Consider the following 114,569-nt stretch of genomic DNA (forward strand, 5'->3'; position numbering starts at 1 on the left):
TGGTGACAGTGGACACTGCTGTGTTGATAACAATATCCCTTGGAAGCAGTAGGATCTCATCTTCTCCCTGCTCAGAAGCAGCAGATCTCTTCAGTAGCCTGTGCACGCACATTTACAGCATTTCTGAAACCAAAGCCTTTTGATCTGCTTTGTTTCCTTGGGATAAAACTCTCTTTGAGTTCTCACTCCTGAAATACTCAGTTTGAACTTGCCTCTTCTCCTTGATCCTTGGGACTGGGTGAAAATGTTTGTTCTCGCTTTATTTTTACTGCCTTTTCTGTGTGAGGAAACAAAATTTTACTCCTCCTATTCCTGTATATCCCATTGAATCCTGCAAATATATCTGATCTGAGAGTTCTGAAAGCTGGAATATGGTACAGCCATTAATCTCACTGAGTTAGAGTCCAGATTTAGTGGTGGATTTAAACAGAGCGAGTTGTTCAGAGCTTGGAAAAAGCATTCTCCAACTGCTTTTTAAGTCAAGTAAACTGCTAAATTATTACAGAACTGCAAAGGTCTGGTACAGAGATCTGGCACGGAATTGTATGAGAAAGGGTGTAGTCCTGCAATGTAGCTTCTCTTCCACAGTCTTATCTGCATGAATGTCTGTAATCAAGCTCACACATTCATCCAGCTTTAAAACTTCAAACGCGATTTGCGGAGCAAAATGTGATGTAGAGTTGATAAGGCAGGGACATTTCTCCAGAAGTCATCAGCAATCTGCTGTGAGTGCTCAGTCTCACTGCAGATCTGCACCCGAGGCTTTTTGCAGGAGCAGAAAAATGCTTTGTGCAGTGTGTTAAACAAACAGCAGCAGTCAGTCCTGGCCTCAATCAGATATTAAGCTAATAACCCAGATTCTGAAAATTTTAACCTGTTTTGTGTTGCCACTATACACACCTGAGTGACCCCAAACAGGTCATTGTTTGAATCAAGTTGCTCATGAGGTGGTTTGCAGGACTACCCTGTAGATTCAGCATTTAACTAAAAATTATGCAAGTAATTTATTTCACCAGCACACCCCCTGCCCCTTGTTTCTGTGTTTTTTCCTTTTTTTTCTTTTTTTTTTTTTTTTTTGCTTTTTAGCACTCATGCACATAAAAAGTTGCATGGATTTAAAATTTTAAATTTAGAATAATGTTATTTTGAGAGAAATAATCCCCTTTAAAATGCTCTAAATGTTTCTTATGGATATAAAAATAAAGTCTGATAGAAGAAATTCTCCTTTGAGAAGTTTTATTGACTCCAGGGGATTTCAGTCCCACTGGAGTAACTGAGAGATCTGTTTCTAGAAAAGGAAAGGGATTTAGCTCAAGAAAGAGGCTTCCCTCAACACAAACAGCTGTTTCTTGTCACATAAGAGAGAAAAGCTGCAAAAAAAAATGGGGCATCAAGTACAGAGTGAATAAAACTGCTGCTTCTCTGCAAACATCCCTTGCAAAGTCTAGAGCATAGGAGGGTTTTCAAGCTCATGATGCAAGAGCCGTGGGCTGGGCTGAAACTTGACATCAGGAGGAAGCTGAAATCCAGCATTGGTGGAAGCTGCCTGTGATGCAGAGGTGAAGGCTGGATCTGGCTCGACCATCCGGGAGGGAAGAGGGGCACAGCCCGTGATCCAAAGAGCCAGAAAAGCAGGAGGAGCCCGTGAGTGGCAGGGGAGGAGAAACACAGAGAAAGGGGCAGCCTGGCAAAATAGGAGGGCAGCCGCAGCATGTGTGGACGGTAAATAAGCAATCACAGTAAAATAAGGGGCAGTTTCATTGGAAAGGGCCAGGTTGCTGCTGCTCTCCTGGTCTGGCTGGATTTCTTGCAGAGAGTGTGTGCTGTTCTCTGCTCGGCACGTTTCTGATCCATTCCTACGAGTTTTACGGGAAGCTTGGCTCCACAGCCATCTGCATTATTCTGAGAGCTGGGTTAAAAACTGTGAGTCAACTCCAAACAAAAAGGAATTAAGTTTTTTCAAATGGTAATTTTTCTCTCTAAAGCAAAATACCCATGTTATGTCAGGAAGTGGGTGTTCAGAGGCAGGCATGGCACATCTGTAAGATGCATGTGTGCTATGGGAGGGGGAATTGAAAGCTAAAGATCTCTTGCAATTTCGTGCAGAACTTCACCGTGGACTTTAGATTGCTTCCTTTAGATGTGCTAGCAAGCTGCTAACACCTGCAGGTAACGGGGCTGCCAAAAAAACCTCGGAGTACTTGAATAATTCTAATAAGAGTTTCATATGTTAGGAGAATGGTGTGAAATTGTAGCAGTAGGAAATAAAGAGGGATCATAATGGAGACTGGCTGTGTGATGAAGTGTAAACAAATCAGAAGTCAAATTAAGCCCTATTTAATCTGACTCAGAGCTGATTTGCCTCTACATGATTTCTGTGGGGTTGTAGGGTGTTTTCTCCTGTGCTACCTAAATAGATTTTGAACACTGTGTAGATGCTGCCAAGTTAATCAAAGAAATGTTCATTTGAGCATGAGTTTTCAGGGATGAGTGCTCAGGGTGTTTGCTGAGGCTTCAGGTCATGCAGCACCCCATCAAACCAAATAGCAGGCAGGTGATCCTGTGTGGGGTGGAGATGGGCGGAAAAGGAACCCCTGTCTTGTCACCTGGCCCCACAAATGTGACACTGGCTCTGTCCTTGGAGAAAGAGATTTAAGATGTTGTTCTCTGGGTTCAAGTAAATCTCTTATCTAGGATCTATTATCCACTTTCCACCAGTTTGCTGGGAGATTGCAGTAATAAATCTCTCCATCACGCGCAGGGGAGGCTGATAGCAGCACTGCACCTCTCTGCCATTACACGCTCTAATTGCATGCAAGGTTTTCAAGGGTGCAGAGACATCATGGAACAGAGAGAGAGACAAAAGAAAAGATCAAAAAAAAAACCAAAAACCCAACCCCAAAACCAATATGGACCAGGAGCAGATCAGATAAAACACAACAGAGAAAATGCAGCTTGTTTCATGGGCAAAAAGAGAATACTCAGCTATCCCTGCAAGTGTGTCAGAAGCCACAAACTGAGGCTGCAGTAATTGCAATTAATTGCACTCCAGAGGGATGATGCAGCACCCACGGCCTATTACAGCTTTATTTTGAAGAGCAAAATGACTCCCCAGCCACCCACTGGCCCTGTGCTCAGCACTGTTTGCCAGGAGGGTTATGCACATAGCTCCCTTCTCAAAAGACTTTTCCACAGGTACATCAGTTTGACGGATTTGATGGACTAATTATTTGCAGTATTTTAAATTAACAGTAACCGAACAAATAGATTTTTTGCTCAAAAATTACCCAAATTTCACACAGAGACCAAATAAGCTTGCTTTAAAATCAATGTATAGAAGCAACTAAACCTGTTTCTAGAGTAATTCTGGTATTTCTAGAGCATATCAATATGTGTATGAATCGTGGTTTTGAAAGACTGAAACTATTTTGGATTAAGCTGTTTAAAGAACACAGGGATTTTTGACCACCAGTCTTAGTTTCCTCCAAATCTAAATCTCTGCTTTTACAGAGTGATTTTATTCTTGGCTCTTATTATGTTTACTTTAATATTAACTTATTTTTGGGAGTTAACTTCATATTTCAGGCATAAGTGTTTTTTAAAGTATTGAAAATCGGCAGTGTTTTCTTATCAGAAAAAAATGATAAAATGGGAATAGTCAGTATTTGCATTTGTATAGCATCTTCCCTCATAGGATATGGAAGTGCTTTGAAAATTCCAAGTTGCTCAGGATGAAAATGTTTTGTGATAGCTACAGATCTATCACTGACTACAGTGAATGCAAAGTAGGTGCATCCAGAGCCTCAGAGCTCCAGGATTTACATGGAAACAAACCTTGGAAAAATGGAAACCAGCCTGTCTCGTTAAATAAGTCAACTGTTCATTCTCTGACCCTTGGTAGGATAGGAGGCTTTGGTTGGCACTTGGGGAGCCATGCATGAAGAGAGGGACAAGCTTAAGTTGTTGCAAAGTTCCCAGATAGCTCAAGTCTAACTGTGTAGAGTTTCCAAAGACCATATTGTTATAGGATTGAATTAGAATAACCTCTGTTTTTTTTTGTTGAGTTTGATGAATTACGTCTACCTCATTTTCAGAACAGCTTTTTCTTGGAAACTATTTTTTAAATTTGTATGTGGGAGGCTTGCTAGGTCACTGAAAATGACAGACTAGAGGTGTAATCAATAGTTCATTTCTGGGAAACAATGAGCCAAAGGAGGTGATGCAGGGCAGTTGAATTGCTCTAATAGGATTCAGAGTCACAGAACAAGAAAATTACTTTTTATTGCATTTGCCCATCATTATAAGTTCTAACTGTTAGTGTTCATCTATTAACTTTCCAATTCTTTCCCAAAGAAACAGGATGCAATTGCTTTACAGAACTCTCAAGAATGTGATTCTTGCTATTTGGGTATTAGAACATGCTGTAAAATATTTAAATTTATTGATTATAACTCAATGCAGTCTCTATTAGGAAAATTAGCTTTAATTAGTACAAAAATCCCACCTCACTAATGATCTCACTGAGTCTCTCTGGGTCTTACCAGCAAGGATGTGGAGCCATTGAGGAGCTTCCTGCTCCCTTTTCCAAGAAGAGGAAGAGAGGGACAACTGCTGAAGTGAAATCTCACACTAATGTCTTTGACCTTTAAAGTCTGAAATTCTGGTGTGACAAGTTTAAACGCTAATAATATTTTTGGGGTTCTTAGCTAGCTGTGTAGTTTCAGCAAAATGCCACTTCTGGAACCTCTAAGACTGGGCAGATGATAATTTCTGGTTTGTGAACTCAGTTATATATATCCCAGCTTGAGATCTGAGAAGGAAATAGCTGTTGGCCTGTTTTTCCTGGCAATGTGAGAACTGTGTGCTCAGTTATCAGTTCTGTTTTGCTGCTGCTCCTGTCAATATCTTGTAAGTGATTTTGCAAGTAAAAATTATGTGTGACCATCTTTGTTGGAAGGAATGTATGTTCCATGTGATCCTGGCAAGCTGTCAATATTTTGTAGCTCCCCAACTATCAAATGCTATCTTTTAAAGAACTTTCTTATTTTTTCAGTAATACTCATTTTGCAGTTAATTCTAAAATTCTATTATTTTAAATATTTAAATTCTGATATATTTTTCAGTGTCCTAGTAAGGGACTTTTGTTGAGCAATAGTCTATCCTTGCTTAAGTAATTTACAACATTTCAAACATGCAACATTCTGTTCTGAAAAGTATCATGTTTTAGTGGATGTATATGCTTGTACTTATTGATGCAAAGGTAACCATAAATGAAGAACCTCCAGTTCTTCATAAGTTCTTCATAAACTCAAGTTCTTCATAAACTAAGAACCTCAAGTTCAATGGATAACTAAGTTTTTGAAATAAGACCAACAGCTGGTGAAATTTTCTTAGCATGGGCAACTTCCTAGGCCTGCAGCTGAAACTGATACCCTTCCCAGCATTAGGCAGCTAATGAGAAAAATATCAAAGAGCAGATTCAAAGCAGGGCAGATGCCTGTCCACTTCACACCTCAGTAGATCTGTTTGGCAAGAAGGTTTTATTCTTAACGATTAAACCAAAAATTACTGCTGTGTTATATATTGGAGTAATTCACAGCTTCTGGTGGCTTATGTTCCTGAATTAAAATCACCAAAAAACCCAGGATTGCTGTTATTTGCAAAAAACATTGAGCTTAGCACAAGTGACATGACTCCTACTGTTTTTCACCTAAGCTTTTGATATCTCTCAAGGCCTGGAACAGAATGAGAGATATTATAAGTAAGGTAAATTAATATCTGCACTTTTCAATATCTGACCAAAAAAAAATAAGTTTACTTAGGGCTGAAAGAAAGTTGCTCCTGGTCCTAGACTACACTAGATTTTCTGGGCCACTAGATTTTCTGGGCCACCATACTTTTTATATGTTTTTTTTCAATGAAAGATAGATAGATAGATAGATAGATAGATAGATAGATAGATAGATAGATAGATAGATAGATAGATAGATAGGAAAGGAAAGAAAATCCATCCTGAGAAAATTTACTAAAGTTTTGTGAAATTTCAAGGCAAATTTATTAAGTGGAAGCATTCATTCAACATTTCAAGAGGCTGCTGGGAGGAACTGTGGAATTTCCTTGGAGATACCCAGACCTTCACTGGAAAAGACGCCAAGCAAACTGCCACAGTTTCAGGGTGGGCCTTCTCCAGATGGGACTGAGTAGGCATAGAGGATCATCAGAAGTTCCTGCCTTCCATAAATTGTCCCTACCTGTGGCAGGGGTGGATTCAGATGGGATATTGGGAAGGAATTCCTGGCTGTGAGGGTGATGAGGCCCTGGCACAGGGTATCCAGAGAAGCTGTGGCTGCTTTTGGATCCCTGGGAGTGTCCAAGGCCAGGCTGGACAGGGCTTGGAGCAGCCTGGGACAGTGGAAGGTGTCCCTGCCCATGGCACAGGGTGGCACTGCATGAGCTTTAAGGTCCCTTCCCACCCTTCCCATTCTGAGATCCTGGGATGAGCTCAGAGTTCCAGCTTCTTTACAAAAACTAAGTGACTAAGATAGAATATGCTCCTAACATTTCATCTAAATCATTCATCCTTTAGGTTAAAACCATTCCTCTTGTCCTGTCACTATTTGTCCTTCTAAAAATTGCTCTCCAACTCTTGTATCAGCCCCCCACTTTAGGCCCTGGCAGGGGCTCTGAGGTGTCCCTGGAGCTTCTCTTGTGCAGCTCAACAGCCCCAGCTGTGCCAGGCTGGCTCCAGAGCAGAGGGGCTCCAGCCCTGGCAGCAGCTCCGTGGCCTCCTCTGCACTGGCTGCAGCAGCTCCAGCTCCTTGTGCTGCTGGAGCCAGGGCTGGGGCAGCTCTGCAGGTGGGCTCTCACCTGAGCCCAGGGGCACAGGGGCAGAATCCCCTCCCTTAACCTGTTGCCATATCTAAACTGATAATTTAAGCTGTTTCTGGAGTGAGTGCGGCTGATGAGCACACCCAAGGGCTGATTTGCCTAACTTGCTGCCTTAAAAAGCAACTTTTCCAGAGATGCCTGTTCTCCTCTGCTGTTTATAGCATGTGTTTTCTGAACAGCTTTTCTACAGATCTATCACCAAGAGAGAGCTAATATTCTATCAGAAGAACTCTGGCTTTTTGCACCACAGTCATGTTCTTTAGAGGTCCGGGGCACATTTCAAGCTGGACTTAATTTTTTATAAATTTTGGTTCAGAAAAAGCATAGAACATATCCTTAATTAGATGTATATGTAATATACAATTATTTTGTATATAATAATAATGATATAAGGACAGACCATTAATCAGATTTTTTTATTTGCCACTTTCAATATAATATGCCTTTTCTTTTAAAGTCTTTCTGTATAATGTGACATCCAGAAAACTGTTTTCCTCCTATTTGCAGTAAACAGAGCAGTGACAGGTAAAGCAATCTGGTGCCTGAACTCTGGAAGGTGAACATGTGAAGAGAGGACATTGGGATTGTGAACTTTAGGATCCGAGTAGGTTTTTTTTTGGTTTGTTGTTTTTTTTTTTTGTTTTCTATTTGTTTTGTTTTGTTTTGTGGTTTTTGGTTTTGTTTTGGTTTTTTTTTTTTTTGGTTTGGTTTGGTTTGTTTGGGTTTTTTTGTTTTTTTTTTGAAATGTAGTTTTTTTGTATAATGTATTATTTGGAGCTTAGATATTTGAGTGAATAGAAATTGCATTGCTATTTTCTGTTAAGAACTATCAGAGTAAAACAAAAATAGTAGTTCTCCTTAATCTACATATGGGACATTCTGTTGGTTCACAGAGAAACCATTAAGGTAGGATTTGAAGAAAACAAATGAAAAAATATAATGAATCAGAATTGGAGGCAAAATCTCTTATAGAAGCCTCTGAGGGTAAGTGAGTTACCCTAAATATACTATCTGGATTTGAGGTGGAGGTTCTCATTATTGATTGTGGACCCAAGAATTGAGCCTAATAGAATGCAGAGTATTAAATGATACAAAGTAATTTTAGAGATGTGACGTAGTGTTTTCAGCCTACATAATACTTTAATCCTCAGACCTACTATTCTAAAAGTATCAGCTGGTGTTAATCAGGAATGCTCACAGCAGGGATTGAAATGGCCAGTTCACTCCTTTTTTTTCCAATCAAATTCTGCTCTCAGCCACACTGCTGTCCTGTGTACATGTGAAGGTAGGATTTGGTACATCATTTGATCTTCTTTTTGACTGCAAGCCAAATGAAAAACTGTATTTGACTTGCCGGCTGTACAAGCTGGTTAGATTCCCCTCTAGATATTCACTAGCCTGTATAAACCCAACCATTTTATAGGTGTTTTAGAATGTGTTTTCAGTGTGTTTTTAAGGGATCTGGACAAAGCTGAGTCATTATTCCTAGCCTTGTCCTGTGTTGGAGTGGTTCCATAGGATGGGGGATTTTTCAGTCTGGCTGAAAAATCTGTTTGTGCCTCTGACTCCAGGTACCCTCCTACCCTCTTCCAGCTTTTCCCTCTGAGTTTTCCTTATGCAGGGCAGGAGAGACCATGCTGGGATTCTGAGTTAGTCCCTCCTGGGGAAGGCAGGAAGGTAGGCAGTGTGTCACTTGCTGAATGAGACAATTTTGACATCACTGTCTTTAGGTACATCTCCTTGGTGACTAAAATGATGCACACCATCCCTCCTGAGTCAGGTGAACTCTTTCCCTGAGGCTGTAAGGAGCTGCCTAAATATGAAGATAAGCAGAGTCCTTGCCTCCCCCAACAGCTTGGCTCTGCTTTTGCTCATAATAGATGGCTCTCCAGACTCTGAGAAGGATCTATTGCCTCTTAATGTGAGGCCAACACTTGGGCAATTCTCACAGTCAGTGGCTGTGTGTTGTTGTGTGAGCCCTTTCCCAGTCAGACAATGAATTATCTGTCTTCTTTTTGCTGGAAGGGAACAAACAAAGTAATATGCCATAGCCAGGGTTGACCATTGCATGACCACACTAAAGGTCCTTCACCCCAAAGGTGGACTGAAAGCCTCATAAACTTGATACCAGTTCTGGATGTTGAAAGTTTGCCCCGCTGGACCTGGTGTGTCTGGTTCTCTGGTTCACAGGATCTCAGAATCCCAGACTGGATAAGTTTGGAAGGGACCAGAGGGAGTCAATCTGGTGCCACATCCCTACTCCAGCAGGATCATCCCACAACACAGGGCACAGGGTTGTATCCAGAAGGGTCTGGAATATCTCCTGGGAGGGACACTCTACCCCCTCTCTGTTTCAGGGCTTGGACACTGCTCAGGGCAGAAGTTGTGTCTCCTGTGCAGGGGAATTGCTGGGCTCAGTCCCTGCTTGTGGCTCTAATGCCATTGCTGGGCCTGGAGCAGAGCCTGGGCTCTGCTCTGACCCTCCCTGCACACAGGGACAGCCAGGAACAGCCAGGGACAGCCAGGGCTGAGGGTGCCTCTCAGCTGGAGCTCCTCTCCAAGCTGAACAACCCCAGCTCCCTCAGCATTTTTGTACAGGAGATGCTCCAGTCCCTCCATCACCTGTGTCACCCACCCCCCAAACCTACTCCAGGAGCTCTCTTTGCATGGATGAAGTGAAGAACATATCTGGCTGCCCATTTTCCTGTGCTGGCATATCTCTTTCTGACCCATATTAAAAACCTCCGCTGTACACTGGCATGTCCTGAAATTCCCAGGTGCTGCTGTGCAGTTTTCCATGTACAGGGATGCTGGGTGGACATGCAGGAGCTGCAGTGCAAGAGACCTTTGCAATGGGAAAGGTTCATAACCACAGTGTTATAAAGTTTTTTAGTAATGGAATGTCATGGGTGAATTTTTCGTCCCCTCTATCTAGATGATATTTTATTTATGATCAGAGATCCTTGCTTTTCAAGAGTTGATTCCTTTCCAGCTCATGGCTGAAGACTTAAAAAATAAAGTTCACATCTTGTTAGCTTATTGTCATTTTGAGAATTCATCCTTCTGAAACCCAGGGTTATAATTTTGCCTGAATCTCACATTGTGTAATAGGGAAGAGTTTGTGCCCTTCAGAGTGGCCTTAAATAGCAGTAGCACAGAGAAGGCAATCAGATGCCATTAGCAGCCTTCTGTTGGATTAATGGCCAGCAAAGTCTGGTGAAGATGCCTGGAGCTTTCTAGCATCACTGTTGTGACTTTGTACATAATTGCCCACGAGCAGCTACACAACATCCAGCTCTGTTACTCAACATCCAACCCAGCACAGCACAGTCCCCCACACATCCCTCCCCACAGCCTTCCCAAGGGAATGCAGTGCCTCTCCCGAGGGGACACAGCAAGGCAGAAACTCTCCTGTGCTAAAAATCCTCCATCCCTACATGGCTCTTGGGCTTTCTGTCCTGCATACTTGCGTGACCCTTCTTTATCCTCCTGCCTGGTTGAGCTGGACTGGCTTGGCTGGAGAACCAGCCTGTGGTGTGCAAAAATAGAGAGATGTGATGCGGTGCTGTCCGAAGATTTCAGCCGGGCTTGCTTGAAAATGCCACAGGTCATGTTTTCAGACCATCACTTTGCAAGCAATTTCAGCTCACAGAAAGCAGCACCGTTGCCAAAAGCATCCAGCCTTCTCACCCCTTCATCTCCAAATTCCAGTGTAGCATCCCTTCTCCTGATTTTGGGTCTGTTTGTTTGTTGGGAAGCTGAGCCATTTGACAACTAACCTTTAAAATTCTTTTCCTGCTGGGCTTATTCTAAACTGGATTGCCTCTCAGTTAATCATGGAAAACCCGTGCAAATACTAATGCTGTGCAAGATGAGGAGCAGTGCAACATCGGTGGCTCAGAGCAGGACAGCTTTGATTTTTCCATTGGTGCTCCAGTTTAAGCCAGGTTGTAGTGCTTGTAGCGATGCAGCTTCATGTTTGCTTCATTAAAAAGCCACTCTGCCCTGGCACACCATGAACTTTTCCATATAATAATGTAGTCTGGAACAGCTAGTTAGAACTGTTTGAGGAAGTGGTAGTTTTTTAAATTCTATTTTTAATTACGGTCCATTAGACCAGTTGCTGCACTTTCATTAAACAACTCTGCAGATGTCGGAGAATCAAAGAAAACCCTATCTGCACCTAAAATATAATATAATTATATAATTCAGTCTCTTCCAGAGTCAGAAAATGCTGTTTCACCTCAGGGTAACTTGCAAGCAAGTGCACAGACCAGGCTGCAGATGCAGAAATTGTGAGGGGAGGAGGAGAGGCCTTTGACAACCTCCCCAAGCTGGGAGGCAAAGGTCAGAGAGGGGAAGGGAGCTGCTGTACTTTGGATGTTCAACTTGTCAGAGTTTGTTTAGTGAAAAAAACAGGAATATTTCCCAAAGCTCCTCTTCTGGGCACATCTGTTATTTTTTCGGTAAATGAACTGAAATAACAAAGCGGGAGGAAAGTTAACTCCCTAACATCACACATGGAGAAGGAGTGATGTCCATTTCTGGCTCTCAGATTCTGATTGTGTTGGGGGGAAACATCAGCCCCTAGTCCACCCTGAACAAAGTTCCCAGTAGCAAGTTTAGAAGAGGATGATACTGTGGGACCTTTGCAAACCAGGATCTGACCAGCTCCTGGAAACGTCTTACACCTACCTCAGTGTCTCTGATACTGATGTAACTCAGCTTTAACTTGAGAAGGATTTTCAGGCGGAAACATGGATTTTTTGCAGTGATAGTCTGGCTGGAAATCCCTTTCCTTTCTTACCTCTCACCAAGCACCTGTAAAAGACTGGAGCCCAAGCAAAATGAGCGTGGGGTTTGAGGCACCAACAGTTCCACCAGGCCTGAAACAGGAAAGGGAGCAGGGAAAACAGGACAACGTCACTTGGAGGGGAGCAGAAACTAATCTGCACCAAAAAATGTCTCCTAAAGAGCATAATCTCTCTTCTGTGCTTGCTGCCAATTGTACTTGATTAAGCAGGTTTCTGTGGGGGTGTTTTCCTTCGCTCCATTCCTAACAGCATATTTTTCCATAAGCGATCTGAATCCTGTTGCAGATAGCTCATTGCCTGTGAGATCATGACTCTTCCAAACAGTTGCAACATTTTGCTCTCAGAAACTAAGAAAATTCTGGTTGGAAAAAATCCCACCAGTACAATTGTCAGGGCATTGGTCACACAAAGGTGTTTCTTCTTTTAAAAGTAACCCATGTGAGCTTTCTTCCCTACCAAAAAGATGGGAGGGGAGAGTTAATCTGGCCTTATTCCTGAGCAGCTGGCTGAAGATTTCCTGCTGGAGTCTATGGGTTTCAAACCAGGGAGCATTTCTGTGCCACACACCTGTGCCAACAGCTCCCCCACCTCAACACAGACAGCTGCAGCAGAAAGCCCCATTCACTCTGGGGAAAACACATTTTATAGTAGCATCCCATCCCCCAGCCAAATGGGATCAAGCTGAGGCAGCTGCAGTCCAGGTCCCATGAGAAATACTACAAAAAGTGCAATTAAAATAATTAGTTAATGCCTTTTTATCCGGGATGGTAACAAATAGGGAAAAGAGCTTGAAATAGCTATTCTACATATCAGTTCAGTACGGTATTGGATGCTTCCCAGGATTGCTCTAAGCTTTCCCCAGGGCTTTAAAAGCTTGTGGGTAGTGCTTGGTCACTTTCTGGATTAAAGATCTCTATTACTGATGGTTACATGGGTAGGTTAAAGCTACTTGAGCAGTAGATTTTGCTGTGAGAACAAAAAAAGTGAGTCTGAGTTTATAATAAAGTGATTTAGATTGCCATTCCTCCTTAGGAAATCAAGATTGCTTCCCATTGATTTAAACATGTACTGGCTTCAGCTCTTGATTAAGCAAAATTTGCCCAATGATTCAACTTTATGGGGGATGCACAAACAAAAAAATACATGGCCAAATACATCCCTGGCACAACTCAGTGAAATCTGGCATTTACCCAGCTTTTAGCTGCTTGTTGTTTGAGGATTTCTCTGCTAGCCTTGAAATGGCACAATAAATGAAGATTTCTTTTGCAGGCATTCTTTTCCTGAAGTGTTCAAGGCAAATAAAGCACTGTACCAGGAACTTTAGCCCCAGCAAACTGTATTTGTTATTGCCACAGCAGGTGATATTTATTCTGCAGCCAAGTGAGATGACCAAAGGGTGAAATATAACCTAAAAATCAGGGCAGACTCTCTTAATAATCTTTAGATCCTCTGATTTCACTTTGAGATTTCATCCAGGGGCCAAATTATGCAAACATTAGGTTTTTTTTTCCATTTTATATTCCTGTCGTCATTCCCTGCCATCCCGGTGGGGTAACCTGCAGGTCAGGCATCTTATTGAAGAACATGAAAATACAGAATAATATTGAATAATAAATGCTTCAGGTCATGCAAGCTGTCCCTGTGTCCCACCTTCATGGCAGATGAATACAGAATAGCTGAGCTGAAGGAAGTCTGAGTGGCTCACACAGTGATTTTGAGGTGTTCATATGTAGTCTGTGAAGCTGCCAATGATGTGTCTCTTTGCATGGATCATCAGAATAGATTTTGAAGCTTGCTAAGCACTTTGGTTTGTGGCAGCATGGTCTAAAAGCTACCTTCTATATAACTGGGCATTTCCTTTTCATGGTTTCAAATTATTTTCTTTTTATGGTTTCAAATTATTTGATTTTTCTTGCTTTTAAAAATATTTCAGTTCTGTGAGACCTGTTATTTTAAAGTATCTCATTCTCTTATGTTGTGTGGAAATATAACTCCCCCCATTTCCTCATCCCAGACCATTTTTTGATGTCACTGAGGGGGAAGAAGCAGCCAAGGTTCGCTTTGTTTTCCTTTTGTCTGTGAGTGGAGGGTTAACAGCAGAAGAGGGAAGAAGGGTTAGCAAAGGGGAGTGCTAGTCATGTGGACAGAATGCCAGCAGCAAAGCTGGCACATGTTGTTCCATTCACATGGAAGTATGTTTTATTCATTTTGTGATGATCATCTACAGTAGCTATGGGAGAGAAACAAGAGGACCAGGGTAAAAGTGGAAATCTGGGTAAAATTCTGTAGCTTTGTCCCCCTTTGATAGTAGGTGGTTGCAGGAAGTGTGATTTTCTGTGACATTTTCCCTGGATTTAAGACTGGCACTTTCAGTGGATTAAATATAAAGGGGAAAACAATCATAGCTCACTTCCTGATGTTATTTTCCTGACATCAGCTTGTTTCCATGCTGTTTTCACACTTGGCCCTCTTGCCATCCCACCTGCAGCTGAAATGGTCATCCAAAGCTCCTGTTATACTCAGGAAAGAAAAAGGTGGTTTTGGGATGTGACTCATTTGACGTATCTTTGGGATACTTTGGGATTCAAAGAGCTCTTATTCTCCACAGAGCATGTTGACTAAATCCCAGCTAAGTGCCTGGAGGGTTTTGGTGAGTGTAGGCACATTCATTGGTGGTGGGAGTCAGACTCATGTCTCCTCAGTGCTGGCGACATCAAGATTTCTTGTTTTCCAAGAGCTGTGTGCGATACTTGCACATCTTCAGCAGGCATGTCAAGGAATTGGGGATGGGATTGCGTAGGGAAGTGGATCCTGTGCTCAATCAGGTGGATCCTCCACTTGCAAGATCAAGATCTTAGGATCTTAAACTGGCACAATCATATGTTAAAAGGCAGCAGGGATTTTTTTTGTTGTGTTTTTTTGTTGTTGTTGTTTTTGTTGTTGTTGTTGGTGGGGGTAGTTTTTTTTTTTGTTTTTTGCCTTACACAGTAAGTGGAAAGTTGTCCTTGCTCCTTCTGCAGTACACCTGCCAGGCCAAGAAATGCTCTGATTGCTGGTTTGGAAATGAGGGAAGAGGTGCTGAGGAGGGCAAAGACGCCCACCTGCACTGCATGTGAGCTGACTAGGTGGCAGATGACTCCCCCTCAGCCTGCAGCAGTCACAGTTCAGGTGCTGGAAGCACCCATGCCATCACAGAAATCCCACCTTGCCTTGCCAAGCCCAAGCCAGGAATCCCCAACACTGTGGTGCAGCTCTGCCTGAATTCAGGGAGGAGGCCTGGAAAACATGGAGCTGAGCCTAAACCTGCAGCCAATTAGGAAATAATAGTTAGGGCTGCTGTCCCACTCCAATGAAGATAGGGATGGACTTGGTTTTTTAGCCTGCTGAGAGGAAGTTTAGGGTTTTACATTAAAATAAGACAGGATAGTTCTGCAAAAGCAGCAAAATCATTAACGATTCTTTAATTGAAGCTTTTACATATAATATTAATAACCTATTAAAGCCAATGGGGTGTGAAACATTTGGAACTGTAGCTTGAAATCACGTTGCATGGATATTGAACTGTGACTTTTTGTAGCTGTGTAACTCTTCACTAGCTGCTGGGGAGATAAAACTGCTAACAGGAACACATTAATTTCTGGAGCACAGACATGTTGTGATGGGAGAGTGGAGATTGCAAGGACAGGCAGTGGGTACAAAATGCACAGTTAATGGCTTTTCTGCATATTTTAGGGGAGGTGATGTGCTGGTTCCAGTCAGCAGCTGGTGAACTCAAGTCTGGAGCTCTGTGTAGGGCTGGTCAGAACTTGCAGGGATTTCCCAGGTGTGTGGCCCAGAGCAAGGTGTGTATTCCTGTGGAGCTGGTGACTGTCTTAGCTAAGGTGATGTGTCACAGCACAGCGTTTGTTGTGAAAACACTGATTTTTGCAGTGCCAGCTGGTTCTGCTTCATCAACTGGAAGGAGAAGTGCTGAGGAAAAAAGTTTGTCCTTCCTTTGTCCAGAGCAGAAGAATGCTGAATGTACAGATCTGAGCTGCAGCTTCCTTGGATTTCCAAGCCAAACCTTCAGTGATATCCAAGGTGAGGGGCCAGCACCTGAGCATGAGCTGCCAGAGGGAAGCTGATGACCTTGCCATAGCTCCCTCCTGCACTGGAAGGACTTAATTTTCCTATTATTTTGTGCTTGATATGGTCCTTTTTTCCAGTTGGGAAAGGAAAATAGAAAATCTCTACCTGGAACAGTGTATTGTGAGGGATGGCTCCAAATGAGGAAAAGCAAGAGCAACTAGGAGGCTAGAAATCTGTAAATTAAAAAGGGGTAAGGGGCATTCTTCATACACCCTTCCCACTTTGCTTTTAATTCCCTTGCCTAGTAAAGCTTAGAGCAAAAGTTGAATCAGTTTATGACAGTGTGCAACAGTTTAGGATATATCCTCCATAATATCTCTCCATAATATCTTTGTCTTTGGCACAGTGGAAAAAAAAAAGAACAACTTATTGTGATTATTGCCCCTCTTATTAAAAAAATATTTTGTCTCTGATTCCAGCAAGGAAAGGTCAAGTCACAGTGTCATTCTTGTTTGCCAGCTGCTTCCATGCACTGCAAGGACCCACAAACAGTACTAGTTCTGGTTTTTGTTGTCACATCAGGGAAGAGCTCTCCTCATCAATTAAGCAACTTTTGAAGCTCTGAAACCTTCAGTGTGAATCTGACACTGTGGTTCAGATTCTCAAGTGCAACAAAAGAGAAATTTAGATTTGGGCAATCCGTATCTGTGAAAGGGGAGCCATGATAACAACAGAAAATGCAGATCTAAAATGCAGACACAGTATTTAAATTTAACCATTCAAGAAAAGCAGCAGCAAGCCAGTGGAGGAATATTTTCCCTGGTGACTTTTCACTATTTAATGTCTCAATAAAATGAATTACATTTGGAAGTCATAGGCATTGAAGAATTTTTGTAGACTCTGAGCCCAGACTAGAGTTTTACTGTATTTGAGCCCTTGGTTTATCTTCCTCCTTTACCCAGGTCCAAAGCCATTCTTTCTCACTACCTGTAGCCCTTTTTCTTGTTGCTGTTTGCTCTTGTGGATATTATTTATTATCATTTGATACTTATTATCATTGAAACTGAAATTGTAGTTCAGACAATGCTCTACCAAGAGTAATTTGTTCCCAGCAGGACCTTTTAGCTACACAGTAACATGAAAGCATCAAAATGCCAGAAGAACATTATAAAAATAAACTGCCCTGGTGCTAAAATAAGCTTTAATTGATTGAGAATTGCACTGAGCCTGACAATCTGAACCATTTATTATTATTTTTCTTTCAAGCTTCAGCTACATGTGATTTAGAGTGACTGAATTATAGTTCCCACATACCTTCCTACCCACAGTGTGTGAAAGAAAACCCACGCACAAATTTCTTAGCTCCAGAGGAGCTGCTGGATACACCTGGAAGAAAATAAAAAAGCTGATTGAAAGTGATGTTTAAATAAAGGTGATGCTGATAGGAACATTCTGAAAAAAAACCCCAGCCCTATTCTGGCTAAGTGCCATGCTGTGCTGCCCTCTCCTCATCCCCACACTTCTGGGGATCTTTCCCTGTCAAAGGCATTTCCTTAATATCTGCCTGCACAGCACTGGATCCTGTAGGCCGTATGGTGTTGGATGTTAATATTGGCTGTGGATAAATTACCATTCTGTCTTCCCCGTTTTAGGTTCTTAGAGACAATAAACACATCCACTTGACTGTACTCAGCTATTTAAATGAACATCTGTTGCAGGGTCTCCAGCGAGAGGTCAACACCACCACCAAAGATCGTGGATAAAAACTGAAAATTTTCTGACTGATGGATGTACTGGTGGTCCTGTTATAGAAAGAAATATGTGGAATACAGCACTGGAAGTAGTTGGAATATAGCTAATGTCAACGGAGTCATCATAAATCATAGAATCACAATTTGGGTTGGAAAGAACCTTAAAGACCATCTTGTTCCAACCACTGCCATCAGCAGGGACACCTTCCACTATCCCAGGCTGAGTTTAAGGTCTTGCTCTAATCACAGCCCTGGACAAATGCACTTGCAGCCAAGAGCCAAACAAGGATTCTCATTTAACTCCCAACATCCTAAGGGGAGTGAGATGCTTAAATACGTTTTTTGCTGCAGCCCTCCATCTCTCTGCCCATGCCAGCCAGCACTGCCCGTAACAGGGCTGTAAAAGGCCAAGCTGCTGGCAGAGGTCAGGGGTGATCCAGGCCCTTCTTGTAGTTGGAGCTTATTCATCTGGGTGGCTGGTGCTGCCCTTGAGACTCTCAAACTTGTTTGGCAGCAAAATGGACCATTGTTGTCTTGGTTTTGCACTTGTTTGTAAGCCGAGCCGTTTCCATGCTACCAAACACGACTTCCAAATTGCAATTCCTGCTGCCTGCCAAAGGGGCTAATAAATCCCACTGTCACCTTTCCTTCTTGCCTGGGTAAATTACAAATGCCAGTGGCAGGAGCTGACTCAGCTGATGCCTGGCTGCAGTGTCTGACTGTTCCAGGAATGTTCTTTATTTCTTACCCTAACACAGGAAAGCACGACCCAGGGATTTATGGCAGATCACAGAGCCAAAGGAAGGAATTTGAAAATGCCACCAGCTTTATTAATAGCCACCTCTGTGGCCACTTTTCAGGTCAGACCAGGGACTGTGCAGGGCTTAAAAACTGAATCCACACTGCCCCAGGAGGGGCAGAAAGGTGTGTCTGGTCAGAGTGCTGTAAGGGTAGAGGTGTCTGTCTTCCAGGTTCCTTGTCCAGGTTCCAGTGGGCATTTCCACAGTGCCAGAAGAGCAAAATAAAGTATGCCTCATGAAGAATATGGATTTTTGAAGACCACAAAAGCCAGATGGATTTTTTTTTTAATTAGTGACTTTTGTCATTGACTGAACTAAACATGGACTAGCATGGATTATTTAAAAAATCATGATGTGCCTGAATATATACTGGCTTTGGCTAGAGGAGTAGCTCAGGTAAAGTAGCAGTTAGACTAGTGGTTAGTAGTGTGTGTAGCCAGCATTGTAATTAGTGCTGTTGGAGGGCATAATGAGGAATGGCTCAAAACCTGAATGTCTGGGCTGCTTGAAAGGTCATGGGAACTGAAGCTGATGGGCTGATGGTTAATTCAAGAGGAATATACTTAATTCCTCTGAATACAAAATCACTGCAGAACTGAGATAAAAAGTTACCCTTGTAACTTTTCCTAAATAATTTTCTATAATAGGTCTCTTACATCTTGATCATAAGAGCAGTGTAAAAATTTGAAGTTTTTAATTAGCTGATAGTTCAGAGGAAAAGTTTCATTTTCGCATTTACATCCATTCTTTAATGTGGATTAATGCCACTCACTGACAGAGCAAAACATATTCCAAAATCTGATATGCTCTCTCTGTGAATTAATATGCCATATTGCATATTTTTAAAAATATTTGAGATTAACCTTTTCACTTTTCCTGTAAAAAAGTACTGTTGAAATAGCAAAATAATTATTAATTGTGGTAATTGTGGTTTTCAGCATTAGATAATGTGTGATCCTTATTCTGGTCATGGGAAATATTTGTTCATTGTGATGTTACTACTGGAATATTTTCATCCAAAAGAAATACCGATCTTTCAACACCCATTAAAGTGAGTGCTACTAATTCCGGTGCTTTCCTTTGGGAAGTTTTAAAGGTGGTTTTGGAGAACTGGGTGGGAGTTATGACTTGTTTGGAATAGAGGCAGGATCACATTTCTTATTTGAGAGCAACTGCTGGCCATGGAAAACCTTTGACCCCTCTGTGGCTCTGCCAACGTCTCAGTCCTCTTGAATTGTTGCTAAACCCAGGGCTCTAATGCAGTGCTCCAAAATCAAACTAATGTTTATTATTGATGATTCCTGTAAATGAATTTGGGTCCTGTTTCTTTTTCTCTGCAGAGAGGCTGGGCTTCCACTGTTCTCAGTTACTTCCAGAGCCATAAGCCTGAACAGGACCATAACAATCACACTTAACATCCTTTGTTTTCTAGGAACATGAAAATACCACTGGGAAAGCAGAGATGTCCTCAGCTCTGAGTTTTGCATTTTGTTATACATTTTAGCAGGCTCTGCTATAAGGAACTGTCAACAGTAAATGTACAGCACTGCAGCCAAGGCAGCCTCTGCAGAGTTTCCTGCCAGAAGACCTTATTCCTTTGAGGCAGACATCATTCCTTTCCCAACAGAGATGATGTCATCAGGATAAAAAAAGGGTATTTTATGCACTGGGTCATTTTTCCCCCATAATGGGGCACTATATGACCCACAATTGGAGGAAAATTGGTCATGATTTAAGAGATGAGGTAATGTGCATCCAGTGTACAGACCATATGTTGTGTTCAGGACATGTCCTCTAATTCAGCTGTCTCCACAGGTGGGAGCCTGGTGCCAAATTAGCCACTGCCATCTCCACGTGGCTGAATCCAACTCAGAAGAAAATAAATGTTTACATTTTAGCTGAATCCTTTCAGCTTCTTTCACTTTCTCAGTTTAAGACATATGGATTTGTGGCAGTGATGGGGGACTAGACATTGTGTTAAGTACTCGATTATGCTAATAAATTCATGTTTTATATCTGCAAAAGAATTAATATTGATAAGCATATGTTTATGAGTTTCATGTTCAGCAGAACTTTCCAGCCATATACCTATGTGCCAGCTCTTTGCAAAATCAGGGATCTAGCAGTTCACACAAGCATTGTAGAAACTGTAAATAGGCATGATTTAATTTCAATTTAGGGGGGAAAATGAGGTGTAAAAAATGGTCTCCTCAAACTGTTTATCATCCATAGTATTCTGCAATGCTGGCTGTGGAGTTCTTTGGTCTGAATAACAGCCATGAAGGGTGGCTGAGCAGGCAGGAAGACAAAATACCCTGAAGGGGAACGTGAAGCATGTCTTGTTTTACCCTGAACCTGTATGATTTTGGGTGTTTACATGTTCAGTTAAGTGTTCTGTGATTAAACAACCAAGAGACAGATCTGCTGTCCCAGACACCAAATACCCTTGCTTTCAGCTGAAATTAGAATGCATGATCAGTCAAACACTGATTCAAATGACAGGTTCAGTGAAAGATATTTTAAAAAAATTCCCAATCAGGCCTGCCTATCAAAAATGAATTTTTCTAGTTCATTTGCATTAAAAAATAAACTGCAGTTCAGTAGGAAGGGCTGCGTATTGTCCTTTCAACAGAGGGAGAGATATGAACTTATTGCCTCCAGAAGAGAAGTAGAGTCTGACCCCTACCAGATTTTGTCCTCTTGCTAATTCATCTTTCCTCATATAGAGCTTCAGTAGCATGGTCTTGGCTTCTTCATCTTTGAAATTTAATGCTAGCTTCTTTTTAAAAAAGTAAGTAAATTCAAACCTGCTTCATTGGGCCCCAAGGGCAAATGATGAGCTCCTATTGGAGGGTGTCACAGTGAGGAGCATGTTTGTGTTTGTGTTAGAGCACTCAGAGTCTCACTGCTCAGGCTGGAGGAGTTTCTTGTGACAGATTATCTCTGGTGATATTTAGCAAGCAGCTCACATGCAACAAATAAAGGCCAGACACGTGTAAGACTGACTGCTTCTGGCAGCTTCAAATTAAGATCCATTTTGCCAGATTTGCTTTAGATTTTGAAGTCTGTGCTCCAAGAGTGGATGCAGGAATACCCATTCTGAGCTTGTGTCTGTTGTGCTGGAAACGTTATTAAAGCAGGTGGATGCAGCACTTGGGGGCATGGGTGAATGTGGACCTGTCAGTGTTGGGGGAATGGTTGGGCTCAATGCTCTCAGAGGGCTTTTCCAATCCTTCTCACACTCTGGAGGGGATCTGTTGTTGTCTGCTGCTTGTTCAAGTGCAGGGTGTAAAATTATTATAAAAAAATATATTTTTTTCTCTGCAGAGGCCTGATGCTTTAAAGGAGGCCTGCAGTTTACAAATCAAACTCTCAAAGGGCCCCGGGAATGAGTGCTGACACTGCTCATGCAGCACTTCTTCTGCAGTCTCAGACAGTTTCACTCACAATAAATATTGCAGGCAACCTTGAGCATCCTATGAAAATTTGTCAATAGACATTCTATTTCTCTGTGCTTGCACGGAGCTGTTCTGCTTCCAGTCGTGCAGTGTTGTTGTACTGGGCTGAGGGCAGCAAACAGATTTCTTTTGCATGTGACATCGGGAATGATGCCCGTGCAAGCTCTGGCACAGAAAACCTCCCTTATTTTTTGTAGATACGTTTGTACTTTGGGTCTGCAGCTCTCCTGCTCGTAGGTCTCTCAGGTGCTGCATCTTCTGGCCAGTCCTGATATAGCAGAGAATGATGAGAGGACACAGAAAATCAAAGACTGACAGAATACATAGGCTGTTTCCTGCAGCTCAGGCTCACCATCACTCCAGGAGAAAGAGCTTCTGCTAGGCTCAGGAATTTGGTGCACTACTGCACAGATCTCAAGGGGAAAAAAAAATCCCTTTGAATGGAGGGCAGTAAAAGTAGAAAAGCTGAAAGTGTTTTCGCCAAAAGCTAGGTGATATAAGAATCTGCAAAATAAGTTTCACACCTACAGAAAATCATAGAAAGCCAAATTCTACTATCTGATAATTTGCCGTTATTGTAAAATTACTCCCAGAGCAACTGAGGCAAATTTCTCTGAGTTTTCAAAGCTATCAGTAGAAATCAAACAGTTCAAATCATTAAGTAAATTTTCCTTCACTTCTGAACTTATTGGCCTTGACTAAGCTGCTGCATACAAATTTGCCAGTGCAGTATCTTGTGGGGTCTCAGCCTGGGAATTTTGATGGCCTTACAGCTTTCATTTTCCTGAGAGGATTTTTGGCTAGATCCATCAAAATGTTTCAGTTCCTATATGGAAACAGTCTTATATAATGCAAGCTTATATGAACTGATCATTTAAAGAATAAATATTTGGCCCCAGAGCTGATGACTTTGACAATAGGGAATCAAACTACTTTTTGTGTTTAACTTGAAGTTCCCTGGTGTATGTATTATTCCCAGTACAATGCATCCCACTGAGTTATTTTTCTAACCTAAATATTGGTTTTCTTTCCTTTTTTATGGAAGACCCTGAATGACAAAATAGTAAAAGAGTGTTTCCAAAGAAGTATGTCCTTGCCCTCTACCCCTGCTTTTCCCTGGATAATCTTTGATCAGACTCGGGATCCCCACTCTATTTATAAGCAAGGTGATAATGGTAGCATTTAGCAGGGTTCAGAAATAGGGGTGTGGGATTTGTGAGAGGCACTGAGGCAGGCCACACCAGGGGCTGGGTCCCTAAACCTTCTCTGCAAAATCAGTTGTGTCTGAAGTGCTGCTCTCCAGCCTGCAGGAGTTCAGGGTGACCAGCTTCACACCTTAAACACTTGTGTGACTTCTGTTGCTTAAAATTAGGTAAGGCAAAGCCTGCTTTAGCCATTGTCTGTCTTGCCTAAATTGCTGTAGGTCATGCTGAGGACTAGCCCTGTCTTTAAGGATTGTGTTGAAAGGGTTGCAAAAAGTTACCTTTGGCCCTTCTTCACATGGAGCACGAGTTACAGCTGAAACAAAGTCCATGAGCACTCTGTTTGCTTCTCCACACAGCTGGGCTCCTGGCACACTAGAGCAATTTGCATATGCTGATTTAACTGTTGGAAAATCTATTCACACAAAAATCTTCCTATTCTCTTAGACAATGGATTTCTCCCCCCTCATTTTGCTGTCAAAATCGTTTTCCCATCTGTTATTGGGGCAAAACAACCTCCTGGTCTGGATGTTTCGTTCATGGATAAAGCTTTCATTGGAACTTGTTTTCGGGTTGAGGCAGATTTTGCTCCTGGTGAAATGAGCAACAAAACTCCCTGTGAGCTGAATTGAGCCTCTCCTGAAAATGAGGGGGTTTAGAGGAGTTACGAAGGCTGTGGACAAGGTCTTGTTGCTCTGCCCTTTCAAAAGAGAACTCTGTCTAGTGGAGGAACAATCAGAATATTTGTCTCTTTAAATGAATGGTTCTTAGAGCCTGCACTGAGAGGCAGGCTCCCTCTCTGCGGCTGTGAGGCTACTCAGAGCCTCCAATAAATCAGCATGCAGGCACTGAGAGCTCTGTCCTTGAAGGGATGCAGTGACCTTGCTCATGCTTACTCTGGAGGAATAGGGGAACCAGAGGAGCCCAAATAGTGAGCAGAGTGGGACTGAAGGCTCTGCATTCTGCATGCAAATGCCACAGCACCGGAGCCACGGCACGGACGGCGCGCTGCTGCACAGAATGCAGCTTTCCTGCTAGCCTGACCAGACTGCTGCTGCTGAGCTTCCTTTTTCCTATTTTTTTTTCCCCCTGCAGGGTTCTGAATGAAATCCTCATGATTGTTGCATGCTTGTTCAATAATAGCAAGCCCCAGTCACGTCTCCTTGTGAGCACATTTGGTCGGAATCACTGAGCAGAAGCAGAGAGAAGCTGACGACTATGTGCTTCCAACGCAGGTTGCCGGAGCCCCGTGTTTGCCATTGGCTGCAGTTCTCTGGTTTGTGTGCAGCTTCCCCCATCTGGAATATGAAAATGGGATTGAAGTAGATAATTGCTAGCAGCGGGTTTTCAAGAGAGGCTTAGAGGGAACAGAATGCCTCTCACACAGCACAGGCTGCCTGCGCTGAGAGAGCTCTGAGAGATGATTTCAGATGTTACCCACGTCTGAATCTCCTGGAAACTTTACCGTGGAAGCAAGCCATTGCGCACAGTCCTGGAGCTAACATCCAAAAGGGGCAAGGAAGTGGCAGCAGGGCCAAACAATGGGATACCTTGTCCTTGGATTGCTCACAGAAAAGCCAGCAGGCATTCCCCTCCAGTCCCCAGCAAAAAGGGCATGAAGGTGGCAATGAACTGAATTTTACCCAGTGAAGCTTCAGTGGCTTTTCAGAAGGATGGGATACACTGACCCTTCATCAAGCCGGGATTTGCTGGGAAACAGAACTTTGTTCTTCATCTTCATCTGCGCCTTTGCCGTGGTCACCTTGCTGCAGCAGATCCTCTATGGGAGAAACTATCTCAAGAGGTAAGGGGGGATCAGAGGGAATAGGAAAAGTTGTCTGATCAGGCTGAGGGGAGATGGAGCCCCAGGCAGACCATTATAGCAGTTCAAACCACTTCTCAGTGTTTTGCTGATGATGACAATATCTTGTCAGTCTGGGAAGGTGCATCCAGCATCTGTAATGTTTGTTAGGTTATGAGTGCAGGAGAAGGTTAGGCAGAATATAATGTTTTGTGAGTTCCCATGTTTAAATCCTCAGCTGCGGCAAAAATATGGGTTTGTGTTCAACTTAAACAGACTCGTGCCACCTGAGTATTTGCCCCTTACAAGGTTTCCCACTCTATGTAAGTTCAGGCTGAAATGGGTCAAGATGTTGAATTGAAGTAGCTTGTTCATTGCTGAAACTTCGATGTCTTTAGAAACAAACATGCAGATGCAGTTACTAAAATCAATATTAGTGTTCCAGATAACCAAGAGAGCACTTTATTTTTGCACTGCTGTCTTCTTATGAATTGCTGCTGAGACTGCCTTGCTGTAGAGCACATCACTCTTTGATCTGAAAATGCTCTTTTCACAGCAAACACCGAGGGGGCTCTATAAATGTTTAACCTTGACCCATGCAGAGTTTATTTTACTTAAACCTGGTTTGAGAAGTTACAGCTTGCATGATTTTATGAAGATGAATGTTTCCATTACATGGTTTGAGGTAAGTGTTTCAGTTGTGTAGGCAGCTGCTGTGGAATTTTTTACTGGAATTGAGCTGCATTCTGCCAGGAGAGATAAATGGTTTGGTTCTTGCCTTGCTTGCAACTCATGTAGTTTGCCCTGTGCCAGGAGCAAGCAAAATGCTGGCAAATCAGCCAACATTTCTCTCTGGGAGGGAAAAGCAAGCATGATATTAATATGTTTAGACAGGGGTGTTGTTTATCCACAGAGCAATTTGTGTGCCTTGTGTAGCACAAGGCCTTGTCTGGGGGACTCTGATTTTTTTGGGCACCTCATCTCCCAAAAAATGTGACTTCCTCAGCTGGAAGAAGCAAGAATGAGCAGAAGTGTTGAAAACATGGGGTTTTTTGGCTTGGAGAAAACTGAGGGGAAAAGGATAACTGACTTGAAATACCCAAATTAAATCTTAGAAGAAAAAAAAGCAATAAATACCTCTCTCTAAACACTCACAAAGTGCTAAAATGTTGTAGCAGGAAAGATTTGGATTTAATCATGATAGGGAACTTTTAAAGAAAATGATTACCTGAGGAGGTATAAAATCTCCACATTTGGGGAGCTTCAGGAACCTGGTAGGTAGACAAGGGTAGTACTAATCTTCCTCATTGTTAAGAATTTGACTTTATGGCTAGGTCGAGGTCTCATCTTGCCTTATTTTCTCAGTTTTTCCCATTTGTCTTGGAGGCCTGGCAGTCCTACCAATCCTTGCTTTTCCAAGTCAAAATTACTGCAACAGGGTTAGAGAGAAGAAAAATAAATCACAAGTACACACTGAAATAAAAAATGGTAAAGATAAAATTATGAGAAGATGCAACCAAAAACTCTTCCACTGAGTGGTCTCTGTGGCCTCTGTCCTGCCTCATGCCCTGGGAACCTCTCCTGTCATCATCAGGGAATGAAAAAAGGCTGATGTCCAGTTCCTGGGATTGCAAGGAAAAAGTCTGGTTCTGAGCCCTCTGCCATCAAAGAGTCTCAAGCAGGGAGATGAGCATATATTTTGTCACTTGGACGGGAAAATATTACTTTTCTTTTTTATTTTTTAAACTCCAGCTTGCAATGATTTGTTTATTTTACTTTTTTTTTTTTTTTTAATTAATCATGTGAAAATAGTCTCATAGAGGGCTCCCCTAACTCAGTGCAGGGCAAAAAAAAGCACCTCAGCCCTCGGCTCCTTTCTGCTGGGAATTGGCAGTTCCCCTCTTCCAAGGAAATAAAAATGCAGGGTTTGGCTCTAAGTTTTTGGTGACACAAAGGTGATTTAATCAGCGTCCTGCATTGTTACCACAATATTATTATGAAGGTACCTTTTTTTTTTGTTTTCAGCTCTCCTTTTCCTCCCTCTCTCTTAACACCCTGCAGTACCTTCTGGTGAGCATTCCAGGGCAGTCTGATTGCCAGCGAGCTCCGTGCAGGGGCAGCTGTAACCTTTAATTACTCTTTCACTTCACAAACCTCTGGTGTTAAGCCCCCTGCTAGAAGCTGATTCCGGCTGTGAGGCTCCTCGGACGTGTTTTGACTTGTACCTGGTGGTTTTGGAGAGGCTCCTTAGAGAGGGGAAGCGGGATATTTATATCCCTGGTGCCACTTGCCAAGCTGGAGCCTGGGGACGCAGCCATTTACTCTCTGGGATTCCATGTGCTGCTTGCTTGGGATGCTTTTGCCTGCATCCCAACACCTGCAGCAACAACAGGACCCATGGCCTCCTCCCAAGGCAGCAGGAAGAAATTCCCCCATGTATTTGGAGAAACCTGAAAATTGCTCTAAAGTACTATTTCAGTAAGTGTACAGTGCTTTTAAGTCTAAATATAATACCAGGGTAGCTCTTTTCTCTGCAAGAAGATGGTGGAAATGGGTAAAGGCCATCAAGGCAGGGGAGTGTGACCCAAAACAAACAGCTTGGGCACAATGCAGGTGACAGCATAGACTCAGGACTGGTCCCAAAGAGCAGAGTGGAGAAAGGTACCCCTTTCTGGGAGAAAGATAGCAAAGTTTGCTGTGTGCCATGCCACTTGCCCTTACAAGCAGGGAATGGGCTGGTTTGATGGCCATAAAATCCCACCTGAGGCTGTCCATGGAGGCTCAGGATCCTGCATTTGCCCATGGCCATGTTCCCAGAGCATCTCTGGGGGTGGCAGGACTGTGGACAGGAAAGGATGCTCCAGGAAATAAACTCTGCTCAGGGAAATTTGATAAGGGGCCCAGCCTCAGGTCAAAGTTCTCTCTTTCCCCTTATGGGATTTTAATGGGCTCCTGGCATTGCTGGTAGAAGGGGACAGTGTAGAGATTGAATTTCTAGGCATTCACACATTTTTCACCCACTGTGTAATGTTCCCCACTCCTTCCTTTGCAGTTTTATGCAGTGTCATTGGAAAGCAGAGTCCTGTCCACCTTCTTTTTTGCCCTTTTTCAGTTTTTTCCCAGGTGGGATGGGTGTGGGTGCTCTCACCAAGGCCAGTGCCTCATCCCTGCAGTTGCAGCTGAACTTCTCTAACAGGAGAGTCAAACCACAAGCTGGAGAAATGGCATCGGGAAGCTCTGATCTCTGCAGCTTCTGATCCCCAGTAAAAAGGATGATGAAATGAGATATAATTAAGGGACTTTAATACCGATCTCTGGGGTAATTATTTTTATTTTAGGATTAATGTGATGATTAAAAATCCACTGCATTGATCTGCTAAAGTAGGTTAAATGCTGTGGTCTTCTGCTTAAATCCAGAGCTGCCGCTTGCTTTTGTATTGACTCATCTTTCCAATGCTCGCCTTTCAGCTGAATTTTCTTTTGAATCAGATGCTCAGCTGAGGGCTGGCCTTTTTTTGTCAGTTCTTGTTTGGCCAGCAGGGAATAATCCTGGATTACATCAGGAAACTGCCACTACAGTAAAAAAATGTTGAAATCTGTCTTCATCTCCCAACCTGTAGCATGGGAGAGATCAATAGGACAGTCCTTCCCTTTGGCAAGCGAAAGATATCAGAGCAATACTTTGCTATATACCAATATTCTGTTGGCAGGAAATTCACTAAATTCTGGGTGTTTTAACAGACTGACTTCTGCACACTGAAGAGTGTCATGTGAAGAAGAGAATCTGCACCTTTAAAACTCCTTTTATTCAGCTGAGTTAGGAGAACACGTTTCCAAAACTATTAAAGACCCTAAACAAATATTACCCCAGGGGCTGCCAGAAGGTACTAAAAGATTGCAAAGACTCACACAGCAAGATTCAGCAAACCTTCCTGTGCAGGCAGCCTGTATTATTTGGAAGCTTTGTATCTTCTAAATGAGAATAAAACATCACTCTTATGTATATGTGCCCTCTTACTAATATCAGAATCTCATGACTTGAGGAAAACCCACCATTTTTGAATATCTTAGGCAGCTTTTATTCAACACTTGCAAATCAATTCCCAGGTATCCTTACTTCTTTCCTTACCATATAAGATTATTTGTGATCACTTTCTGCACTGCATGGACTAAAGGAATAAACCCAGAGAAAATGAATCTGAACTGCACACTTCATCTGAACCCTAAATTCATGTCATTCTTACAGCAGGGACAGCAGGAACTGCAGTGGGGACATGGAGGCTACATGTGGCCGAAGTTGTATTTAGTCCTAAACTGTTTTTTTTGTCCTAACTACATTCAGCTCAGGTCAGCTGAGAGCTCCTGCCCCATCCCTGGCACATGCTCCTCTGGCCAGCTCATAACAACCTGTGAAAGTGTTAGCCATAACCTAAGACCATCTATTCCTGTGTTAAAACTCTCCTTCCATTGAAATATCTTCCCCTAAAGGCGTAATCTGAAGGTCACCTAGTGAGTCATCTCTCTCTGGTCACACAGCTCTATGCTTCCAGCTCTAACCAGAGGGAATTACTACTCCACAGAAATTACATGTATCCTGTGAGTCATCTGGATGAATCCCTGACAAGGTGCTGGGAGGTCTTGGGTTTGGGAAGCTTTCTTCAGAGAAGACTGCTGGAAACTTCAGAACAAAGCAAAGACTTCAAACAATATAGAACACCAAAAAAATATGTGTTTACAGGATATGGACATCACCTTAAAGTGGCCAGATCTAGCTGAGCACAGCAGGAGAAGCTGAGACTCTAGCCATGCTGTTCCTGCTACAGAGCATTCCCAAGGCCATTTCATGGGGTGCAGGCATCCCTGTTGGTAATGGAGTGGAGGGGGCAGAACCAAAAGGGAGCTGATAGATTAATTCAGCAGTCTCCAAATTCATGGGCTCACAGAATCACTGAATGGTTTGGGTTGGAAGGGACCTTGAAGCCCATCCAGTGCCACCCAACTTCCACTATTCCAGGCTGCTCCAAGCCCTGTCCAACCTGGCCTTGGACGTTGCCAGGGATGGGGCAGCCACATCTCTGGGAAACCTGTGCCACCACTCTCACAGGGAACAATTTCTCCTAACATCTCCCCTAAATTTACCCTTTGTCAATTTGAGGCCATTGTCCCTTGTCCTGTCAATCCAGGCCCTTGTAACAGTCTCACTCCATCTTTCTTGTCTCCCTTCATGTGCTGAGAGGCCACCCCAAAGCTTCTCTTTTCCAAGCTGAACAATCCCAATCCTCTCAGCCTTTTCTCTCAGCAGAGCTGCTCCATCCCTCTGATCATCCTGGTGGCTTCCTCTGGACTGGCTCCAACACGTTGATGTTCCTCCATCCAGAGGCTGGGTGCAGTCACCCCATCCCACTTCCCATTCCCTTTCCCACTGCTGCTCTTGGTTGCTTTAGGCAATTCTCCTGAATCCAAAAATTTTTCCTTCTTCTACTTGAAGGTTTGGGGATTTTTAACCATGATTTTAATTTGCTTTTAAAAGAGAGCATCAAGTGGCTGAAATTTTAGAGTGTGAGAAAATGTTATTTCCTCTCCTGTGCTCCCTGGCAGTGCTCCCCATGGCCCTGATGCAGAAAACCAGCAGGATTTATATCCCTGCTCCCTCTATGCTGTATTTCTAGCAATGTTTTGTTTCACCTCTGCTGTTGAGATGGCAAAACCAGCTGCTGGTCTGACCTGTGAATTGCCAGCTCTTCTCCACTCTTGAGATGACAGTAAATTAAGGTAATGAGCATCCCTTATTTCAATGTTTTACATGTGCAAATTCCATTATCCCTGGTGTGTCACACCATGGTCCTTCCTGACTCATATCATGAGGGATGTGTCCTACAGGGTTGGAGCGGTGTGGCTGGTGGAAAGATACGCCCAGGCTAGGAATGACCAGCCCGTCTCCAGCCAAGGGGGGCGCTTCCCCAACATGAAGTTGAGTAATGCGCCTAAGGCAATAACCTACCTTACAGACACAGGCCACTATGATACTCCGAGCCGCAGGATTGAAGAGGCGTCTCTCAGTTTCTTCGGGGCAAACGGGTTTATTGGATCAGGGGGAACTGGGAGTGAGGGAGAAGAAAGCTGAGAGCCCCGAGGTGGGGAAAAACCCCGGGTTTTAAAGGGGATGGGAGGGGTGAAGGATGACAAATCAGAAGAGGGAAGGAAAAGATACATTGGGGATTGACACGACAAAGGAACCAATCTCGTACAACCGAGGGAGGGGCCCCGGCCCCTGAGCCAATCACCCGACACCCTGGCCAGAAGCTTCTGGAAAAGGAGGCAGGGGTGCTGAGTGACAGGCAGGCAGCCAGGGGTGGGGAACAAAAATGATACATTTGATAGCCATAGAAACTGGGGAGGGGTTTAGGGATTGACAAATAACTGGGAATAGGGGCAGGACCTTTTACATGAACAATGGGGGAACAGAACAAACACAAAACAAACCACAACACAGGGTGGCCTTTGGACACTTGTCCCTTTTATTGTGGCTATGGCCACCCAGCAGCTCCTAGGCCAGTGTCCGCAAGCCCACCCTGTGGATGGTTTGAATTGTGCTGGGCTGTAGGAGCTCTCCAGAAACTTTTTGCCCTGGAGCAGTGAATCATAGGTGTCCTGCCAAAAAGTGGCCATTGTGCCTCCTGATTAATACAGAGATAATTAGATCCTGATTCTAATTCACATAGCACCCAACAGCAGCTTCCTTCAGTCTAACTTTGTTGTGTGAAGATCTAGGCCTCCTTCTGTCCAAGCAAACAATTCTTCTTGTGTATTTGGCTGAATATCTGGGTTAAATCCTCATTTTACACAGACCTGTTGCCTTGGTATGACAAAGTAATGGTTGAGTTTTGCCAATGCCCAGCATTCAACAGCTTTTCACGCAACATGATTTAACTGCTGTGACATCTCCTTTAGAGAAGAAATGCCATCAACTTGTTTTATGATGTTTTGAAAAGAATTACCTGCTTGGCCTCTTTGTGTGTGGGCAGGTACAAAGTTCAGTCTTGCCTCCATTTGTGAAAAGCCCAACCCAGAACGCTGTGTTCCCATTTTGGGTTGTGCCCACCCATGTTCCCCACAGCCCCACCTGGGATGGATCACACCCTCGACCACTGACCTCTGTTGCCTGTGTTGATGACCTGGTACCTTGGTCTTTTATTTTTGACCCAGTTGGAGTTTCCTGATCATTCTTACACTTGCTGGATTTGGTTCAGGCATAATCACTGTGCAAAGCTTTGTATTTTCTTACTTCCACTGTGCTTCATTCTTACCCTTGATTGCTTTTTCATTTCATTTCTCAATTTTTAATTCAAGTGTATTCATTGCTCAGCAGTCCATGTCTCCCTCAGGCAAATTGTGGACTTAACTTCTCATTTCTTTGAGGCATGCTTGCCCTCTGTTGCTTGCATCCATTTTGCTTTTCCATCAGCCCTGCAGATAGTTGATGTCGTTTCACATCCTTTTATTTGGATGGGTTTATGCTTTAGATCTCAGGGCGAATGCCTTAAAAGCAGCCTCTGTCACTGGTTTGGCATTTTCTATCAGAACAAATACAGCCAAAGCTGGGCTTTTGACAGTCCTAACTGAACATCTTAGGCTGTAAATATTTTGGAAGTGTTGCCTAAGTGGCAGGAGAAGACTGTGCCATCCACTTCTGTGATGGAGAGAGAGAATATTTGCTACTCCTGTGCCTGGCACTGGGTACACACTCACTGACTGTGAATGCATTTTGCTCATTGTCTTCAGCTTGAGCCCTCAGGGCAGTGTGGGGGCACTTGACCTGATGCTGAATATATTGCTGCTGGAAGCTTGAGATGCAGTGCAATTGTTTTAGTCAGATCTCTTGTGGTGTGGTGAGATTTGGAACCCACACTGCATCAGGCATCTACCATCTCAAATGTCAGAATTTGCTGGTATCTTAAAACATTTGGGATTTCCTGTGAGTGTCTGTGCCCAGGGCTTGGATGTTTTCATTCTTCTTTTATTTTCTTGAAAACTACCTCCCTCACTATAATTTCATTCTGTTGTTGGTTTTGTGCTGCCCCTCAGTATTACAAATCATGATATCTAAATTATGAAAAATTATAATTGTGAATAATTACTGCCAATAAGATTGATAAAGATTATCTATTACTCCTTAGATGTTTATCTTCCAGCCACAGATGAGAAAAGGTAAGATTGTAAAGGTTTGGAAGGTATCATTTGATGTTCTTGATGTCCTGGTCAACATTAGATCCAGTTTAAGCCAACTATTTGAATGTGTTTTATCCTTCCTGGGAAATGATTTTAGACCAAGTTTTTTCAGATACTGCTTGTGAGTATCTGATGCAAGATTTAACCCAAATGTGAAATGTGCTACATGAAACAAAATCTTTTTTCTTTGTAATAATGGTTATAATCCAGAAGCTTCCCACCTATGTTTCCAATTTTGCTTTTTGCACTAGTCAAAATATCCTCCTCCACCATTTTAATACTATTATTTCCCTCTAACAGAAGGAGCCAAACTTGTCCCTGCTATAATTCTGTGAGGCCAAGAGTGTGGTGAAACCAGACATGCTCCTTTCCCACATTGTCCATCCATATTTTGTTTTTCGTGGGGCCCATGTTATTTAATTTCTTCCTTTTGCTCTGAATATACCATTCCTGGTCTTCCACTTATTTTCATACAATTTTCAAAACCTTTTAATAATCTTGTCCCTGTGAGATGGTAAGTGATGAGCTCAGTAATTACCCACTGTCAGTCTATCTACAAAGCTGTAGGTCACTGAGACAAAGGTTGGTCTCTATTAAAGCAGTGAGCAGAAGAATGTAAGTGCTTGTATCAGGACTAAAACTTACATTTTGCTAATTTCTCTGGAGAAATAAGTATTTCTCTAAACTTGGCTAGTCAGATTCAACGCTTCTTCCACTTAAAAATATGAATTTTTTAATGGACTCTTATAAGAAGGAGAGCATATTGCTCAGTCCTTGAGATGGCCCCAGGAATGTTTTATTTATTTGTGCCTTGCCTGGTAGGGTTATGGACCTGGATTCTGGACTGAAAGAGGCCAGCACACACATAGTATTTTCCTGGCATTACAGGTATTACCTGGCACAGCACAGGTGAATTGGACCTGAACTGCTGCAGGCAGATCTTTCTTTTTTTTCTTTTTTTTCTTTCTTTCTTTTCCTTTCTTTCTTTCTTTCTTTCTTTCTTTCTTTCTTTCTTTCTTTCTTTCTTTCTTTCTTTCTTTCTTTCTTTCTTTCTTTCTTTCTTTCTTTCTTTCTTTCTTTCTTTCTTTCTTTCTTTCTTTCTTTCTTTCTTTCTTTCTTTCTTTCTTTCTTTCTTTCTTTCTTTCTTTCTTTCTTTCTTTCTTTCTTTTTCTCTCTCCTTCTCTCTCTCTCTCTCTCTTTCTTTCCTCTGTGCTGCATCTTTTAACTTGTTGTGCCTTACGTATTTATTTCAAAATTGATTGGGGTGTTTAAAGTTATATTTAACTATTCAAGTAAGCATTTGCCTTGTTCTTGTCACCTGGCTTTGTTGTCTTTGGGGACTAAGTCTGGCCCTTTTGTCAGGAAAGGTGTTTTGAGCACAGGCTGGTCTGACTGGGCACTGCTGGGCTGGGTTTGATCCCAGTGTCTCACTGTTCACTATGGTAACTTTAGTCCTTTACTCCTTTTGGGCCCCTCTGATGTCTTTTCAAGTGCAGTGTAAATAACCTTGCTTTTTCTGGCTTGTGCAGAAATGAAAAGGGATCCTTGGTTTTGCTCCAAACTTCTTCTTATTGCTGTCTCTTCCGGCTGCTGTGCTTCTCTTCACCTGTGCAGCAGTCTATCACGCTGGAGACTCCTGATACTCCCCTCACCCAAGCTCTTCTAACTCCCTGATCCATTTTAGTGAGTGCTTCCAATCACTCTCATCTGCAGGTCACTCATGCATACCATGGCTTTAGTTTTATTTTCCGTACACCCCGTGGATACAGTGAGTGATAGTTTCCTTATTTTGCGGAAAGAAGGAATTGGATCTCTGGCAAGATTAACCATCTGACTTTCCAACACCTCTGTGACACCCCTGCTAATAGGCACCACTTTCCATTTTCAAAGAGAGTAGTGATCACGTAACACTAAAGTCTTCAGTTCGTCCCCGTCAAGGGCCCAAGAATTACAAAACAGGGAAACTGAGGTACAGTGAAAGTGATTTTCCAGTGACTTGAGGAAGCCTTTACATGGCCAAGGCTGTTGGTAATCAGGACAGGGACTGGATATAGCTTCTATATCTGAGAAGTGTATATGGCTTCTAGCAGAAACAGGATTATAAAATTATTAATGATATATATGGAATTAATGAATGTACTATTTGCTAATAACTTCAACAGGAGTCGGAGTCACAAAACCTGGATTTCCTGTCACCTCCTAATTGCCTCTTTGTAAGGGAGAGGGCATATGAAGAAAGCATGTGAGAACTGCTGGAAGGCAAGAGCAGGAGAAGTGAAGACAAATAATAGAGGGAGCTCAGAAAGACAAATAATTTGCCTTGTTCTTGGGGACATCCATATCTTCCTTCCCTTCCTCTGCTTCTCCTTCCTTGCCCATCTGTGTAGGCCAGCAAAGCTGAGTCAGGTTTTGGCTTAGCTTCACCATTATAAAATAACATTCATTTCTGCCTGGTTTTTGCTTGGGCTTGGATTTAGCCTGCCTGTGGTAGATGCCAAATGAGGATAGTTGTAGCTGTCACCTTTTAGAGATGAGTGGAAGTTGCCTGCTGCCTGGGATTAAATGGGATGAACTGGTGGTATTTGGGGAATAATTGTGGTTGGAGTGGCAGGTGATGGCCCCACTGCCAGGCAGTCCCTGTCACCCAGAGGTGCTGATGACTGTGTCATTTAGCCACCAGCCCCAAGCTGCTCTTGTGCCTGGGAAGCACATGGATCTCTCCTGAGCAGGTTCTGCTGCACACACAGTCACGGCCCACTCTCTGGGTAGAGCCCAGACATGACCCCCAGCTGTGCTTGGAGACTTTTGGATCTCCTTCTTTCAGCAGCTCCCTTTTATACACCTTGCCTCCTGGTCTGAAGTAGATTTTCACCTTTCCTTTCCTTTTCAGAAGGACAATAGGCACCGCTAAGGAGGGATCTCAGTGTGACAGCAGCACGGGTGCAAAGCTTCTCTCTGCAATTCATCCACTTGCTCATTCTTGCCTTGTAGTTCAAAATCCTCATAATTATCTTACATCCTCTGCTATTAAAACCTCTGCTTGTGTAGGAGTTGTTTTTTGTTTGGATTGCAGCAACAGGCTTTCAGTCTTTGCTTCCTGCTGCTTCTTGACAGCCGGTTTTGACAAGCCCTTCAGAGTCACTGCTGCTTTGTTAATTTGCTGGCTTTTTACCCCCTCCTCCTATTATTACTTTACACCGATGTTTATTTGACCACACACTGATTCAACACTTACAGTTACCAATTAGGATCAAAATATTGCTCTGACATTTACCTGAAACTCAAGGCCTCTGTTGCTAAGGCATCCAACTTCACGGAGTTTCTGCAACGCAAGGCAGAGCATTGCTCATACTTTTATTTGTTAGGGATAAGTCTTGTGATTAATGGTATCCATAACTGACGTACATCTTCCTTGATGGACAATTTGCTTACATTCATGGGCAAAATGAAGCATCTCTGCACTGACAGGGTTTCTGATTACTACACCTTTTATGAATTCTTTCCTTGCCATCATCAGCATCACACGTTGGGGACACATCCCAATTTTAGAAGTTGTTATATTAGGGCAAATTGAGCAAATGGCAAAGTTCCACTTGACAATCATTGGCAATGATTCCAGGCTTCAAATTCGCTTTTCTTTATTTTTTTTTTCTTTCTAAATTTGTTTATTTTTTTCTTTGTTCCTTTTCTCCCTTTTTTCTGTTTTTTTTGTTTCAACTGTCTCACATGAGCTATGTAAATTACATAGTAGACCTCTATGTCTCAGTCATTTCATCAGCTTTCCTCACCTTCTTTTAATCTTTCCTTACCCTCCCTTTTGCTCTGATGCTTTTTCTCTTCCTTTTCTGTGCTTCTGTCCTCTGTGTGCTTTTATATTGCGATTCTGATTCACAGAACCTTAATTTGTTTACCTGTTTAAATGCAGTTACTGCTGAGAGTGAACATGGTAGAATTTTACTGAAATAGAATGCCAAAGAAATACACTGATGAAATGGTTCAAGTCTCTTTTCTGTTTTCTCAGGCTGTTTGCACATTTGGCCAGACAATTTTTTACGGATGCTTACAACTCAAACCTGAGAGGATTAGAAAATTTTGTATTTCAAAAATTATATTCTCCCAACACAAGGCTGATTGAAATCAATGGTAAAGCTCTCAGTAATCCTGTCAGAAACAGAATTAATGCAGTGTTTTTAAATGTCTCATCCTTGGTTCCTACTCAGTCCTAATACTACAAACCATTATTTATGGAAGTAGTTCTTACTATGAGAAAGACATTTATTGTACCACCTCTGCAAAAAATGCAGAGCAGCAGCTTGGTCTTAGTCTTGCAGACTCACAGTGAGACACACAGCCCTATAAGCTGTGCAAAATTTCTTTGGTGGGGTGTTTTGTGTATTTATAAGTCTGTATTCTGTTAATTCCTGGAGTACCTGTTGAAAGAAGAGCTCTGTGTGGTCTGGCTGGCTCAGGGCTGGACACTTAACTTTAATCTGACCCTAAGCTCAGCTCAAAGCTCTGTACTTTGTCCTTAACCACAGAGAAGTGTCATCCCTAGATCCCTCACTGGATATTTTTGTACCTCCATTAGATCCCCACCCTGCCACTTCAAAGCTAACTATACCAAGCTGGTCATCATAAGACATATCTGCCATTCCTCAGGGTTAGTCTTCCAATCTCCCCTTGGATCTTACCCAAAATGTGAATGTCCTTTACACTTGGTGCCTCTGCTGCAGTGCACGCCCTTCCCTGATACCAGCTTGATGAAAGGAGGGCATTAAAAAGTGATTTTACAATTTGTTTTGCTTGATGGACAGATTCACCCCCCTCCACATTGGAACATTTACTTAGATTTCCTTTCAGCTGCTACATACAGAAAGGATGGGGAAAGGACTTTACTGCATGTTTCAATTCTTCATTTAATCATTTTATTGGCTGTGCTGTAGGAGAGTTCACCTCTGGAGGAGACACCAACACCAGCCATTTATCTGGATTAATGCTCTCTATTTCAGATTGCAAGCAAATATCGAAGACCCAAATAGAGAATTTAAATCCAATTAAAAGGCACAATTCCAGCTTGGTTTTCCCACAATTCTACCCTCTCTCCCGATGAATACTTCAGTGATGCCTTAAATAATTAAAAGATATTTTTAAGGTCATATACATAATTGTGTTTTACAAAGATATATTTTTAAAGAAACCATGTTTCTACACCAGTTACAGTGTGTTAAAAAATGTGTTAGACTGTGGTATATGGGAGAGAACCACAAGCATTTATTTCAACAAGCCTCAAAGTGAAGGTGTCCAAGTAATTTTCTTATGTTTTCTTCACATCAATAGTCCACTCATAAACTGTACCTTGGGCAGGTCGGCTGACTAAAAGCTGCCAGAGCAACACACGAGTTATGGGGCAGCCTGACAATCCAGAGCACTGCACTACCCAATGGCCATTATAGCATAATGTATTCACACTTTGGTATGAATCATGGAATCACAGGGTGGTTTGGGCAGGAAGGAAACTTTAGCCACATCCAGTGCCATCCCCTGCCATGGCAGGGACACCTTCCACTGTCCCAGGTTGCTCCAAGCCTCATCCAGCCTGGCCTTGGGCACTGCCAGGGATCCAGGGGCAGCCACAGCTGCTCTGGGCACCCTGGGCCAGGGCCTGCCCACCCTCCCAGCCAGCAATTCCTAATTGCCAAGAGCCCAAAATCTGTGCCTGCCCTCTGGCAGTGGGAGCCATTGCCTGGGTGCTGTCCCTGCAGGCCTTGTCCCCAGTCCCTGGGCAGCTCTGCTGGAGCCCCTGGAGGCCCTGGCAGGGGCTCTGAGGTGTCCCTGGAGCTTCTCTTGTGCAGCTCAACAGCCCCAGCTGTGCCAGGCTGGCTCCAGAGCAGAGGGGCTCCAGCCCTGGCAGCATCTCCATGGCCTCCTCTGCACTGGCTGCAGCAGCTCCAGCTCCTTGTGCTGCTGGAGCCAGGGCTGGGGCAGCTCTGCAGGTGGGCTCTCACCTGAGCCCAGGGGCACAGGGGCAGGATCCCCCCTGCCCTGCTGCCCACGCTGGGGCTCAGCCCGGGGCAGGGGGGTTCAGGCTGGGGCAGGTCCAGCTCTCACCCACAGCACCCCCAGCTCCTTCTCCCAGGGCTGCTCCCTCTGCTCAGCCCCAGCCTGGGTTGATCCCAGGGGCTGCCCTGGCCCAGGTGCAGCTCCAGCACTTGGCCGTGTTAAACCTCATGAGATTCCACTGGGCATATTTTAACACCCCATGTTTTTCCTTCTTAATTCCCTGTGCTGATAATTGCTCCAATTAGACTAGAGGATGGATGTGGCCAGAGAGATTCACTAGCCCTTGTCATAAGCCTGGTGACCAGCAAAGCTATCGTGGTCTGGATGCCCTTTCTTTTGGACAAAGCCTGCTGGCAGATTGCTTCCTGGCTGTCCCCACACAGCCCAACTGAGAAGTTAACTTTCAGTATTGGCAGCACCAAATGTTCACAACTCAGCTTGCCAGGCTTCTGAAATAATGAAATAGGGTTAAAAAGGAGAAGTTTAAAAATAGCAATCTGCAAGATCCTTTTTTGTTGGCTTCTGAGATAAGAGAAGGCTTTTGACTTGTGTTGTCAAATATTTCCCAAGCATTTTTAAATTTCTACCCTACTATTGGTGTAGTTTCCAGAAGACTGCAGGCATCATGGGGGTTGGAACAAATCTGTGAAAGTTTGGAAAACAGGGACTTGTGATGATTGTGTTTATGCATTGGCTTTAAAAAAATGCCATCTTACCAAACAGGCAAAATAAGCACTGTATTATGACTTTAGAGACATCATCAAATGACACATCCTTTGCTAGCAGAGCCAGCAAATCAGAGGAAGAACCCAGTGCCCAACACATTTAGCAACTACTGTAGATGCAAAACTGAAGTTTGGAGCTTTTACTTCTCTGGCCCTGTGGTTTCCCACTATCTCCAACTTTTTGCCCTTGTCTTTTGGAGAAAGAAATTTCTACCTCCTCATAGATGTGTGTTGTTTATGATAACTACTGGCCTTCAAATTTGTATGGGGAGCCTGGTATTGTTTTCATCCAAGGACTTGCAGAGTATGTGGGAAGTAAAAATTATTTGTTTACCCTAGTAAGGTGATATCTTGTTGTGCTTGGTATCTTTTAATTGTTTTTGATGAATGTGTCATAGTCACATGTGTATGTTAAGAAATAGGACATGAGAACTCATGCTGATAGACTTGACCTAATGAATGATATCAAATATCAACTGCCTCATTTTCTTGCTAGAGGGCTGCAGTTTAGCTGGCAGAATGGAGAGGAATTGGCAAATTGGACCGGCACCTTTAATTTCACGGATGACGGAGCAGTGAAGAGTGGCAGTGACACAGGCACCAGGTACCAACACCCGAGGGAATGGCTGTGGAGATCTCTCTCTCTCTCTCTCTCCTTGTGTGAACCACAAATGTGAGCACAGGCTGTATGAAAAATGAGATCTGCAGTGTGCTTTGGCTGCTTGGCACTGCTCCCCACAGTGCAGAAGATGTCAGGGATCACCAAGCACTGTGCCGTTTTCCCACTTGCAAGCCCTGGGGACATTTTGGAATATGCCATAAGCATCCACGAAGTCTGCAGGAGGGTGGCTTCTATGTCCTGGCCTCTCCTGTTCCCCTACCAATGCTGTGTGTGAAGGTGTGGCAGTATGGGCGAATGGGACTTCGGCAGAGAATGTCCCAACATGAGAGTGTTGGTGCATACAGAGCACACTGGGGAATGTGGTCTTTAGAATAAAACATGTATTCCATGAAAACATAGTTTAACTTAAATTCTTTTCAGGGCCTAGGGGAAAAGTGTTCTGTCAAGATAAGGCTGGAGTATTGCCTTTGTTTACAGTATTTGGCAACATGAGAAGCACTGATGTGCTGCTGCACTCTTTGTACTTCCTGGTTTGACATGGGCTCAGGTGTCTGCAGGGTCATGAGCAGAGTCAGAAAACTGGCAGCAGTTGTGCCTAAAGAACTCCACAGCTATCCCAGGCCATCTGCACAAATCCAGGCACAGGCATAGGGTGGATATTTGGGCTCTCTTCCTGGAACACCAATTACAGGAGTAATTAAAAATCCTGAGTCATGTGTAGCATCAAGTTCAATAAGCAGCAGGGAAATCTTAGAAAGAGCTGTAAAATAAAGAAAAAACTAAAAACAATTAAAAGAACCTTACACTTAGTACTTGCGTATAAACAAAACACTGGTAAATTGCCCATTTTATTTTAAATATCATCATTTTGTAACCATACACCACTGCAGCTGTGGAGCTGATAGCACTTCAAAGGCAAGCAGAAGTTGCAGAGTCTAACCTGCCAGAAATCGTCCTGTCACTGAATCACAGCAATGCTGCAGTTCCTGTTCAGGCTCTTGCTGTAATGTGATCCTGTACGAGCGCTTCCTGCTGCTCTGCTGGTTGGCTTTGTAAAGGATCTTTATAAGAGCAACCAGCCTCCACTGCAGTTTTTCTCCTAGAGCAGGGGGGAAAAGGATTCATGTGTATATGTGTTGGTGTGTGTATCTATCTTCCTCTCCTGTTGCCTTTTCGGTATCTGCATATATAGTCTGTATTTACAAAGTCTTCAGTTTCGGCACTTGGCGTATAAAAGAACTCAGTGTGACACAAAGACACACATCATCTTGAAGTCATGAGAAAATAAACAAATATAGATTTCCTCCTCTAGACACCTTTGACAGAGGCAATTGAACTATCATTGATTGCATGACTGGGAACCAAAAGCTTTGAATACAAAACACAGAGTCGTGAGGGGCTGAGCCACAGTGCTGCTCTCAGTCTCTTCAGCCTCTTCAAAGACAAAGAGGTTCAAGGTGCAAGTGGTTTTTACACAAACAAACCACACAAACTAGATATAAATGGGAAAAGTTATAATATCAATGAAGAAAAAAAGTGTGTTTCAGAGCCTGTGTTATGTGATATGTCAGTGACTGTATCTCCACTGCCCAGGCTCCCCAGGGAATGGGCACAGCCCCGAGGCTGCCAGAGCTCCAGGAGCCTTTGGACAGCACTGCCAGGGGTGCACAGGGTGGGATTGCTGGGGGTCTGTGCAGGGCAGGAGCTGGGCTGGGGGATCTTATGGGTCTCTTCCATCTCAAGACATTCTGTGGTTCTGTGTTACTGACAGTGGAGCTGAAAGCTTTTCAGTCAGCGATAAGTCTACCTGCAACATATTTCACACCTAAGTGTGTTAGAGATATAATTTATCTTTTTGTATGGAACTGGGAATATAGGAAAATAAAAAAAGTACTGTGTAAGTGTGGAGATGAGACTGTGTGGTGACTACTGCAGAGCTGTGTCAAAATTGTTTACTATTTACATTTGATCACCTTTCTGACTGTGTTGTCACCAGACATCTCCTGAGAGTCTTAATCTGACACTCAACTTTATGCTGTTGTCATAAAATGAAAACAAGTCTTCCTTTAATGAATAATTCTTTCCCCTGAATGGAAAACTTGCAGACTACAGTTCACAGAACTGATTTTATTTGTATATATTTACAGGACTCCGGAGAGATGTCTGAAGTGCGCAATAATAATTGTATGTCAGCATAAGCACACAGAATACCTTTCACTGCACAGCTCTGCAGTTTGCTGTGCCACCACCTTCTTGTAGAAGGTTTTGTGTTTAAAGATATTAATTGAAATAGATGTGAATATGATTTCCATTAACTTGTACCATTTATATACATAGAGACATATGTTTATTCATGCATGTGTGGTATCAACTTGAACATATTCTAGAACTACTCTTTATCTTTTAATTACATAACTTAATACAGGATGTAGAGATGCTGACAACTCATCCTGTAGGAGTGAAGGTTTAGATGAAAATGAAGGACTTCCAAAGCAAAGGCATGCAGAAAGAATGAGTGTATTAGAATTGCAAGTCAGCCAAACTTAATGAGAATGGTGGCCTTAGAAAAACCAGTGAGCAGTGAAGATTAAACACTACATGAAAATGATTAAGTAAGAAAGAGATTAATATTATTGTGTTATGTGATTTCAGTAAACATTGAGGCACTCCTTAGATAGAATCATACAATAGTTTGGAAGGGACATTAAAGCTCATCCAATGCCACCCCCTGCCACGGGCAGGGACACCTTCCACTGTCCCAGGCTGCTCCAAGCCCCATCCAGCCTGGCCTGGGACACTGCCAGGGATCCAGGGGCAGCCACAGCTGCTCTGGGCACCCTGGGCCAGGGCCTGCCCACCCTCCCAGCCAGCAATTCCTAATTGCCAAGAGCCCAAAATCTGTGCCTGCCCTCTGGCAGTGGGAGCCATTGCCTGGGTGCTGTCCCTGCAGGCCTTGTCCCCAGTCCCTGTGCAGCTCTGCTGGAGCCCCTGGAGGCCCTGGCAGGGGCTCTGAGGTGTCCCTGGAGCTTCTCTTGTGCAGCTCAACAGCCCCAGCTGTGCCAGGCTGGCTCCAGGGCAGAGGGGCTCCAGCCCTCTGATGGCTGAGGTCAGAAATCAAACATATTTCTCAAGCTGAGCCCTGCTCTGGCAGCTCTGCTGGGGTAATTCAGCTAACCCAGGTTTTCATCTCAGTGCTTAAAGACAGTTCTTCAGACTGTGTAGAAGCAGTTCATGGAAATAAAACCTTGTGTCATTTATGTGGTGCAACCAAGAGTGTGGATCCCCTTTGTGTCACCTAACACTGCTCTGGGCAGGCACTTGACAGATCCCAATTTGCTGGGCCTTTTTGAGCACCAGAGCCTTCATTTCAATTCAGATTATGTTGCTGAAGGCCTTCTAGGTGGCAAGGAAATAGTGATTATTAACAAGAAGTAAAAGTGTGTTGTATTGTACTAAAAGTGAAGCTCAGGAGCTCCCCAAAATCCATAGGGATTTGAACCAAAGGAGGACTACCCACACAGATGTAATAACAACCAGTTGTTGAACAGTGGCTTATTTTTGATTCTTGTGCATCACCCATTACTCATATTTCTATCTTTTGCATTTTACTTTGTGCTAAGCATCGTTAAACCTTACAGTATCCCTGTGGAGAATCAGATAAAGGGTTTTATCTAGTGCTGGTTATGACAAGTGATAGACATAACCCCTTCCCAGAGCTCTGATTCTTCTGCTCTCCTTTTGGTATTGTTTTCCAACTTACTGGAATTGTGAGTCTTCATGCTTAAGTAATTTTTCACTGGCAAGAAGCTGCTTTAATGACAGGATGACTTATCTGCCATATGAGTTGGTTTATGGTTTTCCCTTCAGTCTACTGGAGCTGCAGATAAGATTCAATGTAGAGCTTTTATGATGAAACCACAGAAGCCTTTGGTGAGTGAGAGGAGATACTTTAAGGCCTGTCAATCTATACACTGAATTCTCTAGCCTGACAAATCTGAAGCTTTGTCTTGTCCCCACTGGCTACGGAATAAAAAGTAGAATCAATTTGATTTGTCAAATACATGTTTCACAAGAATGAATGTAAGGACTTAGGATTTTGCTTAAGTCACATTGCTCATACAAGGATCCTAAAATCTAAAAACCACAAGAAAAAAAAAAGGCAGTTGCTTGCAATAAGCTAAAATGTGGGGTTTAAGATGTCATTGATGCATAAGGGTTGTCATGAATGTTGCTATAACTTCTAGGTGGGTGGTCATATGGATAACAACATCATGGGAAAGAGCTTGTTTAAAACAGCCAAGCACCAGTTTATTAAAAATCTGAGAGCTTTGAAAAGAATTTGGGAAAATAGAGCTTCCTGCAGCACACTCCACTGCTGCTTGTCAGGAGACAGCATTGGTTTGATACAGGCAAAAGACAAGAAGCACCAACATGTCCCTGAAACTCAAATCCAATGCAATCTCCAGTGAATCATGCCCACACACTGCACAGTGGGAACACCTCTAAATGAGGATGGGTGTCAGCCTGGTTCAGAGAGGACCTGGGAAGCGCAGGGGGTGGTGGTGTTGATGGACTACAAGGTGGGCTTATCTCCAGGGAGAAGCAGGAGGCAGCCTGGACTTTGCTGTGCCATTTAGGGCTGTTTCTGCTGGAGCTCCTGCTGCTACACCCACGACTGCTGCAGTGGAGCTGTGTTTTGCAACTTACTCTGGTGCTGTGCTAGGCTGAAACCGTGGAGAGAAAGGCTCGTGTCCCAAATCAGTGGACAGATGGGAAGGGAACAACATGCCTTTGGCTGGAGTGGGTGTTTGGTCAATTCACATTGCTAATGAGGTAATGAGCAGCAGAGCCAAGCAATTCCAAGTGGAGACTTGGAGATGAGATGGGAGATCATAATAAAATGGCAGTGAGCAGCCAGTGACAGTTTGCCAGGAGCTTCCATGGTTGTGATGAAAAATACATCCTCAGGGCATCACAACCATCATCTTGACTGCTCAGATGTGTAGGATACCTGTGGAGTCATGGTCAGAAAAAGAATCCAGAAAAGGAGCACCTCTGATTAGAAAAAAACTGTGTAGTTTCTACTTTTCTGGGGATGTTCAGTGAGATATACATGAACAGCCTTTAAAGGACAGAAATATAAAAGCCACTCCTCCTCTGATGAAGATCAAACTTATGGATATATGGTTGGTCCATGGAAGCACTTTTGGTTTTTTGAAAGCAAAAATTTTAATTTGGAAAACAGGCACAATATCTTGGTCCTTGTCTTGATGGATGGACCTATCTAAAATGATCTATTATGAAACCCCAGGAAAGCTTACAACTCTGTAAGACCAAACATCTCAAAATATCCTAAGTGAATGGTCAGTGAGTTCATGAATCTATAGCTTTTAACCTCAGCTACAAGAATTTCCTGGAAAACCTTAGCCCCTGTACAAGAATTCTAGATCCTGAATTTTAGTTACTCTGATTCTTCTGGAAAGACAGCCAATCTTGAACTAAACATGCCATTTCTATCTTTAGCTTCCAGGCATTGAATACTATTTTTCCTTCTATACTGTATTGAAAACCTTCCTGCCACTGGTAATTGCTTCCTGGTGCAGTATCTCCTTATTCAGTCACCATATGTTTAGATTAAGCTTCACACGCCTCTCATAATATTTTAAAATCCAGAAAATTTCTGCAGGTCCTTTTGCAACTCTCACCAGTGTCTCAAACCCCCAAAGATGAAATGTCAGAGGTGGATGCAGTAATTCAGAAGAGCTATTACTACACGATGCATGCAGAGATAAATGACCATTTTATCTTGCTTATATTTTAATATTTCTACATGACACAGCTCATGGTGGCATATTTTGCTCCCACCTACAGACACATAGTAAAAGTTCATGATCAGTTAGACATCTAATGCATTAGAGATGAAGATGGTACAGGGCTTAAACCAGTATTGCCAGTGACATTTTCATCAGCACATGGTAGGCAGTAGGAATGTGAACCATCTTTTTTAATATTTGTTGTGCCCAAGGATAAGACAATCAAATAGTTTCACGAAGCTGTGTAAAAGAAGCCTGCTGCTTCTCCAGTCTCCTCTTGTTGATCCCACAGCTCTTCCTCTCTCGGTTCAGCCTTTCAAGCACCATCCTGTTGTGGACAAGTCGACTCAGGCTCTCAAATAGCAGAAACCGCACAAGCAGCAATGCGATTTTTCTTTTTTTTTTTTTTTTTTTTTTTGTGTCACAGTCCTGTTGAAGTTTGAATTCATCCAAGAGTACCGCAGATTGCTGCTTCTCTTGCCACATCTACATCAGCTTCTTTACCTGCTGAACAGGGATCATCCCTTCCCAATGGGACAAAATAATCTTGGGAGAACAGGCCATGCAAAGTGGTAGGATGCTTTTATTAAGGGAGAAAAACACCTGAATTGATGTAAAGCCCTTAAACCTTTTGACCAAATCTTGTAGGCGTTGTTGTCACATAGAAGCATTAAGAGGAGTAAAGGCCAGAGGGATTTGGTCTCTCACAATGGGCTCTGATGAAGTCAACACCTACTGTGCTCTATTCCAGATGAATTGTCCAGGGCCTCTAGAGCTATGATACGCTCCACCCCAGCAGTATTTTTGCTCCAGGGACCTGAAGGTTCCATAGGGACCTTGCCAGATGATGTGAGTCCCCTGTGCTTTGGGGAATGTGTGCTCTGGCACACTTGGGATGTTCCTGAGTAAGGAAGGTGAATCTCGACCCAAGGTTGTCCATGGATCTGCCCGTACTGATGAACACAGGCACTGCTAATTGGACAGCACTCTTAATAAGCATTTAGTAGAAGCCTGCAGGGCTTGGTTCATTTAGTCTCATTTCTTAGTCACTGGATAATGTATATTTTTGGAAAGATCTTTGTTTTTCCTGCAGGGTAGGTGGAATCCTTCCTGCCATGCTCTGTGGTCTCGCTGTGCAAGTGCTGCAGCCTCACTGCAAGCAGTGTTGAGAACTGGCACTCCAGGAGTGAGCAGAATGAATGGGAAGGCAGCTTCAGAAAATGATTCTGCTTAAAAGATGCCTGACCATTGCAGTAAATTATACTTTTAAACCTTTGTTCAGTATATAAGACAACTCAGTGTCTCAACCCAAGCGTCACTTGAAGGCAGGATTGAAGTCTCAGGCTTTTTAATTCATGTAGTGTGATCAAGAAAAGCTTACTTCTGATCAAAGCAGGAGCAGCCCAACTGCAGATGATCAAAGACCTAAGTGTTAGCTGATGTACTGAGAAACCAAATGTGTCTCTCACTGGCAAGCTCAGTAGGCAGCTCAGCTGGAGGTGAGGTTGCAATGGGGGACGTGAAGGTAAGAAAAGAAGAAAGGTTCAGTCAGTCAAAAATGGAAAATTACAGAGTGAATAGCATCTAATTCCTTGGTACTCAGTGCAGTGGGCTGTAAAAAACCAGTGCCCTCTGAGCACTTGCAGCTTGTGTGGTGTTCAGGCACAGGATTTGACCCTGGAAAAGTGTTGTGGGTTTGAAAGCTACAACTGACGTGAGCAGACACAGAGCAGTGAGTAGTGTGTAGTACCCAGTGCCCTGGGAAAGCACAATCCTACATGCAACTGAGCTGTTTGTTGTAATTCATTCGCAGTTGTGTTCTTAAGGTAAAGAATCATGAATTCTTGTATTGGTTTTCCTGTAGACTTGTGACCTTTAAAGGGATAGAAGTTATTTATGTTTCGTCAGGGGCAGTGGAAAAATGCAGGGAGAGGACATTATGGTGGTGACAGATCAACTCTGTTTTATGGATAATAAAGCTTCACTGTCATTCTTGTAAAGCCAAAGCACAGACCTTTTCTCTAGCAAAAGGAGTAAGTAGTATAGTCAGGTTTGTCACTTGTCACTAATCCAGAACATAAATCAAAATAAACTGAACTACATCCTTGTTTCTTAGCTGGAGATCAGACTGAGGAGGATGATGGGGAGGACAGTTTCCATTTATGCTAATTAAGCTTTCTGACAGGCAAATGTATCTTCATTCACAGGGAACTACATGTTTTGGAGTGGGAGTTAATAAGCAGGAAGAGCTCTCAGAGACCAGGGAGTGGGTGAGACTGATGCTTCCTCTGGGGAAGTGTGGGGGCCTGATCTCCAAACACTCCCTGCAGGTCCAGACCCTTGCAAGATGAGGGCGTTGGTTTAAAGGACATCTCTGGAGGCTGAGGGAACCCATGCTCCTTGTGCTAGGGCCTGGTGTTGTGCAAAAGCTGCACTCTAGGAAAGCACAATGTGAAGCACTTCTGTGGGAAGAGGTTGTCCAGTGCTCCAGGGAACAGCCTCTGCTAATATCCTCTAATATCTGCAGCAGGAGGAATCACTGTGAAGCAAATAAAAAGCATGAATACTCCTGGGAGAAAGAGAGAAACTTTTTTTCCTGAGTCTATTGACCAGCCACTGTGTTGAAAAATTCCCAGTGCTGTTGCAGCACCGTTGTTATGTGCAGCTGATGTGCAGAAGCATCCGTAGCATTACAACTAAGGAGGGTTCAGTGGCTGTCTGCGCCAGTGAGGTTCAGGCTGAGGAAGGGCAGCCCAAAGGATGTTTATTCAATAGCTTGGCATCACTGACCTCACTTCAGTCAAACTGACCCCATGGCCAGCAGCATTTTCTCCCCTCTCTGTGCAGAATGACTCTGCCATTGGTGTCCCCTGCCTTTGCTGCACGTGTCCCATCAGCCATGTGTCATCCAGCCCATCCCATGGATCCTCCCTCTGCACTTCCATGGGGTACTAAATGGTGAATTCAATGCTCCCAGTGGCTCTGTGGGGAAAGCTGAAGCTGTTGTGAGAGTAGAGGCTTGCAGGACTGTGCTTTTTCAATCTATAGGCTCATGGAATAGCTCTGCTAGAAACGCAGTGTTGCCTCATGGATTGATTTCCTTTCAGATCCAGAAGTGGTTTATTTTTGACCCAATCATTTCCTTCTTAACCTTCTGCTGCTGTGGTAACACATCCTTTTTCATTTCTATTTTTGGTTTGTGGATTGAGTAAACAGGCAACGATCAAAGGGAATGGCTGGGACACAGGAAATTTCATCTCCATTCCATAAAATGACATCTTTGACTCCAGTGCCACAGGCTGAAGGCAGCTTTCCTGTGCTGTGGTGCTCCCACGTGACAGCATGTGCTGTTCAACATCTGAGCTGCTGCGCTCTAACCTAGCATCACAGCTAGAAGTGCACAGGAAAGATAAAAATAAATGTTAATCTAGATTTTTGCTCTGCTTATCTGTCCTGAGGCACATTCAAGGCACTGAAATGAAGTGTTGGGAGGCAGGTGAGGATGAGGCTGATAGGCATTGCTCATTCCTGCACACCCTGAGAAGCAGGAGGGGTGTGTGAGGCGCTCAGTGCTGTGTGGGGGTGTGTACCTGCCCCGTGTCACTGTGTAGAACCTGCACGTCCAGGGTGCCAGCATTGCCTTACTCAAAGAACCAAAGAAAAGCATTGATTCTGAAAAAGACAGTCAGAAAAACGATTATTTCAGAGGATTAAAATGTTGTCTGTACTGGCAGCCAGAGGGTACTCCTTCAGCCCTGGAAAATTCTGTGAATTTTCTGTGAAATGTAAGAAATTCTATGCTGCTGTCTAAAGAGAGATTTTGGTTCAGTTTGGGGAAGTTGATCTGGGGTACATCCATGCAGGGCTTTGGCCTGGTGCAAGCAGGTGGGCTCTTAATCCAAATCCAGTTGAAGCCTCTTCCACAAGTTGCTCGGCTCCAGCTCAACAAGGCAAGCACATGGGAGATGTGCCAGGGCAGTGGATTTCAGCTGCTCCTTAGCAAATGCTGGATGTCCAGGTGAATAACTCAGCTGGAAGGAGAGTGTGAGCCTTTTGGTGAGAACCCAGACAAAGATTCATGTTAGGGGTCCCTTCAACTGTCTTTTCATAGAGTTCTTACTGATCTTGGAATACTTTAATCATATATTTTCTTCTACAAAACTTATAAAAATACACATTTTTTGCCTTGAAGGCCATACAAACATATTTACAAATAGCCACGTTTTTTGAGCTATTGGGTTCTTCTGACTTCTTCATTAGGAATTTTTTTGTTCTCCTGCCTGCTTTTAAGAATGGGTTTCCTCCTTTCAGTCTCAAGGTTTGAGCCTCTCACTGGATCACAGAAATGTTTGGTTTGGGGTTTGACAAAGCTGAGGTGGCGAAAACCTCAGGGAGAGGTGAAAGAGACACTTTCTAAAGCAGCACTTCACAGGACAGGAATATTCCCTCTTGAAAGCAAATTGTTTTGGGAGGCTCTTGGACTTTTTCCAGTTATACATGGGTCAAACATTAATTTTGATATTATTTTGCAATGACACAAACCTCAAATATTCCATTTCCAGTGATGGCTTGAATGGAGCTTTTCCACAAATCTTATCTTTATATTTCTCATTGAAGATTCAAAAATGAGTTCTTGGAGTTACAGCCTCCTGAATTCCAGGATTTTAAGGGATCCATCAAAAGAGCTTTCTCTAGTCTTGTTCATAATACCTATTCCTCTAGGTCACCTTCTCTTAGTTTTACATTGTCCTCTCAAGTGTTTCATGGGTATGTGCAGGTCTTAGGAATTAGGTTTTAATAGAGACTTCTAATGATTAGGAGTGAAACTAATGCAGAGCTTGGTTTAAACCCAAAATCTTGTTTGTCATTTCAATGCAGACTCATTGAGTTCATTTGCCAGCCTGGGCTTTTTCTTTTCCCTAAGCATGAGTAGCTACCATTGTGGTATTCTTCCCCTTCAGCCCAGTGACTAAGGTAAATAAATTAGCCAGTAAAGTAAATATTTCTGTCTGTATTTTAACCAAGAATATCAGTCTTATTTGTGCTGTGTCTGAGCATTCAAATCCTTTTGTTCTTAATTTTTTTCCCCAGAATATAATCCCTCTTTCTGTTCACTTCTAAACAGACCAAAAGAGTAAATCCCAGTGAAAAGCTCAGTTGCTCAGGAGCTATGGAATAGCCTCCACAGAGGGAATACAACCTCTAGCACTTTTCTGGTACTGTTTTTTCCAACCCAGCACAGTCAGGCACCCCAAAGATGGGAACAGTGTCCCTTAAATGATCAGTGCTTTTGCCCTGACTTTCAGTTCCAGCTGCCAAGTGCTGACTGCTAGAAAAGGTAGCTGGTCCTTGTTATTGCTTCAGGATTGATGATCTCCTGTAGGAATGGACAAACTGGGCATGGGAGACTGTTCTAGGACCAGCAGGGACATCTGTGCTTTCCTGTGAAGCAACAAGCTGCCTATGGGCCAGGCAGTCAGCCTCAAGTTAGGAAAAAATCATAAATGACAACTTTCAGCAAAATTCGGTTGATGTGCAAGATAATTATTCTAGCCTAAACCTTATTTATGATATCTTTTCTTGTCCTTCCTCAGGTATTTTGAGTTTTATGAAGGGCCTTTGGAGTACAACTCTACAAAATGCCTGGAATTAAGGCAGGACATCATTGAGGTGAAGGTCTTGTCTATGTAAGTATGAGCTAAATGTAAAAAGTAGAAGTACTTAGCAATAAAATCATTGCTAAAAGTGTTACTTCTGGGGCACGATGGAATGGTATCTTACAATTACATGCCAAAAGGCTCAAGAGGTGACATCAACAGGGATCTCAGAAGGGATCTCTAGCCTTCTCTTACCTGTGCAAGCAATGTTTGAATTTGATCTGAGTTCCATTTATAGAGCAAGGAAGCTTTTCCCATACATTGAGGCATTTTGATCAGGCCCACAATTGTTGTTGAGAATATAATACAGTGTTTGTAATATCATATTTTCAGTAATTGAAGGTTAAGAACAGCCAGACTGACTCATGCATGTGTCTAGCTTAAGGGTCTTTCATTGGCAGTGGCCAGTAGTGAAGGCTGAGAAAGAAAGAAATTGTTCAGCCCTTCCTGATAATAAATATTGGCATGGGAACTTGTGGACTGGTAGAAGGAGTCCAGAACAGAGTAGTCAGAATGGACAACAGACCTTTCTATTAATTTGTTTGGATATTTTCTGAGCCCAATTGTATTTCTGACCTTTTCAAACAGCAGAGTTTCACAACTCAAAACCCCTCAGTGAAAAGGTAAGAAAACGTGATTCTGGGAAACAATAAAATACCTCTAAATTGTGTTTTGTGGTCCAATAAATATGTCAGGAAACCAATGAGTTGAATGAGATGTATGTATGAAGCCACAGCAAAGGAACTGAGTGAAAAAAGTGAGTTCGCCAGTACGACAGTGCACAGCTGGGCAATTTTAGTGTTGCCTTTTTGCATTTTTCAGCATTTCACTGTGTTTAGGTGCTTAACTTATGCCTGATCCCTCACCACATCTAAAGCAAATGGTTTATTAATGTTGCAGGCAGTGCACAGGGCCTGAAAAGTGCACTGGGAATGTCAGTTCAAAGTGCAGCTCCACACGTCCATAACATTGAGCAGCCAGGGCTACAGAAAATACAGTTTGTTGCTCCAGGTCTGCATGAATCTGAGCGTGCCTCCCTGACTGACTCTGTGCACAGCAAAATGTAGGTTATGTCCTTGCCTCCTGCACTGGATGAAGGGTACACGAGTAACACACTTTGCACGGCTTGCTGACTCGCAGCGCTTAAAAATAAAAAGGAGGGGTGAGAATGTCACACTTCTCCAGTGTTCTGCTGAAGATCAGGAGCTCTGATTTGTTTTTTTTCTTTTTGCATGCACAGAGAATTCCTCATTTTTCTTCATCTTACTCAGTGGCCCAAGGAAGGTAGTGGAGTCCTGCTCAGCTAGATACGAGCTACCATAAATTCTACAGTAGACACCGTTTGACATTAAACTCTTTTACTCTGCTGGTCTCTTCTGATGTTCTTGATTCAAATGTGCTATGTTTCCCACGTCAGCCCTTATGGTAATGGAAGATTTCCAAGTTAATGTGCTCTGGTGGGCTACAGAAAGTACAATATGACCTAATTCCTTCCTGCAACTTCCTCAGCCTGGGAAATGCTCGGTTCTACTCACATTAAATATATAATTATCTTAAAAGTCTATGCTTTATTCAAACATTCAAAGCCCTCAAGTCTGAAAAGAACTCATTAAGACCTATCAATCTAGCAGAAATCACAGACTTCCAAATTTCTTAGCCAGATTATACAGTTGCTTCCTACCTCTAGATATTTGCAAAGCCTTCATTATCTCTGTTGTCCAAACGTACCAGAATATGTGCGAACTTCAATGTGGAATTTCTTGGAATTGGTGATATCATCAAAAAAATGAGTCATCCTGTATCAGCTTAGTTGAAATAGGAGTGAGGTTTTTTTGGGTTTTTTTTTGTTTGTTTTTTTTATGTGACTACAGGTGTACTGATTAGCAGAGGAGGAGGTAGAGATCCTTATGTAATGAGCTTTTCATTTCCCCTTACCATCACAGACTCTTATCCCTACATGTGAGCTTATAAATTGTTCATAAAATAAATTTACCCACAGTGTTGTGCTGTAGGATCTCACAGATCAAGTTAACCTCACCAAAATGCAGCTTTAGTTGGCCAAATTAATCCCCTTTTCCAATATCCCCCTCCTGGGCCCTTCTGCTGGGTGCACCTTTTTCCCAAAACTTAGCTGATTGAAACTCATTTGCTTCCCAGCAGATTTTGGTAGAGTAGCTGCTTCTTGCTCAATATTGCATTTTTTTTATCCTGAAAAAAACAGAGAAAGCCTATCAGGGAGAAGAAATCAGTCCCAAACATCAATTCTTGCATGCACTGGGCTTGGAGTGGCTATGTCTGAGCAGAAAAAGGAAGAAAAATTATAAATTTTGTTCTGTTGAGACTGGCTGATTTGTCCCATCAATTTGTATGGTATTCTATCTGCAGCTGTTTTAGGAAATTAAGCCCTTGTAATAAACTTAATTTTTTCCTTTTTTTTATATTTTAGGGTGAAACAAACTGAATTGTTTGATAGATGGAAGAGCCTACAGATGTGCAAATGGGAGATGAATGTCACAGAAGCCAATTTATTCAAGTAAGAATGCCTCAAATTAATGAGACTGGGTAAAATTTACTTTGGTTTGAGTTTAGCTTCTTGCAGAGATCAAAATTTCACATGGATACCAAGAGTAAGCGTGACAACATTTGGAATACCATCCTTTTGAATAAATGTGGACTTTTCCCCCTGCTTAAAAAAAAAAAAAACAACTCAGCAATAAGATTTCTGGCATGTGGAAAAGTCTTCCAGGAAAGGCAAGGAATTTGATGTGGGAAAGACTTCCAGGTTTTATTTGGGCATCAGTGAGGATGGACATGAGATTTAATGGCTGCACCTATCAGTCAGCCTAATTGTCTGGCTTAGAATGGTAATATCACTGGTGATACTGCAAATTTGGCCTACAAAATACTCAAACTTGATTTCTTCTGGGTGTTTTAGGTCCCTTGGTTTTAGTCAGACCTTGGTTATGACTTTCTCTGGTTTGGTTTTTTTTATAATGGCTTCTCAGCTATTACTCACAGATTATCTACATATTTTTTCTGGTCTTCAGAGACCTCTCAGTTAATTTTTGTAGTGTTCTGTCTTTCTTCCTGTAACTTCTCTGCTGAGGGTCCTCCTCTCAAGACACGGCTTTTGGAACTGGTGTTGTGAAGGCAACAGTGGATTGAAGCCAGTTTTTTGAATGTTATATATTGATATATTCCAGTGCCATATTTCAGTAGGTTTTGAGAAAACAAACTATTTCAGGGTAAGTGCTGTAGACTGAAGTCTGCAAGTCACTGGTACAATTCAGAGATGTTGTTTGTAATAAGGCCCCCAGCTTTATCCAAATTCTCTTGCATGATTCCAGGAAATAGCTGTCAGGAGTTAATGAGAGAGTGTGAGAATGCATGTGCTGAGTTAGTCATTGACATCTTTAAAAATAACATTGTTAGTCTCAGACTCATAACAGTTTCTCCAATGTGATCTCCACACCTAAATTTTTTTAGGTGTTTGGTTTTTGTTTAATTTTTCTTTTCCCCTGCATTTTTCCTGGAAATTACTTGGTAGGCAATTATCAGAGCCTGTTTTGAAGAGGAGAGTCATTCAGGATTGCAGCTCATTATTTTAAAAACAGCTGGAGTGAGAGGAGTAATAATTGTGCCCAGAGAGAAAGCAGCACTTTGAGGTATGGAAAGGAGCCCTTTGAGCTTTGGAGGCCAGAGCAGAGGTGGGAGCAATGAGAAAGGAGTTTCCAAAGACCACCAGGAGGACCATCAGTCTATCTCAGGCCACCAACACCAGCACATTAAACAAAGAACCCCTCTCCACCCTGTGCACTGAGAGAAAAAAAGAGATGAAGGACTCCTGTCACTGCTTCTACCTGCCTGACTGATATATCACTGCTCCAGGAACCCTCACTGGCACCCAGATGTAAACATAATCTCTGTCAGCTGGTTTCAGGACAACAGTAGTGCTTGTAATTGAAAAGGAAAAAAAATGTGTAAAGCCTATTTCATCTGTGTTCAGTGGGGCAGAGACATCAGTGTGCGAGTTTGTGGGGAAGTTGCTGTCCCTTAAAAGCAAACCAGGGTCTCTGAGTTTGGAGGCTGTTTAGGAGGAGGATGAAATGTGTAACCCTCCAAGCTGTGGGATTTTGAGCTTTGCCAGTCCAGTCCCACCATGTGAGATGGGGAGAATCCAGCAGCTTTAAATGGCAGATACTTGAGCAGCAGAGAGGGATGAAGGGCAAAAATCACAATAAAGTTTGTACGTAGAGACTAAGGAAAGCAGTTTCCTTGAAAATCTTCTTCCATCAGATATCAGGCATTCACAAAAAGGACAGTGCCTCTGGAAAACCAGCTGGACATTAAGGAAAAACATCTCTTCCAATTCCTTAAGGAGCAGCCAATGAAGCGGTTTTTCTCATATCCCAACTATAACAATTCAATTCCTTGAATCTGTTTGTAATTGTTTTTGCTGTTAGACATTATTCATTGACTTTTTCAGTCTCATTTGCTGCCTTGATCTGATGGTCATTTTGTGCCATCCTGCATGAGTCAAGTATATGAGAGTAATTGGACATCACTGAAATGTTTGCATAATTCTCTATTTGCTTTCTGGTGCTTGTAATAAAGCCCATAAAGAAGACAGGCTTATTCTTCCAACTGAGAATATGAGGCCACACACCCCAGAGGCAAGGCATTTAATCTGGGTTATTTGAGAGCCATCTGGCTTTGCCTTCATGCTCGTACATTTGCCATGACATGCATTTTTTACTAAAGGTATCAAACACATTCACTGGGAAATAAACCATCTCTGGAATAAGGGTGGGCAAAAACCAGGGCTTCCAGTGCCACCAGGGAAAGAAGAAAAGCATCCAGGGCAGGATGGGAGGTGGAAAAGGGAACCTTATTCACAAAGCTGCTTTTCCCATCTACATTTCATGTGTGTGGGGGGTTTTAGTTTTTGGGGTATTGGTTCTTGGTTTTTTTGGGTTTGGATTGAAGGTATTTGAGATGGTAGTTTATGTTTGGATTTAAGTGCTTATTATTTTTAATTAGTAAAACAGTTTCATTACTGTGAATTTGGCAGCTTTTTATTAGAAGGCAGAAAATGGTTCACAATCTTTTGTTATATGGTTTTTTAAGACTAAATACTTAATAAGAATTTACACTTAGATTATTTTTTTTCTTTTAACTTAATAACTGATTCTAAAAAGTTTGTAACGTGGATTTTTTTTTTGTCTAATTACAAAATGTTACTTAAACTTACAAAAAGAAGGAAGAAAAGCATGAAGAGAAACTTAGGACGACACTTTGTATTTTTTATTTTGCTTCCATCTACAACATACTAAAAATTTTAAAACTTAAATTTTTTACTAAGTGATACACTAATTTCTATAATTTATTTTACACTTTTGTGCATTTTAGTCTATTTTGAAGTCCAGGAAACTTTTTAAATGAATGAGGGTTAAAGTTAGTGCTCCCTTGGGGGTTAGGATACTTTAGAGTAGACAGAGAAATATTTTCAGTGTTTTAGGTTTCTACAATGTGAAACACAGCAAAGGGATCGGAGCTGAATGTTTTTTCTCTCTTACTCTGAATCCCACATTTGGGATTTTATGAAAAAAAAATTTTGGTCGTTAGTCTGAGATTTTTGATTTTTAGGCATGACCAGTTTGCCTGGCACCAATCTGTCAGGGCCACATCACCTTCCTGATGCACACATGTGCAAGGCTAAGGGCAAAATTAAGATATTTGAAGTTTTTTTTTGTTGTAGCCAAAGTGCGCTGTGCTCCACAGCAGTCTGTCAAGTGGGGCAGTGTCTTTGGGTATTGCTGTGTTTAAATACTGCCCTGCCACATTTCCATGTCTCCAGAGGCACTCTTGAACTCCTACATTTCCTGCCCAGTGATGAGTGTATAATTCATGAAATGGTGAAGATATCTAAAGCAGAGAGGGACTAATTCACTGATGTGGTTTTGCCAGGATATGGGAGGTAGAAGTTCATCTCTGGGGCTAGAGCAGGGCATAATTTGCACATGAATTCCCCACAGCCTAGAAGAGACAAGTATAGGTATCTAATTTACTCTCTTTTCTTTTTGTTTTGCCACAGTTTTCTCAATCTAAGAAAATTTCTCCAAATCTGAAGTTTTCTGGATGAAAATCCAGCAAACCACCATTTTACCCATCCCAGCGCTAAAAAATTTCTTTTTGGTGAAAAATACCTTGTTAGGAGTAACAGCAATTACAAATCCTGTGTTATGCCATCAGCTCCTTGATCTTATTTCTTTTTCATTTCACAGGTCTACTCTGTCAAGGTGTTGCAATGCCCCATCCTTTCTGTTCACCACCCAGAAAAATACTCCCTTGGGAACTAAACTGAAATATGAAGTGGACACGAGTGGAATCTTTCATATCAACCAAGAAATCTTCAAAATGTTTCCAAAGGTGCCTCTGCCCATTTGCAGGATCAAGTTCACTGTACTTGCTGCATTAGGCACTGTCCTACAGCCAAGCATTTAGCACTTGTTTGACATTTCTACAGAATTCACTGCTTATATTTGATATGAAAATCTTTTTTTTTATATGATATTTTAGATGATTATTCTGTTTTCTGGTGTCATCTGCAAAATATATACATACACATTCATCCATATACACACACACACACACACACACACACACACACACACACACACATATATATATATACACATATATACATATATACACACATATGTATGTAATTTCCTGCAGAATATTGCTGACTTAGGAGCAAAGTGGATAATGAAATTAGAAAGCTAAATAAAAGAGATACTGATTTATCAGAACTCTTTCAAAGTATAATATTCGCATATAGTAAATCCAACATTTGAGGGTAGGTCTGATTTTCTTTTTGGCATGATTATTTTATAATTCCTATTCACGATGACTATTTTTATACTTATTTCCCTTCACAGATTATCTGTGAACAGGCTTCATAGTTTTTAAATGTATTCATCATAATGATTACTCAAAGCCTTTCCAGCAAATAACACTTGACCTCCAGGGGTACTCAAGGTTATAATCAGTGGGCAATTCCCTCTGCACAGAGTGGCTGATGAGGAGGAATGGACTGATATGGCTGCAGATTTATCACAGGGCACACCCCTTCAATTTAGAGCAGCATACTTGGGGGGGGTGGCTGAAATTGATCCCTTTTCAAAAGTCAGACCTATATTCAGGTTAAGTACTTAGATTTGTGCCATTGAAGGCACAAATCTAAGGGTCCAAGCACTTCTAATCCTTTGGCTTTCTGAGCACTGCTGAGAGGAAGGGAAGTGTTGTTATCTGAACGTGCACATGAGGAGCAGGGGCAGAAGCAGGGAAAGGCTGGGATCCAGGAAAGCACTTTGGCATCTGGAGATGTGCAAAGAATGTGTACATCTAAATCCAGGACTATTATCCTCAAAACCCTGCCTGATTAGGCAGATGAGTGCATCAGTCTGAGCACCTGAGATCTGCTAGGTTTGTCCTGGATGATCAGGATGCTGCGAAGGCATCATTGCATGCCAAAATGCCTTTGGGAGTCACTGGGCAGTGACCAAAGCCACCCTCTGCACAGGAGCAGGGCTGTAACCTCTCACATGTAGGAAATAAAGGGCTGAAAACACAGAAGCAATGCTGTAGGAGCGAGAGCCTTGTGCTAAGCATGGACACCTGGCTTCTGATTTCCCTTCCAGGGCTGCCAAGGGACTGTGTGTTAAGAAATCACTGCATAAAGCACAGACAGCTCCATATTTCCTCTCTGTCAGACAGCTGCTGCTTTTCTCAGACAGGTGTGATTGCATGCCCTTTTTGCCTCATGGCTTATGGATGCCATGGAAAGATCCTGGGAATAATCACTCAGAAATGTCAAGCCACTCTTGTATCCCTCTGTATTTTGCAGCGTGAGATTATTGATAAAATATGTATGTACCAAAAACGAGCACTCTCATGCTTATGTAAGCACATCCCTACATATTCATAAGGTGTAGCATGGCTCAGTTCTTCGTCACAGCCCTCTCACCCTAACAGCCCAGTTTGTTGTCAGGATGTGATTTTCACTCTCTGGCTCCAGCAGCAGCTGCATCTCTGTGTGAAGGCAGGATTTTTCCCAAAGATTACAGGAGGATGCATCATCCACAAGTCCATAAAGGTGCCTGACCAAAGGCAGTGCTGGTAGTGCAAATGCTAATTAATAATCATTAACACTATCAGTACAGTTACTGGTAAGCAGTAAAATTTGGCCTGCTTTCTGCAATGTGCTGTCTGACAGACTTCTTGGGTTTTACTGGCTGCCCTGGAGCTCTGTGTGCAGACTTCCCAAAAGCAGGACACCAGAGCCTGAGGAGCCAGCAGTTTGCAGGCAGCTCAGAAAACAGTGCCTGAGCTACACTAATTCATGGTTTGTGCCCTCACGTGGAAATCAAAGGGGAAAGCAAATGTCTAAAATTACTCCTTATGTTATTGAACCTGGGGAAAATGAACAGCTTATTGGGGTTTTTTATTACATTTGAGTTTGTTGCCTGTGCCATCTCTAATTGCACAGCGAAATATCCCATCACTTTGTGTAGAGGGAATATTGCACCCCAGAACCAGTGTCCGACATCCTGTGGTTAATGCATCAAGGTGCAGCTGCAGGGGAAAAACAAGAGGAAGAAGTGAAAAGGGGGCTTGTTGTGTCCATGTTTTGGGGCCTTTAACTGTTTCCTTGCTGTGCTGTTGCAGGACATGCCGTACCACCGCTCCCAGTTCAAGAGGTGTGCAGTGGTTGGGAATGGAGGAATTCTGAAGAACAGCAGATGTGGCCGGGAGATTGACAGTGCAGACTTCGTGTTTCGGTAACCACCACGGCTCCATTTTCCTATTATTTTTGCCTTTTCCAATGACAAATGGAACATTGAGAAGCTATTCTCTCTTGCGTGGAAACATGACATTTGCTAAATTGGCTGTGTCAAGCCTGCTTCTTGCACAAAAACCTGTATTTCAAAAAAACAACCCCAAAATAATAATAAAAAAAAGCAAACAAAAAAACCCCCAAAACATCTTACTTTATAATATATTTTTTTAAATTAAGCTTTGAGGAATTATTTCTCCCAAACTCCATGGGGTTAATCTGACTTACTGGCAAAGTCTGATGCTCTCTTTCAGGATATCCCCTGCCACTGAGGTTGTGGATTTATCCTTCTGTGGATATTACTCTATAAGCAGTGTCCTATGAGCTTGGGCATAATTTTCTAGGGCAGATCTGAGCCAGAGGTACAGCCTCTATTGAGTGACAAGCAGCTTGGTCAGATGTTAATAGCTCACAGCTGATGTGCCTCAGAGGTGTTTCTGGACTGGTGCAGAGCTCAGGTGCTCAATAACAGGATTTACTGTAATCAATAATCAATCCAGGGCCTCCAGAGTCACCAGAAGAACCTTAAAGGTTAAGTGTCTTCACTGCTCCTCACTATATGTAGAATTACCCAGGTTTTGCATAAACTGGGATGTCCCACGATGAGTGTTCCTGGATAAGAGAGTCTAGCAGCAGTTTTATAATCCTTAATATATATGAGAAAGATTTTTTTTTTGTTATTCATATGCATGACTAATCCCTCTCTAAATCCTGTTAAGCTCTTTGCCTGGGTCATGGCATATGACCGCTAGCTCACAGATTCATGACTTGCTCTCTAGAAAAGAAAAATCTCTTTATTTCAGTTGGCCTATTTTCTGATCTTGGGTATGTTGTTGTCAGTTTAGAATAACCATGTGTAAAACAATTAATTGCTCTGACTTCACACCAGCAAAAATTAGATCAGATTTTGGTTCAGTGCAGTCTTAATTTAATTTGACATCATAAAAGAAAATTTTACGTTCAGGATTCATTATTTTCAGATCCCTGTGTCTGCCTCCTATTCCAACTTTACAGAAAATTATTATCTTAGTTTTCAATGAAAAAAAAAGTCTGCGAAAAAGTCCAGGCTTCACATAACTTCTTTTTTAAAAGCCTAATATATTCCATATGCATTAAATAATTACTGTAGATTCTCTGCTGTTGTGTTGGATCACAACCATAAGTATGGATGAAAGGAGCAGCCCATGTGACACACAGAGATGGCAACCTTTTAAGAAGAAGTTGAAATATGTCTGGCAAATCTCATTTGTCTTTAAGGACTTTTAGTAGAGGTCCTGTTTTACCACTGTTACTCTTCCTTGGACAGTATCAAAACTGGCGAGAAAAAGAGGAGATCATTACAGAACTTAGAAACTGGGTTGTGTTTGGTAACTGTAACAACTAAACAGAGGTCTAGTCTATAGAACTGGAATATGAATAAATATATCCATGCCAAAGAAAACCCTGGTTCACCATCTCAAAAGTATGGATGATGCAAAAAGATGCACCAGTGTTTTAAAAGCCAAGGTCAGTTTTAAAGTAAAGCTTGTGTTCAAGGTCAGGTGTGAACGCATCTGCTTTCCAGTCCACCAAAGTATCAGGAATCATCATCTTGGCCACCAGTGAAATTATATAAAACATTTCACAAGTGTTTATGGAGCCCTGATTACATTAATTGATACCTTCAGAACACTTAGGGAAATCTTTTCTTGTGGCCAGCAACATGCAGCCAGGATTGTTCTGTGAAGTAAATTCAGAAAGCAATCAGTTACAGTACAATAGAATATATAAAATACTCACCAAGATTGCATTTACTAGTAGTTATTGTCTGTCTCCATCTACTGGCCAGAGGGGACCTCTGTGAATTTAGAGATGGGACTGCTCTCTTGGTGAGGATGAATTTTTGGAGTCTTGTGACAAAAGTACAACTTGTGCAGATGGGACCATTTTTATAAGGCATTTTCACCTTCAAAAAAAATTCAGTCACTCTTAGTCCCAGTGTGAATTTCTTGTTCAGAAACATTGAAGCTGATTATCTGAAAACCCTTCTCAAATATCATCTAAGCACACTGCCCAGTGCTAAGTGATACTGGTAGTGCCCAAGGACTTGAGTGGCATGACCCAGCAGAAGAAAGTACTAGAAATGGCATTGTCTATTAAAAGGATAGCCAAAACCAATTCTCTGGCCAGATAAAAATGAACTATCTGTAAGGTGGATGTGAACCTTTTGCATGTTAAAAGGACTTTGGAGGAATTTTGTGCATTCTTCTGCTCCCCAAGCTGTCTTCTCTCTTTGACTGAGAAATTTTCCTGTCAGCTGAACTGTGGTATTGTGAAAACAGTAAGCATGTCTTACCCTAAATATCATCACAGTTTTTGCTCAGCCCTGTTCTTCAGAAATAAGGACAACTTTGAAAATTAGGAACAGCAGTATCTTTGAGATGTGGGCGCCTTAACAGTGATGGTTTTAATTGAGGCTTGCAGGTCACTTCAAAAAGCTTTATAAGTGTCACTCAGTGCCTAACTCAAGCTTAAATTGAGTGTAACACTCAATTACAAGGCCATACATTTTATCCCTGAAAACACGTGCTGAAGATTTTTTTCAGCTGGATTTCCTCTGGAAGGAAAGACAGCATGATAACTTGTGAGTGTGCATTTCAGTAACTTCATCATCTCTTGAGAGATGCTCTAAATTTTGTGAGATGATGTATCTAGGACAAGGCCAAGGTGAATGGAGGCTGGGCAAAGTCAAGGCTTGCAAATCTCACAGGTTTGCTTCCAAAAACTTTGATGTCCTGTGGTGAACTTGTAGAGTCAGAATTGCTGCTATTACACCATGTTGGGAGATGCTTATAAATGGAAAAGGAAGTGAAGCAGATAGTTTGGGATTAATTAGGTCTGGATTGATTTCTCTCTTGTGGAACATTTCCCCTAAATTCTCCTGGGTATAAACTGAAGCATCTTAAAGGCAGTGTTTTACATATAGTTTATTAATTATTAATTATTGAATACATCTCAGCTACTGCTCAGCAAGCCTTTGATTTTATAGGCTGATTGGCCTTGGAACTTCAATCCATTTTGCATCCTAAACTGCCAGAGTAAATAGGTAAATTGCTGTTAGGGAGGCAAAATGAGCCTTGGCTACACCTGCAAAGAGGGATAATCTCTTACAGGTGAGGGAATAAGAGAGGTCTTCACACAGCCCTCAAAAACTTGTTAGATTATTGCACAGTTTGGGCATCAACATGTTTTGATACAATTTTAAATTCTCACTCTGTTTCTAGATTTGTTGCTTGGCAGAAATGCTTAAATAAATTTTATTTACTAGTCCTGAAAATACATTTTTAAACTTTCTTACTAATTTCTCTTTTTTATAGATGCAATTTGCCTCCAATATCTGAGAAATACTTCATGGACGTTGGGGTGAAGACTGATGTCGTGACTGTCAATCCCAGTATAATCACTGAGAGGTCATTTCTGGTTTTATTGTATTTTCATTTCTCTTGATTTCCCAAATCTACCTTCAACTTAATTCTGTTACATAGAATTTTTTACCAAATCCTACTTTATACCATCACTATGAATCATACATTTCATTCTGACTTGAATAAGTAACAAGTTGTAGAAATGTGTTAAACACTTAAACCTGCACTTTGATGATAGAAAATGGAAAGGCAATGAGCTAAAATCAAATTACAGAGCCATCCTTCCCCTGCTCTGCTTGCAAGTCCCAGTCAAACATCTTAGAAACATTCAGGGTGAAAGAAACTGGATCCCACCTGAAATGCTGAAGTCATAGAATCAGAGTCATCAACTTTGGAAAAATAAGATCATCAAGTAAATAAAGTAACACACATTGTCACATATTTTAAAGAAATGTCGGTGAAACTTTACTGTAGACAGGATTGACTAGGTGATTTTCTTTTTAAATTTGTTAATTTAATTCCCTAATGCTACCTTGTGACATTTTTGGGACCATAAGGCTCATTAATGCTTTCCTCTCTCGATGAGTTCCTTTTCTCAAACAAGACAAATTAATTTGTTTGACTTTGGATTTATTTAAAAAATGTTACAGTTAGACATTTTAAGCACTTGCTAGCTTTGGTGTTGGCCACTTTTTTATACAGCCCTGCACTACATGGTGCACTGAAGAGGGTCCTCGATCAGAGAGTCGGCTGAGTAACGACAACCACACCAATGTGGCTACATGTTGTTCTCCTTTATTTAGCAACTTTGGCATATTTATTCCTCTCTATACATTGTCTCACACCACTAGTGATTCATGCTTATTGGTTAAGCAACTATAGTTACATACACATGTTAATTACTGATTGGTTGTCACACTGTAAGCATCTTTAGCTAAGGTGTGCCAAATTAGCAGTTTCCCACAACATGCTTGGCATCTAGTCTTGGCACAATGCTCATTCTTCCTTGTTGGATCCATTTGAGGTCAGAACATGGTATGTCTTGTTACGAGGACAGTACATGGTCAATCTTGTCCTGAAGACAGCACATGGTCTTCAAAGTAACTCTGTAATCTGCAGGCCAGGGTTGTCCAACTCATGTAGGAGCACAGCATGGCCCTGTTCTGCTAAAAATCCTTCTAGAGTGCACCACGTAGCTTGGAAAAATTACTTACTTCTAATAATACCATGAGAAGCGTGGTATTATTAGAATCAGAAATGGCCACAAGGTTATTATGAAGTTATTATGAATTTTTAAATTTTTTTTAATTAAAAAAATTAAATATTTTTAATTTAAAAAATTTTTTTAAAAAGTTATATTTTTAATAGTTTTTTAGAAGTATATAATTTCTACCCCACTTTTCATGCTGATGCTGTAGCTATGAATCCAAGTACATTCCCGTTGATAACAGGAAGCCATCAATGGGAAGAATCATCTCAATTATCCCTGTGTCGGAAATATTTCAGTAAAAGCCCATTGGGTATCTCTTGCTGGGAATGGACTGACCATCACTCACACCCTCTCCCCTCCAGATTCCACAAGCTGGAGAAGTGGAGGAAGCCCTTCTACGACGTGCTCCAGGTGTACGAGAACGCCTCCGTGCTGCTGCCGGCCTTCTACAACACGCGCAACACGGACGTGTCCATCCGCGTCAAGTACGTGCTGGACGACTTCGAGTCCCAGCAGGCAGTCTATTACTTCCACCCCCAGTATCTCATCAACGTCTCGCGCTACTGGCTCGGCCAGGGCGTGCGGGCCAAGCGGGTCAGCACCGGGCTGATCCTGGTGACTGCAGCCCTGGAGCTCTGCGAGGAGGTGCACCTCTTCGGCTTCTGGGCCTTCCCCATGAACCCCTCAGGGATTTTTATAACTCACCACTACTACGACAACGTGAAGCCTCGCCCCGGCTTCCACGCGATGCCCTCGGAGATATTCAACTTCCTCCACATGCACAGCAAGGGGATCCTGCGGGTTCACACGGGGACCTGCAGCTGACAGGGACACTGCCAGAGTGTGGCGGGAGCTCGATGGCCTGTGTATGGTGTAGGAGGTTTTGTTACACCCCGAGATTATGCAATAATTGTTTGATATAAATTTCCTCAAGGCGTTGCATCCCATAAGATCTAGGACACCAGCATCTTTCCTGCTAGCAGAGTTGGGTCCGTACCAGTGTAGGAGAAGCAAAACTCCTGTGCCCCAGGGTACACGCTGTCCTGGAAAGCAAGTCAGAAAAGAAGCACATTTACAATACATTTAGGGATAAATAGAGCACATTAATATAGTTATCATTTCACTATGGAGAAAAGCACCAAACTTTTGAGGAAAAACAGAGGTGGAAAATTTTAGCATAGATTATCAGACTTTACATAGGTTTCTGAATCAAGTACCTTGGGGTATTGCCAGATGTTATTGAACACTCTGTTCTCTGGCCTTTAGATTTTTGAAAATACTCTTTAGCATTATAGCTTAATGGGGATATATAACTTAAAATCTTTGTTCTGTAATGTCACAAAGTGTTGATCAAAAATAGCAGATAGATGTGTTAGGAATAAACAAAATCACTTTATGAATTTTTTCAACCAGGATAGAACAGAATGTTGAACTCCCATTCACAGCAACAGGTAATCTGTTGAAACTGTGTGAATCATGTTGTGATACTGTTTTAGAAACAGTTTCTTCTTCCTTCTTGCGCCTTGCATTTCTGTGCTCCTCTGCTGATTGTGCTTCCTTTCTCCTTGTCTGTGACGCTTTCCTTCTGGCTAACACATGGCAATGTGCGCGCTTCCTCCCACAGCCACCATCTCAGCATCACACTGGAGTCCTTGCTGAAGAAACAGGTTCCTTCACAAGGTTTTCTTGAGATGAAGAGCAAGGGGATTACATAGTTATATTTTACAAGTTGATTTTTTGGATCAGCATAAGATAGAAAAAAAATAATTTCCTCGTTGATTTTTATTAAAGACTTTGTAAAAGTATCTGAATGTTGATTCACTGTTGTACAGATTGAGTTAACACTTTCAGGTATCTGTAATATGTTAATATGTCAGGAAATGAAGTTAAAATTCAGAGAAGTTATTTTGTGGCTTAGATTATGATGCTTATTTTAAAATTATGCATCTTGAAATGTCAAATGTCTTAATGTGGCGTTTTTGTATATTGAGAATGTTATTAGGATAGTAAAAGGGCTGGTGGTGTATTCTTTAAATGTCATCAGTGTAGCTCTGTCAGGTATGCCTAGCCTAATTTTTCACCTGCTACAGTTGACAAAATCCTGGAGCAGAAAAGATGCCAGAAGTTGCTGGAGTTTATTTTGTTGTAGTAGGCTGCTGGTAGTTGCCCTTTCATACTGGTATGACTGCATACACAGGAGGTGAGGTTTGCTATTCCAGCTGTGCTGGCATAGTTAAATGAACAGAGATTCCCTGTCTAGGTTCTTAGTCTGAAGCACTAGGGCTGTTGCCTTGTCTTGTCTTACGTAGATTACAAGATCTTTGATCAAGGATTTGAAGTTTATAGTTCTGTATAAGGGATATTTTTTTTTTGCGGGAGGTCGGTGGGGAGAGGGTTTAAATCCAAATATGGACTTGGATTTTGACTTTGTAATGCATGAATGCACAAAGCTTCTTTTAAAAGCCTCTGTGCTATGCTGAGAGCTGTGCAAGTTGCTCACACTACAGATAAAATGATCACAAAAAAAGTGAAAGCACGTTGGTCACCACTCCAAAAGTCCCTGCTGCCCAGCAGTGACCTGGGTGGTATGTGAGAGTGCATTTTATTTACACTACACTCTTGAGGTTTGATTGCCTTAGAAGCAACCCATATCCTTGGTGAAGGTGTCAGAACTCACCTGGGAAACACCAGCCAGGGGCAGGTGAAGGACCAGTGCTTAAGCTTAATATATTATTTGTGGTGATGTGTTTTAGGTCTTAGAGTCACACTGTGTGTTATTGAGCACCCCCTCGTATCGTCTACCTGTGAAATAGGCAGCATCCCCATCAACCCGCAGGTGAAATGGTTTCCTTGACTCAATATGCAAAAGAGATCTTTGTCTTTGCTGTGTTCTGTAAATTTGTGTGCAAAGGGCTTTGACAATGAAGTGCTGTGATGAAAGTGCTATTTAGAGAGCAATGTGACACTGCAGGTTGGCCGTCTCGCTGTGCATTAAGTTTTATGATAACAGTAATGACTCTGAAGCTGGTACTTAGAGCCCTTACTCCTTATTCTGCCTGAGTTTGGGACTAGTAGTAGCTCCAGGTTTGCTTTGCTGCTGCTGCTCTGCTAAGGTTACCTTCTTTAGTAAGAGATTTTTCTTTACTGTGGTGATGGAAGTGAACAATATCAACTGAAAGGAATCTGATACATTGCAAAAAGCACTTCAAAAAAGATGGGAAAGCACTTGAGAAGCATCCATATGTTGATAGAAATAGTGCAAATCCCTCTTTTTAGTTGCAAGAAATCCTTTTGGACAGACAAAAGGATAAGCAGAACTGAATTTACAGTTAATCTGTAAATACAGGGTCACAGACATCTCCTTTCCATTGTTTGCTTCATAAAAATGAGCAATGTAAATTCACTGTAATAAGTGCAGTGTTACTGTGTCTAGATTTTGATTGCTTATAAATCTATAGCTACTATATTTTTTTAATGATTTTAAGAAGTGTGTGCAGGTTACTTGCACATATGCACCAAAGGCTTAATCTTGCCACATTTAAATGAAAAGAGCCCCCATTCAGGTGGGTGGGTATTTTATTTGGGTAGGGACTGCAGAAACAGGCCCAGATATTTCTGTGAAGGTGTACATAGCTGTACAGTTAAGGAGTGATTTGCAAGCCAGAAAGATAATTATTGAAATATATATAAAATAGTCCTTGAGATGAAATACATGTTCCAACATGTTCACTTTCTGATTCATTTTTCAGGTGTTGCTCAAAAAGTGATTGCAAAACTATGGCATTTGTCAGAAATGCCATATGTAGAAGGGCTTTTGCAGAAAGAAGGACGCTCCTTGGTTTCTGCCATCATTCTTTTGTGTGCTGAGCATAAGAAAATATTCTTTTGACATCATTCATTTGTCTGAATTTGGGGCTGGTTTTGTTTTCCCTTCTCCCATGAGGTCTAAGCTCCAAATGTCCAATCTTAACCTCTGAACAACGGGATATATGAGTGATAAGAAGTGACTGTCAGGTGTGTTTGCTGCAACTAAAGGATGTGTGTAGCACATTATGCTTTCCCAGAAAAATCCCCCCCCACCAATAATTCTGATCTGTCCATGAAGGAAGGCTGTCAGCTGTCTGCTACCACATCCTGAGCTTGAGCTGTAATCTGAGCTCTGCTGCTGAGGATATGAAGCCTGAGACAGGCAGAGAGAAAATGTTATGGTTTAATCCCCAATCCCTCACATTATTTAGGAGAATCCCTTAAGAAGTTCCTGATACTGCATACACTGGCAATGCAAGTTGAGTTGGAAATGATAACTAGGACTGCTTTGACTTTATTGTCGGGTCAACAGAGGAGGCTTATGAATCTGCCAGTGCTGTCATCAAAGGGAAGGAAGTATTTAGCTGGAATAGTTTAGCTGATTGCTTTTGATTCATGAAATCCAACTTTGCTGTTGGACAGAATGGCTTCAATGGCGATAGGGCCATTATAATATTTTAGCATATTTCCTGTGATTGCAGCAGAGTTGTCAAAGCCAGCTCATGAATTGCAAAAGGGAGAACCATGCCATGACAGCAGCAGCTCCTTCTGCTGCTGTCTCAAGGAGGAGAGGCACCGTGCTGAGCAGGTCTGTGGTCTCCCTGAGAAACAATGTGAAAGGAATACAGGAGGCTGCAAGCACAACTCTGCTCCAGAGCCTTTAGTGCCCTGGAATAACACAGCAGAAACAAGAGGTGAAGTTTCACAGCTCGCAGCAATCAGGGGTGGCTCCTCCAGCCCTTGAAAAATCCACCCTCTTGCAGGCTCGGCTGACGATGAATTAAAGGTGACTCGGGGTGGCCAGATGTAGTGGATGGAAGGAAATCAGCTCCAAGAATAGTCCCCTCTGTGGGTGTTTGGTGAATCAGTGGAAGGGCTGCTCCTGCTTGGAGGCAGGAGCGCTGGTGGTGACGCAGCTGCGTGGGTGCTCAGCCCTCCCTGGCAGTGAGGAGCAATCTCTGCTGTGTCTGGGGGGAAACTGAGGTGGGGAGGCAGGGAGTCTGTCCTTTCTGATCTTCTGAGGCCAGGGGGCTTGCCCACTAGTCTGCTTGGGTAGTGAATGTGACATGCTCTGAAATGGGCCTTTTTCCCCACCTCACTCTCATTTGAGTGTGAAGAGAGGCTTGGAGCTTTTTACAAGTGTAGGAAAAAGGAAACAGAAAAATTTGGCAATCCCTAAAGGGCCAAGCTACCTGGGAAATTCTGGAGTGAGCTGAGGTTCCAGGAATAAAGAAGTCAGTATTTATGCTTAGGGCCTTTACAAAACCCAGTGAAGCGTGTGGAAATTTTGTGTGCTCCAGAAATGGGCCTTGATCATGGGTAAGATGAGCAGCCTCTTTTTCCCCCCTCACTTGATTTCATACACTTTTTAATATTCCTTAGATACAGTGCAGCAGCAATACCATGTTTTTAATGGTGTGAGTAAAGAACAAGATTCTCTGGAAGCAGAAGTGTTGTGACTGTCACTCTCCCTTCCAGATTCCATCAATTCATCTTTTCAAACTCATCTATGCAAAGCATTTCATCGTGGTGGTGTAATTCATACATGAGCCCCCTGTACCTGGCAGTATGTATGTGAACCACAGGCCTCAGGAAAAGGGTTTTTTCTGCTTGCTTTAAAATACCAGTGTGGAACTTGTCAGTGATATGAATGTGTTGAAGGCAGGATGCAGCCCAGTACCTTTAAAGCCACCACAACATTCACATTTGGGTTCAGCAGAAAGAGAATTCAGGCCTTACATCAGTGCTCATAAGCCAAGCCAATAACCTGCATCTCCCAAAAAACCCACCCAGATTATTATCATTTTGTGTCTTGTTATCACCCTGTCTAATGTGGGTGAGCCTGCTTGGCATCCTTTGTTGTCTGCATGGTATTAAAAATTAAAAAAAAAACCAAAAAACAAACAAACAAACAAACAAAAAAACAACAAAAAAATAACCAAAACTGATTCTATTCAAAATTGAAATTGTACTTAAGTGCTTTTAAAAATAAACTTAAGGGAAATCCAAATCTACGAGAGGCATTGGGTTGAGGGAGCCTGGGTCCCAGGCTGTCAGCACCTCCAGTGCTCCCCAAAGCCCTGAGCATCCAAGAAACATCAGAAATGAGGGACTGGGCCACAGTGGGAAGCTTGAAGTAAGACAAATCTGCCTCAGCGCTTCAAGGATTGAAAGATGTAAATATGTTACCAATGTGTCTGACTTTCTCTTTAGAAGCCATAGATGTTCTCAGTGTTTGATCTTCGGGTAAGCTGATGTACATTTTTGACTGTACTAATCACTGTAAAATGTGTTAGCATGTAAAACAGTGACAAATTAAGCCAGAAAAATCAGATACTGCATTGGCTGGTTCTTGAGATGTTTGTTGTACTTGAAACTGTCTGATGGACCAAGACACTGAAGTATCTCCAGTGCTCCCTACAGCTTGTGAAGACTCTGGTAATTGCCTTCTTATCAGTGTGGAACAGGCAGAATTAATCCTTATTTGTTGGCATTGTGTCGGCCAAGTGACACACACTTAGGTGTGCATTCGAGCCTGTCCCCTTAGAGATGAGGGGAGGGAGAAAAATCCCTTCTCTGTCTGGGACAGGACAAAAATCTGGAGACTTTTCTCCATTTCTGGGCCCTCCTTGCTGTGAACTTTGAGGTTCCTGATCAAACCTCTGCATTGAGCCCATGTAAATTGTACTGAGCAACTGCTGCCTGTTGAGTATATCCCTGGTTTTCACCTGGTGGGAAACAAATGCTTATTTTGGGAATACTGGAGTAAAACTTTGTGTCTTCATTGTAGGGGAGCTTGGGCTATGACAAAAATAAAGCTGTTTGTTGTTTCTGTAAGGCCGTGGCAGTGAGGGTGGAGAAATCCATGCAGGGACATGTTGGATTTATGATGATGTTAATCTCTTGTGTCCTTTGGCTGACCTTTATTTTGTCGACCTTACACCTTGTAATTTTGGCTTATTATTGTTTCTGTAGCTGTACTATGGTTGTGATAGAAAACCTATCAGTTGCTGTAAGCCATAACTAGAACAGTAATCAGGGGTTTTTGGGTTTGTTTTCTTTTGGTTTTTTTTTGGTCTGTGTCACTGTGTTTGGAAGATGATTTAATTCTATTGAATAAACAAATCACTTCAACAGTTTTCTGGGAAAGGCAATCTTTGGGCCACTTATTGCGCTTTCACACTGATTTTGTATTTTCTGCTGTTCTGTGTCCCTGAACAGGGGGAGTTGGAAGCTCAGCTGGTAGAAATTGGTTCACAAAACTAGAGAATGTCACTGTGGAATTATATGATGATAGAGCATCATTTATAGAGATATATAAAAGTATATTTAGAGTTATGCAACCATACAAACTGAGAATTTGGTATTTTGATCACTGAATACTCAGTATATGTTCTGGACTGTTGTCTACAAAATATCTAGACACAGTAAGGTCATTTATTACTGCAAGTAGCAAACAGTGCACAGCCAGCCTTTGAAAAGCCTCTGCAATCCCTGGGATTTGCCTACTTACACCTTCCTAACAGCTCTGTCCTTTACTGTCTTCATCCTTTGTACAAAATCATCTTCTTTGGATCTGGTCTGTCTTATTCAGCCTCAGTCTTTCAAGCTTACACTTCCATCATTATTCTCAGAGAATTAAAACATAGATGTAAAAATATTTGTGGTAATGCATGATAGCAGATGAAACAACCATCTATTTTTTGAAAGTGGGTATTTTCCCAATTGCCATTCTATTGTTCCTAGATTATAAACTGAAATGGGAGTATGTAACAGAAATAATACAATCTGGGTGTTAGTGCTGGTATAAGGAAAATGTAAATGACTTTGAAGATGCAGAGCTGTGGTGAATGCTGGAGGAATCAGCCCTCATTCTTGCTGACATTAAAACTGATGGATGCACTTCCTTCCCCCAGATGCTTGTGATTATTGTTAGTGATTATTCAATCAAGGAGAGGAAGCATGTGGAGAGGGAAAAATGAATAGACAAATTGACACTGGATGATATAATTTCTGTCTATCACACTGCAAATTGCTCGGCTAAGCAAGCAATCAAAGAATGGTTAATTTCCTAAAGCCTGCAGCATCCGTCATTTTCCTCAGTGGCATTTGCAGCCTTGGCTCCCAGAAAGTCTCCATAAAAAGCCATAGTGAATTACAGAGATGTTTCACCACAGTCTGACAGTGCCCAGAAGTGGGCACTTAGGGAAAGAGCAGAAGAAACAGGGGAAATAATAAATGGCCCTTCTGCTGGTATTCCCTCAGACTGGTATTGACAGCTTGTATTTTTGGCCTCGGCAGTGCTGTGTGGTACTGAGTCTCAGATTTCAGCTCTGTGCTCATGATGAAGTGGTTCCTTCTGCTCTTACGAGCTCCCAAGGGTGCCCAGCAAGATGTTTCTGGGTTGTGGGCCCAGCCAGATGAAGCCAGGGTCAGTACTGACCCCCTTTTCCCAGCACAGGCATCACAGGGAGCACCTCTTGGAATGAAAGTTTTATGAATTTCTATTCATGTTCTGCTTTCCTATTTTTTTCTTTTTTTTTTTTTTTTTCCCCTAGCACTGCTAACCCAAATCTTCCCCTGGGTGGTGAAGTGCTAGCAGTCAGGTAATTTTATCACTTAGTTGTTTTCTCACTCTACATCTTCAGTCATCTTTTCATCATCACAACATATCTGGATAGAAGAATAAACATTTTAATCCATAAAGGAACTACCGTCCATCACAGAGACGTAAAATATTATAATAAGTCTGTATAAGTACTGCCACCAGCACTTTTTTAGGTGGAGAAGATGCTGTTTGCAAGGATGTCAGCACTAAAGCTGCCTATGAGGAGGGTTTGAGATCCCACTCAATTTTTTCTAAACCTTTAAGCTTTTGATTCAGCAAGTTCAGGTTTTAGCCCTGAGCTGAGAGCACGAGCATTTTGCTGAAGGTGAATATAGACTTCTGTGGACCTCAGAGACAATAATGGAACCTCTGAGCTGTGCAGAGGTCCTTGCTGCTGGGGTAGCTGGTCCCATGGTGGAATGACAAGACGGTCTTGGAATTTCACTGAATTCTTGGGATTCAGTTCTGTCTTTTGTGACTCCCCAGACATGCTGGTGAATTAAGAGCCTTCCAGATACATGACACAAGGTGCTCTGCCAGGCCTGAGAGAGCGTGACGAAATTAATCCACAAAAACCAGGTTTCTCTAGGTTTTATTGCATCTTTAGAAATAATAAGGGCTGAAATCCACCATTTTCCCTTCATGGGGAATATTTTGTTTATTTTTGCAGGGAATAGATTTTGTCAGCCACAAAAACAGCCCCACTGTCGGTTTTAGAAGCCTTTCTCTCATGCTGGGCTGAGAGTCAGGTTTTGGAGAGTGAAGTTCACCCTTCCTCCAGACAAGGTGAGTGAAATGCCATCGAGGTGTCTGAGCTGCTGTCTGGAGCTTCATGTGAGCATTTTCATTTGCTGAGTGGCACTTGGCCATGGTCTGCACTCAGGTCAGGCAGGCAAATGCCTTTCAGGTGCTGGAAGTTAATCTTGGTGTATTTCTAAGCACGTTATTTCCCTTGAGAAGTGCTGAGGCACTGAGGGAGCCTGATAATTTTGCAAATAATTTGCCATCTTTACTGTTCAACACAGACACCAGCAGGCGATAAAATGAAATACTGAGTCCCTAATGCCCTGATCTTAGGAGGTTTCCATGAGCATGTGGTGCAGGATGATAAATATGGGATATGTGTCCCTTCCCTCTGAAAAGATTAATTAAATTTTTGACTTCCCATCTAGGTGTTTCATGAAGTACTGTGTACTCAGAATGAGTTTTGGGGATTTTTCTTTCAGATCTGTCTCCCCAGTCACGTCTTTAATAAATCTCTCACAATTTTTTCCTTTGTGTGGCAACTCTGGGGAAGGATTTGTAATAGTGATGAATTTCAATTTCTCCTTACCTCAAAACTGATTGAATAGGCTCTTTGGATGGTGGTGAGGATGGGAATTAACCACTCAGATATTTCCCTTTGTCCTTTGTGGACAGTCAGTTGCTTGTGCAGAACTACATGTCCAGATTGTTGGACATGTCCATGACCCTCTCTCCTGATGAGATTTGGGCATGCTGTCTCAACCCCTTGAAGGGAATATAGGATCATGGAATTACTGTTGGAAAACACCTTTAATATCACCAATTCCTGCCATCAGCTCAGCACCACCACCACATTCACCCCAAACCACACCCTCAAGTGTCACACACACACATTTTTAGAGCATTTCCAGGCATGGTGACTCCACCACTTCCCTGGGTGCTCTGTCCTGATGCTTTACAACCCTTGGCATGAAACATTTTTTCAAAGTACCCAATCTAAGCATCTAAATATCTTAGTGCAGGTTGCTACATTCACCAGCTCCTTTCTCCTATTTTAGTGGGATGAGTTTCACTGCTCCTCTTGCCTTTTTCTGGCAAATCTTGTTTGCATTCTCTACAAGGTAATATGGATGTGTTTCCGCCAGAGTGCATTGCTCCAGAAAAACTTTGGTTGCAGCAATCTCAAGGCTGCTATTTAAGGGCTGAGGGAATCTTTCTGTTTCCTTTTCTTCCCAGAAGCAGAAGGGAGACAGGAGGATTGGACAGAAGCTCTGCACATCACTCTGCACCACTCTCAGACTAGCCCCAGAACCAGGCTTGTCTGACCTCCCTCAGAGGATGCATTTTTTCATGTATTTATTTTTCTCCTTAGCACTCACAGTTTCATGGCTCTTTGGTCTTTCTTGCCTTGCAACCTTTCACAATGAGTTGTACACAGCAAGGCAGGTGTTTGGAACAGAGGGGTATCCCTGGATTTTCCATTCTTATGAGAGCAGAGAGGCCCTGAGGCCCTCCCATTGCTTGAGGGCTGGCTGTGGCAGCAGTACATGAGCCACTGCTATATATCGTGGTAAATATCATGGAATCACAGGATAGGCTGGGTTGGAAGGGGCCTAAAGCTCATCCAGTCCCACCTCTTAACATGGGCAGGGACGCCTTCCACTATCCCAGGTTGCTCCAAGCCCCATCCAACCTGGCCTTGGACACTTCCAGGGATGGAATAGCCACAGCTCCTGTCTTAGGTTGGAAAGACAGGTGTCTGCTAAGGAAGGCGGGAGCCTCCCCTGAAATGGAAAATGTAAACCCCGTCCCTCTGAATTGCTATAAATTTTAAATTAAGGGGCTCTCTGGCAAAAAAAAAAAATATGGGAGCAGGAATAACAGTTCTTTAATAGGGAAGAAAATAAAAAGATAAAATGAACAATGCAGTAAACCAAAACAACACTGACAGAGTCAAAACACAGCCTGACACCCTATGGGTCAGGGTGTTGGCAGCAGAACCATTGGAATTGTGGCTGCAGCCCTCCTGCAGTGTCAGGTTGGAGTGTCCCTTCTGCTGGAGCAGGGATCCTGTAGGAGGGTGGAGTCTTCCTCTGAAGATCCAGGGCAAGAGGCAGCTGCTCCTTTGGGAAATCCAGTGAGAAGCCGTGCTGTTGTTCCAGAATCTCAGGATTATATCCAGGTAGGAATGCTTGGCTCCTCCCCCTGGGCAGAGCATTTCCCAGTGGGATGCTGTAGTTCTTATCAGCCGAGCACTGACATTCAATGGCTGTTATCAGCAGGTGTCTCCCTGGAGGGAGGATTGGTTGTGGAAGAGATAAGGAAAACTGCCCACTGAACAGAAGAGAGCTGCCATACAGATGGGAAATAGAACACAATTTTCTTGGCAATCCAGGACAGCTCCTCTGGGCACCCTGTGCCAGGGCCTCCCCACCCTCTCAGGGAAGAATTTATTCCCAATATCCCAGCTAACCCTGCCCTCTGGCAGTTTCAGTCTTGCTCTCTGCCTTGGTTGAAATTCAGCACCAGAGATGGAAGCGTGAGAGTGACAGACACTGACAGGGCACTTACACAATGTGCTCTGTAAGAAATCACACCAGTGGGCATGATTATTTACCCCAAATATTAAACCCAAATAGGTCTGCAGACATTTTGCCAGGCGGATGCTAAATTTTGTCACGGAGGAGAGGCTGATAAGACACGTACAAATGCAGCTCCGTGGCTCTCCAAAGAAAGCGGCATATATTTGCATTTTTATAAGCTCTTATCATTAAATGTTTTGGGTGAGTTTTCAACCAGCTCACCAGATGCTGACTGTCCTCAGCAGGGTCTTTAATGCACCAGCTGTGTGTCTTTATGCACAGATCATTTCCATCTCCTCTGCTGAGTATTTTTGGCCACCCCTAGTGCAAAGTTTTGCTAAGTATTGCTAAGCTGTTGCTTGAAAAATGTATTTTTATGATTAGAAAATGTTATAGCTGCAAGAGCAAAAGATTTGATTTCTGGGGATTAATTAACCTTTATGTTAACAACTTTTTCATCTATTAGCCTTTTGATTTTTAATTCTATATGTACAACCAGCAGGAAAAACCAAACAAGATGCACTCACTTAGCAATCAAATATGACATTAAAATAGTTTGGCCCTACCTCCTTATCCTAAGCAAGATTATTCTTATTAAAAACTATTGGGTTTTGTTACATAATTTTATAGCATGATCATGGCTATTTAAAGGAGCTTGCTATGAAGGACAGCTCATTGTAATCCATCCATAAATCACACAGGCTTGGATGGGTCTGGTTGAGTTGTTAACCTTGACTCTCTCTTTTTAGGTCTAATCATACCCTTTGCACAAGAAAACCAAATCTGGCTCATCTCACAGTGACATGTTTCATCATTTTTGAGTGAAAAATGAACTTTCTGCCAAGTGAAGCGCTCAGCCTGGCTTTTTCTAAAGCTGCTGTCAAGATCCTGCTTGTTGAACAATTGAGGCACAACCCCAGTGTGAAAAGACCCTGGCAAATGCAGGGGTGAGAGCCTTTCCCTTTGTCCATTAATTTCCAACAGCCTGGGGAGCACTGATAGCACAGCTGTGTGTTGCTCACATTCTCCATTTACATGTGGAAAAAACGGAGACTGGGAGAAGTCGAGTCTGTGCCTCCTGCAAATTCAAAGCAACAATTCTTGGTGTGAAATGAGTCTCTCCTAAGTTCAGGCATGTCCCGTGTAGAGCCAACATGTGAGATCCTTGCCAAGGCTCTGTTTAGTAGAAATACAGCCCAGATTTGTCAGTTTAGGCCAGGATTTGGTTTTCTTCCCTACAAAAGGCAGTTTTCCTGACCACCATCCTGCCTTTGTTCTCCCTCCTCTGCACCAGCCTGGAGGCACCAGAGCTAAACGGAGATGTCATCCCACACCTTTCCAGGGCCAAAGTTGGGCCTTGTTCTTTCTGACTGCTTTAAAAAAAAAAAAAAAAAAACAAAATAAAATTGGGCTGACCCTAAGCTTGGAGCTGATTTGCATAACTCCAGAGAGAGTGAACATCCAGCTGATCTGTGAGGCTGTAATTTAGGAAGGGCCTCCATCCCCACAGACCCAGCTTGTGTTGCAGAGCAGTTTGTGCTCATGATATGGGCTCTGATATTGGGACGTAATTGCTTTTCTAATATCCATGTATTATTTACACCATGCTACTGTTGCAAACTCCTTCTGACTCCAGGTCTGTTGTTGCTGTATTTATTGGAGCAATGCAAGGTCAGACTAACCTCCACTGCTTGTCTGTAAATGACCCAGCAGAAACCAATAGTTTTAGAGCTGGAACACCAATGTAAGTGAGACACAAATCAGGATCCTGAAGTATTAATTTACTTTATTGCCATATCTTTATAGACAGTTATTAAGTGCTTAACTATTAACTATTAATGTTGCTGCTTTATTTATTACACAGAGATATGTCTTAAGCGTTTCCTGGGTATTTTTTCAGGAGAAGGGCGTCAAGGGAAAACAGATCAAGACAGGCACATCAAAGATGATTGGATCAACAAGGAGTGGGACAGCATTAGTCTCCAAATTCTAACTAGAGTTGGTTGCAAACCACAGTCCAGAATTCAAAATATATATAAACGTGACCCTGCAGAAAATATTTCATATTAGTCTGATTTTTTTCAACGTGAAATTACAGATTAAAATGGCCTGAGGGGAGTGTGAAGGCTTTGTTGGCTTAAAACCTAACTCAAAATATCAATGTAGTCAGCTCTGACATGCAAAGAGCAGCACAGGAAAATGTCAAGCAGAGACATTCCCAGACACAGCTCATAATTTGCCCTGCTCATATTTGAGGGGGGAATGTTCCTGCTCACCACCTACTCATTTCTTTCCTTGCTCTGAGCATCTTGTCCCTGCCTTTACCTTCAAGGACACATCCTTAAGTGTTCCCCATCTCCACCTGTGCTAACCATGGAGCCCTAAGGCACCCAGGGGCAATTGCCTCTCAGAATCATAATCTGATTGTCAGACTATGGCTTGCTGATGCTCCTGTGGGATGGAAGATGCTCAAACACCCCCAGTTCTGGCTGTGTGAGACATTTTGGGATGCCAGAACCCTCCCACAGCACTCGTGTGCCCATCAGTGTGGTGCTGGGCCACCTCTCCTGGCTGTGCAGGAATGGCTCCTCGTGGCCATTCCCTCACAGCCATGTAGAAAGTCTGCCTTTAACAGCAAAATATCTCAGAAATTGTCCCCAGGCCACTCAGCTGAGCTGGGTTTTGTGTAGAGGCACAGTTGCTCTGCTCTTTGCTGAATTCCACAGCTCCAGCTGACAACAGCCTCACTCCTTCTGTGATGGAACATCCTCTTCACCCCACCAATACCTCTGCCTGCTTTGAATAAGGGTAGCCCATGTATTTTTATGCTTTTCTGTCTTTTTGAGGAGTTTTCCCTGGTGTTAAATATATATCCAGAAGATGTAACTGCTGCCAGATCAAAGGGACGCCAAATAAACCACATGAAAAATTATAAAAATTTCGCAAGCACAAATTTTATTATTTAATGAGGATGTTAATGCAGTGCCTGAGTCGCAGTTTTTCCTCTTGCTATCACAGTCAATGAGACTGATATGAAAAACACCTAAAAAAGCAAAACCCAACCCAACTCAAAGGACAGCTGCCAGAAAGGAAATCCAGGAGGAGAAGGATGAGGTGGGCAGGCTGGCACTGGTATCATGCGCTTGGGAGCTGCTCCATATGCTTGGAGCACATTTGCATCTCAAGGAATGAAAAGACTTTTTCCTTCATATTGATTATTCCTGCGTTTTGGTTTTTTTCTCCACATTTTTCACATATGCTGGGTTTCCATTTTATAAGCTCTGGCTTATTTATTCACCTTTCAGCAAACCTCCTTGACTCTTTTTCCCTGCCCAACACTTGAATCAGCCCAGACCTTCTTTAGCTGATTAAGTTATTTTCCACTTCACAGTTTACTCCATTACAGACTAACTTGCAAATATATGAGAGCTGGCACATTTTCATTCCTTGAAAAAGTAGTCAGTAATCAGAAAAAGAATTCATGTTAGTTCTCTCTATTTACAAAATCCATGTTGCAATATATCTTATTATTTATTAACTCCAGAGTCTGACTCAGACTGACTCTTTCAGCATGTCTCCCACCACCCCCTTAAAATACTCTTTATATTGGAAATAATAAGCTTTGAACTTCTGACACAAAAAGTCTCCAATACTTTGTTCCCTCAGCTCTCTGAAGCAGCTGAGTTCACTAACCAGCTCCATTGCTTGTTTCAGGTCTGTCCTTTTGAATTTACCAAAGCCAGCAAAGCAAAGACCGCTTCAGTATGTGCTCACCTAAGCACAGGCACAGAGCACTGGGGCAGGTTAACAGAAATGGTGCCTAAATTCAGATATTTCTCTGAGGGATGCTGTGCTGCAGGGTGAACACCCGTGGCTGCTGTTATGGGCTGGCAGTGCCACCCCAGCTAAGGCTTGAGCACCTTGAGACCCCCCCAACACCCCCTGTGACAGGGCTGATAGGTTTAATGCCTTCAAAGCCCAACATTAAACCTCAAAGTTTGCTCTTTCAGAGAGACCCAGTGATACATCCTTTTTTTGGTGGCCAGATCTTCACAAGAGCAGCTCTGTAATTGTGCAGTGCTTTAATTACAGCGAAAACTATTTGTTTTACAATAGAAAGTGCAGCTGGTGAGTTGTGACCTGAGGAAGAGCAGCAGATGGTGTCCTCCATGCAGGGTTCTTCAGCACATTTTCCTAAGAATTCCTGCTCTGACCTGATTTTCTTCCTACTGCAAAGCAGCAGTGACCTGCCCTTTGGTCAAGAGTACAAGCTGGCCATCGTGTACAGCTCTCCCCCGTCGTCCTTTGTTCCTTTTCCCAAGCACAAAATGCTGGGGAAAGAGGGAGGGAATCTGTGCTGAGGTCTGCATGCTGAAAAGCACAAAAATATTGTAAGGCCCATTTGTCTTCATGACTGCATATCCTCAGTTAAATAGGATTGACTCCATCAAACAAACCCAGTTTGTGCCTTGAGAAGGAGATTTGACTCTTCTTTGATGTTGAAAGTCAGAAACTGCAGGTTTTCTCCACCTTTGTACAAGAGGATAAAATGGATCTACCCTCTGTTGTATGGAGAAAGTCAAAGTGAATTAAATGGGAATTCTTGGGTGAACTTGCAATGGCTGAATTAGTGGACAATCTTTCTTCTTCTCATTATTATTATCAACAACAGAAACAACAACAATAAATAATGATAATAATTTAAATGTTAATATTAATGTTACTGTTAATGATAATAAAAACAGCACAACATTATTATTGTTATTTATTATTATTACATATTATTATACATTATTATTATTACATTAATAATAACAATTATTATTATTATTATTATTATTATTATTATTATTATTATTATTATTATTATTATTATTATTATTATTATTATTATTATTAATCATCTCCTTGACATCTCTCAGAAGTCAATAGGTCCTTGCTGGCTTCATATTTTTTTAAAGCCCTCATTAACTCAGTCAGGGCTCCCAGCTGACTTTGGCATGTAAATACCCCGACTCCCCTCCTGGCTGAACTCCTCTGCTGAGGGCACCTGAGACCTTGGGAAGAGCTTTCTCCTCTCTCAGGTGGCTTCATTTAGGAAGCTGCACCCAGGACCTGAAGGAGGGAACTGGCTCAGCACTTCCAGAACAAGAGTGGGCACCATGTGGCTGGGGAAGAGGCTGCAGTCTGCTGGTAGGGTACTGGTCTTCACTTTTCTGTCTTTATTACCCCCAAATCTGTAAGTACACAGGCCCCCTTCCCCTCCAGAAAATGAGATGAAACAGCATTCAGTTAGAATCAGAAGCTGTAATATGATTTTTGTTTTCCTGATGTAATCAGAGAGAAAAAAATACCTGCAGAGTCTTTTATCTCTATCAGGAGAAAGAAGTGAAAATATGCAGAGAAAAAGCCTTCAGGCTGAAGGGATGCAGCAAACTGCCATAATAGCTTCTGTTTACTTTGAGCCTAACATTTTGTTGACAGGTAAAAAAGCTACACTGGCACCGTTTGTTGTTTGTTTTGTTGCTTTTTTTTTTCCTTTTTTTCCCCCAAAATCTCAAACCTTATATAATTTTTATATCATCCCCTGCAGGAGGAGACAGGTGACATCAAAAATGAGTGCTGCTGTTCTTTGGCACAGGTGGAAGATGCCTGCAAGAGCATGCATAAATTGGGGTTAAGAGCAGTGGAGTGCCCTGTTCACTCCCTGCCACAGCTCCACTCTCAAAGGAGCTGAATTTACATAAGTTAATAATGAGGAACTAAAAACTTAAATGATGATTTGGTAGCTTATGATTACAATAAGCTTCTCCAAATCCATATGGCTGGGGGGGCACGGGTTAGGCTGCTGCAGCACGAGACAGGAGGCTTATTAATATTATTAATGAAATAATGCAGACTTGAAGATTTGGGGTGGAGGGGAGGGGTTGTTGTCCAGATGATCTTTAAAAGTCTTTTTCGACCCAAACAGTTCAATGTCCTGACCCTGGCAATGAGGTTTGAGCTGTATTGAAAATCTTAATGGTAAATGGTCGGAAGATTTTCCTGTTTTATTTCTCTTTATTTGCACATGAAGTGGTGTGAAAGTAAATCTTATCAAAAGACCAAGAGCAGTTAGACTGTCACAGGCTCTTTATTAATGGCATATTTTAATTATTCTTCTTTGTAGCATCACATGAAAGAAATTAGGGTCTTTCAAATAGACGAATGTTTTCTCCTTTATGTGTTGGAGATCATGTACAGCTGAAACTTGGAGCGGTTCCCTGTTCTTTGAGCAGCTTTAACATCACCACAAAAATCCCTGTTTTGGACTCTGGGGTCTGAGGCTTAATTTTAAGCCTGTCTTGGGTGTGCTGCTGGACTGAACCCAAGCAGGGATGGAGGATGCCCAGTGAGGCATGGTCCTAATTACTGATCTCTGAGGCAGGGATTTTTGGGTGGGTTTTAAACATCTTGGAGACTGTTGTGATAAGGGATAAGGAGGGGGAGGTTTGTCCTTAGCTCTGCCCAGAGCCCCTGAGGAGTGCACAGGCTGCTCGTCTGGTGACACTGGTGGGCACTGGTGGCTTTTGTCTGAGGAAATTTTCTAAAAAAACCTATTTAGGTGCACTTATTTAGCCCTGGTTAAAACAGCACAAGATATGTCTCAAGGTAGGACAATAAGAGTTGGGAAATTTGGCCTTGTGCAATTTCTTTGTGAAGGGAATAAAAATAAATTCCATAAGTGCTTTCTCCACCAAGATCAGAATGGGAATTGGCTCTCAATCACATATGCCTCCTAGATTATAGACACACATTATTAACATTTCTCTCTACATGTCCTCTTGTAAAGGTGCCTTTTCTATATAGGGGTTTGTTTGTTTGTTTTGCTTGAGGTCTTCTGTTTGCTTTTGGCTTTTTGGTTGGTTGGTTTTTGGTTTTCTCTGTGTCAGGTTATTTCATCTGCTTTATATTGTGTGTCTGCTTTGATATTTCATGTCTATCCTTGGTGTGCTGTGGCCCACTGCAAAGACAGTGTTAGCTGGGCTGGATTACTTTTCTCCTTTCTATTTGTCCTAGTGCTTCAGATCCTTGTTTGCAGTCTGTGTACTGTGCATGTATATTTGCACATTATCCCAGCTCTCCCTGCTCCTGCCGTGGTGTCCTTTTCCCTTAGCAAATGGAAGTCACTGTCATCCTCCTCTTTGTTTTGGAGTTCAGCTGTGTGGCATCACAATCATCACTTGGATGGATATTGAGGGTTGGTCTTGAAGCAGTAATTTCTGAAATCTAATTTCAAAACTAACGGCGTGGAAAGAAAATCATCACCTGCTTGCTTCATGGTGGCTGGTGCTGCAACACAGAGCAGTGGGGAAGGGTTTTCTCTGGAGCAAAGGAGGCTCAGGGGGACCCTGTGGCTCTGCACAGCTCCTGACAGGAGGGGACAGCCGGGCTGTGCTCCCAGGGAACAGGGACAGGAGGAGAGGGAAAGGCCTCAAATTGCACCAGGAGAGGTTTAGATGGGATATTTGGAAAAATTTCTTCACAGAAATTGTTGTTAAGTATTGGAAGTGATGGCCCAGGGCAGTGGTGGAGTCCCCATCCCTGGAGGGGTTTAAAAGCTGCGTGGAGGTGGCACTTGGGGATGTGGGTCAGCGGTGGCCTTGGCAGTGCTGGGAGAATGGTTGGACTCAGTGATCCTGGAGAGCTTTTTCAGCCTGAATGACTCTGTGATTTCTGCACTTGTGCTTCAGTGGGTAAAGTATTCCAGGGCTGGTGCAAATCCTTCTCAGGAGTGAAAACCTTCTTTGTGCCTTGGGGTTTGACTTAGCTGCTTTTTGGCTCTTGATCTACATTTTACAAAACGGAAAAAAAAATCCCTCTGCTGATCTGTCAGTACATGCTGTGACATAAAAAGCATGTCTACAAGTGTGAAAGCAAATTAACCACCAATTCCTACTGCAGAGGGACCTGTACCTGTGGAAATAGAGTTCAAACAATAATGGTGAAAAGCTTGGAAATATCCCTGAAAAGAGAAAAGTCAAACAGCTGGGTTTACCTCAGCGTGGTCTCTGTGCCAGTGCCAGCCTGGGCACCCAAAGCCAGTCTGGCTTCAATTTGGCACATGCCAATACAAAAGGTGCTGTTGGAAGCTGAAGCCGGGAGATAATTTCTGGGGACGTGATGAACCTTTATGGTAAATATGCTGAATTCTCCAGTATTGGAAGCTTTGTTTCTAAACCCCCAACACTCCCCTGCAGGTATCAGTGTTGCCATCCAGTCTCAGCAATCTCAGGATGATCAGCAGGACCTGGAATCACCAGACTAAAATAGAGCTTTTCACCATGGGAAGTATCAGTGTGAGTAGGTGCTAGACTTGTTTTGCCCTTCACCTGGGCTGTAACAGAATTTGTTGGTGGTTTTGCAGGAGGGGGCCAGGCAGGCTTTGTCCTGAAGTGCTGAAACACTGACACAGGCTGCCCACAGAAGCTGCCCCATCCCTGGCAGTGCCCAAAGTCAGGTTGGGTGGGCTTTGGAGCAACCTGGGATAGTGAAAGGTGTCTCTGTTCATGGCCCATGTTCCCACCCAAACCATCCTGGGATTTTGGGACCTGAGGATTTGCTTCTTGCCCTCTGTCACAGCAGGGAGAGCATTTGTGCAGCTGTGCTGGAGTCACCTGTGGACAAATAACACAGAGGGAGCTGGGAAAGGGGCTAAGGATTCGTAAGGGTACTTGGGGGGGGAGCTGGTGTTGTGCATTTAGGAGAGCTTTATTTGCATGTGCACAGCTACTTACAGCCGTGTTCAGATAAGGTGTGGGAAGCAGTGAGTCCTGCTGGAAATAACTAGATCAAGTCTGACAGCCTGAGAGTAAATCCATGGCACAGACAGATAAGGGGTATTGCTGTTTCCTGGGTTAGGTCCGGATCCCTGTAACTCTGACAGCTTTTCTATTTTTTATGTCAGCTTAATAGAAAGTTTTGTATTTATTTGCTGTTATCTGAGCAAGTTCAGCTGCAGTTATTTTACTTTTATCCCTTCCCAGACACACGTATGTACACTTGCACTCTTGTTTCTTGGCAGCTTGTAACAACGTCTCTAATCCTCTTTGGCAGAAATCTCTTAAACTAATTCTCTCAGCAAAAAAGAAAAAATTAAAAAAGAAAAATTGGTGCTGATAATTTTATGGCTGATACAAGAAAAAAGGTGAACAAATATCTGAAAGAAGAAAGAAGTTTGGCCAGAAGTTGACTTTCAGTACCTCTTTAGAGTATTTTGTGTGCTGCAAAGCCCTAATACCTCTTCAAGATAAGGAGCATTGGGTGGGTGAGGATGGTATGATGAAAGATAGACAATGCTACCAGGGTGACTCAGAGATTTGGTGTGAATTAAAAGAGAAATAAACCCATTCAGCCTCTCTGTGTTTAAGCAGACTCACAGGTACCACTTGAAGTGCCATGTCAGAATTTGGATAGTGCTTGTAGGATTCATAGCATTTCCAGTCTGTAAAAGAACTGCAAAAGTGTTTTATTTTTCCTTCCTAACATCAGGTCCTGGAAATCCTGCCTTGTTGTGAGATTTCTGGGAATGATTAGTGCTAGAAAGGGTGGAAAATTAAGAGGACACAAGTTCTGTACAGGACTGCAAAAACAAAACTTTGTTGGGGTATTTTTGTTTGGTTTTTTAGGGTTTGTGTGTGTGTGTGTGTGGTTTTTGCTGTTGTTGTTGGAGTCTTTGGGATTGTTTTCTTGGTTTTATTTTTTATATTTTTTTATTTTATTTTGAAAGGAAATAAGGCCCCAGCAGCTCTGCCCCTGTTCTCAGCTCTCCACCCTCTCTGATGCCTCATGTGTGAGATGTGCAGCTGTGGCTCATCGATGGCTGGTGCATTCTGCTCAACACCCAAAACTTTGGGGTTTTAGTGCAGTTGTGGCTGGTGACTCAATGACTGCTGAAGCAGGACACGGGGATGGTGTCAGGAGGTGTCCCCAGCTCGGCTGTGCTGACCCGGTGCTGTGCTCCTGCCCTTTTCCTGTGTCCCTCTTGCCTGCACAGATCCTTTGGGATGAGGATCCTTTCCCTCTCAGTGTGGTCTCTGCACTGCTCAGCACAGCAGGGACCCAGTCCCAGCTGGGAACGCTGCAGGCTGACCATGAAATTACAAATAAAGGCTATTTTCCCCCTATTATCCTGGGAGAGTGGCTTCTCTGGCTGGGGCTATGCTGTTAACGACCATCTTAAAATCCAAGACAACATTTGCAGCAGGAAAGCATTTGAGGTGTAGACCACAGATGAGTCTGGGCACTGCTGCCAGGAAATTTCTGTCCATGCAGCTGCTCCATCCCATGGGAGAGGAGGGCCAGGGGCAGCCAGGGAGGCTGAGCAATGTTTTGGGAAGTTTCGAGGAGGCTGGGGGCACATGGGAGAGGAAATCAATACAACAGTTTCAGAGGTGATTTGGCAGCATCTGAAGAGCTGAGTGTTTGAGCCCCTCTGGGGTTGTTGAATTAGATCTTTCTCTTTAAGTGAGCAGGGCAAGGATAACTTACAGGATTGGGATATTTTCTGCAGATTTCTGTGGATTGGACAGCACGCTGGGGACCACAGGCTTTAATCATTGCTGATCCTCTGGTCTCCAACACATGGATCTGATAGAGGAATTGGAGAGGTTTGTCCAGAAAAGCTGTGGCTGCCCCATCCCTGCCGGTGTCCAAGGCCAGGCTGGACAGGGCTTGGAGGAACCTGGGATAGTGAAATGTGTCCTTCCTCACACAAGATGGATGAGCTTTGAGGTGCCTCCCAACCCAAACCATTCCAGGATTCTCTGAAGTCTCTTCAAAGTTTAACTCCATCGAATTTGGAGGACACTCATCATCTGCATATTTGCTGCCATTACATAAGTTATGGGTCTGAACTCTGAAAGCACTTATTCCTGCTGTCAAATGCCAACAGTGGCCATGGCTTGGCAGCACTAAAATCTCATTGGGATCACACTGTTTAATGGCTGTACTCAATGATCTTGGAGGCTTTTCCAAACTTAATGACTCTATGATTCCATGTTTGCATTAAATATTCAATGTACTTGGATTCAGAAGACTGTGCATAGGTTAAAATTTTAAAAAAATTAAAATGGTGTTCTTTAGTTGTGTAACTTTTAAGTAAACAGAGCTGTAGAAACATCTGCAAGCTTTGATTTTAATTTAATGTATAATAGCTTACATCATAATAAATGATGTTGTGTGATTTGGATGTAATTTTGAATTTGTCAGGAAGCTCGCAGCCAAATTGTTGAAGTTAATAGTAGTTCTGCAATCAACTTCACTGTGTGTCAAATCAGAGGAGCCATTATTGAATTTTAAAAGGCTAAATTACTGTGTTGTTTGTATTAAATCTTAATGCCGTTTCGGATAACAGGAACACTTTCCCTTGGAGATATGTGCAGGATGGAGTTTCTCTTTCTGGATAGAGAAATCAAACATGGTTTCAGTGAAATTGCTTCAATTCCAATCTTAAAGGGATTAGTATATCCAAAAGTAATTTCAAACCTGTCCTAAAGGAAAGAATAAATTCCCCAGGTCAGATAGAGTGTTGGAGTACAGTGCTTTTTATGAATTAGGAGGACTTAGTAGTGCACTGCAATGATGGTAATTAGATAAATTAATGTACTGAGATGGCTTATCATTCAGAGGAGGGAAAAAATACATTTGCATTTCTTTAGGGATGGAAAAGGAAGGGGAGCTGCCCTGTACTTGCTGGCTTTGAGGCAGGCTTGCCTCCCCTGACTGCTGCTGTGTCCCTGGAAAGGAAAGGCTGTGACAGCCCAAGGTGAAAAAGGTCAACACCTGTGCCAAGGAAGGGGGGGGAGATGGGACCCATTTGCTCATATTTCTGTCCCAGCTTTGCTAAATCAGCTTGGGCAAGCGGCTGTCATAAATCCATTGTCTCCACCCACCTCAAGCCCAAAATTTTCTCTTCAAAGGGTGGAAAAGCTTTTGGGCTGAGCTACTTTCTGTTGGGTTGGTTTAAGTTCTGTGAGATGTTTGAAGAAAACCAGAGCTCTTCTGGAGCCTTCTCTTCTCCAGGATGAGCACCCCCAGCTTTCTGTCTAAAGAAGAGAAGTATTCCAGCCCTTGGGGCTTTTTTTGTGTCATCCTCTGGATATGCCCCAGTAAGTTCATGTCATTCCCGTGCTGAGGGTCCGAGAGCTGGATGCACTATTTGTGTGAGGGCATGCTCACGATTTCCTGGTAGGTTCTTCTGCTGCCTGGTAGGTTTTTCTTTTTCCCCTCCATAATTTTTGTCTATCTGTGTGGTCCCCAGCCCAGCAAAGCTTCTCACGTGCAGGAGAGCACTGGCCCGTGGCATCCCTGCTCTGCTGGGAGAGCTTTCCCATCTCCCTCAGGCAGTGCATGGCAGCAATAGATATAATGGACTCATTTGGATAATTTAGTACTTGCTTAGTGTATCTGGTTTCTCCAGTGACACTCTGACGTTCATGCTTGACTTCCCCACCTCTCAGATAATAAATGAAAGAGGTTTCACCTTGTTGGCAGCGCTGGCACTGGGCCCATTATCTTTCCTGACATTGTGTACTCGAGAAATTAAATTACCTGGTTTCCTGGCTACCTCCCTAATGAATGCCATTAATTAATATGCTTTTCAAAGGAGGAGGTGTATTTATTCTTAATCCAAGGGAGAATCTCTTTCCTGGCCTGCCTGTGAGCAGAGTGCTGAGGTGGGAGCAGGTCGGTCAGTTTGCAGGAGACTTGCCCACATGGGTGCTCCCTAAACACGCCCTTTGGCTCATAACTTGGTTTATAGTGTTGTTTTTTGGGGTGTTTTTTGCTGGAAGATCTAATCCCAGGAGCATGCAGGTTAATGAAAAGAATGATTAACTCTGCAGGTGGTAGATCAGTGCAGCAAATATGTGCTGATCATGATGCAGTGAGAAGAGGGATGGAAATGCAGCCTGGTCCATTGGTTGGAATTACCAGGAAAGTGCGGACCTGGCGCCCTCTCTCCCTTTTTTCCCCCTTTCAAATCTCCTCTCCCCAGTGGAAGTGGCACCCCTGCATATGGATGGATATGGGGCTGCTAGCCCAAGCTGGGCAGAGGTGTGAAAAGCAAAGAGCTTGGAGTTCAGGGGTGGCTTTGAACATTCTTATGGATGGAGCAAAATGAGCTGAACTAAGGAGGAGGAAGATCAGGGCTGGGGCAGTGGGTGCTGGGATGGATGCAGTGCCCAAGATAGCACTGGGGTGAGAAGGGAGAAGCTGGGGGATGTTGGGCTGGGATGGTGCCTGGCCTCCCCCACAGACATTAGTTTAGACAGGGTGGTAGGGAATGAATTTATAAGGGTGCAAACTCCCCCTTTGGAGCGGTCCCAGTGCCTTGGCAAGGGAGGGGTTGAGAAGGACCTGGAGCTGCACGTGGCTGCTGGGGCTGTGGTGGGTGGGAGCTGTGCAGGAGCAGGCAGAGGGGGGCCAGGGCTCTGCAGGGAGGAGCAGCCCCCCAGGTGCAGGGAGCGGGGATGTCCCTGGGAGAGAAGCAGAGTCCTTGGGACTGCCTAACCTGCTCTGAGCCACGAGGTGCTTCAACAATGATTAGTCCCAGTGGTCCAATTCATGCTTTAAATCTCAGCATGGTCGAAACCTCACAAAACAGAGCTCTCAGGGCTCTTTACCCCTGCTGCAGGGCCCGGGGGCAGCTGCTTTGCTCCTGGCATCCCTGGCACTTCTGCTGTTGCCTCTCGTTGTGACCTGTGGTGTTCCTCTTTGCTGGGAAAGAACATGGTCCTTTGAAACACCTAAAGCTGAGGTGAGTCACAGTCTTCTCAGGAAACACTGGATTCTGTAGTCTTGTGGTGGAACAGCCACATCAGAAAGTTTCAGCAGGCAAGGAGGTAGGTTGGGCCTTCCTGGGGGAAACTTAAAATAACCCTGAGCAAGACAATGGAGGGCCATGGGTGGGATGCTCAAGGACTTGGTACAGGAGGTGCTCAGAATAACTCTTCCCATGTTTGGTGGCTGGGATAACCTATATTACTATCAGAAGGAAAAGATGGATTGCAGTCTTGGGGCTCAGTCTCCTATTGTCTTGGAATCAGCGTGACTTGAGCTGTTAGTCTTTGAGGAAAAAGTCTCTTCAGTAGGAAGCCAGGTGCAATACCAGTAATTGTAGCTAATGCTTTAGCTAGAGCTGCCTGCACAGCTGGTTTAAATAGAAATAATGTCCTTTAAGCTGTTTAGCTGATACTTTTGTCCCTCCTGCACTGGAGTTTTACCTGTGTACACCTGAAATTCCTGATCTTCTTATCACTTACTTTCTTATCACCTTGCTAGAAGGCAGTTGAAGAAGCAGCTGAAAATATAATAAATCCCTTTACCATTTTCTCATGTTGTTAAAATCCCTTGAAGAGGGTTTGGATCACATTCTTCCCAATGCCTTGTTGCACAACTCCTTTGGTGACAGAGTTTGACTTCTCAGCTTCAAGGCCCCTCTGTTTAGGCAGAAAGCTGCAAATAGAGATATTTTTTGAGCTTGTATTTGCTGAGTACATGTACACTCGACTTCTTAAGGACACATAATCATAGACACAATCACAGTTCAATCTGGTTTTAATTGTTGTTAATTAATTCTTAGAAGTGCTTAAAATCTTGTGAATTAAATGAATTAAAAAAAAAAAAAAACAACAACAAAAACCAAAACAACATCTCTTTCACCAGACTTGTTCTTTTAAGGGTTCAGTTTCACACTAACTGCATTAAAATGGTTTTCCCCAGACTTGTGGCTTCTAAAATAATTTAAGATTTTGAATAAAAATTAGTTAATTACTGCATGCATAACTTGCTAGCTGTGGGCATCAGGAGCAGATGCTGCATTTCTGGAAGAAGCCTTCAAACTGAAGGCACAGCATCTCCAGAGAAAAGCAGATGAGGGCATCATACTCCTTGTTTCCATGGGAAGTCTCATCAGAGAAAAGACCTGTGCAAAATCATAAAATCATGGAATAGTTTGGGCTGGGAGGGACCTTAAAGCTGGCCCCATTCAGCTGGAAGTCAGGGACACTTTCCACTGTCCCAGGTTGCTCCAAGCCCTGTCCAGCCTGGCCTGGGACACTTCCAGGGACAGGGCAGCCACAGTAAGGAATTTCTCTCTAATTCCCAATCTAAATCTAACCTAAACCTGCCCTTTTTCAGTTTGTGGAGGCCCCACTGAGCTCAGTGCTCCTGCAGCTGCTGTGGCACCTGGGGCTGGACAGGTAACACTGCCAAGAGGTGTGGGTGAGCTCCAGGGGCTGCCCCAGGTGCCAGTGGGGTCTGTGTTCTGGTGCCTGAGACACTTCTGTGCTGTGGAGAAGTCAAACAAACGCCTGTGGTGAGTGGATTTAAGATGCTAACTTTAATCACCTGTTCTTGAAAGATACAGCATGCACATATACGTTTTGGGGTTTTTTCCCCGTGCAAAATCTGTTAAGAGCCTTCGTGCCCTGTTGCTGTTTTCAAGGCTTTTTCTTACAACCTTGAGCGAAGCAGTTTCCCTCATCCTGAGCTGGAGGTGGCTGTGGTAGCTGCTGGCTGGAGGCTTTTGAGGACTCCTTGGATTTCTGCGTTTCCCTGCGGATGGATGCTGCTGCTCTCCACGGGACTCTTTAACACCTCGCTGCGTTTTGCCAGGAAATATTTCTCTCGGCTAAACCCCATTCTACCAGCAGAGGCCGATATGCCCATGTGCTTGGAAGCAGCGAGCTCACACCAAATCCCCAGGGATATTCTACAACCCTTCCAGCCTGCCCGAGATGCCTCTGTACCTCAGCATCCCCGAGCTGCCTCTCTCTGTAGCCCTGCATCCCACAGATGGGATTCCCCTGAGGGTTTTGTTATTTGAGTAAAAAACAAAAATAAATAAATTTTTAAAAAAATAAGAAAAAGTAGCGAGCAGCCAGGTGGGGTGGAAAGAAAAGCCAAGCTGAGGGTAGGCACTGGGATTTGGTTAAACCTGCCATGACTGTGCTGCAACACCAGCCAGCAGCTCCCACAGCATCTCCTCTGCCTAGCCTGGGGTAACCTCCTGCATCACTCACGTGGGTGGCAGAGAAATGAAATGTCTCAGCTAAAGGAATCCTTTGGTATTTATTTTTATGGCAGTAAACAAATTAATTTTCCGAAAGAGGTGGACTCTGTGAGTACATATATAATAAGTACGTGATGTGCTGGGCTGCAGGGAGCACTTCCAAGAAACGATCCAGAGATGGGGGTAGAGCCTGCTTTAATGCCAAGAATATGCACAGAAAAGAAAAAATAATCTGAACCTGTGTACCTGGTATTTCAGATGCCCTGGGCAGAGCATTGAGTGCTCCAAACTCACCCAAAGCTCTCGCAAATGGAGGTCAAAGTTGCCCTTTTTATTCGCATTATTCCTCAACCTGAACCCCCCCATGGGTTTGCACAGGGGCAGCAAATTAAAACAGCTGGCTCATAAAACATCTGGGAAAGTGCTTTGCCTGTAGTTGACCTAAGTCTTGCTGTCTGCCCCTTGCAGCCACTTTCTTTGCCTTCATCTCCACAGGCTGTGTTGGTCACCAAGAGAGCACTTAAAACATAGACCATGCACGCAGACACTGACTTGATTTATTTTTTTATTTGTTTGTTTGTTTATTTAATTTTGTTCAGTTTTTGTTTTATTTATTAGTTAGTTATTTCTTTATTTAAATTTGCCCCCCGGACTGTGCAAGAAAAATGAGAAAAAAATCTTCCCTAACCATAACTGCAGAGCAGCCTGTATTGAAAAACAACTTCTGAAACAGGAGGCTTCCCTGCATCTGCCTTGGGAAGGAGGGTGGGACAAATGTTTCTAAGGTTTCTTTGGGATGTGTCAGCTGTGTTGCATGGCACATGGACACAGGCATCTGGGTTTTATCATAATCAGTGCAAAATAGGAGTAGCAGGGAAGAGAATGAGCTAAAGAAAAGGTGTGTTGATGCATTGCCTAATATTTAGATAGTAATTTTTGGTATTAATCATATAATTGCCTAATAATGGGTAGCTCCAGGTTAGCACTGGACAGGTTTCCACACCCTAGGGAAAAAAGTTTACAGGTGAGTCAGGACCACAAAAAGACAGAATTTGACCTCTTTTACCCTACCAAATCTGTTATAATTCAAGAATTCTCCCTGGAACATGATGCTCTGCTGGGCTCTGGCCTGAGTCTTTTTGGGAGGGAGGATTTGGGAGAATCTCTTGCTGAATGTGGAGTTTAAGTATAAACCCATAAAAATACTGTTGACAGTTGTAACTAATGGTTCTCACCGATAGCTTGCTTGCTTTTCTGGTAGTTCTTTATGCACCAATAAATCCTATTGTTCCTCTCCCAGCTGTTATTCACAAAAAGTACAAAGGCGAGGTGGAGCGTTCTCGGCACTTTTCTTTTTAATTAAAATGAAACGAAAGACGAAGGAGGAGTGTGGAGCAAAGCTGGATCAAGACGTGGTAAATGTCTCTTCTCCCCCATCACTTCAGCCTGTTTGATGGAGGGGATTCATGTCTGGCTTGCACCTGAAGTCCTGTTCTGCTGCACCTGGACAACGTGAAGCGTGAGGCTGGCGTTATCTCAGGGGGATGGTTCTCCCTGGGACAGCTGTCCTGCTGCTACAGGGTGCTTCTAGTGCCTCAGATCATTCCTCATGACACAGGAGGCATTAATTGCAACATTTCCGCAAAGTAGCTGGGTTTTGTCCCTCTTTGGGGCTGCACCAGCCTGAGGCTTCTTCCAGAGGTGCCATGAGCATCCTAAATCTAAATCTCCCAGTGCAGGAGGAGAAAAAGGCATTTCTCCCACTCCAACAGCTCTGCTGTCAAAGTAATGTTTTTTCTTGCTTGGTGTGAGGCTGGTTTAACACTGGCACAGGTTTCCCAGAGCAGCTGTGGCTGCCCCTGTATCCCTGGAAGTGCCCAAGGTCAGGTTGGACAGGGCTTGGAACAACCTGGGATAGGGGAAGGTGTCCCTGCCATGGCAGGGGGTGGGACTGGATGAGCTTTAAAAGTCCCTTACAAACCATTCTGTGACACTCTGCTGTCAACATTTTGCTGCACTGAGCTGGAGCTGTTCAGAGCAGCAGCTCTCAGGGACTCGATGTGATGAAGTTTTTAGCTAAAACATAACGAATATATGAGCCTTGCTTTTCTCAGGGATTCCATGTTTTTTTATTTTTCTGAAGGCATTTTCTATTCTATGCTGTGGTGTTGTTATTTTTTAAAATTTAAATTTAAAATATTCTTTCTGGAGAGGGCTGGCTTTGCCACATCCAAAGCCTAAATCCATCTCCCAGATTTCAGCTGCAATATTTATGCCTGCAATTTCTGCTGCGTGCTGATGGCTGTCCCAGAGAGGGGAAAGGTAACAGCTAGGGATGCACTGAGCTGCAGAGCATCTGTCTGGGAAAATGTGCTGCATCATCAAATATCCCTGCAGGATCCCTGGGATCCTTGGGACTGGCACCATCCACGTGGCTGGATGGTGCCTTTGGAGCAGTGTGCCCTTGGTGCCTGCTGAGACAATTGTTCCATGCCTGCTCTCAGAACTGACATGCCAAGATCTGCCTTTCTGCTGCTTTCCAGAAAATAAGGACCTGGAAATAATCAGGGTACTTCAGGCATGATGCAGCTCCTGTGGTGCTGACATCCTGGGAGTTTGGCAAGTTGGAGCTGTATCATAAGGGACAACAACAGTGATTATTTTATTTCCTTTATGGTTTTAAGAGCCTGGAAAAACCATTCTCATGTGTAATCCCGAACCTGTGCTTTAACCTACTTGGAAGCTCTCCCTGAATAATCCACTTTATGATCCTTAATAGACAGAGTTTCACTCAGCAAACAGAGACCATTAAAAATACAGTTGCTTTCTAAAATATTATCCACATTAAGTTCCTGGAGACTGGTGCCAAACAGCTGCTAAGGAGGGAGGGACTGACCCACACCAACCCTGCAGCCTCTGGGCCTGGTGCTCTCCACCCACTTGTTCCCAGCCACTGCCACCCTGTGTGGGCTGCACATCCTGACATCAAAACATCTGTTCCTGTTGTGCTCCTGACAACCCAACCCTCCTGCCATCCTCTCCCTCCAGCTGGGTCATGGAAGCCCCCAGTTTTATCATGTACATGAAAGTTAAAAAGTTTTAAGTCGCGTACATGAAAGACCCATCGTGGAGGAAACCTCTGACTTACTGGCAGTGCATCATTAACCCGGGCAGCACACCATCAAGCAAATCACATTTAATTTATCACTTGAGGAAGCTGTGGGCTGAGTTATCCCACAGACAGAGTGGGTGGTGCTGGAGGTTCTGCATCATCATCATCATCCTACAACCCTGCCATAAATCCAGCTCTTCCATTACTGGGATTTAAAGCCAGGCTGACTGCCCTGCCTGCTTTATGTACACTTCATCTCCACTGGAGAAATTCTGTATGTTTTTTTCTAAACCACAGTTTTTTTTATTAAACTTAATTTTCTGTGATAAGGCCCATAACGGCACCTTTGAAGAAAAAAGAAGATATTATTTTTCTTCTTTTCTGTTCTCATTCTGTCAGACTTTAAATCATCATCTCCTGACTGCAGGTGAGATTGATCCAATCTCATGGTGTCTGTCCTTCCCTTATCTGCCATGAGAGCCTGCTGGAACCCAGGGCACAAGTGGGGTGTTGGGCACCGTTTATGCTGCAGTGCTGTGCTGTTACATCATTTATTTTCCCTGTCTCTCTCCTATCTCTCCTCAATATTTGCCCCTGGAAGCAGTCAGGTGGGCATACTTGCACTTGTGCTGAGTTATTCATCTAAGTTTTGTTTCTATTTGGTTGGCCAACACAGGCAGCTGTCTGGGCACCTTGTATACAGCACAATACATTTATTTATTTATTATCACTGTTTGGAGGTTCTGGTGGTAGGTACAGCACAGTAAAGGGTTGGAGGAGCTGGGTGAAGGAGTAAATTGTTACTGCTGTGACATCTCCAGGCAGAGGTCCTGGGAGTGTTTGTCTTTTCTGGTCACTGGTCAAAAGAAGAAAAAAAAAAAAATCCATGTAAAGTTGAGACCACTGTTATCAGTAAGGTGATCCTGACACCATGAATAATGGAGAGGAAATACAGTCCAGTGAGATATGGTTGCTTGGTGGGTCTCCTTTTTCACCTGCCCATCTGTCTTATAACCACATGGCTGGGCAGCACTAAGTAATTTTTCATGAAGTTTCTGAAGCTGGTTCATGCCATGAGGAGGAGAAATGTCTTTGTTTTCCCCTGCCCTGGGCTGGCATATGAAGGACAAGAAGCGAGTTGACCACGTGCCCTCACCTGACCAATTTTCCAGGGAGTTACAGCCTTGATTGGCACGTCCTGATACCCTAGACCCAGATTGTCAACTGACCCTGAGGAGAGGCTGAGGCAGCTCTGAAAAAAGAGGAGAAAGTTCTCAGCACACACCAATGAATAAATAATAGTAAGGAAAAGGAGAGAAACCCCAAAGACAAGGAGAGGCAGAGGAGAGGGGAAGGGGCCTCAGTCAGGGAGGTGAAGGAAGGCAGGAAAAGGCAGAAAGAGAGGGGGGATAGGAAGGGACTCTGGGACACCTCTGCACTGAGCCATTGGGGAGGAAGGAAATTGGGAAACAAGGGCAGCCCAGCCCCAGGCAGGGAGAGGAGAACAGAAGGACTTTGGCAGCTGGAAAGGTGGCAGAAGATTAAGGCAACCCCAGAGCACTAATAAAAGTGTTGGGGGGCAAAACAATGACATGAAAGAAAAGACTGAAAAGAACAAAACAGAAGAGGGGGAAGAGGAGGAGGAAGAGGAAGGGGAGGCAGTGGAAGAAGTAGCTGAGGAAGATGGGGAAGATGAAAGCCAGGAGAAAAAAAGCAAGAAGAAATCAAAGTCTGAGGATTCAGAGATTGATGGGGAGGTGAAGAAAAAGAAGAAGAAAAAAACCAAGAGAAGAGAGTATAGCAGTGAGGAGGAAGATGACTACGAGCACAAAAAGAAAAAGAAGAAAAAAGGCAAAAAAAGCAAAGACAAGAAGAAGAAGAAGGGTGACAAGTCCAAGAAAGGAAAGATAGATGATAATTTTTTGGAGATGTATGAACAGGAGCTTCGGGACTATCATTCGGACTCCTCCAATGCCACGGAAGATGAATACAACAAAAAAAAAGGTCAGCTCCATCTTTCCCCATCTCCCCTCTGAAGCAGGCACCACTGGCCCTGCAAATGCCCTTGCTGGGGTCCTTCCTGGGGTGCAGGCACTAGTTATTCCTACGTGGGTCATGTTTTTGTTAAATAAGTATGTTAATTGTTTGAGGTGTCACTGACAGGTTGTGTCCGTGTGAGCTTTTCTGTTTACGAAGCCGCTGTGCCGTGTGTGTGGCGCTGCTGTAATTACATTCTCCTAATTAATATTTGCATTGTGGGGCTGTGCAGAAGCTGCAATCAGCAGGCTCCTCCTGTGTAAGCAGGATCCATGGCAGAGGTGCGTGGTCCTGATCAAGCAGAAGCAGCAGGAGCATGCTGGAGATTTCAGCAACCAGAGGGGTGGAACACTTAGGATTGATGTAGAAGCAGGAGGTCCAGCACACCAGACCTCTGACTGTTTTAAAGTAACAAAATCATCTGGGGAAACATCAATATTAGCCTCTAAACCTCAATACAGTGTTGTTGCAATAAACAGACCACTTGTTTCACAAGCAGACTGTACTTTGGTTTAATGCACGGTGAGCTGTGCCCAAAGGTGCATCAGAGGAGGTTTGGATTGGACATGAGTAAAAAATTCCCTCATGGAAAGGCTTCTGAAGCCCTGGCACAGGGTGCCAAGGGCAGTGGTGCAGTCTCCAATCCCTGGAATTATTTAAAAGCCATGTGAAAGTGTCTCCTGGGGACATGGGTCAGCAGTGGCATTGGCTGCGTTGGGGCATGGTTGGACTCGATGGTCTGGGAGGGCTTTTCCAGCCTGAAAGATTCTGTGATTCTGCAGCTTAAGGCTTCAGGTGACTCACTCCGTTTCAGGAGAAGACCATGGTGTAGCTCCATGATGAAAAGAATATGGATAGGAGGATGATAGGGGGCTGCTCCCAAGCACAGTGAGGTTATCTCTGCGTCAGGGAGGTGGGCAGCAAAGAGGTCCTGGATGCTGAGGGGTGGTACCAGCAACCAGCAACTGGATCCGGGTGTGCCCGGGGCAGGACTCTTCACCTCTCATCACTGCTGGTTCCCCAGCAGTCAAAGAGAGTCACGACATGTGGGGAGAGAGAGCTGGGCGTGCCTGAGCAGTGGTAAAGCACTCCACACTCCTGGTGTGGCTCTGGGTCAACCACACCTGGGGGTTTCTGTCGTGGTGACGGATGGCTGGGACAAGAAAAATTGTCCCATTCCTCTGAGAAGAGGAAAAAGGTTGTTCCTTTCCTCTGGGGCAGAGAAGTGGGTCCCTCACAGATACGCTGTATTTAGCCCATGCACAAAACCTGCTTCATTTGTGATGGCCCCTTAGGGGTAGGGAGGCTGTCCCACCTCATACTGTATTTTTTAATATAGTTGAGCACTATTTAAATATAATTTATATAATATCATTATAATTATATAATTTATATCATTTATGTATAAATTTATAATTTAAATTATAAATTATAATTATATTATAAATATATAATATGTATTATGTATTATGTATAATTGTTATCAATATATTATATATTATGATTATAATATAAATTATAATAAATTATAGATCATAATTCATATTTACTTATATAAATTATATATTATATAAATTATATATTATATAAATTATATATATGTATAAATTATATATAATATAATTATATGCTATAATTATAATAAATATAATTTGCACTTTTCAAAGATGCTACAGCAAAAGTTTGTAATAATTTCTCTGTGCTCTTCTGATATCAGATATTGGGAAGAAATTCTTGGCTCTGAGGGTGGGGAAGACCTGGCACAGGGTGCCCAGAGAAGCTGTGGCTGCCCCATCCCTGGAAGTGTCCAAGGCCAGGCTGGACAGGGTTTCAGCTATTCCCTTTACCATGCATCATACTGCTATTCTTACTATTTTGAATTTAAAAAGCAGATTTTTTGGTGTGACTTGTTTGGAGGCTGCTGCCTCTTTTCTCCCAAAGGGCCACTGAGTGAAATGGCTGTTGCTGGCCAGGCTCTGGAGAATTGTGTGACCTCTGGAAAAGCCTCCCAGAAGCTTTGGGGATGTCAGCCGCCTTTGGTGCTGGTGAATATTCAGCAGAGATATATTTCAGTCCGCAAGCTGTGATTCCTTTTGCTGTAAAAAAGAAAAGAGAGATGTTATAAATGTTTTATAAGCAGGGAGTTAATGGTGCCTGTGTCATCTGACATCCTCTTTATCTTATTGTATTAGCAAACAAGAGAAGGGATCCCCCCATCAAGTTCAATCGATGACTGAAGAACAAGGCAAATCCAGCTCCTGGGGACAGGAAAACAAAAGATATCAAGTGACTGGGTGATAGTGTATCTGAGAAAATTAAAGCAGAGATAGCAGGCATTTTTAACTAAATTGCAGCTGTTGTCCATTCCCGTGATCATGGTGTTAATGAGATTGGTTATTTATTAATAAGTGTTTGCGGAGTTATTTCTACAGTAGAGTAAGGAAAGCTGCAGGGAGACTTTATTGTGGCTTTTCAGTGTTTGCAAGGGACTTAAAGGAAAGATGTAGAGAGGCTTTTTACCAAGGGCTGTAGTCACATGGTGGGGTGAATGGCTTTAAACTTAGAGAGTAGGTTTGATTGAACAAAAAGCAGAAATTACTCCCTGTGAGGGTGGTGAGGCCCTGGCACAGGGTGCCCAGAGCAGCTGTGGCTGCCCCTGGATCCCTGGAAGTGTCCCAGGCCAGGCTGGATGGGCTTGGAGCAGCCTGGGACAGTGGAAGGTGTCCCTGCCCATGGCAGAGGTGGGACTGGATGATCTTTAAGGTCCCTTCCAACCCAAACTATCCTACAGTCTTCACTGCCAATAACAGAGCAAATGTTTTGTGTAAAAAACATTTAATCAGAGGAATCAATGGCTGTAGGCATCCAGAGAGTGTTCACACAGCTCCCAGGCTGCCTTAACCACCATTAAATCTTCTACAGGTGACAGATGCCTGAGGTTCAGGTCTCTTTCAGAGACAAACTCTTTGGAGGAATTTGCCTCTTTTTTATTCCCCATACCTTTCTCTTGATATCTCAGGTCTTGTCTGTGAGACTGGCATGATTATTTGTCCTCCCACTCAGGTTTGTGGCCATAGAATTTTGAAGAAGTGGACCAAATATCTCTATCTGTTTTCTGGGTGACTCCTGCCAAAGTCATGGATATCTCAGTGCTGCTAGGAAGAAAGAAAATGTTTCTCTTTCCAAACATGGTTTCATGCCATTAAATGTGTTTTCCCTCTGGCTGAATCAGTAGCTGCCACCTTGGTGAGCCCAGGCCCCAGACATGCACAGGGTGTGACAGATGGTGCAAAGCTCCTTCCTGTCCTGTGTCACAGCAAAATGCTGATGTCTCAGGAGAACATCAAGCTTCCCTTTCTAGTATGGCTCACCAAGAGGCATAACTCATTCCATGAGGACGACAATCCAATTCCATGAGGACGACAATCCTCATGATGGTAAATTATTCCATTTTTCTTTTCACTCCTCCTTTTTTTTTTCCTACCAAGTTTCAGATATGGATATTATGGATATTATTACGCATATTATCAGTAAGTGGTGGAATCACCATCCCTTGAAGTGTTCAAAAAACCATGTGGATATGGCACTTAGGGACATTGGCTGCTGGTGGGCTTGGCAGTGACAAGGAATGGTTGGATTCAACGATCTTAGAGGGCTTTTCTAACCTGAGGAGATCTGGGATTCTCTGCTGCTTTCTCCTTCTTGCACAATGGGTCAAGCTGGACTTCAGTGATCTTAGCAGTGTGAAAATCATAACATGAAGAAATCTACTCAGAAAATGCATGTTTTTGCTAACATGTTGCCTCAAATGGTGATGGAAGGGGGAGATAGCCACTGTTGATTTGTAAATAGATATGCAAGCTGCTCATCACTTCCCTTGATGTGTACCATTGGATTTATTGTGTTGCGTTTATCACAACATAGTCATGAACCTGAAAAGGGCTACACAGAAAAAGCATTCAGCAGGTGCTGAGTTTATTGCTAAGCCCTGTTTAATGCAGTTTAGCAGCAGTGGAGGAGAGCAAGTGCAGTGTTGTGGCCAGCTCTGTCCCTGCACAGAACTGCAGTGACGCCTTTACAGACGATCATCAGTTGCAGCATCACCTCGTGTGCACCCTGCACCCACGGATCTTCCCCAGCTGAGGCTTTGATTAATATTCTGAGTCAGGATGAACAAGGACTCCTCTTTGGAAGACAGGTATTATTTTTACTCCTTGGCACTAAAATGAGCTTGGGTTTCAGGCATAAAACATTCTGAGGAGAGTTCTGTGCCAGGGGCAATTTTATGTCTCGCGATCCATTGGGAGATGCAAACTGTGCTGCTGAGAGAAGGTGGTTCTGAACACTCCTTGGAGTTATGGATCTCATCTACTTGCACCCCAGCATCTCCCATAGCTGTGAATGATGGCAGAAAATATGTATTTTGAAAAGTTTAGATTATTTTAAATGTTTGTTAGATGTTTGTGAGTACATGCCTGGAATAGAGAGGACTTTGGAACTATTTAACTGGGTCTTCCAGTACCTGAAGGGAGCCTACAAGAGAGCTGAAAAGGGACTATTTGCAAGAGCCTGGAGTGACAGGAACAATGGGGAATGACTTCATACTGAGAGAGGGTAGGTTTAGTGTCGCCCTGATTTTTTAAAATTTTCTAAACCTTTTGATGTTTACATTCTTGTAACAAACTTTCTCACACATTTTATGTAAATAACTTATTGTTTTGCGTTCCTTTATGGAGGAGGAAAAATTCGATTGACTGTTGGTTTGTCCAGTGTCACTGGAGAGGTGGCACTTTCACCCTCCAATCCGCTGTCACTTTTGGAAATCTGTAAATGTTGGAGTCAGAAATTAAAAAGTCTCTTTTACCTTGAAAGGGCAGTGTATCCATGTCATGTTATTTCGTGTCCTATAATAACAGTTTAGAGTTAGATGTTGGGAAGAAATTCTTCTCTGTGGAAGGGGTGAAACACAAGATCCCCCATCCCTGAAAGTGTACAAGGGCAGCTTGGATGGGACTTGGAGCAATCTGATCCAGTGGAAGGTCTCCCTACCCATGTCAGGGGGCCTGGGACTCAGCTGTCTTTTAGGTCCTTTCCAACCCAGGCCATTCTATGATTCTGTGAACTATCACACATAGAAATTCACTATTGTGTGACAGAACAAGCCAATACTAAATTAGTTGTGATACTGAAGTGTTGATTAGTTTCAGGAGCACTTGAAAATAACTTTTATGTCGGTGCTAAAAAGTCTTTGTGCTTGTCTATTAGACACCCCTGCTACACACCTGTGTATTCCCACTGGAGACCACCAGTTGCCTGGAGGTGTCATGTTGGAACTGGGCCTTACAAATCGGAAATGAGTGACTAAAATGCTGGGAGAGGGGCTTGACAGGAATCACAGCAGCTCTTCGTAGTCCATAATGAGCCTTTGACTTGCAGCAGGGATGTCACTAGTCACTGGTGTGGAAAATCAGTGTCATAAAGCAGATGAATGCAAATAAACCTTTTTGGAGCAAGCTCTTGCTGGTATCTGGAGGTTTGCAGATGTCACCTTTCTTTTGCAGGTGTGGGTTTGGCCAAGTGCACGCACAGAGCTGGGGGGAGCAAGCACTTGTGCTTCCCCACCTCTCCCTCTGCCAGGGCAGGACCCCAAACATATGCAGAATTCATTCTTGTTAGGCACACATGATCCATTTGGGATGGCTCAGTCCAGCTGGCAGCCCCAAAAACAGCATCCAGGAACAGCTGTGGGTGCCAGGCTGCCAAAGGCACAGCACAGCTGATGTGAAACCCACACCCGCGAGCAGGAGCGGCGGCTCCCCAGCACTGCTGCTCTGCTCACACCCAAAACAATCAGCTCTGAATGGAGTGGTGAGTTCACTTTTATAGAGCTCAGTTTTATACCCTTGATTGCCTGTGGGTACCTTTTAGATTGAGTGTTTGAGTTCGGACTTGAATAGAAAATACCTGAGAGCTCCTAGAGAGGAGCTGAACGAGTTGGCACTGAGAATGGATGTCAAATGCAGATCAATATTTTCAGTCCTGAATCATCTACCCCCAGCCCAGGTATCCCACCAGTCTGGATTCAGTTTTCTATTCAGTTATCTATACCTGATCACATTAGAATAATTCAAGAATATTTGGGTTTTTTACCTTTCCCTCTTCTGTTGTATCCCTCTTCCCTTTTCTCTTTCCTCCCTTAACAGCTGAGATTGCTATGTCTTTAAAACATCCAAGCTTTGCCTGGGTAGTTTTTCATTCTCTGGCTGCAGAAAGAGAACTGAGGAGATGCTTTTGCTCACAGGTACATCAGTTCCTCTAGCGGTACATCAAATTCCAAGTTTCAGGACTGCATTGATATTTTAAGGATCATTAGTTTTGTTCCCATTTATACTTTGTTAAATATACATCTCCTAGGTCCTCTGTGAAGCTGTTTATCGTCCTGTCCCCGGGAATTTGGACTAATATCTGAATACTGTTCCATTAAAACAGCAGAATTACATCCATCAGGATGGAAAGTCTGGGCAAAAAATAATACTGAGCTACAAGTGGCTAAGCACAGAGAGGGGGCTAGGGCTAACCAGTATTTTATTCCAGCCTGGGACAATCCTACAGCCTCAGGTGTGGTGGTTTATCCAGCTGAGACCCAGGAAAGCCAAGAGTCATGGTGGGTTTGATGTCAAGAGCCTCTGATCACTGCTGGGATGCAGTGTTTTACTGAGGGTTTATTTTAGCTGTCAAACTTGCAATCAGGATGTGGCTTCCAGATTCACAACATGTTTTTGTCTGGTTAAGGCCTCCTCTTGGCTGACTACTGCTGCTCCAAGAAATATTTATTTATTGCCAGTGCCTTGTGGGTGCAGCTATTTCTCCAGGCATTGTCAGAGGCGTTTTTCTTCCTTGCAACAGAGTGACACAAATACCTGAATGGCAACACTTAAAGAAAGACTGAAAATAATAATTGTGGCTTTTGTTGATGGATTTACGTGCACTGCAAGACAGGCTGGACACATACCACCGAGGAGTTGTGCATTGTTGCTGTAATTGAATGTGGTTGTTGGAAACCAGGTCTTTTTGGCACTTTGTCACCTGATGTTCAGAAATGTTGTATTTTTCAGCATCAGTTTGGAGGTCTGCATTTTATAGACATCTGTATTGCAGTAGTGTCTCAATCAGAATTTATCTGTGAACTGCAAGAGTTAATTAAGACACATTTGTAAAGAAGGCAGAGGTAGGAGGAGAAAAGGCCATAGTAAATTTTTTTTAATATTTCTTTTTACGGTGCTATTTGAATAGTAGAAACTCCGTGCCATGACTACTTAAGTTGGGGAGTTGTTATTTATTCCTAGAATCATAGAATCCTGCAATGGTTTGGGTTGGAAGGGACCGTGGAGGTTACATAATTCCAGTACCACTAGACCAGTTTGCTCCCAACCTCGCCCAACCTAACTCATAACAACATCAACTATGCTCATGTAAATATCAGTGACACGCATAACTTGTATTCATTCCAACCTTCTATCAGGCATTGTTCCCTGTTTAGGCCAAGCATCAATATGAAACACAGCTAGAAATCAGCTCCAAATGTGCTGGCTCCTCACCCCAGAGCTGCCAAGGGTGCAGTGTCCCCTCGGGCTTGCAGCCAGTGTTCCTGCTGTGGCACGGCTGTCCCTGCTCACGGTGGCATCCAGGCCTCACCTGCTGGTGGCTTTGCCAGCTGTTGACTCACTCAGTGGCTTTGCCAGCTGTTGACTCGGTGGCTTTGCCAGCTGTTCCCTCCTGAACACATTCCTGTTGGATTCAGTGCCTCAGGCCAAGCAGTTTTGAAAGGCTGTTGATGTGGGTGTGTTTTTCTCTGTGTTTTGCTCTGTGAAAACAGCTCAGCCGTTCCCCGGAATAAAGGCTGTGAGAAATGTCTTGCCTTGCTCATGTAAGGGAACATCCAACACCTGCAATGTCTCCAAGCCAGGGATGCTGGGCAGGAGTGGGCAATAAAAGAATCTTTGGTGAAATTGCTCTTCCTCCCACTTGGGTATTGGGGTCAGGGTTGGCAGCAGCCCTGCTTTTGTTTTTTCCCTGCCTAGGTGACTAGAAGAGGGTGGGATCTTGTTAGAGTCTGATGACATAGAGCATAAAGCCACAGAATGGTTTGGGTTGGAAGGGATCTTTAAGCTCATCCAGTGCCACCCCCTGCCATGGGCAGGGACACCTTCCACTATCCCAGGTTGCTCCAAGCCCCATCCAGCCTGGCCTTGGACACTCCCAGGGATCCAGGGGCAGCCACAGCTGCTCTGGGCACCCTGGGCCAGGGCCTGCCCACTCTCCCAGCCAGCAATTCCTTCCCAATATCCCATCCATCTCAGCCCTCTGGCAGTGGAAGCTATTCCCTGGGTGCTGTCAATCCAGGCTCATGTCCAATGTCTCTCCCCAGATTTTTTATAAGCTGCCTTCAGGAAAATCACCCCAGACCCTTCTCTACTCCAGGCTGAGCTCTCCCAGTGCCTTCAGCCTTTCCTCATAGGAGAGGTGCTCCATCCCCCTAATCAGAGACATGACAGACAGCAGGGAATTACTTCCAGCTGCATTCTGCAGGCACATTGCTCTACCGCAGACTTTGTTCAGCGCTGCAGATAAAATCGATTTCATATTTTACCCAGGCTGTGCTGCACACCTCCCATTGGACAGAAATTTCTAATGTTCTTGTCAATAGTGGTGACTCAGAGGCACCCCATGTCCTGGCAGGTCTTTCTTGCTTCCAAGAGACAATGAAAGAAATGGAACAGGTTTCTGTTGTGAGTGTCTCTCTCCCCTGAGGCACAGCATTTTCCTCCAACACAATTTAAGCTTGAATAAAAAAGATGTTGATTGCTAAACTAATTCTACTTTACTGTTCCAGCAAAGAGCTAAGGTGGTTTTTCCTGGTAGCGCTCAGACAAAAATACGCTTTTAAGTGGTAGCTGGAGCACCAGATGAATCGAGTTTGGCTTCCTACAGTGCATGAGAATGAAATGTTAATTTTTACAATAGCTGATTAAGTAAAACACACTCCAAACCATGACTACTCTGCCTGTGGTAACAGGCAGGACAGTTTTCACCTTTGGATTTATATTTTAAGAGATAAATTATATTTCAGAGCTCAAGATAATGGTACTCATGCGTACCGGCACTAAGTTTGCTTAGAAGAAAACCTCCCTAATTCATGTCCGTGACAAAGTCTCAAAATGCGAGATGCTATTAATTCTGCAATTCCTTGTATAAACTATGAATAGCAAAATGTGTAACAGTGTGCAACCAGTCCAAATATTTGTGAAAAAAAAATCCCTCTCTTTTGCTTTGAATAATTAATTTGGCATCCATGCCAGACTCAAAAGCTTCTTTCCACGAAGCATATAAAGAGCAGGCAATCTCTCATAGAGTGTGGGGCCCAAATCTGCTCACAGTTCTGAGGTACAAATCCAAAGCCATTGTGCTCAAGTCAATGGAGTTAGTCAGGATTTGTTTCAGAGTGAATGAGAGGAGAATTTGACTCATTTTGTGTATGGCAAGAGATTATTGCACAAATTGTGGCTCACTAAAAACAAACAGGCTGCAATTTTAAAGGCTCTCCTTTGTGGTGGGTAAAGGATGGTCCTGATTAAACTGTAACCATCATAAGTATTTAACTGATGTGTTCACATGCAGAGAGCATTGTTTTGTCAAACATAACCTATAACAGTCAGCACAGACCCTTAAAAACTTCCAAGTATTTTGCATAAATGTCAAGGTACTCTTCAGGTGCTCCAAGGCAAACACACTCCAAAGTGTTTCAGGAGAAGCCAGAGTGATTGGTGCTTTGCATGAATCAACATGAAGTGAATATTGAGGATAATCAGTGAATTCCCAGCTGGAGGTGCAGCCAAGAGCAAACAGCCATTAGTGCTGCTGAGGTAAATGCATCCTGCCAAACAGAAGCATCTGAAGGTAGGTCTGAGAGCCACAGCTTCCAAGCAGTTGGTGTTGATTTGGGCTTACACTCAAGATGAGTCACAGAATCCCAGAGTGGCTCAGGCTGGGAGGTACCACAGTGGTTCCCCTGTTTCCATCTCCTTGCTCCAGCAGGGTCATCCCAGAGCACAGGGTACAGGATTTTGTCCATGGAATATTCCCAGTGAGGGAAACTCCACACCCTCTCTGGTCTCTGTTTCAGCCCTTGATCACTGCACAGTTCTTCTTCATGTTCAGATGGAGCTTCCTGAGCATCATTTTCTCCCTGTTCCTCTCATTCCACTGCTCTGCTTCACTGAGAAGGGCCTGGTCCATCCTCTGACACATCCCTTCAGAAGCCTGTGGGTTTTGCTTTCCCTCTCCCTTCCTCAAACTCCTCACTATCTTTTCTGTCTTATTTCACCTGCTTAATCTTTCTAGTGGCACCACCCTAATTTTTTTCCCTCCAAGGGACAGTCTTGCTGGACAGAAATTAGGCACCAACTCAGTTCTTCATATTCACCTCATGAGAACGTGACCTGACAGGGCCTGCAGTCACTGCGACAACTGATGCTGAGCAGCCCCATGTGGTTGGAGTCAGAAAAACCTGAATTTATCAGCCAAAGCACTCTTCTGTCCTGGAAACATTCCTTCCTTGGGCAGCTGAGGGAAGTTTCCATGCTCTTGGCTAAAGTGTCCCAGTCTGCACTTGTCAGTGTTTATAGTTTTACAGTAATTTTAGGAGTAATTTTGAAGCAAGTGTTTCTCTACTCTCATCATTGAATGGATGGATTTATATTAGCCCACTTCATATTTATCATCTCCTCCTGCAAGGCAAGGAAACGGGTGTGAGTGTTTCCAGCAGCGATGCAATGTAACTTGAAACTGATTTTATGCTGTCTGTATCCTGCGCTTGAAATGGCCATTTCTGAATGCTTATTTTCAACAAAGAAAGTACTGCCTGTAATTTCTTTTATTGAGCTTGTATTTGGCTGAGAAAAGCAGTAATGGGTTTGCAGTTCATAGCAAATCAGCCCTGTTTAGCTTTCTGGAACTTTCACCAGCTTCTGAAGGCTTCGTGCAGGACAGTTGAGCAGTGGAGTCAGCTGGGGATTCAATATCTACCAGAGGAGATAAGTGAACTAAATTCTACTTGATTGAGATAATATTTGGAACAAAAGAGCCTGTATCAGTAAGTGTATTAAAGCTTTGTATTGACTCAGCCCGGCCTATTGGGAGAAAAGCAAGATTTGGAGTCTGGGCTGAAAGTCAGTCATTCCCATATTCACACTTTGGGTTTCTGTAACTTGGCCATGATCTGAGCACTCAGAATAGACTCACTTTGACCTTGAGGCAGGGTTGTTTGCCACCTAAATCAAGCACTTTGATGTAGGAGTCTTCCTGTGAGCAGAGGCCCATGCAGCATGACGATCAGACCGGGGTCCAGGCCTTGCCTTGGTGCTCTCCCTCTGGGGCTCCTCTGCCCAGGGGCTGCCATAAACTTCATAAACTTCATAAACTCAGCCAGCATTGCTAGGAAAAGCATTAAGGAGTGCCACACACCACAGAGTGATTTGGGTTGGAAGGGACCTTTAAGAATATTTAATTCCAAGCCTCTGCCATGGGCAGGGAAACTCTCCACTTGAGCAGGTTGCTCCAAGCCCCACAGCAGCATCTGAATGCTGGCTTCATGACCTGATCACTTGGGTGAAGACCTTTGGGAATCCTGCCCGTGCCTGAATGACCAGTGAAAGCATTTGGAGACATGGGAATGTCATGGTTTACACCTTATGTTTGACCAAGAAGGAAGTAGAGGCATCATGGGTGCAAAGTCATACACAGAGAGGCCAAGAAGCCTTTGCCAAAGCACATTTCAGTAGGTTAAAACAGCAGGAATGTGTAAAAGGAGTGGATTTTTTACATCCCAGAAGCCAAAAGCTATTGCAAGCTCTGAAGAGGCACCATGTAGGAAAGTCTTTGGTGAGCATTAGTGCCCATGATCCAGAAAATAATAACGGGGGTGGACCCTCCATGAGAACTTGGATCTTTTGAGTAATGGAGAGTGTGAAAAACAAGGACTCAAAATGGGAAGATTAGGAATACCATGAGGCCATCCAAAAAGGAAGTAGAGAAATTGATTGGAAGATGTATAAAATTTACACGATACCTAAGAATTCAATTTCTGTATTTTCCTAATGTTCTCTTTCAAAACTGGAGCACTGAAGTAGTAAATTTGATCCTTCTAACCTAGATGCCAGCTTTAGTTAGATAACTTCCACAGATATCCTGTTTCAAGCTTTTAAGTTAATTCAGTTTTATCATCCTAAATCACTAAATACAAGATGTTTATGCTTGGGATTTGCTAGCACTGGACATGTTCTCTCAAAGCCAGAATATCCAATTATTCAGGAACAAACTTGAGAGTGGTTATGAAATGTCACTAACCTACAGTTCTTGTTGAACTATATCATTGCTGTTCCCAGCAAAAGGGGCTGGGATACAAAACATTTATCCCCACCCCAGCTCTGCCTTTTCTGTCTTCTGAGCCCTCAAACTGGAGAGCAAATATGACAGCTGTCAGGGGCTGAGAAAAAATTATTGAAAGAAAAATGCAAAGAAAAGAAACAATCCTGAATCTATACTGCTGAGCTTCCATGCCTCTGAAGGAAGTGGCTAAATAATCTGCATTTGTCTCCTGCCTTTTGCAGAAGGAGCTGGCATCAATATTAGCATTAAACTTTCATTTTCTTCCTGCTAAGGAAATTATGGGCCCTGCATCCATGATATCACTGGAGATCTGGAACATCATATATTTGCACAGCTGGCCATCCAGCTGTAATGCTGGAAAAGAGGTGCCAGGGCTCCTTCCCCCTTCCAGCACTGCACTCACTGTGACATGTGCCAAATGCGGTGATGTGGTGATGTCATTGAGCCAGACCCTCCTTTTGTCCCTCCCTCAGTGCAGTGTTAATTAAAATGGTCTTAACCCCAGTGTATGCCTGGTAATGGCATTAGCTAATCAAGCAGGCCTCAGCACATCTGTCCTGTCAAAAATTACACATCCACGTGCTGCCTGCCCACTGCAGTGCATGGAGGCTGATTTTGGGGCTGTGAACCTAAAGGGCAGCCCATCTACTTGGGCTGTCATTGTTTTCCAACTGTGAGACTCCCATTGCAGAAATCAGAGGAGGGATTTGATTTTCATGGTGGGGGGGAAATTGTTGCTTGGTGGTGGCTTTTGCCTTAGACAATGTCCCTGTATCCCATCAGGGACTGAAAAGCGGGAGTAGATAATTTTCTATAACTTCAGCAAGGAAATTAAGATTGGTTCTATAGATGAGGTGATGTCAATACCTGCACAGGTGCAGCAGACCAGTTCAAGAAAATGAGTTGGTGGGCAGGTTTAACATGGCAGACTCTGTTATATGGACATATAACCTGTAACTCCTAACACTTCTCTAGCAGTAAAAGAAACTCACTAGAAGAACTGTCTGAGCTTTTGAAAGGTCTCTGGGAACTTACAGATTGTTGTGATAGCTCTTTTTTTCTCTTCTCTTATCAAAGATGCCTGCATGCTAGACAAAGTTGAACATGACATGACCTCACCCCTGAAAACCACAACAGGGGCAAGTTTTGCTTAGGCTCTGTGGTGAAAGAGGAGACAATGCCTAAAGATCCTTTTCCCTAAAAAAGCTTGGAATCATGGAATCACTGAAGGTGGGAAAGCTCTCCAAGATCATCAAGGATCACCAGCCTTTGACCAAACATTAGCTGCGAGCTAGACCAGGCACGAAGCTCTCAGAGGGATGCTGAGCTGTAGCTGCCACTTTGGCAGTGCCCATAGCAAGCTCTGACAGTGACAAACACTTCCATGGCACAGATAAGTCCTAATGCTCCTTGAGACAATCAGGCATAAAGGGCTGCTCAGGATGAGCACAGCAATATCCCAACTCCAGCCGGCTGTTTCCAAAGCTGCAGCCCCGGAGTGGCGGGCAGGGCACAAACCTCCCTCCTGCTAATGGCTCACGCAAACACCTTCCCTGTGAAAACACACTGCTCATGCATATTACTCATGTGCAGGCTGTGGACCCTGAAATAAACACCGGCATGAGACCTTTCTCCTTTTTAATGCCTTTATTAAAAGTGATCAGCTCGGGTGGTGAGAAGCAACAGGTCCGCACTCACACCGCCCTGCTCCCAGGAGTGACACGGAGGAGGAGGAAGCGTGCAGCTGTGTCCACTGGACTGTGGGCAAAGCTGGGGTCTCTGTCCTCATGACAGCATCGGAAAACCCCTTACTCGTTGCTTCAACATTCGACCTCCTCAGTGTAGACAGCATCTTAAGGTTAGAGTGAGGGGTAAAAAGGTCTTGATAGATACTGGATTGTGTTCCTCACGTCTAGCCATCACTTTGATGCATCAATTTTGTGTTGGCTCGTTGTTTTAAGGGTTTTTGGCTAGGGTTGGTAAGGGGTCTCTCCCGTTGCATGCTGGATCCGATGTCATTTGCATGTCAACTCAATGTCTCTTCACCGTCTGGGTGCCATCCTCCAGGAAGCAGCAGGGTGTCACTCGACAAAGGGGGGAATTCTTAACCATCAACGACAGGTAGTTAATGAAAACGACAGGTGATTACAATAACAAACAGTTAGAACTCCACCCGGGCAGCAACTGGCCCAACCTGTTAACTCTGCAACCTTTTAAAAACAATGGGCAGCTGTTTTACTTGTAACAGTTCCCATATTCTTCCTGGGGGTCTTTTTGTCGTTTTTTTTTCTGTTTGGCTGTTTTTTTTTGCAAATAAATCTCCTCTTCCTTCGAGCCTGTAAATGAAATACACCAGTCCAAGGGATGCTTAAAATGTTGCCGAGCACAGATCACAACTTTTTGTGTTTATTACAATAATGTACCCTTTTATGTTCTATTTATAGTCATGGGAAGGTGAGATTAGGAAAATATTGCACTATGTTTTTTTCTCAATGCAATAGAGCTGATGGAAATAAAGAATAGTTTTTAATCAGTTTTACATGAGTGCCCTGCATTTTGCTCTTTTGGTTGAAATGGTGATTAAATTTCTTTCTGATGATGTTTTGAGGGAAGAGTGTTATTGTGGAAAAACATTTGATGCTCAGACCAGAGTTACAATATATTTTTTGTGTCTTTTGAATAAATGCAGAGTAGAATAGAATAGAGTCGAGAATAGAATAGAATAGAATTCTAGAATAGAATAGACTAGAATAGATTAGAATAGACTAGAATAGAATATAATACAATACAATACAACACAATATGATACAATACAATACAATACATATGTGAATAGAATAGATTAGTGATGTAGTGAGGGAGAGATAGACACTAATAAAAATATGTAACTGTTCTGATGCACCCATCAAGAGGGAATTTTTGCAGCATTAGTTGTGAGAAATCCCATAGTTAGCAGTCAGTTTGTGCAGGATAAAATGCTGAAAGTACAGCCTCTCCTCTAGCTGATAGGTCTGAGGTTGAGATGCCATCGCTAGATCATGAACATCACGTTGTATGAAGCCAAAAAGGGCCATCAGGGTGCATCGCTTGGCCACAGGCAAGGTTTTGTAATTTCTTCCAGTTCCTTCTCTGTCGAGCCAACCAGGACATGTCCTTCAGTAAAGTAACCTGTTTTCAAGCCTCAAGTCTTGTTCCAACATCAGTCATCAGCCTAAGAAATGTATGTCTAACTACAGAATTATTGTTATTTGAATCTGTCTAACTCTGCCTTTTGGCCATTGGATCTTGTGATGCCACTTGAGTGAAAGGCACTTTTTTAACTTGTGTGTCTCCCAAGAAGATATATGTGTGTGTAAATAAAGCTATCACTCAGTCTACTCCTTGGGAAGATAAATAGATAGTGCTTTGAGACTCTAATTTAAGTGTTTTCTTACCTATTGTCAGGGGGCTTAGGTTGGATATCAGGGAAAGGCTCTCCCCCAGAGGGTGCTGGCACTGCCCAGGCTCCCCAGGGAATGGGCACGGCCCCGAGGCTGCCAGAGCTCCAGGAGCCTTTG

The 114,569-nt window shown here is 43.1% G+C and overlaps 1 protein-coding gene across 2 annotated transcripts; it reads left to right on the forward strand.

Moving 5' to 3' along the window:
• Positions 1 to 1,633: 1,633 nt before the first annotated feature.
• Positions 1,634 to 72,567, forward strand: ST8SIA5 (ST8 alpha-N-acetyl-neuraminide alpha-2,8-sialyltransferase 5). 2 transcript variants are annotated; one of them, XM_036402990.2, is made up of 9 exons: positions 1,634 to 1,644; positions 24,077 to 24,785; positions 40,293 to 40,400; positions 51,826 to 51,918; positions 54,335 to 54,421; positions 58,173 to 58,317; positions 60,619 to 60,731; positions 64,144 to 64,236; positions 65,764 to 72,567. In XM_036402990.2, exons 2-9 carry the CDS (start codon positions 24,655 to 24,657, stop codon positions 66,224 to 66,226), a joined length of 1,233 nt encoding a protein of 410 aa, XP_036258883.1. In that variant the 5' UTR covers positions 1,634 to 1,644; positions 24,077 to 24,654; the 3' UTR covers positions 66,227 to 72,567. The 2 variants fall into 2 exon arrangements, with proteins under 2 accessions (XP_036258883.1, XP_036258884.1); XM_036402991.2 differs by lacking the exons at positions 1,634 to 1,644; positions 40,293 to 40,400 and having other exon boundaries at positions 23,846 to 24,785.
• The last annotated feature ends 42,002 nt before the right edge of the window (positions 72,568 to 114,569 follow it).

The sequence above is a fragment of the Molothrus ater genome, chromosome Z, assembly GCF_012460135.2.
Source record: "Molothrus ater isolate BHLD 08-10-18 breed brown headed cowbird chromosome Z, BPBGC_Mater_1.1, whole genome shotgun sequence".
Classification (NCBI taxonomy): domain Eukaryota; kingdom Metazoa; phylum Chordata; class Aves; order Passeriformes; family Icteridae; genus Molothrus; species Molothrus ater.

Excerpts from the sequence above, each read along its gene's own strand:
- ST8SIA5 (XM_036402990.2), top strand. The coding sequence starts at position 24,655 with ATGGGATACACTGACCCTTCATCAAGCCGGGATTTGCTGGGAAACAGA. Across the intron at positions 60,732-64,143 it reads AGTGCAGACTTCGTGTTTCG|ATGCAATTTGCCTCCAATAT; the intron begins GTAACCACCACG and ends TCTTTTTTATAG. Across the intron at positions 64,237-65,763 it reads CCCAGTATAATCACTGAGAG|ATTCCACAAGCTGGAGAAGT; the intron begins GTCATTTCTGGT and ends TCTCCCCTCCAG.